At 47.6% G+C, this 144,179-nt stretch overlaps 1 protein-coding gene across 1 annotated transcript; it reads left to right on the top strand.

The window, feature by feature from the left end:
- The first annotated feature begins 36,894 nt into the window (after positions 1 to 36,894).
- Positions 36,895 to 94,613, top strand: LOC147122506 (uncharacterized). The gene is made up of 4 exons (XM_086006022.1): positions 36,895 to 37,682; positions 58,706 to 59,896; positions 79,588 to 79,666; positions 89,246 to 94,613. Exons 1-4 carry the CDS (start codon positions 37,640 to 37,642, stop codon positions 89,328 to 89,330), a joined length of 1,398 nt encoding a protein of 465 aa, XP_085862148.1. The 5' UTR covers positions 36,895 to 37,639; the 3' UTR covers positions 89,331 to 94,613.
- The last annotated feature ends 49,566 nt before the right edge of the window (positions 94,614 to 144,179 follow it).

The raw sequence follows: 144,179 nt of genomic DNA, 5'->3' as shown, positions 1-144,179 counted from the left end.
GTTTTTGCTCCGATCACACTGAGGAACGTCGCCACTTTCACGTCATCTTTACTGCCATTTGCAGTCACGAAAAATCCGAAACACTCTGTATAAGCACTCCATTGCTCCGCCGTTTCATCAAATGGTCCAAACGCCCCGGTTAACATAGCCATTTTGTTATTTTTTTTTTTCTTTACAGTCCTTTTCCTCCACTTTTTTTTTACTGTATCATTACTCTCCCTCTTATTTGTGTAACACATGAACCGCCACCTTTACGAGGCGATTGCATCAGCACTAAACTGCGGGCGCGCCATTAAGAAAAGACAGGACCTTCTTACTTTAAACATCGCCGATTCCAGTGCAAAGTGATGCGCAAGTCCGTCGTCCTCGTCGCCAGTTTTGTTGTGTCTCCAGGGGTTTTATACCCTTACCTATATAACAATTAAGAAGGACTCCGGGGTGGAGAGTTTAGTTAACGGCCATTTTATTTACAATGTGCTTTTTCACTCAATGCACTACATTTCCCATAGTGCATTGTAAATCACCACTACGGTATCCCATGTGGGACAATTCTAATACACATTCAAAATACACATCAGATTTTATGTAACCTTGGCTCAAATTTTGTCCATAAATATTTTTTCCAGTTAAATTTTAATTAAAGTTACCAGATACGCCTCATTCATTGATTCCTGTTATCAATGTTGATAAAGCGCCAGTGGACTGACGTCTTTAAGTGGCAAGGCTTCAAAAACAGTGAAAACAAAAAGAAATCTTAAATGGCCGCTGTCGGAGGCTGATCCACACTGTTGGCAACCCTGGTGCCGTATTTGACCCTGAAATGAGTTTCCGACCTCATATCCACGCCATCACTAAGACCGCCTATTTCCACCTCTGTAACATCACCGGTCACCGCCCCTGCCTCAGCTCATCCGCTGCTGAAACCCTCACCCATGCCTTTGTTACCTCTAAACTCGACTATTCCAACGCACTCCTGGCCGGCCTCCCACATTCCACCCTCCGTAAGCTTGAGCTCATCCAAAGCTCGGCTGCCCCGTGTCCTAACTCACACCCAGTCCCGTTCACCCATCACCCCCTGTGCTCACTGCCCCGTGTCCTAACTCACACCCAGTCCCGTTCACCCATCACCCGCTGTGCTCACTGCCCCGTGTCCTAACTCACACCCAGTCCCGTTCACCCATCGCCCCCTATGCTCACTGCCCCGTGTCCTAACTCACACCCAGTCCCGTTCACCCATCACCCGCTGTGCTCACTGCCCCGTGTCCTAGCTCACACCCAGTCCCGTTCACCCATCACCTCCTGTGCTCACTGCCCGGTGTCTTAACTCACACCCAGTCCCGTTCACCCATCACCCCCTGTGCTCACTGCCCCGTGTCCTAACTCGCACCCAGTCCCGTTCGCCTATCACCCCCTGTGCTCACTGCCCCGTGTCCTAACTCGCACCCAGTCCCGTTCACCCATCACCCCCTGTGCTCACTGCCCCGTGTCCTAACTCGCACCCAGTCCCATTCACCCATCACCCCCTGTGCTCACTGCCCCGTGTCCTAACTCGCACCGTGTCCCGTTCACCCATCACCCCCGGTGCTCACTGCCCCGTGTCCTAACTCGCACCGAGTCCCATTCACCCATCACCCCCTGTGCTCACTGCCCCGTGTCCTAACTCACACCCAGTCCCGTTCACCCATCACCCCCTGTGCTCACTGCCCCGTGTCCTAACTCGCACCCAGTCCCGTTCACCCATCACCCCCTGTGCTCACTGCCCTGTGTCCTAACTCGCACCAAGTCCCGTTCACTCATCACCCCCTGTGCTCACTGCCCCGTGTCCTAACTCACACCCAGTCCCGTTCACCCATCACCCCCTGTGCTCACTGCCCCGTGTCCTAACTCACACCCAGTCCCGTTCACCCATCACCCCCTGTGCTCACTGCCCCGTGTCCTAACTCGCACCAAGTCCCGTTCACCCATCACCCCCTGTGCTCAATGCCCCGTGTCCTAACTCACTCCCAGTCCCGTTCACTCATCACCCCCTGTGCTCACTGCCCCGTGTCCTAACTCACACCCAGTCCCGTTCACCCATCACCCCCTGTGCTCACTGCCCCGTGTCCTAACTCACACCCAGTCCCGTTCACCCATCACGCCCTGTGCTTGCTGACCTACATTGGCTCCCGGTCCGGCAATGACTCAATTAAAAAATTCTCATCCTTGTTTTCAAATCCCTGCATGACCTCCCTATCTCTGTAACCTCCGCCAGCCCCACAACCCTCCGAGATCTCTGCGCTCCTCCAATTCTGGCCTCTTGCGACTCCCCGATTTTAATCGCTCCATGTGAACTAATTTGGCAAATAATCCCAAATAGATAGGTGCAACAAGGCACCAATTAAACTTAAAAGAAAGACTTGCATTTATATAGTGCCTCTCATGATCTCCGCACATCCCGCAGCGACTCACAGCCAATGAACAATTGTTTTTTTTAGTTGTAGTCACTGTTGTAATGTAAGAAATGCGGCAACCAATTTGCACACAGCAAGCTCCCACAAACAGCAATGTGATACTGACCGAATAATCTTAGTGATGCTGATTGAGGGATAAATATTGGCCCAGGACACCGGGGAGAACTCCACCTGCTCTTCTTCAAAATAATGCTGTGGAATCTTTTACGTCCACCTGAGAGAGCAGACATGGCCTCGATTTAGCATCTCATGCGAAAGATGTCACCTCCGACAGTGCAGCGTTTCCTCAGTACTGCTCCTCCAACAGTGCGGCGCTCCCTCAGTACTGCCCCTCCAACAGTGCAGCGTTTCCTCAGTACTGCCCCTCCAACAGTGCAGCATTCCCTCAGTAATGCCCCTCCGACAGTGCAGCGCTCCCTCAGTACTGCTCCTCCGACAGGGCAGCGCTCCCTTAGTACTGCCCCTCCGACAGTGCGGCGCTCCCTCAGTACTGCTCCTCCGACAGGGCAGCGCTCCCTTAGTACTGCCCCTCCGACAGTGCGGCGCTCCCTCAGTACTGCCCCTCCAACAGTGCAGCGTTTCCTCAGTACTGCCCCTCCAACAGTGCAGCATTCCCTCAGTAATGCCCCTCCGACAGTGCAGCGCTCCCTCAGTACTGCTCCTCCGACAGGGCAGCGCTCCCTTAGTACTGCCCCTCCGACAGTGCGGCGCTCCCTCAGTACTGCTCCTCCGACAGTGCGGCGCTCCTTCAGTACTGCCCCTCCAACAGTGCGGCGCTCCCTCAGTACTGCCCCTCCGACAGTGCGGCGCTCCCTCAGTACTGCCCTTCCGACAGTGCAGCGCTCCCTCAGTACTGCCCCTCCGACAGTGCAGCGCTCCCTCAGTACTGCCCCTCCGACAGTGCAGCGCTCCCTCAGTACTGCTCCTCTCGTTAGGGCAGCGCTCCCTCAGTACTGACCCTCCGACAGTGCAGCGCTCCCTCAGTCCTGCCCCTCCGACAGTGCGGCGCTCCCTCAGTACTGCCCCTCCGACAGTGCTGCGCTCCCTCAGTACTGCTCCTCCGACAGGGCAGCACTCCCTCAGTACTGACCGTCTGACAGTGCAGCGCTCCCTCAGTACTGCCTCACCGACAGTGCGGCGCTCCCTCAGAACTTCCCCTCCGACAGTGTGGCACTCCCTCAGTACTGCCCCTCCGACAGTGCGGCGCTCCCTCAGTACTGCCCCTCCGACAGTGCGGCGCTCCCTCAGTACTGCCCCTCCGACAGTGCGGCGCTCCCTCAGTACTGCCCCTCCGACAGTGCAGCGCTTCCTCAGTACTGCCCCTCTGACAGTGCGGCGCTCCCTCAGTACTGACCCTCCGACAGTGTGGCGCTCCCTCAGTACTGCCCCTCCGACAGTGCGGCGCTCCCTCAGTACTGCCCCTCCGACAATCCTGCACTCCCTCAGTATTGCTCCTCCGACAGGGCAGCGCTCCCTCAGTACTGACCCTCCGACAGTGCAGTGCTCCCTCAGTACTGCCCCTCCGACAGTGCGGCGCTCCCTCAGTACTGCCCCTCCAACAGTGCGGCGCTCCCTCAGTACTGCCCCTCCGACAGTGCGGCGCTCCCTCAGTACTGCCCCTCCGACAGTCCTGCACTCCCTCAGTACTGCTCCTCCGACAGGGCAGCGCTCCCTCAGTACTGACCCTCCGACAGTGCAGTGCTCCCTCAGCACTGCCCCTCCGACAGTGCGGCGCTCCCTCAGTACTGCCCCTCCGACAGTGCAGCGCTCCCTCAGTACTGCCCCTCCGACAGTGCGGCACTCCCTCAGTACTGCCCCTCCGACAGTGCGGCGCTCCCTCAGTACTGCCCCTCCGACAGTGCGGCGCTCCCTCAGTACTGCCCCTCCGACAGTGCAGTGCTCCCTCAGTACTGCCCCTCCGACAGTGCGGCGCTCCCTCAGTACTGCCCCTCCGACAGTGCTGTGCTCCCTCAGTACTGCTCCTCCGACAGGGCAGCGCTCCCTCAGTACTGACCCTCCGACAGTGCAGCGCTCCCTCAGGACTGCCCCTCCGACAGTGCGGCGCTCCCTCAGTACTGTACTGGGAGTGTTGGCATAGATCATGAGCTGAAGTCTCTGGAGTAAAGTTCTTTGGGTCATCTTGAGTTCATGAAAGGTGATAAATATAAATGCAATTCTTTCTTTTTTTCATTTGTATCTAATTCGGAAGGGTCCCTAATGATTCCGGACGCACACCTGTCACTCTAGACGGCACGGCAACAATAATGCTTTTGTGCGGCAGCTTTCTGGGAAATAAACATTTCAAGTGTAGGGAGTTTGCAAAATTCCCCCACCTCGCCTGCTTTCCGAATCAAACAAAAGTTGGCCACTTTTTAAACGTACAAAATGGAGTTCTGGGACACGTGACCAGAAAGCTGCTGGAAGTGAGTCATTTTTCTCCCCAGCAACAAGACTGGAGACAGGGCCTGGAATTCCACAGTCCCTATGTGGATTCTGTTGTGTATGTAACCTGATCCACCTTAAGAGAGCTTAAACCTGTTCCACCTTAAGAGATGTACTACTTTCTCAGGCTGCTGTAGACGTAATACCGGGGGTGAACACACCGGTATATAAGCACTGTGCAGTAATCTTGTATTCAGTATAGTCCCTACCTCCAACCAGTAAAGACCTGTTTTCTACTCCGGTTCACAAGCTGATGGAGGCTTCAGGGTCCTAATGCCTGTCACTTCCAGTGGGGTGGTGAGTGGTGAGGTTTGAAACCTCTCTTCAACCGCCGTGGAATAACTGCCGCAGGGTAAGAACCTGACTCGTCGCCAGTGTTAAGTCTGTGAATTATTTAGTTAATTAAAACAGACTAATGAGTAACAATAAAAACAGGTCTTTACTGGTTGGAGGTAGGGACTATACTGAATACAAGATTACTGCACAGTGCTTATATACCGGTGTGTTCACCCCCGGTATTACGTCTACAGCAGCCTGAGAAAGTAGTACATCTCTTAAGGTGGAACAGGCTTAAGCTCTCTTAAGGTGGAACAGGTTACATACACAACACTCCTCCCTTCTTAGCTTTATAGTCATCCCCCCCATTTAACATAACGTAATAACATATATTCATATATAACTTCATGTTTAACGTAACATATCACAGATTCAGTCTCTGCGGAAAACAGTTCACAGATTCAATCTCTGTGGTGTAGTCGGTTCACGTTACTCATTCAATAGTCCTTTCATGGATTTAACAGCTTGAACTTCCGAACTGATTTGGCTCCGTTCGGAGGGACCACGTGTGTGATTTGGAACAAGAGCTGGCTAACGTCCAGCTGGGTATGGAGGAAATAGACGACTCTCTCACTGGTCTAGCTCAGGACGACACCGAATATTACCATGACCTGGTGGACGACACCGAATATTACGATGTCCTGTCCTGCCCAGCTTGTAACTTCGACTCCCAAAGTGCAGAAATCATGGAGGAGCACCAAAAGTCTACGGAACATCGGGAGAAGCTGGCTCTACGACGGAAACAGGAGGAAGAGAAGGAGGAACTGCGCATGCAGCTGGCAGCTGTGGCAGCTGACAATGGAGCCCAGAGAGTCTCCAAGAAGCAGAAAAGGAAAAGTAAAAACAGAAGATGACCCATCTGAACCATTATCACCTCTACCAGATCACACACGTGGTCCCTCCGAACGGAGCCAAATCAGTTCGGAAGTTCAAGCTGTTAAATCCATGAAAGGACTATTGAATGAGTAACGTGAACCGACTACACCACAGAGATTGAATCTGTGAACTGTTTTCCGCAGAGACTGAATCTGTGATATGTTACGTTAAACATGAAGTTATATATGAATATATGTTATTACGTTATGTTAAATGGGGGGGATGACTATAAAGCTAAGAAGGGAGGAGTGTTGTGTATGTAACCTGTTCCACCTTAAGAGAGCTTAAGCCTGTTCCACCTTAAGAGATGTACTACTTTCTCAGGCTGCTGTAGACGTAATACCGGGGGTGAACACACCGGTATATAAGCACTGTGCAGTAATCTTGTATTCAGTATAGTCCCTACCTCCAACCAGTAAAGACCTGTTTTTATTGTTACTCATTAGTCTGTTTTAATTAACTAAATAATTCACAGACTTAACAGATTCCAGGCCAGACATGGAATTGAATATGTAATAGCAAGTCGCCAGTAGGCCGGTAAGAACAATGAACCTGGTTGCACTGCAATCAGGGTTAAGCTAGTTAAAACCATCATTGGGCCCATCCTAACAGATCCAATCATATCAGAAACCGTTTTAGAGGACTAGGCACCAGAGACACCATTGTGTGACTGAAACCAAAAACAATGAGGGCCGGTGATAAGGCCGTTAGTGGGAGATCGGCCGTTTTGCAGCCATTTACAGTTAACGAAGTAACCTGGGACACCTCTCGATCTGGGGGAGGCAAGGCAGATCGAGAGAGTATAACTGTTTTTAGTAAGCAGACAGAAAGGGCAGTTCGAGACACTTCGACTTGGAACACACTTCGGGAGAGACAGCTTCTACACTTCACTTCGATTTCATCCTGGGACTTCACTGCAAAAGGGAAACTTCGAGGACTCTACTGGGGGAAGCAGTCTCCAAGACGGGGAAGGCTATGCGCAGCAGGCCCATGCTTTGGTAAGCAGGCGAAGCTCCCGGTCCGTACTGCCTCCCGATTTAAACCTGATTGTTCCCCCCCCCCCCCGTGCCCACCACCTCAGGCAGGGATTCAGAGTGGAACCAGGAAGACACGGGACGGAGTGCACCATCCTGGTACGGACCGGAGCCCAGAGCGGGCCTCGCTAACGGCGCAGCCCGACCCAGGAGGGAAGCCTTTTCGCCCAGCCAAGGAGGAAGATCCACTACCTGACTGACGGGAGAGTGTGTGGCCAGTGCACACTGAACTTTACCAGGCCAGACCAACTAAAGCTGCAGTCCCAGGACAACCTAAAGGCCTTTGTTCCAATGCGTTGGGTGAGCATGAGAGTCTGACCCCCCTTTAGTTCGACCTAGGTTAGGGATAGTGTAGGAGGTGGGGATAAGGCTAAGGGGAGTGTTAATGTGTGATACCCCTCGATGTGTCGTACTCCTTCCCGCACTCGCGTGCCCTCTGTTTTGAATATATAGTATTCCCTTTTTTTTTTCTTTTTAAAGTGTATAGAGCTGTAGCCTTGGTTTAGTATCGTTGAACCAATTAATTTCTCTGCTTGCTTGTTTTGTTTTATTTTTCTCTCAATAAAACCGTTATTATTTTAACCTTTCACCTGCTTGTCTGTCTCGAGCTTGTTATTCTGCGCATCAGCTGCCTGGTAGGATCCCAGTGTCAGAACTAAGTGGGAGTGTGGGGACGCCTCGAAAACGTCCACTGGGTCAGGCCCGGGCGAAGCCGACCACCCAACCAACAACCCCTACACAAGAAACAAATGCGTGAAATTCTATCTCTAAAGAAAGGGGAAGAAAACGGTGATGTTGTATTTGGTATGTGGAGACGATGAGGGAATTCGGAACAGGAGGAGGCCATTCGGCCCCTCGAACCTGTTCCGCCATTCAATGGGTTCCTGGCTGATCTGTGACCTAACTCCATATACCCACCTTGGTTAACAAAAATCTCTCAATCTCAGATTTAAAATTAACAATTGATCCAGCATCAATTGCCATTTGCGGAAGAGAGTTGCAAACTTCTCCCATTTAGACTATGCCCCCCAGTCCTAGACTCCCCAACCAGCGAAAATAGTTTCTCTCTCTCTACCCTATCTGTTCCCCTTAATATTCTGAAAACTTCGATCAGATCGCCCCTTAACCTTCTAAATTCCAGGGAATACAACCCGAGTTTGTGTAATTAGCAGCGCTTTTAGTTGAACGAGCAGCGATTGGTTTGAGTGTGTCAGGGAGGAAGACAATTCCCTCTGGAGGGTCAAGCGCTGAGACATGGCGAGAGTGTTGCGTCATCATAATCAAATGGCTGGTATAAGAGACAATATCCTGTGTTTTAATGTCCCAGCCTTGGCAACAGTCTCGTCTGGAATATCTGAAAGATGTCATTAATCTGATTGGGGCCCAGATTGAATAAGATCTCCATAAACTCTGCCAAGCATTTCTGTTAACGATGATCAAACGATCACATTAATTCCTTTGCAGTTCCTGCCAGCGCTTCATTGAGAGCTGCTTAGCGATTTGCTCAGAAGTCTCAGCCCCCGCCTGCAACACTGGCCCTGTTTTGCCGCATCGATGATTCACTGGTGAGTTTCATGTGGGATGTTAATATTGGACTTAAGTCAAAGCATGTTGCTCTCCCAACGCAATGACGCCTCTGAGAGAGTGGCCTAGAAATTTGTCATCGCCGTGCGCAGCGCCCCGCGGGCACCCCGGCCGCAAACTTCCCTCGCGCCCCCTGACCGATCGGCGGGCGGATTGTCCGGCAGGGTCAGGGGTCAGTTTGGCAGCGGCGGTGGCGCTAGTAAAAGGGGCAGGTGTCAGGCGGCCATTTAAATTTTGGCCCACTGCCAGCACCTGCCCCCCTTCCCCTTTTTTCTTCGGGGTGCCGGCCGCGATCGTTCGCTCCTCTTGAGTGCCGGGCTGGTTACACGGCGCCCTCCCGCTCCCCGCTGGCCCAGCAGGGTCCCGGTGCGCGCAGCACTAGGCCCCTCCCCATATAGAGCGGTGGATACAGATTCAATAGTTGCCTTCAAAAGGGGAATTGGATAAATACAGGGATATGGGAAAAGAGCGCGGAGTGGGACTAACTGGGTTGCTCTTGCAGAGAGCTGGCACAGACTCGACGGGCCAAATGGCCTCCTTCTGTGCTGTATTACTCTATGATTCTGTGATTCAAATCTTCAATCCATGTGGGCTGGCAGTGCACCTACCTGGTTATCCTTGTGCATCACAGCTCCCTGTTGTTACTCATTTGTTCCGTTAGCTAACGTACAAACCTCATCAGCTTTAATAAAACAGGACCATATTATCAAAGTTAAAAGTCCAGGGGAAAGGTAAGGTTTTATGACCATTGTCATAGCGCCAAACAACCTGGTTACCAAAATAATCCCTGTGGGGATCTGGCTCCCAATCAGACCTTTAAACAAATCTTTCTGATGAAAGGTCATCGACCTGAAACGTTAACTCTTTTCCATCGCCTTCGTCTCCGTGCCCACGTCTTTGGCCAGGAGTCTTCCCCCCGCACAGCAGACCCTTTCTCCCGCTTTCAGAATTCCCGTTCTACCTGGACCCCTCCCTCTGTCCTCTTACCCTCTCTAGATCTTTTCATTGCAAATTGCCGGCGTGACATCGGCCGCTTCCATTTCTCTGCTCCCCTCACTCACTCCAACCTACCTCCCTCTGAACTTGCAGCACTCCATTCTCTCCAATCCAACCCTAACATTGTCATGAATCTTGCTGACAAAGGTGGTGCTGTTGTTGTTTGGCGAACCAACCTCTACCATGCGGAGGCTGAACACCAACTCTCCGACACCTCCTCCTACCTCCCCCTGGACCATGACCCCACTACCAAACTTCAAACCACCATTTCCAAGACTATCACTGTCTTCATTGCCTCTGGAGATCTTCCCTCCATGGCTGTCAACCTCATAGAGCCCCAACCCTGCATAGCCCGCTTCTACCTCCTTCCCAAGATCCACAAACAGGGCTGCCCTGGTAGACCCATCGTTTCAGCCTGTTCTTGCCCCACGGAACTGATTTCTTCCTATCTCGACTCTATTTTTTCTCCCCTTGTCCAGTCTCTTCCCACCTACATTCGCGACTCTTCCGACGCCCTCCACCACTTTAACAGTTTCCAGTTTCCTGGCCCCAACCGTCTCCTTTTCACTATGGACGTCCAATCCCTCTACACCTCCATCCCCCACCAGGACGGCCTTCGGGCGCTCCGCTTCTTCCTTGAACAGAGGCCCAACCAGTCCCCATCCACCACCACCCTCCTCCGCCTGGCTGAACTTGTTCTCACATTGAACAACTTCTCCTTTGACTCCACTCATTTCCTCCAAATCAAAGGTGTTGCTATGGGAACCCGCATGGGTCCTAGCTATGCCTGCCTTTTCGTGGGATATGTGGAACACTCTTTGTTCCAGTCCTACTTGGGTCCCCTCCCTCACCTCTTTTTCCGGTACATTGATGACTGTATCGGTGCCGTTTCCTGCTCTCGCCCTGAACTAGACAATTTCATTCACTTTGCCTCCAATTTCCACCTTTCCCTCACCTTCACATGGTCCATCTCTGACTCTTCCCTTCCTCGACTTCTCTGTCTCCATTTCTGGGGATAGACTATTGACAAACATCCACTATAAGCCCATTGACTCCCACAGCTACCTGGACTACACTTCCTCCCACCCCGCCTCCTGTAAGGACTCTATTCCATTCTCCCAGTTTCTCCGTCTCCGCCGTATCTGCTCCGACGATGCCACCTTCCATACCAGTGCTTCCGACATGTCTTCCTTTTTCCTCAACCGAGGATTCCCCTCTACTGTGGGTGACACGGCCCTCGACCGTGTCCGTTCCATTTCCTGCACTTCTCCTCTCACCCCTTCCCCTCCCTCCCGGAACCATGATAGGGTTCCCCTTGTCCTCACCTTTCACCCCACCAGCCTCCACATTCAACGGATCATCCTCCACCACCTCCAACGTGATCCCACCACCAAATGCATCTTCCCCTCACCTCCCCTTTCAGCATTCCGAAGGGACCGCTCCGTCCTCGACACCCTGGTCCACTCCTCTATCACCCAACACCCCCTCACCTTCCCGTGCAAGCGCAGGAGATGCAACACATGCCCTTATACCTCCCCCCTTCCCACCGTCCAGGGCCCCAAACACTTCTTCTAGGTGAAACAGCGATTTACTTGTACTTCTTGCAATCTAGTATATTGTATTCGCTGCTCACGATGTGGTCTCCTCTACACTGGGGAGGCCAAACGCAGATTGGGTGACCGCTTTGTGGAACACCTCCGTTCAGTCCGTACGGGAGACCCCGAGCTTCCGGTCGCCTGTCACTTTAATTCTCTGCTCCACTCTGATCTCTCCACCCTCGGCCTCTTACACTGTTCCAATGAAGCTCAACGTAAGCTCGAGGAACAGCACCTCATCTTTCAATTAGACACTTTACAGCCTTCTGGACTCAATATAGAATTTCAGACCATAACCTCGGCCCCCATATTTTCTCTCTCCCACATGGCAGCTGTTGATGATTCTGCCATTTCCATTTACACTTCATCTAGAGTCATCTTTTGTTTCTTTACTTGTCCCATTACTGTCTCCTTTTGCCTAGCACCATCGTCACTTTTGTCCTTTAATCTCTCCTGCCTTCCACCCTATCACAGACCTTCCCTTTTGTTCTTTCCTCCCCTCCCCCTTTTCCGGTCCCCACACTTGCTTAAAAACCTGTTCCATCTCCAGCTTTTTCCAGTTCTGATGAAGGGTCATTGACCTGAAACGTTAACTCTGTTTCTCTCTCTACAGATGCTGCCTGACTTGCTGAATGCTTTCAGCATTTTCTGTTTTTATTTCAGATCTTTGAAGGATTGCTGTAAATTAGACTGACAACGAACGAGAGCAGAGCAGGTTAAGGGGAGATTCAACAGAGGTGTTTATTAAATCCGTGAATCTTAAGGTATGGTGTTCTTCAATAAATAGACGGAGACTGCAGATCAACAATCAACAGGTGTTTACTGGATGAGGGTAGTCTAAAAACTAACAGTACAGATGCCTGCTCAGGGCTTATATACAGGTGTGGTCACTGCCGGTACTACAGTATACAGGAGCTGTAAAAGTAGTTCTCTCTTAAAGGTACATACACTACAATTCCTCTCCTTTTAGATTAACAGTACCATAACATTCAAATAACAGTTAACACTTTTAACATGCACATTAACTGAAATAGTCCATTTATAGATTCAGTCTTTGGGGCGGCTTCCTGATCCTTTCTGGATAGCGCCTTTCCTGAATGTCTTGTTCTTGGTGCGGAGGCAATTCTGGCCCCCTGTCGTCGGTTAGTTCATCAGTTTCCGATGCTACTGTTTCTGGGGTAGATGCTACCGGTATGTCGGGTTCATCACCAGGTACACGAGACATGGGGTTGACTCGTTCCTGTGACGCTAGGATCTGGTTGACATGGCGTCTCACAATGTTCTCCCCGACATCCACTGTGTACATTAGTGGCCCCTGCCGTGTGCATATCGTTCCGGGTTGCCATTTCTCTGTTCGGTAGTCGCGGGCCAAGACTGGTTATCCTACATTGAAGCTCCTTGTCGGCTTCTCATTGATGTGCTGGAATTGCTTATTCTCAACATTTCTTCGCACATTTGGTCTGAGCAAATCCAGACGAGATCTCAACCTTCGGTTAAAGAACATCATGGCCGGGGTCTGGTTGGTAACTGCATGTGTCGCATTTCTGTAGGCTAACAGGAAATTGTCCACCTTATGCTGCAGTGGAATGTCATCATCGCACATGGCCCTTACTGCCTTTTTAAAGTTTTGTACGAACCTCTCAGCCAATCCATTTGTGGCTGGATGATACGGGGCGGATGTGTAATGCCTTACCCCATTCCTTCTCATAAATTTCCGAAACTCTTCGGACACAAACTGTGGTCCGTTATCAGAGCAAATCTGCTCTGGCAAGCTGTTCCTGGCAAATATGGTCCGTAGGACTGCAATCGTTTTCTCCGTAGTGTTGGAGGACATTTTGATCACCTCAGGCCATTTCGAGTGTGCATCCACTGCTATTAAGAACCTTGAGTCCATGAATGGACCAGCAAAATCAATATGCACCCATTGCCATGGAGAGGAAGGCCACTCCCATGGGTGTAGAGGGGCATGTGGTGGTGCATTTTGAACCTTCTGGCATCCTGAGCAGCTCTTTGTTAGGTCCTCGATTTGTTGATCGATTCCCGGCCACCACACATAAGCCCTAGCAAGGCTTTTCATTTTCACTCCTCCCAGATGGCCTTCGTGAAGCTCATTGAGCACTCTCTCCCTTAACTTGGGTGGAATTACCACTCGGGATCCACACGTCACTGTCCCCTGGCATACTGACAGCTGTTCTCTTCTGGATGAGAATGCTGGCAACAGTGAGTTGCCATGTGTTGGCCATCCCTTCACCGTCAAACCATATACCCGAGACAGTGTCGGATCATTTCGGGTCTCCTTCTCTATATCCGGTTTGTTACTGGCAAGCGTTCAATTATCGACGAATAAAATATTTCGACAGGGTCCACTGCTGGTGCTTCCTCCGCAGTAGGCAGTTGCAGGCGTGATAGCCCGTCAGCGTTTCCATGCTGTTTCGTGCCCTTATACTCTATTTCATATTGGTTCGCCCCTAGAAAAAGGGACCATCTTTGTAGCCGTTGCGCAGTCATCACCGGAACGCCCTTCTTTGGATTAAAGATGGAGACAAGTGGTTGGTGGTCAGTCAGCAAGGTGAACTGCTGCCTGTGCAGATAGTGGTTGAACTTTTTTACTCCCCATACTAGGCTGAGGGCCTCCCTGTCAATCTGGGCATAGTTGCGCTCGGCTGAGGTTAGTGACCGAGACGCAAAGGCTACTGGCCTCTCCAACCCGTCTGGGAATTTGTGCGACAGCACTGCTCCAATACCATAGGGTGATGCATCACACGCCAACCGAATTGGTAGTGCTGGGTTGAAATGGGCCAACACCTCTTTTGATGTGATCAATTCTTTGCACTTCTGGAAAGCTCATTTACATTCGTCATTCCACTTCCATGGTACCCCCGTCTGCAGTAGGGTGTTCAGTGGGTGTAATACTGTAGACAAATTTGGTAAGAACTTATGGTAGTAGTTCACCAGCCCGAGGAACGACCTCAGTTGTGACACATTTTCCGGTGCTGGAGCCTTGACTACTGCCTCAATCTTTTCAGGGGACTTATGTAACCCCTCTTCATCAATAACGTGGCCACAATACGAGATCTGCTTCTGGAAAAACTCGCATTTGTGGCGATTAGCTCGTAGCCCATATCCCTTCAATCTAGTGAGCACCTGCTCCAGGTTGGCGAGGTGATCACTGTCATTTTCGCCCGTGACCAGGATGTCATCCAAATAACACTGGGTCCCTGGAATCCCTTGCAGGACTTGATCCATTGCCCTTTGCCAAATTCGGAGTCGATGCTACCCCGAACACCAGCCGGTTGTATTGGTAGAGACCTTTGTGAGTGTTGATCGTGAGATATTGTTTCGAGGCTTCTTCTACCTCCATTTGCAGGTATGCCTGGGCCAGATCAATCTTGGTGAAGCGTTTTCCTCCAGATAGCGAGGCGAAAATATCTTCAATCCGTGGAAGCGGATATTGTACCGTGTGAAGGATTGGGTTCACTGTCACCTTAAAGTCCCCACAGATGCGAACCTTCTTTGGTTCCCCAGGCGTATTACTCAACGACCTCTTCATTACAGGAACGATGGGTGTAGCCCACTCACTCCAGTCCATTTTGGACAGTACTCCTGAACGTTCCAAACCTTCCAGCTCTGCTTCGACGGCTGGGCGGATCGTATAAGGCACCGATCTGGCCTTAAAAAACTTTGGGCTTGCATTTTCCTCCATTTTAATCGTCGCTGTTATGCCTTTTAGTGTTCCGAGTCCCTCCTAGAACACTTCTTGTGCATCAGTTAGCATTTTTGACAGTCGTCCAGGTGTGACGTCGTCATTCTTTTTGGCCTCTACCGTCAGTGCCTGTATGGAATGCCAATCTAATTATATCTTCCGGATCCATTCACGTCCTAGTAGTGGTGGTCCTCCATCTGGCAATACATATAGGTCCATTTTTGGTATTTCCTGGCCGTTGTATATCACGTTCACCCTTATTTTTCCTTTGGGGTAGACTTTTTGCCCCGTGTACGTCTTCAAGACAATCTCTGTATCTCTCAAGGGTATATGTGAGAATAGCCGCTTGTAGTCCCTTCGGTTTATGACTGTTAGGGCTGATCCTGTGTCCAATTCCATTTTCACTTGGACTCCGTCTATCTTGAGCGTGACCCAGATAGTCTGGTGATCCTCCATTTTGATTACATTATGTAGTTTCAGACAACCCAGCTCCTTGCTTCCGGTGTCTGTATCACTTTTCTGTTCGTCTGAAGTACTCTCCGTCACCTTATGTACCTTTTTATACTTCTCCTGTGGAGATTTCTTGCTGCTGGTTTTCTACCCCGACCTGCAGACTCTTGCTATGTGTCCTGCTTTTCCACACTGTCTGCACACTTGGTCCTTGAACCAACAATCCTTCTGGTTGTGTGTTGTTCTGCCGCAGCGATAACACTTCCCTGCTCCATATGACATTTCATTGGTGCCATATTCTTGCGGTCTCCGTTGTATCTCTGCAGCGCCCCGTGCGGCTGCTTCGTGTGATACTGCCATGCTGAAAGCCTTGTCCAGCGTAAGATCCTTTTCTGATAGAAGCCGTTTCTGGGTTCCTTCACTTTGAAGCCCACACACAAACTTGTCCCTTAACGTATCTGCTAGTCCCATTCCAAACTGGCAGTGTTTCAATAGCTTGCGCAGTTCCGTTAAATACTCAGCATTACTTTCATCTTTATGCTGGTTCCTTTTGTGAAACTTAAATCTTTCTGCTATCAGCAGCGGTGTGGGGTTTAAGTGGTCCTGTAGGATTTCCACTCTGCTTTCGAAATCCTTATCCACTGGCTTCTCTGGGGTTATTAGATTTCGCAGTAAGCCATACGTTTTTGCACCCATGGAATTCAACAAAACCAGTGCTTTCCTGGCATCTGGCACTTCATTCGCCTTGCAGTACACCTCAATGCGTTCCACATATGTCGCCCAATCTTTGACTTCATTGTCGAACGCTGTGACACTGCCACTCTTCGGCATCCCTGGGTGTAGTTAGACTGGCTAAAATGGCATCTCCCGCGCTCTCCCTTCTTCTCCGCTGGCTCAAAATGGTGTCTCCCGCGCTTCCCTTTCTTCCCGCGCTCGCCCTTCTTCTCCGCTGCGGCTTCAAAAATGGCGTCTCCCGCGCTCGCTGCTCAGCCCTTGAGCCCTGGCTGTGCTCTGCGCGTTTTCCTGTGCGCCTCTCTCATTGCTGCCGCTCGGTCCTGAACCCCGGCTGTGTTTTACCCTCTCTCTCTTTTTGCTTTCCGTCGACGCCGCTCAGTCTTCAACCCCCGGCTGCGCCCTGTGCGCTTTACCCTCTCTCTTACCCCGTCGACGCTGCTCGGCCTTTTCTGTGCCATCGGTCAGCTCCAGACGCCGCTGTCCGGGAAGGGTCTGCGCTGTACCTGTTGCCAGCCTGTTGCTGGATCGTCGTGGCTGGAGAACCAAGCCCAGCTCTCAACAGCCTCCCCTGCGATGCTCACTCTGCCGGATGACTGGGCGGTTGCTCGTGGTCGACGCCCGTGCTTCTGGCCTCGACTTCTTCCACTGTCCTCCAGGAGCGAATCCTTGGGAGGAAATGCAGAGTTGCAGGTAGGTTCGAATCGACCTCGTCGCCACTATTAAATCCGTGAATCTTAAGGTATGGTGTTCTTCAATAAATAGACGGAGACTGCAGATCAACAATCAACAGGTGTTTACTGGATGAGAGTAGTCTAAAAACTAACAGTACAGATGCCTGCTCAGGGCTTATATACAGGTGTGGTCATTGCCGGTACTACAGTATACAGGAGCTGTAAAAGTAGTTCTCTCTTAAAGGTACATACACTACAGTGTTCAAAATGATAAAGGGTTTTGATAGAGTAAATAAGGAGAAACCGTTTCCAGTGGCAGGAGGGTCGGTAACCAGAGGACACAGATTGAAGATAATCAGTAAAAGAACCAGAGGAGAGATGAGGAGAATTTTTTTTACCCAGCGAGTTGTTGTGATCTGGAACGCGCTGCCTGAAAGGGCGGTGGAAGCAGATTCAATAGGAACTTTCAAAAGGGGAATTGGATAAATACTTGAAGGGGAAGTTTATGTGGGGCTGTGGGGAAAGAGCAGGGGGGAGTGGGACTAATTGGAGAGCTCGTTCAAAGAGCTGGCACAGGCACGATGGGCCGAATGGCCTCCTTCTGTGCTGTGTCAGTCTATGATTCCGCAATTAGCTACAACTTTTCATGCAACAATATTGAGATGCTCTTTCCAAGGTCTTGGCATTTTCATAACATACTCATCAATACGGCCATCAATCTGGAAGCCGATTGCGATAATATCTGCTAATAATTTTCAGATCTCGCTGCAACTTTGTTAGGTTGTAAATTACGAAGATTAAAAGTAGCATTTCTCCGTTTTTTGTTTCGAAGGGAAAAATATTGTTGCTCAGTGATTGTAAGCTCGCTGTGCAGACGATTAACATTTCCATCCCTGCTCCACTAGATTCATTTTACAAAAATACAGTTTACCCTGTTTGTAAAAATATACCCAGAGAATAACCTATTTATTTTTGCATTACTAAAACTACGGTGGCCAAATCATAACAAGCTGCATTTATTTATGTAATCCAGCGTATCCTTCTTTCTCTGCCTTTTAAAGGGCGTGGACCAATGGATGTCAACGGCTGCCTAGTACCTCATCGTCTAAATAGTTGATAGTGAGCAGTTCTGGGCACCACACCTTCGGAAGGATATATCGGCCTTGGAGGGAGTGCAGCGTAGGTTTACCAGAATGATACCCGGACTCCAGGGGTTAAGTTACGAGGAGAGATTACACAAACTGTGTAATCCGTCAGATGGGCGGAAAAGTGGCAAATGGAATTTAACCCTGAAAAGTGCGAGGTGATGCATTTTGGACGGACAAATAAGGCAAGGGAATACACAATGAGTGGTAGGACCCTAGGAAGTACAGAGGGTCAGAGGGACCTTGGTGTACATGTACATAGATCTCTGAAGGCAGCGGAACAGGTAGATAAGGTGGTTAAAAAGGCATATGGGATACTTGCCTTCATTAGCCGAGGCATAGAATATAAGAGCAGGGAGGTTATGATGGAGCTGTACAAAACGCTGGTGAGGCCACAGCTGGAGTACTGTGTGCAGTTCTGGTCGCCTCACTATAGGAAGGATGTGATTGCTTTGGAGAGGGTGCAGAGAAGATTCACCAGGATGTTACCTGGGATGGAGCGCCTCAGCTATGAAGAAAGACTAAACAGGCTGGGGTTGTTTTCCTTGGAGCAAAGAAGGCTGAGGGGGGACCTGATTGAGGTGTACAAAATGATGAGGGGCATAGATAGGGTAGATAAAGAGGAACTTTTCCCCTTAGTAGGGGGGTCAATAACAAGGGGGCATAGATTCAGGGTAAGGGGCAGGAGATTTAGAGGGGATTTGAGGAGGAACTTTTTCACCCAGAGGGTGGTTGGAATCTGGAATTCACTGCCTGAAAGGGTGGTAGAGGCAGGAACCCTCACAACATTCAAGAAGCATTTGGATGAGCACTTGAAATGCCATTGCATACAAGGCTATGGACCAAATGCTGGAAAATGGGATTAGACAGGACAGGGGTGGATGGGCGGCGCGGACACGATGGGCCGAAGGGCCTCTTTCTGTGCTGTAAAACTCTATGACTCTATGACTCTAAACTAGGGTTGTATTCCCTGGAAGTTAGAAGGTTAAGGGTGATTTGATCGAAGTTTTCAGGATATTAAAGGGAACAGACAGGGTAGAGGGAAAGAAACTATTTCCGCTGGTTGGGGAGTCTAGGACTAGGGGGCATAGTCTAAAAATTAGAGCCAGACCTTTCAGGAGTGAAGTTAGGAAACATTTCTACACACAAAGGGTGGTAAAAGTTTGGAACTCTCTTCTGCAAATGGTAATTGATGCGAGACCAATTGTTAATTTTAAATCTGAGATTGATAGATTTTTGTTAACCAAAGGTATTAAAAGATATGGGCCAAAGGTGGGTATATGGAGTTAGAGCACAGATCAGACATGATCTCATTGAATAGCGGAACAGGCTCGAGGGGCTGAATGGCCTCCTCCTGTTCCTATGTTCCTAGTCTTTCTTCACTGTCAGCCAGGATAGTGAATGTTAGCAGGCTATACAACTAAAGGAGGCAGCACAAGCTGAGCTTGATCCTGCCCTCACTGTGTAGTGTTGTGTAGTGATCAGGAGCAGGAAAACCAGCTGATTGTTTCCTTTCCTGATCTAGAGACTGATTGGGGGGCAATTTTAACCCCACTCGCTCAGCAGAAACCTGGCGGGTGGGGCAGTTAAAATCGCCCCTGGCTCTTACCCGTCCGAAAGCCACCACGATCGCAACATCTGCATTTTTTAACCTGCTCTCCTGAGCAGGCAGCGAGGACAGGCGCCCGGAGCCGACGGGGTCCTTCTTTACCTATGCATGTTGCGGCCCGATGACATCATTGAGATCCAACTGTGATTTTAACTCGGGCCTGAGCGGGGAATCCCCCTGGAGTTAAAATCAGGAGCCAAAAGCACCCCCTCCGTTCCCCCATTCTGGCTGATGTCCGCTAACTTAGCTTTAGACCAGCGAACCAATCTACGGTCTTCCTGGCCCATCAGGTCCGTGTGTTGCCTCAGGGAGTGTAAGTTTATGAATGCAAAAAGAGAAAGAAAGACTTGCATTTCTACAGCGCCTTTCACAACCTCAGGACGTCCCAAAGCGCTTTACAGCCAATGAAGTACTTTTTGAAGAGTGGTCACTGCTGTAATGTGGGAAATGCGGCAGCCAATTTGCACACAGCAAGCTCCCACAGACAACACCAGTAGCGTCAAGCTACAATAGTTTCCTAAATTATTAGTTGAGAAAAAATCAGTATCGGGGTTTGTCAAACCCAGCGATATGATTGCCCGAACCTGGCAAGCGCTCCTGATATTCTGACGGGCAGAACAAGCCCACAGGAACACCGAATCATTAAGGTTCTAAGGGATGGAAATTCCAGTCAGAGAAGTCGATGTACAATAATAAATAAAAACAGAAAATGCTGGAATCACTCGGCAGGTCAGGCAGCATCTGTGGAGAGAGAAACAGAGTCAGCGTTTCAGGTCGATGGCCCTTCGTCAGACGTTGATGTACAGGATGCTTCAAGTGGCCATACTACATTCCTGTGTGTACTATTTCTATCTGGGCGTTAATCAATTTCAAGCTAACACTTGTATAAAAATAGCACACACCGGAATGCAATATGAGTGTGTTAAGAGTTCAATTATGAAATTCACTGACAAGGAATTTCTGCCCCTGTATAGCGCGAAGCAAAACACACTCTGAAGCTTTGCTTGCACAGTTTACCTTCATCGTCGCTGGGTCAAAATCCTGGAACTCCCTCCCTAACAGCACTGTGGGAGCACCTTCACCACACGGACTGCAGCGGTTCAAGAAGGCGGCTCACCGCCACCTTCTCGAGGGCAATTAGGGATGGGCAATAAATGCCGGCCTTGTCAGCGACGCCCACATCCCAGAAATTAATTTTAAAAAACACATTCATCGCGAGTCCTTGATGTATTTCAAATCTTGTTTCAGTCTTGTTAAATGCTGCACATTGTGTGTTATTCCATATATGTTTTGTGATACATAAGAACATAAGAATGTAAGATTCTCAAAATTCACAGATCCCCCAAAGCTAGAAGAAAACCCTGAGGAAAATGACTTTGGACTCTTTCTAAACAAGTTTCAGGATGATAAAATAAAAAGGCATGTTTGGACCTGTACAGGGAGAAAAGGCTGCAACAGGAAATGGGATCAACCTCTGTAAAGACAGTTTGGATATTGGAGTAAATCAAATTGTCTGGGGAACTGTGTAACCTCAATTCATCCTAACAATCGATCTATGAAGGAGCAGTCCCCACCCAAAACACAGGACCCATCCAAAACATGCATAATGCAAATCACCTCGCCAACCTACATAGAAATCTCAGGCTCAGACAGGATACTCAAAACCTGAATATAACTATGACAATGATCAACAACTCATTGACTAAACAGTACAACATCCCGAAACCATTTTCACATTTTTTAAAATCAAGTTACCTTAACGAGCCCGCCCAATTCAAACAATAAACCGGGACTGATTTGGCATGCAGATTAAGAGGCCCCAATTAGTATAATTAAAGGCCTGTTTTCTAAAGAAAGTCAACTCTCCAGAAGTTCGAGAAAACTCAAGAAGTTCTCTCTCTGAAAGCTCGCCCCAGAAGCAACACACAAGAGAAACTGAAGCATCGAAACGGGGCAGCATTCTACCGTACACCCAAGTTCAACAGCTTCAGTGACCCAGGACATCGAAATGGGGCAGCATTCTACCGTACACCCAAGTTCAACAGCTTCAGTGACCCAGGACATCGAAATGGGGCAGCGTTCTACCGTACACCCAAGTTCAACAGCTTCAGTGACCCAGGACATCGAAATGGGGCAGCGTTCTACCGTACACCCAAGTTCAACAGCTTCAGTGACCCAGGACATCATCGGACACCCCGTGGCAACAAGAGCCTTACAAAACTACCAACAAAATATTACCACCAACCAATCCGGTAATATTGAGCCACTGCGACCAAAGAAAAACAACTCAGGAGAAAAACTGGAGATTCGAAAGTTTCCACTCTACAATCTATTCCTAACTTACCCCGGGTAAGATTTTTTCTTAAAAGGAACTCTAAACCCTATCTCTACCGAAGAAAAGTGGGTACTCACCCCATAGATCCAAAACGCACCCTACCGCATTAGCGGACTCGCGAAGACTGACCAGCAGATAGTCGAAGTCCTCTACCGCGTACGGAGTATGGCAGACACCAACCAACACATCCAGCGAACCCCGAAACCGCAAACCAGCTCAACTGTCAAGGATTCATTTTGGTGAGCATTATCCCTGGTCCTCTAGAGTCCAACTTAGCTAGGAAGTGGGATTGGGAGGGGTGAGGTATTTTTCTACTGTATTTTCCCTCGTATGTATCGAAGTGTTCCCCATTTTATTAGAGTAGAAGATTGCTGTGTTATATTTTCTTTCTTGAATAAAGATCAAAGTTTCTTGCACCAAAACCAGTTGTTTGCTGCACTTTTGTCACAACCCCCAAATAAGCCCAAGGTCTAGAATCAAGGGAGTGGGAGCAATTCGAACCGCTCAGAAGTCAGAGAGGAAGCTGACCGACACACCACCCCCTACAAGAATTAGGAGCAGGAGTCGGCCATACGGCTCCTTGAACCTGCTCCGCCATTCAATAAGATCATGGCTGATCATCGACCTCAACTCCACTTTTCTGCCTCATTTCCATGTCCCTTGATTCCCCTAGAGTCCAAAAATCTATCGATCTCTGTCTTGAATATACTCAACGACTGAGCCTCCACAGCCCTCTGGGACAGAGAATTCCAAAGATTCACCACCCTCTGAGTGAAGAAATTCCTGCTCATCTCAGTCCTAAATGGCTGACCCCTTATCCTGAGACTGTGACCCCTAGTTCTAGACTCTCCAGCCAGGGGGAAACAACCTCTCAGCATCTACCCTGTCAATCCCTCTCAGAATCTTCAATGTTTCAATGAGATCACCTCTCATTCTTCTAAACTCCAACAGGCCCAATGTACTCAATCTCTCCTCATAGGACAATCTGCTCATCCCAGGAATCAGTCTAGTGAACCTTCGTTGCACCCCCTCTTATTTCACATTTTTAGATAACTAATAGTGTTTTTATTAGGATTTCAGAATGACCATCTTATAATATGAGATGGGTATTTTTTCAAATTGAACAATATTTCCATTCTAGGAACTAATGCTGGTGACTTTTCTAGTAGGAATTGAACTGGCGAGCTAGATGGACCTCTGTGTCTTTTTCCATTTAGCAATTCCTATCAGTGGCACCCAACACCAGGATGACACTGGCAGCTGTTCACACAACAAGTGTGATGTCTCACGCCCTGTCAGTTAATGGGTGTGGAGAGAGGCGTGTATGGGAACTTGAAAGAAATTCGGGAGGGTGGGGAAAAGGATAGGAGTGTATGTGAAAGAAACGTGATTGACGTGTGATGAAGTGGATAAAGTAGATTCTGGAGAGTCCGTATAGAAACTCTGGTAACTATTTTTTGTCTTTGTAAGTAGAAGCCTTCTCACATTACTAAAATGGCCCGAACAAAAGTCACCAATGACCTTCACTGTGATTGCGACCATCGTGCATTATCCCTCCTCATCCTACTTCAACTCCCTGCAGCCTTCAACACAGTGTCCCAGGCCCCTCCTCCACTGTGCAACTCCATAGGACCGCCATCCCATAGTTCCACTCCTACCAATCTAAAATGTAGCCGGAGCATCACCAGCAATGGTTTCTCTCCCCCCCTCCACTCTGACACCTCTGAAGTTCCCCCAAGGGTCTGTCCATGGTCCCTCCACTTCCTTATCTACTTGCTGCTCCACAGTAACATCAGCTGGTGCCTTTGACACTTACACCAATGATGCCCTCTGCTACGCCTCTCCTCCACTTCTCTTGACACCTTGATTGGCCCCATGCTGTCAGACTTCACACCCGGCATCCAGTCCTGGGTGAGCCTTAGCTTTCTCCAGCTGAACACTGAAAAGACTGAAGTATAGAAACATAGAAAAATAAGAGGTGGAGTAGGCCATTCGGCCCTTCGAGCCTGCTCCGCCATTCAATATGATCATGGCTGATCCTCTATCTCAATACCATATTCCCACTTTCTCCCCATACCCCTTGATATCTTTTGTGTCTAGAAATCTATCTATCTCCTTCTTAAATATATTCAGTGACTTGGCCTCCACAGCCTTCTGTGGTAGAGAATTCCACAGGTTCACCACCCTCCGAGTGAAGGAATTTCTCCTCATCTCAGTCCTAAATGTCCTACCCCGTATCCTGAGACTGTGACCCCTCGTTCTAGACCCCCCAGCCAAGGGAAACATCCTCCCTGCATCCAGTCTGTCTAGTCCTGTCAGAATTTTATATGTTTCAATGAGATCCCCTCTCATTCTTCTAAACTCTAATGAATACAGGCCTAGTTGACCCAATCTCTCCTCATACGACAGTCCTGCCATCCCAGGAATCAGTCTGGTGAACCTTCGCTGCACTCCCTCTATGGCAAGTATATCCTTTCTTAGGTAAGGAGACCAAAACTGCACACAGTACTCCAGGTGTGGTCTCACCAAGGCCCTGTACAACTGTAGTAAGACATCCTTGCTCCTGTACTCAAATCCTCTTGCAATGAAGGCCAACATACCATTTGCCTTCCTAACTGCTTGCTGCACCTGCATGTTTGTTTTCAATGACTGGTGTACAAGGACGCCCAGGTCCCTTTGTACATCAACATTTCCCAATCTATCACCATTTAAGTAAGACTCTACGGCCTAGAAATTCAGTATAGCCACTTTTGGGGCGGTAAAGTCAGGCGGGCGCTAAAGTTTGCGCCCGCCGGAAAGTGGAGGCCACTTCGCCGATATTCAGTAGCTTTGGCCAAGGAGTTTGCTCGAGCGCTAAAACTGGCGTTGCACCCCTATCTTTAGGCGCTAAGCCGGCGGTGCAGACTGATACCGCCGAGGCCGGGCGCAGTGCAGGTGCGGTCATGTTTTGATTGACAGCAGACACCCTGGCGCCGGCCAGCTCTTAAAGGGGGAAGGGTCGACTTGGTCTGCTGCCACGCCCTGGATACTGCAGCCCTCCAGCTAGGCCTAAACACTGCTGCTGGAGAGAAATAGCGCCAGCAAGGATGCAGAGGGCCCGTGAGCGAGCGCAGCGCTTCTCTGCCCATGATTTAAAGGTGCTGGTTAGGGCTTTGGAGAGGAGAAGAGATATCTTGTTCCCGGACAGTGGCAAGAAGGCTCCCAAGAGGCTGTACAGGAGAGCCTGGAGGGAAATCGGCCAGAGGGTCACAGCCAACAGCGATGTCCCCAGGACTGGTGACCAATGCCGGAAAAAGTTTAACGACCTCACTCGGTTGGTCAGGGTGAGTACCCTTTCCAGTGTCCTCCTCATCCTTGCATGTGCACCTCACATTATGGGCAAAGGGACCTCAAAGGCCTAATAGCCAGCCCTCATCCAGCAGCTATGGCACTGGCATGAACATCAATAGCACTTTCTGCACTTTACACACTGGCCAAGCTATTCGACCATGGGAGGCAGTGCACACAACAACAGGGCACCACACTGGCCAAGCTATTCCACCATGGGAGGCAGTGCACACAACAACAGGGCACCACACTGGCCAAGCTATTCCACCATGGGAGGCAGTGCACACAACAACAGGGCACCACACTGTACTTAGAAGCCGTCCTTTCTCTTGCAGGCCAAGCTGGCCGAGAATCTGAAGAGCCGGACTGTCACCGGGGGAGGCCGTGCCCAGTTCCAGGAGTTCAGTGACCTGGAGGAGCGCGTGGGTCGACTCATGGGTGCCCGGGTGATTGGCCCCGTTGCAATTGGAGATGCCGACCCTGTGCTGGGCCCCAATGGTAAGGACATGACCGTTTGGACCTCTCTCGTTCCCCTTGCGCTTCAGATCTACATCCTTTGCCACTGTCCGACCAATGCGCATAATGCCACCACTCATGCCTCCCTCGCTGACGCCCTGTCCTCACTCTAAAGCTACTCTTGTGCCTTCCTGCTTTCAGCTGGTGAGGAGGAGGTCCCTGAAGCTGCGAGTGTCAGTCCCTCGGAAGAGGAGGACGACGAGGAGCAAGAGGAAGGCGGCACATCGGGGGAACCCTCATCCGCGCCAGGGGATGGCAATGGAGGGGACACGTCTTGCCTGGAGGAGAGCCAGGGGGAAGTGTTGCAGGGGGGTGTAGCTCCTGTGCCCAGTGGCGTCCAGCCACGCGGGAAGGGTCGGGCAGCACGGCGGCCTTCTCCCCAGAGGGGGGAAGTGTTGCAGGGGAGTGTAGCTCCTGTGCCCAGTGGCATCCTGCCACGCGGGAAGGGTCGGACAGCTCGGCGGCCTTCTCCCCAGAGGGGGGGGAAGTGTTGCAGGGGAGTGCAGTTGCTGGGCCCAGTGGCGTCCAGCCACGCGGGAAGGGTCGGCCAGCTCGGCGGCCTTCTCCCCAGAGGGAGAGTCCGGCCTCCAGTCCGGAGACGGTCCTCGCCCAGGAGGTGCGCCTCCTTGATCAAATGTCCGCGGACTCGGATCGTCGCCACACCGAGTTCATGGGGGTTGTGGCACGGTTGCCTGAGGCCATTGAGTCCCTGGCTCATAGTGTGGCCGATTTCGGGGCCTCACAGGCCAGGGGTTTCGACCAACTCGCGGCAGCACAGGCCAGGGGTCTCGAACAATTCGCGGCATCACAGGACGCGAGTCGGGCAGAATTCAGGGCATCACAGGATGCGAGTCGGTCCGAATTCAGGGCAGCACAGGCAGCGAGTGGAGAGTTGACGAGTGGTGCCGTGCAGTCACTGGCTGGTCTGATGCGGGCACAGACCAGGGCAGTACGGGCACTCACTGCTGCCACACTCGCTGTGTCACGCATGCATCGCCAGGGCACCCGCAGCGCTGCTGCAGCACAGCGGTCTGGCCTTCACCAGATTGATGCGCTTGCTGCAGTGCCAGCCCGGCCGACTGCCAGTGTCTCTGGCGACCAGCGAGTGCCTGGCATCAGCCAGCTTGCCCCCATTGCTGCAGCCGCCACTGCCACTCCCCCAGCAAAGCTGCGACGAGCTGCTGGAGAGACTGATGCTGCCCAGCCACAGCTGCAGCAGTCAGCAGCCGGCCCCTCCAGGGCCGGAGCTCGTCTAGGCCGACCCCCAAGGGCATCTGCCGTCACGCATTGTGCCCCTCAGGAGCCTTCCCCCAGCCTTGCAGCACCCACAGGGCCCAGGTTGAGGCGGAGCAGCAGGTCGGCCAGGGGCCGGAAAAGCCTGGACAAGGACTCGCCCTCTCGGCACACAAAGTAGAGTGTGTTGGCAAATGTTTTTTTATATGGGGGTGTTTGTGTTCTGTATGGGGGGATTTGTCTTGGTAAGGCCGAGGATGAAGGCCATTTGGATGGACAAGTTTTGTTATTCCTCCCCAGGTTGTGGGAGTGAGATATGTTTTTGACTGTTTTTTGGGGGTCTTGTCTGTTTTTGGGTTTCATGTGGGAAGGGCCCTGAGTTTGTTCAATAAAGCTTTTTATTTATTCAGCTTGTCCATGTGTGATGTTTCAAGTGGTTGTTGCGTTAACCGGCTGAGGGCTTGCGGAGCGGCTGCATTCATGTGCCTTCATTGCCACAAGCCATTCCCTGACAGGGGGCCTAGAAGTGTCATTCAATAAGCCGCCGACGGACGGCCCTTGGACTTTGTGGCTCCCTCCTGGGCTGGTACTCCTCCTCCTCCTCCTCCTCCTCCTCATGGTCCTCCTGCTCGTCCTCCTGAAGTGGTGGTCCAACGTGAGGTGGCAGTGCCTGAGTCCTGCGGATAGCCAGGTTGTGCAGCATGCAGCAAACGACGACGAACTGGGAGACTCTATCCGGCGAATACTGTAGAGATCCGCCGGAACGATCCAGGCAGCGGAACCGTTGCTTGAGGACGCCAATCGTTTGCTCTATGATGTTCCTTGTGGCTTGATGGCTTTCGTTGTATGCCTCCTCAGCAGGGGTCCTGGGCGCGCGGAGCGGGGTCATGAGCCATGTACACAAAGGATAGCCTTTGTCCCCGATAAGCCATCCTCTTGGGGGAGGCTGTGCCTGGAACATGTCAGCCACAGTAGTCTGGCGCAGGATAAATGCATCGTGGCTGCTGCCTGGAAAGCGGGCATTGACAGCTAGGATGCGCTGCCTGTGGTCACACACCAGCTGTACATTGAGGGAATGGTAGCCCTTCCGGTTGCGGTAATCCTCGGCATTGTCGATAGGTGCCCGCATAGCCACATGCGTGCAGTCAATGGCGCCCTGCACCATGGGGAAGTCGGCGATCCTCGCAAATCCGACTGCACGCTGCTCCTGCCTCTCTAGGGTCATGGGGAAGGAGATGAATTGGTGTCTCCTTGTGAAAAGGGCATCGGTGACCTGCCGGATGCAGCGATGCACGGCGAACTGGGAGATGTTCGCTATGTCCCCAGCAGCGGCTTGGAAGGAGCCGCTTGCATAAAAGTTCAGAGCCACCGTGACCTTCACTTCCACCGACAGAGACGTCCTGCACATCAGCTGTGGACGCAGATCTCTGTGAAGCAGCTGGCAGATCTCTGCAACCACCTCCCTTCTGAAGCGCAGCCTCTTAACACAATGCGCGGCAGTCATGGTGAGATAGGACACCTGCTGGCGGTATTCCCTGAGTGGGTAAGGCCTACGTTGCCGACGCCTGATGGCCCCTCTGCGTCTAGGCATGGCTGCCCCTCTCACACAGCGTCTGCGAGCCCTTCGCACATAATGCTGGAACTGAGGGTTGGAACCCCATGCAGCCCACATAATATACTTGCAAACAGTGAAATCACAATGAGTCAAATTTCCAAGCTCTGGCCAGAAGCCAAAAATACCTCTCCTATGTTGGCCCAAATCAGTAAGGTCTCTTCCTTGGTCTCTGTCCAGAAATCCGTAGCACTAAAGTCATTGCAGCAAAATGGCTGGCCTTTATAGTTCAGTCTAAGTGCCCTTTAATTAGCGCTCCCCGAGGCCCGCAGGGCCTCTGCTGCGTTCCACTTCACAGTTCTTAACAGCGCCACGCCCACATTGGGCGGGCGCCACTGAAGTTCTGGTTTGGGGCGCACAAACGGCGTTGCACGACGAAATGACGTCATAAGCTGCGCGCGCAGCTGAGCGCGCGCAAACACTTTGCGCCAGCGCTAAATGTCAACTGAAGTTGGGCGTAGGCGCAGATCGGTCTGCGCCCGGGCGCTAAGTGCCTAGCGCTCGAAATCTACTCCTCTTATGGCGCTAACGGCTGGCGAACGCAACTGAATTTCTAGGCCTACCTTTCTGTTTTTCCTACCGAAGTGGATAACTTCACATTATCCACGTTATACTGCATCTGCCATGTATTTGCCCACTCACTCAACTTGTCTAAATCGCCTTGAAGCCTCTTTGCATCCTCCTCACAACTCACAATCCCACCTAGTTTCGTGTCGTCAGCAAACTTGGAAATATTACATTTGGTTCCGTCATCCAAATCATTGATATATATTGTGAATAGCTGGGGCCCAAGCACTGATCCCTGCGGTACCCCACTAGTCACCGCCTGCCACCCCGAAAAAGACCCATTTATTCCTACTCTCTGTTTCCTGTCTGTTAACCAATTTTCAATCCATGCCAGTATATTACCCCCAATCCCATGTGCTTTAATTTTGCACACTAACCTCTTATGTGGGACTTTATCAAAGGCCTTCTAAAAATCCAAATACACCACTGGTTCTCCCTTATATATTCTACCAGTTACATCCTCAAAAAACACTCTCCCCCCGATCCTCTCTCCACCCCGATCCTCTCTCCCCCCCGATCCTCTCTACCCCACCCCCGCAATCCTCTCCCCACCTCCTGATCCTGACCCCCCTCATGCAATCCCTCTGCCGGACTGACCCCTCGCAACTGAGGCCTACCCGCCCCCCCACTGTCAGCCCACCTCACAAGCTGGCTGGCTGCGGGCAGGTAACTGAGGCCTCACATTCAAATTAGGCCGTCCCGGGTTTCCGCCTGCCTCCGATCCCCCCCACAACCCGCCTCCCTGAACAAAACTCTGGCCTAAGACCTACTTGCCAATCAGCCTAGTCCTCTGTGACCTACATTGGCAGCCCACCCACCCCATGCTTCAAATTTAAATCCCGCAATGGCCTCGCCCCACCCTGTTACCTCAACCTCCTCCAACCCGATATCCTACCTCCTTAAAATACTCCATTCCTCTGACTCCAGATTCTTGTGAAAACCACACCCACCGCTCCACCTTTGCCCCACCATTTGTGGAAAAGCCAGCTGTCTCAGACCCTGAACCCCTCTACCTCACCATCCCTCTCCCCACTATTCAGGACAAAGCAGCCCCTTTGATTGGCACCCCATCCACCACCTTAAACATTCACTCCCTCCACCACCGGCGTACCGTGGCTGCAGTGTGTACCATCTACAAGATGCACTGCAGCAACTCGCCAAGGCTTCTTCGGCAGCACCTCCCAAACCCGCCTAGAATGACAAGGGCAGCAGGCGCATGGGAACACCACCAGGGAACATAAAAACTGACTGTAAAAGCTTCTATAGATAAGTGAAGAGAAAAAGATTGGTGAAGTCAAGCGTAGGTCCCTTGCAGTCAGAATCAGGGGAATTTATAATGGGGAACAAAGAAATGGCAGACCAATTAATTACATACTTTGGTTCTGTCTTCACAAAGGAGGACACAAATAACCTCCCAGAGATGTCGGGGAACATCGGGTCTAATGAGAGGAAGGAACTGAAAGAAATCAGTATTTGTAGGGAAATGGTGTTAGGGAAATTGACGGGATTGAAGGCCGATAAATCCCGAGGGCCTGATAATCTACATCCGAGGGTATTTAAGGAAGTGGCCCTAAAAATAGTAAACATAGAAACATAGAAGATAGGAGCAGGAGTAGGCCATTCGGCCCCTTGAGCCTGCTCCGCCATTCAATGAGATCATGGCTGATCATCCAAATTCAGTACCCTGTCCCTGCTTTCTCCCCATATCCCTTGATCCCTTTAGCCTTAAGAAATATATCCAACTCTTTCTTGAATATATTTAATGAACTGGCCTCCACTGCCTTCTGTGGTAGAGAATTCCACAGGTTCACCACTCTCTGGGTGAAGAAATTCCTCCTGATCTCAGTCCTAAATGGCTTACCCCTTATCCTTAGACTATGACCCCTGGTTCTGGACTCCCCGGCCATCGGGAACATCCTTCCTGCATCTAGTCTGTCCAGGCCTGACAGAATTTTATAGGTTTCAATGAGATCCCCTCTCAATCTTCTAAACTCCAGTGAGTATAAGCCCAATCGACCCAATCTCTCCTCATACGTCATTCCTGCCATCCCTAGTAGATGCATTGCTGGTCTTCTTCCAAAATTCTATAGACTCTGGAACAGTTCCCATGGATTGGAGGGTAGCTAATGTTACCCCACTCTTTAAGAAGGGTGGTAGAGAGAAAACGGGGAATTACAGACCGGTAAGCCCAACATCGGTAGTGGGGAAAATGCTAGAGTCCATTATAAAAGATGTAATAGCAGAGCACTTGGAAAACAGTGACAGGATCGGACAAAGTCAACATGGATTTACAAAAGGTAAATCATGCTTGACTAATCTACTGGAATTTTTTGAGGATGTAACTGGTAGAATAGATAAGGGAGAAGCAGTGGATGTGGTGTATTTGGACTTTCAGAAGGCTTTCGATAAGGTCCCGCATAAGAGATTAGCGTGTAAAGTTAAAGCACATGGGATTGGGGGTAAGGTACTGTCTTGGATAGAGAACTGGTTGGCAGACAGGAAGCAAAGAGTTGGAATAAACGGGTCTTTTTCCGAGTGGCAGGCAGTGACTAGTGGGGTACTGCAGGGATCGGTGCTAGGACCCCAGCTATTCACAATATATATAAATGATCTAGACGAGGGAACTAGATGTAATAACTCCAAGTTTGCAGACAACACAAAGCTGGGTGGGTGTGTGTGCTGTGAGGAGAATGTAGAGAAACTCCAGTACGATTTGGACAGGTTGGGTGATTGGGCAGATGCATGGCAAATGCAGTATAATGTGGATAAATGCGAGGTTATTCACTTCGGTGGCAAAAACAGGAAGACAGATTATTATCTGAACGGCAATAGATTGGGAAAAGGGGAAGTGCAACGAGACCTGGGTGTCCTTGTGCACCAGTCGCTGACGGTAAGCATGCAGGTGCAGCAGGCGGTTAAGAAGGCAACTGGTATGTTGGCCTTCATAGTGAGAGGATTTGAGTACAGGAGCAAGGAAGTCTTGCTGCAGTTGTACAGGGCCTTGGTGAGACCACACCTTGAGTATTGTGTGCAGTTTTGGTCGCCTTATCTGTGGAAGGATGTTCTTGCCATGGAGGGAGTGCAGCGAAGATTCACCAGACTGATACCTGGGATGGCAGGAATGACGTATGAGGAGAGATTGGATCGATTAGGCTTATATTCGCAAGAGTTTAGAAGAATGAGAGGGGATTTCATTGAAACTTATAAAATTCTAACAGGACTGGACAGACTAGATGCAGGAAGGATGTTCCCGATGGTCGGGGAGTCCAGAACCAGGGATCACAGTCTAAGGATAAGGGGTAAGCCATTTAGGACCGAGATGAGGAGGAATTTCTTCACCCAAAGAGTGGTGAACCTATGGAATTCTCTGCCACACAGGGCAGTTGAGGCCAATTCATTAAATATATTCAAGAAGGAGTTCGATATATTTCTTGAGGCTAAAGGGATCAAGGGATATGGGGAGAAAGCAGGGACAGGATATTGAATTTGGATGATCAGCCATGATCTCATTAAATGGCGGAGCAGGCTCGAGGGGCCGAATGGCCTACTCCTGCTCCTATCTTCTATGTTTCTATGTTTCTATGTTACCACCTCCAGGTTCCCCTCCAAGTCACACACCATCCCGACTTGGAAATATATCGGCCGTTCCTTCATCGTCACTGGGTCAAAATCCTGGAACTCCCTCCCTAACAGCGCTGTGGGAGCACCTTCACCACACGGACTGCAGCGGTTCAAGAAGGCGGCTCACCACCACCTTCTCAAGGGCAATTAGGGATGGGCAATAAATGCCGGCCTTGCCAGTGACGCCCACATTCCATAAACAAATTTTAAAAAAACCTCTGATAGAAAAACATTGCGAAGGTGGAAAGTATTGTGGGTAATGTTATGCTACAAAAGCTTAACGAGCTTGGATCCAATTCCCCTCTCGAATGTTTTAATTTTTATTTTAAATTTATTAACATCTCCATTAAAATAGCAGACTGGGGAATTCGGTGCAAAAGCACCAAAGAGCACAGAGATGATAGTTTGATCATAGAGTAAACATACAACTCGCAGCGAGCCACAGTTAAAGCTGCTTCTGTTATTTCCTGCACAGATGGCCCCCTTCTGCGCTGTAAACCTCTAAATTTCACCGACAACTCTCACAGTCATCAAGATTTTCCAATTTGTGTTTTCATAGAATCGTACTGCACAGAAAGAGGCCCTTCGGCCCATCGTGCCTCTGCCGGCTGTGCTGTGAAAGGGTTGTGGGGCTGGAGGAGGTTCCAGAGATAGGGAGGGCGGCGAGGAGGCCTCGGAGGGATTTGAACACAAGGATGAGGATTTAAAATTCGAGGTGTTGCCGGAAGAGGTGGTGAACGGTTCTTTTTCAGACTGGAGGGAAGTGTAGACTGATGTTCTCCAGGGGTCGGTATTGGGACCGCTGCTCTTGTTGATATATATTCATGGCCTGGGCTTGGGTATAAAGGGCATCATTTCAAAGTTTGCAGATGACACAAAGTTTGGAAATGTAGTAAACAATGACAAGGATAGTTACAGACTTCAGGAGGACACAGACAGACTGGTGAAATGGAAAGAAAGAAAGACGTGCATTTCTATAGCGCCTTTCACAACCTCAGGACGTCCCAAAGCACTTTACAGCCAATGAAGTACTTTTTTGAACTGTGGTCACTGTTGTAATTTGCGCACAGCAAGCTCCCACAAACAGCAATGACCAGATCATCTGTTTTTAGTGATGTTGGTTGAAGGATAAATATTAGCCCCAGGACACCGGGGAGAACTCTCCTGTTCTTCTTCGAAATAGTGCCACAGGATCTTCCACCTGAGACAGCAGAAATGGGCAGACACATGGCAGATGAAATTTAATGCAGAGAAGCGTAAGGTGATACAGTTTGGGTGGAGAGGCAATATAAACGAAAGGGCACCATTTTAAAGGGGGCGTGTGAACAGAGAGACCGGGGGCTGTACGCACACAACTCTTTGAAGGTGGCAGGACAAGTTGATAACAGTGTTTAGAAAAAGCATATGGGATCCTTAGCTTTATAAATAGGGTCACAGGGCTGGATTTTATCAATGGAGGCGAGTAGGAGGCGGGACTCCCACTTTTGGGGCTGTAGTCCCGCCTCCATCGAGTTGTGGCCAACCCACGCGATTTTCACTTGATTGACCTTGTTGAGCCCGCCCAGTGGGCTCAGCAGGCCAATTAAGGGCCACCCGGCAACAGGTGATGTCACAGATTGACATTTCATCTGTCAAGAGCTTTTGACAGATGAAATATCAGCGTTTGACAGCTCTTTGAAGCTGTCAAACACTGACAATCTGTACTCTAAGTTAATTCCTTCCTTTCGGGCTGATTTAGAGATCTCTCCAGAACAGAAAGCTGAATGCTGCAGATTTTGACAGCTCGCGGCCATTCTGCTTTCTGTGCCGGTGAGATGAGGGACTCCTGAGACCTGAAGGAAGGAAGGCTGGAAAGGTAAGTAAAGGTAATTAAACTTCTTTAAACACTTTACACACACCACACACACTTACCTCTGCACTCATGCACCCATCACTCACCTGAACACCAGACATCTCGAACCCTCCAAGTCCTTCAGCCCGACGGTCCGCCTCGCTAACTTGGCGTAGTTTGGAGCCGTCGGGAATCCCACACTTCAGGAATAAAAATAGGGATTAGGCTAAAAACTGCCTGTTAACTACCTTTTAACAGGAAATTAATTGGCACTAATCCCCTTCCCGCCTCGGGGAGGCGGGTCCCAGCACAGGTTGGGTACCCGCCTCCTGGGAAACGGGCATGGAGGCGGGTTGGGGGTGGGATGGGTTCGTGCCCCCTGATTTAGCGATTTCAACACCCCATACGCCTCCTTTCCCGCCTCCACGGCCCTGGGAAATTCTAGCCCATAAAGTTCAAAAGCAAGGAAGTTATGCTAAACCTTTATAAGCTAAACCTTATTAAGCAGGTTGGGGAATTGGGTATATACTTGAAATGGGGTAGCGCTTCCTCACCACAAGTTACTGGAGGGTTTGCACAGTAATAACAGTGAGCGGTATTAAACTCGCCATTATTTTTCCACCACATTCTGGCCCATTTAATATAAGTTTGTCGCTGTACCTCATGGGAAAAATTCGCATGGCTATGGGGAAAGAGTAGGGGGAAGTGGGGCTAAGTTCAAAGATCCGGCACAGGATGGGCCGAATGGCCTCCTTCTGTGCTGTGAGATTCTACGATTCTATACAGCCTGTTACACAGAACTAGGCTGCAGATAAATAGGACTTAGCTACAACAAACCACTTTATTACCAGTTACAATCAAACTGCTCGGTCTGAGAGGAGGGCGGCAACTATGCTGGTTTGGAATTATTTAATTTTTATAAAAATCATACATTTTTAATGGGCTGATGTGTTGGTGTGTAGAATACAAGAGCAGGGAGGTTATGTTTGAACTGTATAAAACAGTTAGGCCACAGCTAGATTACTGCGTGCAGTTCTGGTCACCACATTATCTCATTGAAACATTAGATTCTGAGGGGGATTGACAGGGCAGATGCAGAGAGGTTGTTTCCCCCTGGCTGGGGAGTCTCGAACCAGGGGTCACAGTCTCAGGATAAGGGGTCGGCCATTTAGGACTGAGATGAGGAGGAATTTCTTCACTCAGAGGGTGGTGAATCTTTGGAATTCTCTACCCCAGAGGGCTGTGAATGCTCAGTCATTGAGTATATTCAAGGCCGAGATCGATTGATTTTTGGATATTAAGGGAATCAAGGGATATGGGGATCGGGCAGGAAAGTGGAGTTGAGGTCAAAGATCAGCCACGATCTTATTGAATGGCGGAGCAGGCTCGAGGGGCCGAATGGCCGACTCCTGCTCCTAATTCTTATGTTTTTATTACAGGAAAGATGTGATTGCACTGGAGAGGGTTCGGAGGAGGTTTACGCGGATGTTGCCAGGACTGGGGAATTTTAGCTATGAGGAAAGATTGGAGAGGCTGGGGTTGTTTTCCTTGGAACAGAGGAGGCTTGATTGAGGTGTATAAAATTATGAGGGGACTGGATAGAGTGGATAGGAAGGACCTGTTTCCCTTAACGGAGAGGTCAATAACCAGGGGGCAGAGATTTAAAGTAATTGGTCGGAGGTTTAGAGGGGAGTTGAGGAGAACTTTTTTCACCCAGAGGGTGGTGGGGGTCTGGAACTCACTGCCTGAAAGGGTGGTCGAGGCAGAAACCCTCATCGCATTTAAAAAGTACTTGGATATGCATTTGAAGTGCCCAGGGCTACGGACCCAGAGCTGGAAAGTGGGATTAGGCTGGAGAGCTCTTTGTGGGCCGGCACAGACACAATGGGCCGAATGGCCTCCTTCTGTGCTGTAAATTTCTATGATTCTAAATCGCTGTAAAATTTAAGTATTTGTGATTAATTCCATGGGCAATATCACTTCGATTCCTTTAACTGTGTTACAAATGATTCCGAATTGTCAAAGTCAAATTGTTTCTGACACTGAGGCGCGATTTTCAGGAGATTATTTTACTGAATGCACAAGTCATTGTGAACGGTGCAGAGATCGGAGAGACTCGAGACTCACCCGGCTTCTGAAAGAAGTCAAACTCAGGGTGGAAGCGGCGTCACTGTGACCATAAAAGGCAGAGAGAGGGCGGAGTGTCGGAGTGAGCGAGGGCAGAGCCTGAATCACAGCGGCTCTGTCACAACCGCTCCCAGCTCGCCAGGATCGCAGCTCACCAGGGTCCCAGCAGACCAGGATCCCAACACACCAAGATCCCAACACACCAGGGTCCCAGCAGACCAGGATCCCACCAGAGCAGGATCCCAGCACACCAGGATCTCACTAGACCAGGGTCCCAGCTCACCAGGATCCTACCAGACCAGGATCCCAGCACACCAGGGTCCCAGCAGACCAGGATCCCAGCACACCAGGGTCCCACCAGACCAGGATCCCAGCACACCAGGGTCCCACCAGACCAGGACCCCAACACATCAGGGGTCCCAGCTCACCAGGATCCCAGCTCACCAGGATTCCACCAGACCAGGATCCCAGCTCACCAGGATTGGAGCTCACCAGGATCCCACTAGACCAGGATCCCAACACACCGGATCCCAACACACCAGGATCCCAGCTCACCCGGATCCCACCAGAGTGGCACAGTCACACATCAGGATCCCAGCGGAGCGGCACAGTCACACACCGGATTCAACTCAACCCTGCGGGCTTGCAGTAACTCTCCGGATTGTATTGGGATTCTGGCTCGGTGCGGCTCCGGGTTGCACCAGCACCGATTCGGAGGCACTCCGGGTTCCGCCTGCAGAGTCCGGGATTGCGACGCCGGGCACCGACACTCCGCCCCTGCATCCTGGGCTCTCCCTCCGCCCGCCATTCCTCCGCCAGTCCTGCGCCTCCTGCTCCCGCAGCGATGCTCTGGAACCTGGGACTGTTTGCTCTGCTGCTGACTGCAGGTGAGTTGTTGCAAGAATAGTCACTGGCCAGCCCTCAAAATAAACCTAATGAATACAAACATATCTAAACAGTCATTGAATCGCGAATTGAATGAGTCTTCCAGTGTAGACGGGCATGGTGGTATCTAGATGGATATGGGGGTATCTAGATGGATGTGGGGGTATCTCGATGGATATGGGGGTATTTAGATGGATATGGGGGTATCTAAATAGATATGGTGGTATCTAGATGGATATGGGGGTATTTAGATGGATATGGGGGTATTTAGATGGATATGGGGTATCTAAATAAATATGGGGGTATTTAGATGGATATGGGGGTATTTAGATGGATATCGGGGTATTTAGATGGATATGGCGGTATCTAGATGGATATGGGGGTATTTAGATGGATATGGGGGTATTTAGATGGATATGGGGGGTATCTAGATTGGTATGGGGGTATCTCGATGGATATGGGGGTATCCAGATGGATATGGGGGTATCTCGATGGATATGGGGGTATTTAGATGGCTATGGGGGTATCTATATGGATATGGTGGTATCTAAATAGATATGGGGGTATTTAGATGGATATGGGGGTATTTAGATGGATATGGGGGTATTTAGATGGACATCGGGGTATTTAGATGGATATGGCGGTATCTAGATGGATATGGGGTATTTAGATGGCTATGGGGGTATTTAGATGGATATGGGGATATTTAGATGGATATGGGGGTATCTCAGTGGATATTAGGGTATCTAGATGGATATGGGGGTATCTCGATGGATATAGGGGTATCTCAGTGGATATTAGGGTATCTAGATGGATATGGGGGTATCTCGATGGATATGGGGGTATTTAGATAGATACGGGGATATCTCAATGGATATGGGGGTAACTCGGTGGATATTGGGGTATCTAGATGGATATGGGGGTATCTCGATGGATATGGGTGTAGCTAGATGGGGTATCTAGATGGATATGGGTGTATCTAGATGGGGGTATCTAGATGGATATGGGAGTATTTAGATGGCTATTGGGGTATCTAGATAGATGTGGGGTATCTAGATGGATATGGGGGTATTTAGATGGATATGGGGGTATCTAGATGGATATGGAGGTATCTCGATGGATATGGGGGTATTTAGATGGATATGGGGGTATTTAGATGGATATGGGGGTATCTAGATGGATATGGAGGTATCTCGATGGATATGGGGGTATCTTGATGGATATGGGGGTATCTCGATGGATATGGGTGTATCTCGATGGATATGGGTGTATCTCGATGGATATTGGGGTATCTAGATGGATATGGGGATATTTAGATGGATATGGGGGGTATCTCGGTGGATATTGGGGTATCTAGATTGATATGGGGGTATTTAGATGGATATTGGGGTATCTAGATGGATATGGGGGTATCTCGATGTATATGGGGGTATCTCGATGGATATGAGGGTATGTCGATGGATATGGGGGTATCTCAATGGATATGGGGGGTATCTCGATGGATACGGGGGTATCTCGATGGATACGGGGGTATCGATGTATACGGGGGTATCTCGATGGATATGGGGTATCTAGATGGATATGGGGGTATCTCGATGGATACGGGGGTATCTCGATGGATACGGGGGTATCTCGATGGATACGGGGGTATCTCGATGGATATGGGGGGTATCTCGATGGATATGGGGGTACCTCGATGGATATGGGGGTATCTCAATGGATACGGGGGGTATCTCGATGAATAGGGGGGTATCTCGATGAATAGGGGGGTATCTCGATGGATATGGGGTTATCTCGATGGATATGGGGGTATCTCGATGGATATGGGGGTATCTCGATGGATATGGGGGTATCTCGATGGATACGGGGGTATCTCGATGGATACGGGGGGTATCTCGATGGATACGGGGGTATCTCGATGGATACGGGGGTATCTCGATGGATACGGGGGTATCTCGATGGATACGGGGGTATCTCGATGGATACGGGGGTATCTCGATGGATACGGGGGTATCTCGATGGATACGGGGGTATCTCGATGGATACGGGGGTATCTCGATGGATACGGGGGTATCTCGATGGATATGGGGATATCTCGATGGATATGGGGTTATCTAGATGGATATGGGGGTATCTCGATGGATATGGGGTTACCTAGATGGATATGGGGTATCTAGATGAATATGGGGGTATCTCGATGGATATGGCGGTATCTAGATGGATATGGCGGTATCTAGATGGATATGGGGGTATCTCGATGGATATGGCGGTATCTAGATGGATATGGGGGGTATCTCGATGGTTACGGGGGGGGTATCTCGATGGATATGGGGGTATTTAATGGAAATGGAGGGATATCTGGATGGAAGGGAAGGGACGGAGGCTGTAACCTCCTTCAGCCCTACAACACTCTGCCTTCCTCCAATTCTTGAGCATCCCCGATTTCCTTTGCTCCACCATTGGTGGCCGTGCCTTCAGCCGCCTGGGCCCTAAGCTCTGGAATTCCCTCCCTAAACCTCTCCGCCTCTCTCTCCTCCTTTAAGACGCTCCTTAAAACCGACCTCTTTGACCCAGCTTTTGGTCACCAGTCCTAATATCTCAATATGTGGCTCGGTGTCGAATTTTGTCTGATATTCGCTCCCGTGAAGCGCCTTGGGCTGTTAAAGGCACTGTATAAATAGAAGTTGCTGTTTTTAACAGCCTGACTCCAAAGGAGATGCACTTTACCTTCCAGCAAGATTGGGGTGGTTAGCTTGTGTTAGGCTGGGTGGTTTAACTCAGGCAAAAAAGTATAACATAATAAAATGTTACCGTGAGAGCACAGGACAGCTGTGAGCTTTAAAGTTAAGGTGGTGCCAGATAGTTCATTTGACACTTCGCCATAAACAGTAAAGTTAAAAGGCTAAATAAAACAAAAAAAAGCAAAACAGTGCGGATGCTGGAAATCTGAACTAAAAACAGAAAATGCTGGGAACGCTCAGCGGGTCAGGCAGCCTCTGTGGAGAGAGAAACGGAGTTAACGGTTCAGGCTGGAATGGGTTAAGGGTCTCGCGGATTCACATTTCCACCACCGCTGAGTTTGTAACTTGTCGAGGGTTTTACATTTGACTGTTGGGGGTTTCCAATATCGATCACAGCACGTGTTTATTGAAGTATGGTGACTGCGGCTGACGGGATATCTGAGTGTTACACATGTTCTTATCCATATTGCCAACTCTAAACTACACCCAACTGTCACACTGTTTTTTCTATTTCTTAGAAAATAGCGTCGACACACACACTGCACAAAGAACAGAACTTGCCTTTCCACAGCGCCTGTCATGACCTCACGACATCCCAAAGCGCTTTACAGCCAATGAAGTACTTTTTGAAGTGTAGTCACTGTTGTAATGTGGGAAATGCGGCAGCCAATTTGCGCACAGCAAACTCCCACAAACAGCAATGTGATAAATGACCGGATCATCTGTTGATTGAGGGATAAAAATGGGTCAGAACACCAGGGAGACCTCCCCAGCACTTCTTCGAAATGGTGTAGTGGGATCTTTTACGTCCACCTGAGAGGGCAGACGTGTCATCGTGAAAGACAGCACCTCTGACGGTGCAGTTCTCCCTCAGTACTGCACTGGAGTGTCAGCCTAGATATTTGTGCTCAAATCTCTTGGAGTGGGACTTGAACCCATGACCTTCTGGCTCAGAGGCAAGAGTGCGACCCACTGAGCCACAGTTGCACCTGAAAGGGCACAGGAGGCTTCGCGATCCTCACCAACAAGGGGAGACAGCGATAATCCAGGGCCATCGAATCACTCACAGCAGCACTTGGGAATTCTCAACGACAACTTGCATTTCTACAGTGCCTTTAACATAGTAAAATGTCCCAAGGCGCTTCACAGGAGCGATTATCAGACAAAATGGCAGAGAAATTAAACAAATACTTTGTATCTGTTTTCACGGAAGAAGACGCAAAAAACTTCCCGGAAATAGTGGACAAAAGGGTCCAGCGAGAATGAGGAACTGAAAGATATTAGTATTAGTAAAAAAGTAGTGCTGGAGAAATTAATGGGACTGAAAGCCAATAAATCCCCTGGACCTGATGGCCTACATCCTCGGGTTTTGAAAGAGGTGGCTATAGAGATAGTGGATGCATTGGTTGTCATTTTCCAAAATTCCATAGATTCTGGAACGGTTCCCGTGGATTGGAAGGTGGCAAATGTAACCCCACTATTTAAGAAAGGAGGGAGAGAGAATCCAGGAACTACAGACCAGTTAGCCTGACATCAGTAGTAGGGAAAATGCTAGAATCTATTATTAAGGACGTGGTAACTTAGAAAATAATAATAGGATTGGGCAGAGTCAACACGGATTTATGAAAGGGAAATCATGTTTGACGAATCTATTAGAGTTTTTTGAGGTTGTAACTAGCAGAATAGATAAGGGGGAACCAGTGGATGTGGTGTATTTGGATTTTCAGAAGGCATTCGATAAGGTGCCACACAAGAAGTTATTAAACAAAATTAGGGCTCATGGGATTGGGGGTAATATACTAGCATGGATTGAGGATTGGTTAACGGACAGAAAACAGAGAGTAGGAATAAACAGGTCATTTTTGGGTTGGCAGGCTGTAACTAGTGGGGTACCACAAGGATCAGTGCTTGGGCCTCAGCTATTCACAATCTACATCAATGATTTGGATGAGGAGACCAAATGTAATATATCCAAGTTTGCTGATGATACAAAGCTGGGTGGGAATGTAAGTTGTGAGGAGGATGCAAGGTGGCTTCAAGGGGATATAGACAGGCTAAGTGAGTGGGCAAGAACATGGCAAATGGAATATAATGTGGAGAAATGTGAAGTTATCCACTTTGGTAGGAAAAATAGAAAAGCAGAGTATTTTTTAAATGGTGAGAGATTGGGAAATGTTGGTGTTCAGAGGGACCTGGGTGTCCTTGTACACAAATCACTGAAAGTTAACATGCAGGTACAGCAAGCAATTAGGAAAGCAAATGGTATGTTAGCCTTTATTACAAGAGGATTTGAGTATAAGAGTAATGACGTCTTACTGCAATTATATAGGGCCCTGGTGAGACCACACCTGGAGTATTGTGGACAGTTTTGGTCTCCTTACCTAAGGAAGGATATACTTGCCATAGAGGGAGTGCAACGAAGGTTCACCAGACTGATTCCTGGGATGAGGGGATTGTCCTATGAGGAGAGATTGAGTAGACTAGGCCTATATTCTCTAGAGTTTAGAAGAATGAGAGGTGATCTCATTGAAACATACAAAATTCTTACAGGGCTTGACAGGGTTAGACGCAGGGAGAATGTTTCCCCTGGCTGGGGAGTCTAGAACCAGGGGTCACAGTCTCAGAATAAGGGGTCGGCCATTTAGGACTGAGATGAGGAGAAATTTCTTCACTCAGAGGGTGGTGAATCTTTGGAATTCTCTACCCCAGAGGGCTGTGGAGGCTCAGTCGTTGAGTATATTCAAGACAGAGAGCGATAGATTTTTGAATATTAAGGGAATCAAGGGATATGGGGAAAGTGCGGGAAAGTGGAGTTGAGGTCGAAGATCAGCCATGATCTCATTGAATGGCGGAGCAGGCTCGAGGGGCCGAATGGCCGACTCCTGCTCCTAATTCTTATGCTCTTAAAATTTGACACCGAGCCACATCAGGAGACACTAGGACAAGTGATTAAAATCTTGGTCAAAGAGGTGGGTTTTAAGGAGCGTCTTAAAGGAGGAGAGAGAGGCAGAGAGCTTTAGGGAGGGAATTCCAGAGCTTAGGGCCCAGGCAGCTGAAGGCACGGCCGCGATGAATTTCCCATATGGCCAGTTATATTGCTCTGTCGTGCAATATAGCAATGACTGCCACAGAGTGAATAACATTGATTTGATTCATAATCTGGTTTATGCAAACTATTTCATCCACTGCATGGCATTTGAATGAGTAATCTGCCTTGCCCCTCCAGAAAAATCTGGAGTAAGTTCTTTACAATCTATTCCTCTTTAGATAAAGTCACAATTCAAATTCTTCAGATAATTCATTTCATTTTCAGTGCAGAAATCGCTTTGAATAATCAGCAGCAAATGTTTAGCGGGTGAATTTCCGCTGGGGTTCTCCTGCTTGCCTGCCTTAACGTCAGTTGGCATTTCCCCAGGATTTCTGAAGCTCTTCTGTGAAGTTACGGGGACAATGGGGTGAAACCGCACAGAAATTAACCCCACCCACAGCCCCTCCCCATAGTTTATAACCAGGATCATAAATACAGAGTAATGCTGCTGCCCCGTGTCCTCACTCGCACCTAGTCCTGTTCATCCATCACAACCCTGTGCTCGCTGACCTACACTGACTCAAGGCCCGATAACGTCTCGATTTTAAAATTCTCATCCTTGTGTTCAAATCCCTCCATGGCCCTCGCCCCTCCCTATCTCTGTAACCTCCTCCAGCTCCCCGAGATCTCTGCGCTCCTCCAATTCTGGCCTCTTGCGCATCCCCCGATTTCCATCGCTCCACCATTGGCGGCCGCGCCTTCAGCTGACTGGGCCCCGAGCTCTGGAATTCCCTCCCTAAACCTCTCCGCCTCTCTCTCCTCCTTTAAGACGCTCCTTAAAACCCACCTCTGTGACCAAGCTTTTGGTCACCTGTCCTAATATCTCCTTATGTGGCTCGGTGTCAAATTGTGTTTGATAATCGCTCCTGTGAAGCACCTTGGGACGTTTTACTACGTTAAAGGCGCTATATAAATACAAGTGGTGATATTGTGGAGGTTACTTGATCCTCAGAATCATGTTAGTGGGATTATTGTTAGTTAAACATACATTCCCCCCAAAATTGTAAATGTGAGTAATTAATCCTGGTAATAATTTACATATGTAGCCCTGATTCACCAGTACAGTCAGTATTAAAAGTTGTGCATATCTTTTTGTAACATCGCTCCAAACATTAAGTTACCTCATGGAGAAATGGTTCTCACCTCAGCGTCACAGTAGTTGGACTTCCCAGACCTAAATCAGAAATGGACTTTACCCTTTACTGGCACTTTGGACTTCCTCATTACTGGGACATAGCAAGCAATAAATGAATATAATGAAACAACGGGCAAAAAAAAGCACCAGACCGGAAGATTGGGGGCAGTACAGGATACAGCAAAAGAGGACAAAGGGATTAATCAGGAAGGGGAAAATAGAATACGAAAGTAAACTTGCAGCAAACATAAAGACAGACTGCAAAAGCTTTTATCGGTATATCAGGAGGAAAAGACTGGTAAAATCCCAAGTCGGTCCCTTGCAGTCCGATTCGGGAGAATATATAATGGAGAATAAGGAAATGGCAGACCAATTAAACTCATACTTTGGTTCTGTATTCACAAAGGAGGACACAAATAACCTCCCAGGAATATCGGCAAACATAGGGACTAATGAGAGGGAGGAGCTGACAGAAATTAGTATCTCTAGGGATATGGTGTTGGGTAAGTTGAGGGGACTGAAGGCCGACAAATCCCCGGGGCCTGATAAACTACATCCTAGGGTACTTAAGGAGGTGGCCCTGGAGATAGCAGATGCTCTAAGGATCATCTTCCGGAACTCCATTGACTCGGGAACAGTACCCGTGGATTGGAGGGTAGCTAATGTTACCCCAATATTTAAAAAGGGGGGTAGAGAGAAAGCAGGGAATTATAGACCAGTAAGCCTTACATCGGTTGTGGGCAAAATGCTAGAGTCCATTATTAAGGATAAAATAGCGGAGCACTTGACAAATGGGGAAAGGATCGGACAGAGTCAACATGGATTTACAAAGGGTAAATCGTGTTTGACTAATCTGCTGGAATTTTTTGAGGAAGTAACTGGTAAAATAGATGGGGGAGAGCCAGTGGATGTGGTGTACCTTGACTTCCAGAAAGCCTTCGATAAGGTTCCACACAAAAGATTATCATGCAAAATTAAGGCTCATGGAATTGGGGGCAAAGTATTAACGTGGATAGAGAACTGGCTGGCGGATAGAAAACAGAGAGTTGGAATAAACGGCTCGTTTTCGGAGTGGCAGGCAGTGACCAGCGGGGTGCCGCAAGGATCTGTCCTGGGACCCCAGCTGTTCACAATATATATAAATGATCTGGATCAGGGAATTGGATGCAATATTTCCAAATTCGCTGACGACACTAAACTAGGAGGAGGGGTGGGCTCTGATGAGGATGTCAGGAGGCTACAGTGCGATTTGGACAGGTTGGGGGAATGGGCGGATACGTGGCAGATGCACTATAATGTGGATAAATGCGAGGTTATCCACTTTGGGGGTAAAAACAGGAGGGTAGATTATTATCTAAATGGCAATAGATTGGGAGATGGGGAAGTGCAGAGGGACCTGGGTGTTCTTGTGCACCAGTCACTGAAGGAGAGCATGCAGGTGCAACAGGCGATTAAGAAGGCAAATGGTATGTTGGCCTTCATATCAAGGGGGTTCGAGTATAGGAATAGGGATACCTTACTACAGCTGTACAAGGTGCTGGTGAGACCGCATCTGGAGTATTGTGTACAGTTTTGGTCGCCCCATCTGCGGAAGGATGTTCTTGCCATGGAAAGAGTGCAACGGCGATTCACCAGGCTGATACCTGGAATGGCGGGAATGACCTACGAAGAGAGATTAAATAGTTTGGGCTTGTACTCACTGGAGTTTAGAAGATTGAGAGGGGATCTCATCGAAACATATAAAATTATGGCAGGCCTGGACAGGCTGAATTCAGAGAGAATGTTTCCAATGGCCGGGGAGCACAGAACCAGGGGCCACAGTCTAAAAATAGCGGGCAAATCATTTAAAACAGAGATGAGGAAGAATTTCTTCACTCAAAGAGTGGTGAGCCTGTGGAATTCCCTGCCACAGAGGGCTGTGAAGGCTAATTCAATAAATATTTTCAAGAGAGAATTGGATATATTTCTGAAGGCTAAGGGGATTAAGGGTTACGGAGAAAAGGCGGGGACGGGGTACTGAACTGGTAAGATCAGCTATGATCTCAGACAAAGACCAGCCATGATCTCATTGAATGGCGGAGCAGGCTCGAAGGGCCGAATGGCCTACTCCTGTTCCTATCTCTATGTTTCTATGTTTATAAAGCATCTTATCACATTGCAAAACACTTCACAGGTGATGAATTACTTTGAGGTGCAGTAGATGTTCTGTAGGCAGACCAGGCAACTATTTCACATAGAATATACAGCACAGAAACAGGCCATTCGGCCCAACTAGTCTGTGGTGGTGCCGCCAATACCTCTGAAACAGCAGGTGGAATGAGTAATCAGTTAATCTTCCCCCCCCCCCCACCGTGGTATTGGCTGAGGACGAATTGTTACCCAGGACAGCTCCCGATCGTTTACCTTCACCTGAACCAGCAGAGCAGAGAGACTGGTTCAACATCTCATCCAAAGCACAGCGCCCCCAACAGGACAGAAAAAGGAAGAAAGACTTGCATTTCTATAGCGCCTTTCACAACCTCAGGACGTCCCAAAGCGCTTTACAGCCAATTAAGTACTGTTGAAATATTTTTCTATAATGTAGGAAACGTGGCAGCCAATTTGCACACAGCAAACCACCCCCCCCACCCCCGTCTACTCTATCAAACCCTTTCATCATCTTAAAGCCCTCTATCAGGTCATCCCCTCAGTCTTCTCTTTTCCAGACATAAGAGCCTCAGCTCCCAGGACGTCCCAAAGTGTTTTACAGCCAATGAAGTACTTTTTGAAGTGTGACCACTGTTGTAATGTAGGAAACACGGCAGACAATTTTGCGCACAGCAAGCTCCCACAAACAGCAATGTGATAATGAGCAGATAATGTTTTTTTTAGCAGTGTTGGTTGAGGAATAAATATTGGGCCCAGGACACCGGGGAGAGCTCCCCTGGTCTTCTTCGAAACAGTGGGCGTGGGATTCTACATCCACCCGAGAGGGCAGACAGGGCCTCGGTTTAACGTCTCAGCCGCAATAATTAATTTTAGATTATGAGCTCACACCCTTGGAATTGATTTCAAATCTTACAGCCATCTGATTCAGAAATGAGAGTGCTAGCAAATTCACGTAGAGGGGAGACCTAGATCCATAACACTAGAATAAGAATGAGTTTCAATTCTTGTAAAGTTTCTAATGATTTTGCAGGAACTAGAAACTGAAAGTAACTCCAGGGCAGACGTTCTTCTCATTGTGCAAAGGACTGCTTGAGCTTGAGTGACAGAGGAAATATCTGGCAGGCTCTGTTATGTATCTGTGATCTCCTGCACCCAAATTTCCTCAGTACACTGAACCCAGATGATCCTGCATGCCCAAACACCATAAGGGGACAATCAGCTCCCATACAATCTCAGAAATAACTGGAGCTGCTGTGGGCAATGGAGGAAAGAAATCTTGGAATAAAATACACAGAAGAGACAGCTTATTAACAGAAATACAGTAAAACTTGTCGTAGGTAGAGGAAATATATGGGCAAATCTAGCAAGGCTGCACTCACAGACTGAAGCCTTGCTAAGCAGGAGGATAAAATAGGGCTATAACACGGTTCTCCAACCCAAGTTCATTATGTGGCTCGGTGTCAAATTTTTGTCTGATAATCGCTCCTGTGAAGCGTCTTGGGATGTTTTACTACGTTAAAGGTGCTTTATAAATGAAAGTTCTAAAGCGTCGAGGGAGTTATAGAAGTGGAATCCTCATTGTTGATTTTGTTGGGATTCACTGGTAGTCCCCCTGATATGGTGTGTGGACTGATGCAGCGGTTCTGCTCCACAAATGCTTGCGCAGGGTGCGCGCAAGGAACTTTCTGGAATTGGTACCCCTCCTGGTAGCATTTAGACTTGGTATAACGCAGCATCCTCTCTGCTCCTACAGGATCTTTAGCCATCCTCTTTTCTGAGTCAGGGACTCTCTAGCAGCAGGATCCTACATCCTCTACTGGGTCCTCCAGGTACTTTTTTCCCCCAGTTTCTTGTTCGGATGTGAGCTGTTGCCTGAACTGATTTGGGTTAGCCTGGTGCCTATAAAGAATGTTTGCCTACTGTGTATTATGCTGGTCTCCTTACCTAAAGAGGGATATACTTGCCATAGAGGGAATGCAACGAAGGTTCACCGGACTGGTTCTTGGGATGGGGGGATTGTCCTATGAGGTGGGATTGAGTAGACTAGACCTATATTCTCTAGAGTTTAGAAAACTGAGTGGTGATCTCATTGAAACATACAAAATTCTTAAGCGGCTTGTCAGGGGAGATGCAGGGAGGATGTTTCCCCTGGCTGGGGAGTCTCAAGGTAAGAGGTCGGCCATTTAGGACTGAGAGGAGGAGGAATTTCTTCACTCAGAGGGTGGTGAATCTTTGGAATTCTCTACCCCAGAGGGTTGTGAATGCTGAGTCGTTGAGTGTATTCAAGACAGAGATTGATAGATTTTTGGACTCTCGGGGAATCAAGGGATATGGGGATCGGGCGGGAAAGTGGAGTTGAGGTCGAAGATCAGCCATGATCTTATTGAATGGTGGAGCAGGCTCGAGGGGCCGAATGGCCGACTCCTGCTCCTAATTCTTATGTTCTTATGAGAGATGGGCAAGATGACACATTTTTAACTAGAAGGGGATGGCGCATGGTCAGAGAGGGTCATAGCACTAATCAATTGAAAATTTCAAAACTGAGATTGATAGATTTTTGTTGGGTAAAGGTATTAAAGGTTACGGAACCAAGGTGGATAGATGGAGTTAAGATACAGATCGGCCATGATTTCATTGCAGGGCGGAACTGGCTCGAGGGGCTGAATGGCCTCCTCCTGTTCCTACATGCCTTGACCTTTATGTCAACCAATTCACGCTAATCTGCAGGTTAGTCTACTTCTTCCAGAAACAACTCTACTTGTGTCACATCCTAACTCCATCCACCCGCCTTGGTTCCGTAACCTTTAATACCCTTACCTAACAAAAATCTATCAATCTCAGTTTTGAAAGCTCCAATTGACCCCCCAGTCTCAACAGCTTTTTGGGGGAAGAGAGTTCCAGATTTCCACCACCCTTTGTGTGAAGAAGTGCTTCCTGACATCACCCCTGAACGGCCTAGCTCTAATTTTAAGGTTCTGCCCCCTTGTTCTGGACTCCCCCCACCAGAGGAAATAGTTTCTCTCTCTCTACCCGATCGACTCCTTTAATCATCTTAAACACCTCAATTAGATCACCCCTTAATCTTCTAAACTCGAGGGAATACAAGCCCAGCCTGTGGAACCTGTCCTCGTAATTTAACCCTTTTAGTCCCGGTATCATTCTGGTGAATCTGTGCTGCTCCCCCTCCTAGGCCGATATATCCTTCCTGAGGAGCGGGGCCCGGAACTGACCACAGTCACTCCAGGTGGGGTCGAACCAGAGCTCTGTACAGCTGGAACAGAAAACCCACCCCTTTGTATTCTCTATTGATCTGGCGAGTGAGCTAAAACGTGTCTGAGATACAGAAGGTTGCTGAGGGGCCATACATTCCCCAACAAGCTAGCTTTCAGTCATTTTTAATATCTAACATATCAGGTTCCAGTTGATTTATGCTGAATTTTTTTTAGGCATGTGACTCTGTCTCGGTCACCTGTGTTTGGAAATAATTAAACAGGTGGTAAGTTAAGGATACTTGTAGAGTGAGATTACAATTCCTGTGGAATGCTTGGCAAGGCTGATACATGGCTGTGGTGCTTCAGGATTTTAAGACCATTTTTCCACAGAAGGATTTGGAAAATTAAGGATTTTAATGTTTTATTGGAGCGACATATATTCTCACAAGTTTAAAAAGGAGCACCTAGACAAAAGGTGGTTATTATGCTAAATGAAAGTTCTCCCCAAAGAAAAGAAATAAATACATTTCTATAGCGCCTTTCACCAGCTCAGGACGTCCCAAAGCGCTTTACAGCCAAAGAAGTACTTTTGAAACGTAGTCACTGTTGTAATGTAGGAAACGCGGCAGTTAAGAACTCCCCTGCTCTTCTTCAAAACAGTGCCATGGGATCTTTTACGTCCACCTGAGAGAGCAGACGGGGCCTCAGTTTAACGTCTCATCTGAAAGACGGCACCTCCGACAGTGCGGCGCTCCCTCAGTACTGCCCCTCCGACAGTGCGGCGCTCCCTCAGTACTGCCCCTCAGACAGTGCGGCGCTCCCTCAGTACTGCCCCTCCGACAGTGCGGCGCTCCCTCAGTACTGCCCTTCCGACAGTGCAGCACTTCCTCAGTACTGCCCCTCCAACAGTGCGGCACACCCTCAGTACTGCCCCTCCGACAGTACAGCACTCCCTCAGTACTGCCCCTCCGACAGTGCAGTGCTCCCTCAGTACTGCCCCTCCGACAATGCGGCGCTCCCTCAGTACTGCCCCTCCGACAGTGCGGCGCTCCCTCAGTACTGCCCCTCCGACAGTGCAGTGCTCCCTCAGTACTGCCCCTCCGACAATGCGGCGCTCCCTCAGTACTGCCCCTCCGACAGTGCGGCGCTCCCTCAGCACTGCACTGGGAGTCTCAGCCTAGATTTTTGTGCTCAAGTCTCTGGAGTGGGGACTTGAACCCACAACCTTCTGACCCAGAGGTGAGAGTGCTGCCCACTGAGCCATGGCTGACTAAACAAGAAACAATTTATTAGCTCGTCTAGGTAATCAAGGAACACTCACATCCATTGTGTTGTAAAGGAAATGCACAATTTTTAACCAGAGAGCCCCGACTGCTTTAGGCAGACTTAGAAAGTCAGAAAGGATGGAGGAACGGTTAGAAGACATTTTGTTAAAGTCATGTAAGATGATCCCCCTGATGTGGGGAAGGGTGGAGTGTTCTTTATTTTATATAATTATGCAAAGATAAGATGTATTAGGAATATAGGAACAGGAGGAGGCCATTCAGCCCCCTCAAAGCTATTCTGCCATTCAATTGGATATTGGCTGATCTGTATCTTAACTCCATCCACCTGCCTTTGCTCCATATCCCTTAATACCCTTGTCTAGCGAGAATCTATCGATCTCAGATTTAAAATTATTAATTGAGTTTCCATCTACTGCTTTGTGTGGGAGAGGGTTCCACACTTCCACCACCCTTTGTGTGAAGAAGTGTTTCCAAACTTCTCTCCCGAATGGCCTGGCTCTGATTTTAAGGTGATGCCCGCTTGTCCCAGACACCCCACCAGCGGAAAAAGGTTTCTCTCTATCCACCCTATCGATTCCTTTCAAAATCCTAAAGTCTCAATCAAATCACCCCTTAACCTTCTTTATTCCAGGGAATACAAGCCTTGTTTATGTAATCGCTCCTCATAATTTAACCCTTGGAGCCTCGGTAACATACTGACCGAACTAAGTGACTGATCATCACGATTTCTCTTTGTAATGTATGTACCTTTAAGGGGGCGAACTACTTTTTACAGCTCCTGTATCCTGTAGTACCGGCAGTGACTACACCTGTATATAAACCCTGAGTAGTGATCTGTACAGTCAGTTGCAGTTTGAACCCTCATTCAGTAAACACCTGTTGATCGTTCCCTGCAGTCTTTTGTCTGATTATTGAAGGAAACAACATTAAGATACCCGGATCTAACATTGGCGACGACAAAGATTCGAACCTACCTGCAACTCTGCATCACCTCCCAGGGATTCGCTCCTGGAGAACAGTGGAAGGAGGTCGAGTCCAGAAGCACGGGCATCGCAGGGGAGGCTGTCGAGAGCCAGGCTTGGCTTTCCAGTCACGGTGGTCCAGCGAAACGGGCTGGCAACAGGTACTGCGCAGACCCTTCCCGGACAGCGGTGGCTAGAGCCGACCGAGCGGCACAGAAAAAGGCCGAGCAGCGTCGACGGGGGAGCGAGAGAGGGCAGAGCGCACAGGGCGCAGCCGGTGTTCAAGGGCCGAGCAGCGTCAACGGGGGAGAGAGGCGAGAGAGAGCAGAGCGCAGCCAGTGTTCAGGACCGAGCGGCGTCAATGGGGGAGAGAGGCACGCAGGAAAACGCGAGGCACTGCCATTGCCATGAGGACCGCAGAGAGCGGCATTGGCAGCAGCGCAGGAGCAGCGCACGAAACCCACAGGGTGTCGCCATTTGCCACGAGGACCACCGAGAGCAGCGTTGGCAGCAGCGCGGGAGACGCCATTTTAAGCCACAGCGGGGAAGAAAGGAAAGCACGGGAGACGCCATTTTAAGCCGCAGCAGGGAAGAAAGGAAAGCGCGGGAGACGCCATTTTAAGCCAGTCTAGCCACACCCAAAAATGCCGAAGAGTGGCAGTATCACAGCGTTCGACAATGAAGTCGAAGATTGGACGACATATGTCGAACGCATAGAAGTATACTGCAAGGCGAATGAAGTGCCAGATGACAAGAAAGCGCTGGTATTGTTGAATTCAATGGGTGCAAAAACGTATGGCTTACTACGAAACCTAGTAACCCCAGAGAAGCCAGTAGAAAAGGATTTTGAAAACATAGTGTCAATCCTACAGAACCAATTAAACCCCACACCGCTGCTGATAGCAGAAAGATTTAAGTTTCACAAAAGGAACCAGCATAAAGATGAAAGTAATGCTGAGTGTTTAACGGAACTGTGCAAGCTATCGAAACACTGCCAGTTTGGAACAGGACTAGCAGATACTTTAAGGGACAAGTTTGTGTGTGGGCTTCAAAGTGAAGGAACCCAGAAACGGCTTCTATCAGAAAAGGATCTTACGCTGGACAAGGCTTTCAGCATTGCAGTATCACACGAAGCAGCCGCACGGGGCGCTGCAGAGATACAACGGAGACCGCAAGAATATGGCACAAATGAAATGTCATACGGAACAGTGAAGTGCTATCGCTGCGGCAGAACAACACACGACCATAATGATTGCTGGTTCAAGGACAAAGTGTGCAGACAGTGTGGAAAAGTAGGACACATAGCAAGAGTCTGCAGGTCGGGAAAGAAAACCAGCAGCAAGAAATCTCCACAGGAGAAGTACAAGAAGGTACATAAGGTGACAGAGAGTAGTTCAGACGAACAGAAGAGTGATACAGACTCCGGAAGCAAGGAGCTGGGTTGTCTGAAACTACATAATGTGATCAAAACGGAGGATCACCAAGCTATCTGGGTCACGCTCAAGATAGCAGGAGTCCAAGTGAAAATGGAATTGGACATAGGATCAGCCCTAACAGTCATAAACCGAAGGGACTACAAGCGGCTATTCTCACATATACCCTTGAGAGATACAAAGATTGTCTTGAAGACGTACACGGGGCAAAAAGTCTACCCCAAAGGAAAAATAAGGGTGAACGTTATATATAACGGCAAGGAAACACCAAAAATGGACCTATATGTATTGCCAGATGGAGGACCACCACTACTAGGATGTGAATGCATCCGGAAGATACAGCTAGATTGGCATTCCATACAAGCACTGACTGTAGATGCCAAAAAGGATGACGACGTCACACCTGGACGACTGTCAAAAATGCTAACTGACGCACAAGAAGTGTTCTAGCAGGGACTCGGAACACTAAAAGGCATAACAGCGACGATCAAAATAGAGGAAAATGCAAGCCCAAAGTTTTTTAAGGCCAGACCGGTACCTTATGCGATCCGCCCAGCCGTCGAAGCAGAGCTGGAAGGTTTGGAACGTTAATGAGTACTGTCCAAAGTGGACTGGAGCGAGTGGGCTACACCCATCGTTCCTGTAATGAAGAGGTCGTTGAGTAATACGCCTGGGGAACCAAAGAAGGTTCGCATCTGTGGGGACTTTAAGGTGACAGTGAACCCAGTCCTTCACACGGTACAATATCCGCTTCCGCGGATTGAAGATATTTTCGCCTCGCTATCTGGAGGGAAACGCTTCACTAAGATCGATCTGGCCCAGGTGAACCTGCAAATGGAGGTAGAAGAAGCCTCGAAACAGTACCTCACGATCAACACTCATAAAGGTCTCTACCAATACAACCGGCTGGTATTCGGGGTAGCATCAGCTCCGGCTATTTGGCAAAGGGCAATGCAACAAGTCCTGCAAGGGATTCCAGGGACCCAGTGTTATTTGGACGACATCCTGGTCACAGGCAAAAATGACAGTGATCACCTCGCCAACCTGGAGCAGGTGCTCACTAGATTGAAGGAATATGGGCTCCGAGCTAATCGCCACAAATGTGAGTTTTTCCAGAAGCAAATCTCGTATTCTGGCCATGTTATTGATAAAGAGGGGTTACATAAGTCCCCTGAAAAGATTGAGGCAGTAGTCAAGGCTCCAGCACCGGAAAATGTGTCACAACTGAGGTCGTTCCTCGGGCTGGTGAACTACTACCATAAGTTCTTGCCGAATTTGTCTACCGTACTACACCCACTGAACACCCTACTGCAAACAGGGGTACCATGGAAGTGGAGTGACGAATGTAAATGAGCTTTCCAGAAGAGCAAAGCATTGATCACATCAAAAGAGGTGTTGGCTCATTTCAACCCAGCACTACCAATTCGGTTGGCGTGTGATGCATCACCCTATGGCATTGGAGCGGTGCTGTCGCACAAATTCCCAGACGGCTCGGAGAGGCCAGTAGCCTTTGCGTCTCGGTCACTAACCTCAGCCGAGCGTAACTACGCCCAGATTGACAGGGAGGCCCTCCGCCTAGTGTGGGGAGTGAAAAAGTTCAATCACTATCTGCACGGGCAGAAGTTCACCTTGCTGACTGACCACCAACCACTTGTCTCCATCTTTAATCCAAAGAAGGGCGTTCCGGTGATGACTGCGCAACGGCTACAAAGATGGTCCCTTTTTCTAGGGGCGCACCAATATGATATCGAGTATAAGGGCACGAAACAGCATGGAAACACTGATGGGCTATCACGCCTGCCACTGCCTACTGCGGAGGAAGCACCAGCAGTGGATCCTGTCGAAATATTTCATTCGACTATAATTGAATGCTTGCCAGTAACTAATGCTGGTATAGAGAAGGAGACCCGAAATGACCCGACACTGTCTCGGGTATATGATTTGACGGTGAAGGGATGGCCAGCACATGGCGACTCACTGTTGCCAGCATTCTCATCCAGAAGAGAACAGCTGTCAGTATGCCAGGGGACCTTGATGTGTGGATCCCGAGTGGTAATTCCACCCAAGTTAAGGGAGAGAGTGCTCAATGAGCTTCGCGAAGGTCATCTGGGAGGGGTGAAAATGAAAAGCCTTGCTAGGGCTTATGTGTGGTGGCCGGGGATCGATCAGCAAATCGAGTACCTGACAAAGAGCTGCTCAGGATGCCAGAAGGTCCAAAATGCACCACCACATGCCCCTCTACACCCATGGGAGTGGCCCTCATCTCCATGGCAACGGGTGCATATTGATTTTGCTGGTCCATTCATGGACTCAATGTTTTTAATAGCCGTGGATGCGCACTCGAAATGGCCTGAGGTGATCAAAATGTCCTCCACCACCACGGAGAAAACTATTGCAGTCCTACGGACCATTTTTGCCAGGAACGGCTTGCCAGAGCAGATTTACTCTGATAACGGACCACAGTTTGTGTCCGAAGAGTTTCGAAGATTTATGAAAAGGAATGGGGTAAGGCATTACACATCCGCCCCGTATCATCCAGCCACAAATGGATTGGCTGAGAGGTTCGTACAAACCTTTAAAAAAGCAGTAATGGCCATGTGCGATGACGACATTCCACTGCAGCATAAGGTGGACAATTTCCTGTTAGCCTACAGAAATGCGACACATGCAGTCACCAACCAGGCCCCGGCCATGATGTTCTTTAACCGAAGGTTGAGATCGCGTCTGGATTTGCTCAGACCAAATGTACGAAGAGATGTTGAGAATAAGCAATTCCAGCACATCAATGAGAAGCCGACAAGGAGCTTCAATGTAGGGCAACCAGTCTTGGCCCGCGACTACCGAACAGAGAAATGGCAACCAGGAACGATATGCACACGGCAGGGGCCACTAATGTACACAGTGGATGTTGGGGAGAACATTGTGAGACGCCATGCTGACCAGATCCTAGAGTCACAGGAACGAGTCAACCCCATGTCTCGGCCATACATACCTGGTGAGGAACCCGACGTACAGGTCGCATCTACCTCAGAAACAATAGCATTGGAAGCTGATGAATCAACTGACGACAGGGTGTTAGAATCGCCTCCGCACCAAGAGCGAGACACTCGGGAAAGGCGTTATCCAGAAAGAATCAGGAAGCCTCCCCAAAGACTGAATTTATAAATAGACTATTTTCAGTTAATGTTGCATGTTAAAAGTGTTAATTGTAATTAGTTTGATATTTAATTGTTAAATGAGTGTTATGGTACTGTTAATCTAAAAGGGGAGGAATTGTAATGTATGTACCTTTAAGGGGGAGAACTACTTTTTACAGCTCCTGTATCCTGTAGTACCGGCAGTGACCACACCTGTATATAAACCCTGAGTAGTGATCTGTACAGTCAGTTGCAGTTTGAACCCTCATTCAGTAAACACCTGTTGATCGTTCCCTGCAGTCTTTTGTCTGATTATTGAAGGACACAACATTAAGATACACGGATCTAACACTCTTTATGCTTACTTGCTGTGAAATAATGAAGCGAAGTGATTTGTGTCAAACCTTGCCCCAACATGTGTTTGTTCAAGACATTTTGTCTAAGTCAAGTAAGATTGGAGGGCGGTGGAAGCAGAGTCTTTGAATATTTTTAGGCAGAGATAGATAGATTCTTGATAAGCAAGGGGGTGAAAGGTTATCAGGTGATCGGGCGGGAATGTGGAGTAATCAGATCAGCCACGATCTTATTGAATGGCCGACTCCTGCTCCGAATTCGTATGTTCGTACGTAAGATGACCCCCTGATGTGGGGAAGGGTGGAGGGTTCTTTATTTTGTATCATTATGCAAAGATAAGATGCCTTTGGAGAGCTGTTGTGAAAGTACATGTGTGAAAGACGTGAATACCCAGTTCCGGTAACGTGTGGGCACTATTGCTAGATAGATAGCAAAAACTAAGGGCTCCTCACAAACGCATTGGTGCAATGAAATATGAGTGAGTTTTGTATTTTAAGTTGATAAATAAGTTTGATAAATTTGGAAGGAGCGTGAATTCTGCTTAGCTATCCAGGTGAAGAGACACTGCGATAAAATTAGTGAATTTGATTTAACGTTATTGGTGTATTGAACATTGTGATAGCTTTTTAATTGCTTGCTTCAGAGATTCAGCTTGCAGATAGTTGCAGCCTAACGAGTGTCTTATCTGTGGCTTGCTGAGTCGCGGACAAGCTAACGCGCAAAGCCCAGGCAGCTCGGTGCTAATTACGCCTAAACTTCTTATTCACTGATTTGCCCTGTTTGAATTTTGTGTGTCTGGAGGCTTGGAAAGGGCTGTTCCTTGTGCTGTTGTCTCACTGGTGGATGAATCCTAAGTAGGAATGCTTCGACCTGTGAGTATGCACAATTTGAGATACATGTGTGGAATATGGAAGCATTGAATTGAAACTTTATATACACGGCCCTTGAGTCACCCCAGGGTCCGTGTGCCGTATTCATTCATTGTTAGCTTTTCCTGCACGTCAAAGTATGCCTTACACACGGGAGCTACATTAATGATAGAATCATATAACTCAAGGAGGCCATTTGGCCCACCGTGCCTGTGCCGGCTCTTTGAAAGGGCCACTCCCCCTGCTCTTTCCCCAGAGCCCTACAAATGTTTCCCCCTTTCAAGTATTTATCCAATTCCCTTTTGAAAGTCACTGTTGAATCTGCTTCCACCGCCCTTTCAGGCAGCGCGTTCCAGATCACAACAACTCGCTGCGTAAAAAAAAACTTCTCATCTCCCCCCTGGTTCTCTGCCACTGGAAACAGTTTCTCCTTATTTACTCTATCAAAAGTCCTCATAATTTTGAACACTTCTATTAAATCTCCCCTTAACCTTCTCTGCTCTAAGGAGAACAACCCCAGCTTCTCCAGTCTCTCCACGTCACTGAGGTCCCTCACCCCTGGTACCGTTCTGGTGAATCTCCTCTGCACCCTCTCCAAGGATGACAGATTGTTTTCCAAGCTTTTTCTGTTCAACAACTTTATTTTGTTTTCATTTGCAGAATTAAGTGTTATAATTTCAGCTGGAGAAAGTACAACAGTAACATTGCTCGCTAAAACTTCAGAAGAAAGTCTGTTGACCACTATTAAATCTACCACCCAAACTTCATCCACAACCAGCACAATACCAAGCACCAAAGAGCCAACCAAAGCCGCAACAAGCAATCCTGCAGCCACTACATCTACAAGCACCAAATCTAATTCTCCTGTCTCAGAGAGCACTACAAGAACGACAGTCTCAAGCTCCACTGATGGATCCTCACCGGTGACAACCAACTTAAGTGGCACAGATGAACCTACAAAACCTAATACAGGTGCACTGCAACTGACTGCATCTGCAAGCCAATCAACAGATGTTACAAATACATCGCAGTCACCTTCAACTTTAGGCCAGTCCACAGGTGATACCAGTACACCACAGCCCACGTCAACCACAGACCAGTCGACAGGTATTACAAGTACACCACAGACCACGTCAACCACAGCCCAGCCCACAGGTAATACCAGTACACCACAGACCACGTCAACCACAGCCCAGTCCACAGGTAATACCAGTACACCACAGACCACGTCAACCACAGCCCAGTCCACAGGTAATACCAGTACACCACAGACCACGTCAACCACAGCCCAGTCCACAGGTAATACCAGTACACCACAGACCACGTCAACCACAGCCCAGTCCACAGGTAATACCAGTACACCACAGACCACGTCAACCACAGCCCAGTCCACAGGTAATACCAGTACACCACAGACCACGTCAACCACAGCCCAGTCCACAGGTAATACCAGTACACCACAGACCACGTCAACCACAGCCCAGTCCACAGGTAATACCAGTACACCACAGTCCACTTCAAACACTGCCCAGTCGACAGGTATTACAAGTATACCACAGACATCTACCACTGTAAACCAGTCAACAGATGTTCCAAGTGCACCCAGTGCAACTTCCACTGTAGCTCTGACGGAAGGCAGCACCACTGCATCAACAATCACTTCCACCACAAATGGAAAGACAAGAACAACTGCTGCTGTCGCGACCTCTTTGTCTTCGCGGTCAACAGTAGCACCACCAGCGTCACACAAGCCGAGTTCAACAACGTCAGGACAGGCATTAAAAACAGCAGCCCCCTCAACCCAGGACATCACCATGACTACTGAGCAATCCGCAAACAGTTTGAGTGCAGGTGAGTGAGTACAGTCCACTCCTCTTCAGTTCTTCACTAGAATCCACTCCTCTTCATTTTCTCACTAGAATCCTCTCCTCTTCATTTCCTCACTAGAATCCACTCCTCTTCATTTCCTCACTAGAATCCTCTCCTCTTCATTTCCTCACTAGAATCCACTCCTCTTCATTTCCTCACTAGAATCCACTCCTCTTCATTTCTTCACTAGAAACCTCTCCTCTTCATTTCCTCACTAGAATCCTCTCCTCTTCATTTCCTCACTACAATCCTCTCCTCTTCATTTCCTCACTAGAATCCTCTCCTCTTCATTTCCTCACTAGAATCCACTCCTCTTCATTTCCTCACTAGAATCCACTCCTCTTCATTTCCTCACTAGAATCCTCTCCTCTTCATTTCCTCACTAGAATCCTCTCCTCTTCATTTCCTCACTAGAATCCACGGCTCTTCATTTCCTCACTAGAATCCACTCCTCTTCATTTCCTCACTAGAATCCACTCCTCTTCATTTCCTCACTAGAATCCTCTCCTCTTCATTTCCTCACTAGAATCCCTGGCTCTTCATTTCCTCACTAGAATCCACTCCTCTTCATTTCCTCACTAGAATCCACTCCTCTTCATTTCTTCACTAGAATCCACTCCTCTTCATTTCCTCACTAGAATCCTCTCCTCTTCATTTCCTCACTAGAATCCACTCCTCTTCATTTCCTCAGTAGAATCCACTGCTCTTCATTTCCTCACTAGAATCCACTCCTCTTCATTTCCTCACTAGAATCCACTCCTCTTCATTTCCTCACTAGAATCCTCTCTTCATTTCCTCACTAGAATCCTCTCCTCTTTATTTCTTCACTAGAATCCACTCCTCTTCATTTCCTCACTAGAATCCTCTCTTCATTTCCTCACTAGAATCCTCTCCTCTTCATTTCTTCACGAGAATCCACGGCTCTTCATTTCCTCAGTAGAATCCACTGCTCTTCATTTCCTCACTAGAATCCTCTCCTCTTCAGTTCCTCACTAGAATCCACTCCTCTTCATTTCTTCACTAGAATCCACTCCTCTTCATTTCTTCACTAGAATCCACTCCTCTTCATTTCCTCACTAGAATGCTCTCCTCTTCATTTCCTCACTAGAATCCTCTCCTCTTCATTTCCTCACTAGAATCCACTCCTCTTCATTTCCTCACTAGAATCCACTCCTCTTCATTTCCTCACTAGAATCCACTCCTCTTCATTTCCTCACTAGAATCCTCTCCTCTTCATTTCCTCACTAGAATCCACTCCTCTTCATTTCCTCAGTAGAATCCACTCCTCTTCATTTCCTCACTAGAAGCCACTCCTCTTCATTTCCTCACTAGAATCCTCTCCTCTTCATTTCCTCACTAGAAGCCACTCCTCTTCATTTCCTCACTAGAATCCACTCCTCTTCATTTCCTCACTAGAATCCACTCCTCTTCATTTCCTCACTAGAATCCTCTCCTCTTCATTTCCTCACTAGAAGCCACTCCGCTTCATTTCCTCACTAGAATCCACTCCTCTTCATTTCCTCACTAGAATCCACTCCTCTTCATTTCCTCACTAGAATCCACTCCTCTTCATTTCCTCACTAGAATCCACTCCTCTTCATTTCCTCACTAGAATCCTCTCCTCTTCATTTGCTCACTAGAATCCTCTCCTCTTCATTTCCTCACTAGAATCCTCTCCTCTTCATTTCCTCAGTAGAATGCTCTTCTCTTCATTTCCTCACTAGAATCCTCTCCTCTTCATTTCCTCACTAGAATCCACTCCTCTTCATTTCCTCACTAGAATCCACTCCTCTTCATTTCCTCACTAGAATCCACTCCTCTTCATTTCCTCAGTAGAATCCTCTTCTCTTCATTTCCTCACTAGAATCCTCTCCTCTTCATTTCCTCACTAGAATCCACTCCTCTTCATTTCCTCACTAGAATCCACTCCTCTTCATTTCCTCACTAGAATCCACTCCTCTTCATTTCCTCACTAGAATCCTCTCCTCTTCATTTCCTCACTAGAATCCACTCCTCTTCATTTCCTCAGTAGACTCCACTGCTCTTCATTTCCTCACTAGAATCCACTCCTCTTCATTTCCTCACTAGAATCCTCTCCTCTTCATTTCCTCACTAGAATCCTCTCCTCTTCATTTCCTCACTAGAATCCACTTCTCTTCATTTCCTCAGTAGAATCCTCTTCTCTTCATTTCCTCACTAGAATCCACTCCTCTTCGTTTCCTCACTAGAATCCACTCCTCTTCATTTCCTCACTAGAATCCTCTCCTCTTCATTTCCTCACTAGAATCCACTCCTCTTCATTTCCTCACTAGAATCCACTGCTCTTCATTTCTTCACTAGAATCCTCTCCTCTTCATTTCCTCACTAGAATCCACTCCTCTTCATTTCCTCACTAGAATCCTCTCCTCTTCATTTCCTCACTAGAATCCACGGCTCTTCATTTCGTCACTAGAATCCACTCCTCTTCATTTCCTCACTAGAATCCTCTCCTCTTCATTTCCTCACTAGAATCTACTCCTCTTCATTTCCTCACTAGAATCCACTCCTCTTCATTTCCTCACTAGATTCCACTCCTCTTCATTTCTTCACTAGAATCCACTCCTCTTCTTTTCCTCACTAGAATCTACTCCTCTTCATTTCCTCACTAGAATCCACTCCTCTTCATTTCTTCACTAGAATCCACTCCTCTTCATTTCCTCACTAGAATCCTCTCCTCTTCATTTCCTCACTAGAATCCACTCCTCTTCATTTCCTCAGTAGAATCCGCTGCTCTTCATTTCCTCACTAGAATCCACTCCTCTTCATTTCCTCACTAGAATCCACTCCTCTTCATTTCCTCACGAGAATCCTCTCCTCTTCATTTCCTCACTAGAATCTACTCCTCTTCATTTCCTCACTAGAATCCACTCCTCTTCATTTCCTCACTAGAATCCACTCCTCTTCATTTCTTCACGAGAATCCACTCCTCTTCTTTTCCTCACTAGAATCTACTCCTCTTCATTTCCTCACTGGAATCCACTCCTCTTCATTTCTTCACTAGAATCCACTCCTCTTCATTTCCTCACTAGAATCCTCTCCTCTTCATTTCCTCACTAGAATCCTCTCCTCTTCATTTCCTCACGAGAATCCTCTCCTCTTCATTTCCTCACTAGAATCCTCTCCTCTTCATTTCTTCACTAAAATCCACGGCTCTTCATTTCCTCACTAGAATCCACTCCTCTTCATTTCCTCACTAGAATCCACTCCTCTTCATTTCCTCACTAGAATCCTCTCCTCTTCATTTCCTCACTAGAATCCCCGGCTCTTCATATCCTCACTAGAATCCACTCCTCTTCATTTCCTCACTAGAATCCACTCCTCTTCATTTCTTCACTAGAATCCACTCCTCTTCATTTCCTCACTAGAATCCTCTCCTCTTCATTTCCTCACTAGAATCCACTCCTCTTCATTTCCTCAGTAGAATCCACTACTCTTCATTTCCTCACTAGAATCCACTCCTCTTCATTTCCTCACGAGAATCCACTCCTCTTCATTTCCTCACTAGAATCCTCTCTTCATTTCCTCACTAGAATCCTCTCCTCTTTATTTCTTCACTAGAATCCACTCCTCTTCATTTCCTCACTAGAATCCTCTCTTCATTTCCTCACTAGAATCCTCTCCTCTTCATTTCTTCACGAGAATCCACGGCTCTTCATTTCCTCAGTAGAATCCACTGCTCTTCATTTCCTCACTAGAATCCTCTCCTCTTCAGTTCCTCACTAGAATCCACTCCTCTTCATTTCTTCACTAGAATCCACTCCTCTTCATTTCTTCACTAGAATCCACTCCTCTTCATTTCCTCACTAGAATGCTCTCCTCTTCATTTCCTCACTAGAATCCTCTCCTCTTCATTTCCTCACTAGAATCCACTCCTCTTCATTTCCTCACTAGAATCCACTCCTCTTCATTTCCTCACTAGAATCCACTCCTCTTCATTTCCTCACTAGAATCCTCTCCTCTTCATTTCCTCACTAGAAGCCTCTCCTCTTCATTTCCTCACTAGAATCCTCTCCTCTTCATTTCCTCACTAGAAACCACTCCTCTTCATTTCCTCACTAGAATCCACTCCTCTTCATTTCCTCACTAGAATCCACTCCTCTTCATTTCCTCACTAGAATCCACTCCTCTTCATTTCCTCACTAGAATCCACTCCTCTTCATTTCTTCACTAGAATCCTCTCCTCTTCATTTGCTCACTAGAATCCTCTCCTCTTCATTTCCTCACTAGAATCCTCTCCTCTTCATTTCCTCAGTAGAATGCTCTTCTCTTCATTTCCTCACTAGAATCCTCTCCTCTTCATTTCCTCACTAGAATCCACTCCTCTTCATTTCCTCACTAGAATCCACTCCTCTTCATTTCCTCACTAGAATCCACTCCTCTTCATTTCCTCAGTAGAATCCTCTTCTCTTCATTTCCTCACTAGAATCCTCTCCTCTTCATTTCCTCACTAGAATCCACTCCTCTTCATTTCCTCACTAGAATCCACTCCTCTTCATTTCCTCACTAGAATCCACTCCTCTTCATTTCCTCACTAGAATCCTCTCCTCTTCATTTCCTCAGTAGAATCCACTCCTCTTCATTTCCTCAGTAGACTCCACTGCTCTTCATTTCCTCACTAGAATCCACTCTTCTTCATTTCCTCACTAGAATCCTCTCCTCTTCATTTCCTCACTAGAATCCTCTCCTCTTCATTTCCTCACTAGAATCCACTTCTCTTCATTTCCTCAGTAGAATCCTCTTCTCTTCATTTCCTCACTAGAATCCACTCCTCTTCGTTTCCTCACTAGAATCCACTCCTCTTCATTTCCTCACTAGAATCCACTCCTCTTCATTTCCTCACTAGAATCCTCTCCTCTTCATTTCCTCAGTAGAATCCACTGCTCTTCATTTCCTCACTAGAATCCTCTCCTCTTCATTTCCTCACTAGAATCCTCTCCTCTTCATTTCCTCACTAGAATCCTCTCCTCTTCATTTCCTCACTAGAATCCACTCCTCTTCATTTCCTCACTGGAATCCACTCCTCTTCATTTCCTCACTAGAATCCTCTCCTCTTCATTTCCTCACTAGAATCCTCTCCTCTTCATTTCCTCACTAGAATCCACTCCTCTTCATTTCCTCACTAGAATCCTCTCCTCTTCATTTCCTCACTAGAATCCACTGCTCTTCATTTCCTCACTAGAATCCTCTCCTCTTCAGTTCCTCACTAGAATCCTCTCCTCTTCATTTCTTCACTAGAATCCACTCCTCTTCATTTCCTCAGTAGAATCCACTGCTCTTCATTTCCTCACTAGAATCCTCTCCTCTTCATTTCCTCACTAGAATCCTCTCCTCTTCATTTCCTCACTAGAATCCTCTCCTCTTCATTTCCTCACTAGAATCCACTCCTCTTCATTTCCTCACTGGAATCCACTCCTCTTCATTTCCTCACTAGAATCCTCTCCTCTTCATTTCCTCACTAGAATCCTCTCCTCTTCATTTCTTCACTAGAATCCACTCCTCTTCATTTCCTCAGTAGAATCCACTGCTCTTCATTTCCTCACTAGAATCCTCTCCTCTTCATTTCCTCACTAGAATCCTCTCCTCTTCATTTCCTCACTAGAATCCTCTCCTCTTCATTTCCTCACTAGAATCCACTCCTCTTCATTTCCTCACTGGAATCCACTCCTCTTCATTTCCTCACTAGAATCCTCTCGTCTTCATTTCCTCACTAGAATCCTCTCCTCTTCATTTCCTCACTGGAAGCCACTCCTCTTCATTTCCTCACTAGAATCCGCTCCTCTTCATTTCCTCACTAGAAGCCACTCCTCTTCATTTCCTCACTAGAATCCACTCCTCTTCATTTCCTCACTAGAATCCACTCCTCTTCATTTCCTCACTAGAATCCTCTCCTCTTCATTTCCTCAATAGAATCCTCTCCTCTTCATTTCCTCACTAGAAGCCACTCCTCTTCATTTCCTCACTAGAATCCACTCCTCTTCATTTCCTCACTAGAATCCTCTCCTCTTCATTTCCTCACTAGAATCCACTCCTCTTCACTCCCTCACTAGAATCCACTCCTCTTCATTTCCTCACTGGAATCCTCTCGTCTTCATTTCCTCACTAGAATCCACTCCTCTTCATTTCCTCAGTAGAATCCACTGCTCTTCATTTCCTCACTAGAATCCACTCCTCTTCATTTCCTCACTAGAATCCTCTCCTCTTCATTTCCTCACTAGAATCCTCTCCTCTTCATTTCCTCACTAGAATCCACTCCTCTTCATTTCCTCACTAGAATCCACTCCTCTTCATTTCCTCACTAGAATCCTCTCCTCCTCATTTCCTCACTAGAATCCACTCCTCTTCATTTCTTCACTAGAATCCACTCCTCTTCATTTCCTCACTAGAATCCACTCCTCTTCATTTCCTCACTAGAATCCTCTCCTCTTCATTTCCTCACTAGAATCCTCTCCTCTTCATTTCTTCACTAGAATCCACTCCTCTTCATTTCCTCACTAGAATGCTCTCCTCTTCATTTCCTCACTAGAATCCTCTCCTCTTCATTTCCTCACTAGAATCCACTCCTCTTCATTTCCTCACTAGAATCCACTCCTCTTCATTTCCTCACTAGAATCCACTCCTCTTCATTTCCTCACTAGAATCCTCTCCTCTTCATTTCCTCACTAGAATCCACTCCTCTTCATTTCCTCAGTAGAATCCACTCCTCTTCATTTCCTCACTAGAAGCCACTCCTCTTCATTTCCTCACTAGAATCCTCTCCTCTTCATTTCCTCACTAGAAGCCACTCCTCTTCATTTCCTCACTAGAATCCACTCCTCTTCATTTCCTCACTAGAATCCACTCCTCTTCATTTCCTCACTAGAATCCTCTCCTCTTCATTTCCTCACTAGAAGCCACTCCGCTTCATTTCCTCACTAGAATCCACTCCTCTTCATTTCCTCACTAGAATCCACTCCTCTTCATTTCCTCACTAGAATCCACTCCTCTTCATTTCCTCACTAGAATCCACTCCTCTTCATTTCCTCACTAGAATCCTCTCCTCTTCATTTGCTCACTAGAATCCTCTCCTCTTCATTTCCTCACTAGAATCCTCTCCTCTTCATTTCCTCAGTAGAATGCTCTTCTCTTCATTTCCTCACTAGAATCCTCTCCTCTTCATTTCCTCACTAGAATCCACTCCTCTTCATTTCCTCACTAGAATCCACTCCTCTTCATTTCCTCACTAGAATCCACTCCTCTTCATTTCCTCAGTAGAATCCTCTTCTCTTCATTTCCTCACTAGAATCCTCTCCTCTTCATTTCCTCACTAGAATCCACTCCTCTTCATTTCCTCACTAGAATCCACTCCTCTTCATTTCCTCACTAGAATCCACTCCTCTTCATTTCCTCACTAGAATCCTCTCCTCTTCATTTCCTCACTAGAATCCACTCCTCTTCATTTCCTCAGTAGACTCCACTGCTCTTCATTTCCTCACTAGAATCCACTCCTCTTCATTTCCTCACTAGAATCCTCTCCTCTTCATTTCCTCACTAGAATCCTCTCCTCTTCATTTCCTCACTAGAATCCACTTCTCTTCATTTCCTCAGTAGAATCCTCTTCTCTTCATTTCCTCACTAGAATCCACTCCTCTTCGTTTCCTCACTAGAATCCACTCCTCTTCATTTCCTCACTAGAATCCTCTCCTCTTCATTTCCTCACTAGAATCCACTCCTCTTCATTTCCTCACTAGAATCCACTGCTCTTCATTTCTTCACTAGAATCCTCTCCTCTTCATTTCCTCACTAGAATCCACTCCTCTTCATTTCCTCACTAGAATCCTCTCCTCTTCATTTCCTCACTAGAATCCACGGCTCTTCATTTCGTCACTAGAATCCACTCCTCTTCATTTCCTCACTAGAATCCTCTCCTCTTCATTTCCTCACTAGAATCTACTCCTCTTCATTTCCTCACTAGAATCCACTCCTCTTCATTTCCTCACTAGATTCCACTCCTCTTCATTTCTTCACTAGAATCCACTCCTCTTCTTTTCCTCACTAGAATCTACTCCTCTTCATTTCCTCACTAGAATCCACTCCTCTTCATTTCTTCACTAGAATCCACTCCTCTTCATTTCCTCACTAGAATCCTCTCCTCTTCATTTCCTCACTAGAATCCACTCCTCTTCATTTCCTCAGTAGAATCCGCTGCTCTTCATTTCCTCACTAGAATCCACTCCTCTTCATTTCCTCACTAGAATCCACTCCTCTTCATTTCCTCACGAGAATCCTCTCCTCTTCATTTCCTCACTAGAATCTACTCCTCTTCATTTCCTCACTAGAATCCACTCCTCTTCATTTCCTCACTAGAATCCACTCCTCTTCATTTCTTCACGAGAATCCACTCCTCTTCTTTTCCTCACTAGAATCTACTCCTCTTCATTTCCTCACTGGAATCCACTCCTCTTCATTTCTTCACTAGAATCCACTCCTCTTCATTTCCTCACTAGAATCCTCTCCTCTTCATTTCCTCACTAGAATCCTCTCCTCTTCATTTCCTCACGAGAATCCTCTCCTCTTCATTTCCTCACTAGAATCCTCTCCTCTTCATTTCTTCACTAAAATCCACGGCTCTTCATTTCCTCACTAGAATCCACTCCTCTTCATTTCCTCACTAGAATCCACTCCTCTTCATTTCCTCACTAGAATCCTCTCCTCTTCATTTCCTCACTAGAATCCCCGGCTCTTCATATCCTCACTAGAATCCACTCCTCTTCATTTCCTCACTAGAATCCACTCCTCTTCATTTCTTCACTAGAATCCACTCCTCTTCATTTCCTCACTAGAATCCTCTCCTCTTCATTTCCTCACTAGAATCCACTCCTCTTCATTTCCTCAGTAGAATCCACTACTCTTCATTTCCTCACTAGAATCCACTCCTCTTCATTTCCTCACTAGAATCCACTCCTCTTCATTTCCTCACTAGAATCCTCTCTTCATTTCCTCACTAGAATCCTCTCCTCTTTATTTCTTCACTAGAATCCACTCCTCTTCATTTCCTCACTAGAATCCTCTCTTCATTTCCTCACTAGAATCCTCTCCTCTTCATTTCTTCACGAGAATCCACGGCTCTTCATTTCCTCAGTAGAATCCACTGCTCTTCATTTCCTCACTAGAATCCTCTCCTCTTCAGTTCCTCACTAGAATCCACTCCTCTTCATTTCTTCACTAGAATCCACTCCTCTTCATTTCTTCACTAGAATCCACTCCTCTTCATTTCCTCACTAGAATGCTCTCCTCTTCATTTCCTCACTAGAATCCTCTCCTCTTCATTTCCTCACTAGAATCCACTCCTCTTCATTTCCTCACTAGAATCCACTCCTCTTCATTTCCTCACTAGAATCCACTCCTCTTCATTTCCTCACTAGAATCCTCTCCTCTTCATTTCCTCACTAGAATCCACTCCTCTTCATTTCCTCAGTAGAATCCACTCCTCTTCATTTCCTCACTAGAAGCCTCTCCTCTTCATTTCCTCACTAGAATCCTCTCCTCTTCATTTCCTCACTAGAAACCACTCCTCTTCATTTCCTCACTAGAATCCACTCCTCTTCATTTCCTCACTAGAATCCACTCCTCTTCATTTCCTCACTAGAATCCACTCCTCTTCATTTCCTCACTAGAATCCACTCCTCTTCATTTCTTCACTAGAATCCTCTCCTCTTCATTTGCTCACTAGAATCCTCTCCTCTTCATTTCCTCACTAGAATCCTCTCCTCTTCATTTCCTCAGTAGAATGCTCTTCTCTTCATTTCCTCACTAGAATCCTCTCCTCTTCATTTCCTCACTAGAATCCACTCCTCTTCATTTCCTCACTAGAATCCACTCCTCTTCATTTCCTCACTAGAATCCACTCCTCTTCATTTCCTCAGTAGAATCCTCTTCTCTTCATTTCCTCACTAGAATCCTCTCCTCTTCATTTCCTCACTAGAATCCACTCCTCTTCATTTCCTCACTAGAATCCACTCCTCTTCATTTCCTCACTAGAATCCACTCCTCTTCATTTCCTCACTAGAATCCTCTCCTCTTCATTTCCTCAGTAGAATCCACTCCTCTTCATTTCCTCAGTAGACTCCACTGCTCTTCATTTCCTCACTAGAATCCACTCTTCTTCATTTCCTCACTAGAATCCTCTCCTCTTCATTTCCTCACTAGAATCCTCTCCTCTTCATTTCCTCACTAGAATCCACTTCTCTTCATTTCCTCAGTAGAATCCTCTTCTCTTCATTTCCTCACTAGAATCCACTCCTCTTCGTTTCCTCACTAGAATCCACTCCTCTTCATTTCCTCACTAGAATCCACTCCTCTTCATTTCCTCACTAGAATCCACTGCTCTTCATTTCTTCACTAGAATCCTCTCCTCTTCATTTCCTCACTAGAATCCACTCCTCTTCATTTCCTCACTAGAATCCTCTCCTCTTCATTTCCTCACTAGAATCCACGGCTCTTCATTTCCTCACTAGAATCCACTCCTCTTCATTTCCTCACTAGAATCCTCTCCTCTTCATTTCCTCACTAGAATCTACTCCTCTTCATTTCCTCACTAGAATCCACTCCTCTTCATTTCCTCACTAGAATCCACTCCTCTTCATTTCTTCACTAGAATCCACTCCTCTTCTTTTCCTCACTAGAATCTACTCCACTTCATTTCCTCACTAGAATCCACTCCTCTTCATTTCTTCACTAGAATCCACTCCTCTTCATTTCCTCACTAGAATCCTCTCCTCTTCATTTCCTCACTAGAATCCACTCCTCTTCATTTCCTCAGTAGAATCCACTGCTCTTCATTTCCTCACTAGAATCCACTCCTCTTCATTTCCTCACTAGAATCCACTCCTCTTCATTTCCTCACTAGAATCCTCTCCTCTTCATTTCCTCACTAGAATCTACTCCTCTTCATTTCCTCACTAGAATCCACTCCTCTTCATTTCCTCACTAGAATCCACTCCTCTTCATTTCTTCACTAGAATCCACTCCTCTTCTTTTCCTCACTAGAATCTACTCCTCTTCATTTCCTCACTGGAATCCACTCCTCTTCATTTCTTCACTAGAATCCACTCCTCTTCATTTCCTCACTAGAATCCTCTCCTCTTCATTTCCTCACGAGAATCCTCTCCTCTTCATTTCCTCACTAGAATCCTCTCCTCTTCATTTCTTCACTAAAATCCACGGCTCTTCATTTGCTCAGTAGAATCCACTGCTCTTCATTTCCTCACTAGAATCCTCTCCTCTTCAGTTCCTCACTAGAATCCTCTCCTCTTCATTTCTTCACTAGAATCCACTCCTCTTCATTTCCTCAGTAGAATCCACTGCTCTTCATTTCCTCACTAGAATCCTCTCCTCTTCATTTCCTCACTAGAATCCTCTCCTCTTCATTTCCTCACTAGAATCCTCTCCTCTTCATTTCCTCACTAGAATCCACTCCTCTTCATTTCCTCACTGGAATCCACTCCTCTTCATTTCCTCACTAGAATCCTCTCCTCTTCATTTCCTCACTAGAATCCTCTCCTCTTCATTTCCTCACTGGAAGCCACTCCTCTTCATTTCCTCACTAGAATCCGCTCCTCTTCATTTCCTCACTAGAAGCCACTCCTCTTCATTTCCTCACTAGAATCCACTCCTCTTCATTTCCTCACTAGAATCCACTCCTCTTCATTTCCTCACTAGAATCCTCTCCTCTTCATTTCCTCAATAGAATCCTCTCCTCTTCATTTCCTCACTAGAAGCCACTCCTCTTCATTTCCTCACTAGAATCCACTCCTCTTCATTTCCTCACTAGAATCCTCTCCTCTTCATTTCCTCACTAGAATCCACTCCTCTTCACTCCCTCACTAGAATCCACTCCTCTTCATTTCCTCACTGGAATCCTCTCGTCTTCATTTCCTCACTAGAATCCACTCCTCTTCATTTCCTCAGTAGAATCCACTGCTCTTCATTTCCTCACTAGAATCCACTCCTCTTCATTTCCTCACTAGAATCCTCTCCTCTTCATTTCCTCACTAGAATCCTCTCCTCTTCATTTCCTCACTAGAATCCACTCCTCTTCATTTCCTCACTAGAATCCTCTCCTCTTCATTTCCTCACTAGAATCCACTCCTCTTCATTTCCTCAGTAGAATCCACTGCTCTTCATTTCCTCACTAGAATCCACTCCTCTTCATTTCCGCACTAGAATCCTCTCCTCTTCATTTCCTCACTAGAATTCTCTCCTATTCATTTCCTCACTAGAATCCTCTCCTCTTCATTTCTTCACTGGAATCCACGGCTCTTCATTTCCTCCGTAGAATCCACTGCTCTTCATTTCCTCACTAGAATCCTCTCCTCTTCAGTTCCTCACTAGAATCCTCTCCTCTTCATTTCTTCACTAGAATCCACTCCTCTTCATTTCCTCAGTAGAATCCACTGCTCTTCATTTCCTCACTAGAATCCTCTCCTCTTCATTTCCTCACTAGAATCCTCTCCTCTTCATTTCCTCCCTAGAATGCTCTCCTCTTCATTTCCTCACTAGAATCCACTCCTCTTCATTTCCTCACTAGAATCCACTCCTCTTCATTTCCTCACTAGAATCCACTCCTCTTCATTTCCTCACTAGAATCCTCTCCTCTTCATTTCCTCACTAGAATCCACTCCTCTTCATTTCCTCAGTAGAATCCACTGCTCTTCATTTCCTCACTAGAATCCACTCCTCTTCATTTCCTCACTAGAATCCTCTCCTCTTCATTTCCTCACTAGAATCCTCTCCTCTTCATTTCCTCACTCGAAGCCACTCCTCTTCATTTCCTCACTAGAATCCACTCCTCTTCATTTCCTCACTAGAATCCTCTCCTCTTCATTTCCTCACTAGAATCCACTCCTCTTCATTTCTTCACTAGAATCCACTCCTCTTCATTTCCTCACTAGAATCCACTCCTCTTCATTTCCTCACTGGAATCCTCTCGTCTTCATTTCCTCACTAGAATCCACTCCTCTTCATTTCCTCAGTAGAATCCACTGCTCTTCATTTCCTCACTAGAATCCACTCCTCTTCATTTCCTCACTAGAATCCTCTCCTCTTCATTTCCTCACTAGAATCCTCTCCTCTTCATTTCCTCACTAGAATCCACTCCTCTTCATTTCCTCACTAGAATCCACTCCTCTTCATTTCCTCACTAGAATCCTCTCCTCCTCATTTCCTCACTAGAATCCACTCCTCTTCATTTCTTCACTAGAATCCACTCCTCTTCATTTCCTCACTAGAATCCACTCCTCTTCATTTCCTCACTAGAATCCTCTCCTCTTCATTTCCTCACTAGAATCCACTCCTCTTCATTTCCTCAGTAGAATCCACTGCTCTTCATTTCCTCACTAGAATCCACTCCTCTTCATTTCCGCACTAGAATCCTCTCCTCTTCATTTCCTCACTAGAATTCTCTCCTATTCATTTCCTCACTAGAATCCTCTCCTCTTCATTTCTTCACTGGAATCCACGGCTCTTCATTTCCTCCGTAGAATCCACTGCTCTTCATTTCCTCACTAGAATCCTCTCCTCTTCAGTTCCTCACTAGAATCCTCTCCTCTTCATTTCTTCACTAGAATCCACTCCTCTTCATTTCCTCAGTAGAATCCACTGCTCTTCATTTCCTCACTAGAATCCTCTCCTCTTCATTTCCTCACTAGAATCCTCTCCTCTTCATTTCCTCCCTAGAATGCTCTCCTCTTCATTTCCTCACTAGAATCCACTCCTCTTCATTTCCTCACTAGAATCCACTCCTCTTCATTTCCTCACTAGAATCCACTCCTCTTCATTTCCTCACTAGAATCCTCTCCTCTTCATTTCCTCACTAGAATCCACTCCTCTTCATTTCCTCAGTAGAATCCACTGCTCTTCATTTCCTCACTAGAATCCACTCCTCTTCATTTCCTCACTAGAATCCTCTCCTCTTCATTTCCTCACTAGAATCCTCTCCTCTTCATTTCCTCACTCGAAGCCACTCCTCTTCATTTCCTCACTAGAATCCACTCCTCTTCATTTCCTCACTAGAATCCTCTCCTCTTCATTTCCTCACTAGAATCCACTCCTCTTCATTTCTTCACTAGAATCCACTCCTCTTCATTTCCTCACTAGAATCCATTCCTCTTCATTTCCTCACTAGAATCCTCTCCTCTTCATTTCCTCACTAGAATCCACTCCTCTTCATTTCTTCACTAGAATCCTCTCCTCTTCATTTCCTCACTAGAATCCACTCCTCTTCATTTCTTCACTAGAATCCTCTCCTCTTCATTTCCTCACTAGAATCCACTCCTCTTCATTTCCTCACTAGAATCCACTCCTCTTCATTTCCTCACTAGAATCCACTCCTCTTCATTTCCTCACTAGAATCTACTCCTCTTCATTTCCTCACTAGAATCCACTCCTCTTCATTTCCTCACTAGAATCCACTCCTCGTCATTTCCTCACTTGAATCCTCTCCTCTTCATTTCCTCACTAGAATCCACTCCTCTTCATTTCCTCAGTAGAATCCACTGCTCTTCATTTCCTCACTAGAATCCACTCCTCTTCATTTCCTCACTAGAATCCTCTCCTCTTCATTTCCTCACTAGAATCCTCTCCTCTTCATTTCCTCACTAGAATCCACTCCTCTTCATTTCCTCACTAGAATCCACTCCTCTTCATTTCCTCACTAGAATCCTGTCCTCTTCATTTCCTCACTAGAATCCACTCCTCTTCATTTCCTCACTAGAATCCTCTCCTCTTCATTTCCTCACTAGAATCCTCTCCTCTTCATTTCCTCACTAGAATCCACTCCTCTTCATTTCCTCACTAGAATCCACTCCTCTTCATTTTCTCACTAGAATCCACTCCTCTTCATTTCCTCACTAGAATCCTCTCCTCTTCATTTCCTCACTAGAATCCACTCCTCTTCATTTCCTCAGTAGAATCCACTGCTCTTCATTTCCTCACTAGAATCCACTCCTCTTCATTTCCGCACTAGAATCCTCTCCTCTTCATTTCCTCACTAGAATCCTCTCCTATTCATTTCCTCACTAGAATCCTCTCCTCTTCATTTCTTCACTAGAATCCACGGCTCTTCATTTGCTCAGTAGAATCCACTGCTCTTCATTTCCTCACTAGAATCCTCTCCTCTTCAGTTCCTCACTAGAATCCTCTCCTCTTCATTTCGTCACTAGAATCCACTCCTCTTCATTTCCTCAGTAGAATCCACTGCTCTTCATTTCCTCACTAGAATCCTCTCCTCTTCATTTCCTCACTAGAATCCTCTCCTCTTCATTTCCTCCCTAGAATGCTCTCCTCTTCATTTCCTCACTAGAATCCACTCCTGTTCATTTCCTCACTGGAATCCACTCCTCTTCATTTCCTCACTAGAATCCACTCCTCTTCATTTCCTCACTAGAATCCTCTCCTCTTCATTTCCTCACTAGAATCCACTCCTCTTCATTTCCTCAGTAGAATCCACTGCTCTTCATTTCCTCACTAGAATCCACTCCTCTTCATTTCCTCACTAGAATCCTCTGCTCTTCATTTCCTCACTAGAATCCTCTCCTCTTCATTTCCTCACTCGAAGCCACTCCTCTTCATTTCCTCACTAGAATCCACTCCTCTTCATTTCCTCACTAGAATCCTCTCCTCTTCATTTCCTCACTAGAATCCACTCCTCTTCATTTCTTCACTAGAATCCACTCCTCTTCATTTCTTCACTAGAATCCACTCCTCTTCATTTCCTCACTAGAATCCTCTCCTCTTCATTTCCTCACTAGAATCCACTCCTCTTCATTTCTTCACTAGAATCCTCTCCTCTTCATTTCCTCACTAGAATCCTCTCCTCTTCATTTCCTCACTAGAATCCTCTCTTCATTTCCTCACTAGAATCCACTCCTCTTCATTTCCTCACTAGAATCCACTCCTCTTCATTTCCTCACTAGAATCTACTCCTCTTCATTTCCTCACTAGAATCCACTCCTCTTCATTTCCTCACTAGAATCCACTCCTCGTCATTTCCTCACTTGAATCCTCTCCTCTTCATTTCCTCACTAGAATCCACTCCTCTTCATTTCCTCAGTAGAATCCACTGCTCTTCATTTCCTCACTAGAATCCACTCCTCTTCATTTCCTCACTAGAATCCTCTCCTCTTCATTTCCTCACTAGAATCCTCTCCTCTTCATTTCCTCACTAGAATCCACTCCTCTTCATTTCCTCACTAGAATCCACTCCTCTTCATTTCCTCACTAGAATCCTCTCCTCTTCATTTCCTCACTAGAATCCACTCCTCTTCATTTCCTCACTAGAATCCACTCCTCTTCATTTCCTCACTAGAATCCTGTCCTCTTCATTTCCTCACTAGAATCCACTCCTCTTCATTTCCTCACTAGAATCCTCTCCTCTTCATTTCCTCACTAGAATCCACTCCTCTTCATTTCCTCACTGGAATCCTCTCCTCTTCATTTCTTCACTAGAATCCTCTCCTCTTCATTTCCTCACTAGAATCCACTCCTCTTCATTTCTTCACTAGAATCTTCTCCTCTTCATTTCCTCACTAGAATCCTCTCCTCTTTATTTCCTCACTAGAATCCTCTCCTCTTCCTTTCCTCACTAGAATCCACTCCTCTTCATTTCTTCACTAGAATCCACTCCTCTTCATTTCCTCACTAGAATCCTGTCCTCTTCATTTCCTCACTAGAATCCACTCCTCTTCATTTCGTCACTAGAATCCTCTCCTCTTCATTTCCTCACTAGAATCCACTCCTCTTCTTTTCCTCACTAGAATCCACTCCTCTTCATTTCCTCACTAGAATCCACTCCTCTTCATTTCCTCACCAGAATCCTCTCCTCTTCATTTCCTCACTAGAATCCACTCCTCTTCTTTTCCTCACTAGAATCCACTGCTCTTCGTTTCCTCACTAGAATCCTCTCCTCTTCATTACCTCACTAGAATCCACTCCTCTTCGTTTCCTCACTAGAATCCTCTCCTCTTCATTACCTCACTAGAATCCACTCCTCTTCATTTCCTCACCAGAATCCTCTCCTCTTCATTTCCTCACTAGAATCCTCTCCTCTTCATTTTCTCACTAGAATCCACTCCTCTTCATTTCCTCACCAGAATCCTCTCCTTTTCATTTCCTCACTAGAATCCTCTCCTCTTCATTTCCTCACTAGAATCCTCTCCTCTTCATTTCCTCACTAGAATCCACTGCTCTTCATTTCCTCACTAGAATCCTCTCCTCTTCATTTCCTCACGAGAATCCTCTCCTCTTCATTTCCTCACTCGAATCCACTGCTCTTCATTTCCTCACTAGAATCCTCTCCTCTTCATTTCCTCACTAGAATCCTCTCCTCTTCATTTCCTCACTAGAATCCTCTCCTCTTCATTTCCTCACCAGAATCCTCTCCTCTTCATTTCCTCACTAGAATCCACTCCTCTTCATTTCCTCACTAGAATCCTCTCTTCATTTCCTCACTAGAATCCACTCCTCTTCATTTCCTCACTAGAATCCTCTCCTCTTCATTTCCTCACTAGAATCCTCTCCTCTTCATTTCTTCACTAGAATCCACTCCTCTTCATTTCCTCACTAGAATCCACTCCTCTTCATTTCCTCACTAGAATCCACTCCTCTTCATTTCCTCACTAGAATCCACTCCTCTTCATTTCTTCACTCGAATCCACTCCTCTTCATTTCCTCACTAGAATTCTCTCCTCTTCATTTCCTCACAAGAATCCACTCCTCTTCATTTCCTCACTAGAATCCTCTCCTCTTCATTTCCTCACAAGAATCCACTCCTCTTCATTTCCTCACTAGAATCCACTCCTCTTCATTTCTTCACTCGAATCCACTCCTCTTCATTTCCTCACTAGAATCCTCTCCTCTTCATTTCCTCACTAGAATCCACTCCTCTTCATTTCCTCACTAGAATCCTCTCCTCTTCATTTCCTCACTAGAATCCTCTCCTCTTCATTTCCTCACTAGAATCCTCTCCTCTTCATTTCCTCACTAGAATCCTCTCCTCTTCATTTCCTCAGTAGAATCCTCTCCTCTTCATTTCCTCACTAGAATCCTCTCCTCTTCATTTCCTCACTAGAATCCACTCCTCTTCATTTCCTCACTAGAATCCACTCCTCTTCATTTCCTCACTAGAACCCACTCCTCTTCATTTCTTCACTAGAATCCACTCCTCTTCATTTCCTCACTAGAATTCTCTCTTCATTTCCTCACTAGAATCCACTCCTCTTCATTTCCTCACTAGAATCCTCTCCTCTTCATTTCCTCTCTAGAATCCTCTCCTCTTCATTTCCTCACTAGAATCCTCTCCTCTTCATTTCCTCACTAGAATCCTCTCCTCTTCATTTCCTCACTAGAATCCTCTCCTCTTCATTTCCTCACTAGAATCCTCTCCTGTTCATTTCCTCACTAGAATCCACTCCTCTTCATTTCCTCACTAGAATCCACTCCTCTTCATTTCCTCACTAGAATCCGCTCCTCTTCATTTCTTCACTAGAATCCTCTCCTCTTCATTTCCTCACTAGAATCCACTCCTCTTCATTTCCTCACTAGAATCCATTCCTCTTCATTTCTTCAATCGAATCCTGTCCTCTTCATTTCCTCACTAGAATCCTCTCCTCTTTATTTCCTCACTAGAATCCACTCCTCTTCATTTCCTCACTAGAATCCACTCTGCTTCATTTCCGCACTAGAATCCACTCCTCTTCATTTCCTCACTGGAATCCTTTCCTCTTCATTTCCTCACGGACAGAAATGGACGCTAGAGTACGTTTTCGTTTAATTTTTTTTGCATCAAAAAGTAATGATGATGATGTATTGCAACCAAGTCTTCTGCCTTTTCAATCTTACTACTATATATAAACTTATATAGAAGGTGCCGCACAGAAACTGACCATTCAGCCAGTGTTTATGCTCCACACGATTCTCCTCCCATTCTATTTACTTCATCTCACCCTATCAGCATATCCTTCTATCCCTTTCTCCCTCATGTGTTTATCCAGCTTCCCCTTAAATGCATCGATACTATTCGCCTCGACCACTCCCTGTGATGGCGAGTTCCACATTCTCACCACTCTCTGGGGAAAGAAGTTTCTCCTGAATTCCTGATTGGATTTATTAGTGACTCTCTTATATTGATGACCCCTAGTTCTGGTCTCCCCCACAAGTGGAAACATTTTCTCCGTCTACCCTATCAAACCCCTTCATAATTTTAAAGAGCTCTATCAGGTCACCCCTCAGCCTTCTCTTTTCTAGAGAGAAGAGCCTGTTTAATCTTTCCTGATAGATGAATCCTCTCAGTTCTGGTATCATTCTTACAAATCTTTTTTGCACCTTCTCCAGTGCCTCTATACCCTTTCTATAGTCTGGAGGTCAGGCTGCACTCTGGGATTCACTCTCGTACCCTAGTTATGAAAATGAATGCCTGGCCTTTTTTTCCTCCCGAGTCTTTTACGTAGCCTGTTAACATCTCAATGATTGCAATCTATTGCAAGCATTTCCAATCATACTCTGTTTTTAAGTAGGTGTTGAGCGATTTTTCAACATATTTGACTTTTTTAATTCAACCTTATTTTCTCCGTGGTCACATTTTCTTTTGTTTCCACCACCAGGAAGCGTGGCAGCCATCTCCGTGGTGGTCATCATAGCAGTGTTGGTGCTGTTTGGAGGAGTTGTCTACTTTAAGTTAAGGTAAGAGCTACATGGATCCTGTCTGTCACAGAAAACCCTTTCAGCTGCAGCTGGTGGTCAGTTAATATTTTGTTAACGTTCCTGTCACATCTTTTGGGTTATTACACTTGATGCCGTACTCTCGGGGTACGGGGGCATAGTGCTTATGTTGCTGGGCTAGTAATCCAGAGGCCTGGACTAATGATCCAGCGACGTGAGTTCAAGTCCCACCACGGCAGCTGGGGACTTTAAATTCAAATCATTAAATTAAAGTCTAACCACCGCCCCTTGACATTCAACGGCATTACCATCGCCGAATCCTCCACCATCAACATCCTGGGGGTCACCATTGACCAGAAACTTAACTGAACCAGCCACATAAATACAGTGGCTACAAGAGCGGGTCAGAGGCTGGGTATTCTGTGGTGAGTGTCTCACCTCCTGACTCCCCAAAGCCTTTCCGCCATCTACAAGGCACAAGTCAGGAGTGTGCTGGAATACTCTCCACTTGCCTGGATGAGTGCAGCTCCAACAACACTCAAGAAGCTCGACACCATCCAGGGCAAAGCAGCCCGCTTGATTGGCCCCCCATCCACCACCTTAAACATTCACTCCCTCCACCACCGGCGCACCGTGGCTGCAGTGTGTACCATCTACAAGAAGCACTGCAGCAACTCGCCAAGGCATCTTCGGCAGCACCTCCCAAACCCGCAACCTCTACCGCCTAGAAGGACAAGGGCAGCAGGCGCATGGGAACATCACCACCTGCAAGTTCCCCTCCAAGTCACGCACCATCCTGACTTGGAAATATATTGTTGTTCCTTCATCGTCGCTGGGTCAAAATCCTGGAACTCCCTCCCTAACAGCACTGTGGGAGCACCTTCACCACACGGACTGCAGCGGTTCAAGAAGGCGGCTCACCACCACCTTCTCAAGGGCAACTGGGGATGGGCAATAAATGCTGGCCTTACCAGCGACACCCAGATCCGAGGAACGAATTAAAATAAACTTTCTCGGTTTCAGCTTTGGAGAGATACTTTGGAGAGCAAAAAATAACAAAAAGATTGATTAAGAAAGGGAAGATAGATTATGAAAGTAAATTAGCAAAAAATATAAAAACAGATAGTAAGAGTTTTTATAGTTATATAAAAAGAAAAAGTGTGGCTAAAGTAAATGTTGGTCCCTTAGAGGATGAGACCAGGAAATTAATGGTGGGAAATATGGAGATGGCAAAAACACTGAATGAATATTTTGTATCAGTCTTTACAGCAGAAGACACTAAGGCCTAGAAATTCACTTTGGGCCCGCCAGCTGGCGTGCGCCCAAAAGTTAGCGCTGAGCGCGGAGCCAGTTGCGCCCGTCAGATATTCGGTTTTTGCGCCCCAAGTCGGAACCGGGCGCTATTCCGGGGTGTGCCCGCCCCCGCTTGGAGCGCTGAAACTGAATTTCAGCGCTCTAGGCGCCGCTGCGCCACCCGCTGCGGAGTGGCAGGCTGCGGTACTGCAGGCCTCCTCCTTCTCTTAAGGGGGAGGTGCCTGCAACGGGGAGATCGCCGCTGGATAGTGCCGGCAAATGAGCCCGGCACCACGGAGAAGTGCCGGGTTCGCGGAAAGCAGCCGGCAATGCCGCGGGGGGTGGGGTGGAGGAGGCCGGGGAAGGAGGTGCGGGCAGGCGGCCGCCGAAAAAGCGGCCGGCCGCACCTCCACCTTAAAGCGCCCCACTAAGGCTACAGTACGGCCCCGTTTTCTGATCGCTGTTTGCGGCCGCTGCGGAAGAGGCGGCCGCAACTAAGTATGGCGGTCGGGCTGGTAGCGGGGTGGTAGCGGGGCACTGCGCACACCGATGACGTCATCGGTGGCGGCGCGGCGCTACTGGCTAACGCCGCCATTACCGCAGCGCTGAATATCGGCGAAAGCTCAGCAAGTGGCGCAAAAGCCCTCTTTGGGCGAAAACTGGGCGCAAAGCCTACTGAATTTCTAGGCCTAAGAATATCCCAACACTGGACAAACAGGGGGCTATAGGGGGGGAGGAGCTAAACACGATCAAAATCACTAAGGAAGTGGTACTCGGTAAAATAATGGGACTCAAGGCGGATAAATCACCTGGACCTGATGGCTTACATCCTAGGGTCTTGAGGGAAGTGGCGGTAGGGATTGTGGATGCATTGGTAATAATTTTCCAAAACTCCCTGGACTCAGCAAAGGCCCCGGCAGACTGGAAAACTGCTAATGTAACACCCTTATTTAAAAAGGGCAGTAGACAGAAGGCTGGAAGCTATAGACCGGTTAGCCTAACATCTGTGGTAGGTAAAATTTTGGAGTCCATTATTAAGGAGACAGTAACAGGACATTTGGATAATCATAATTTAATAGGACAAAGTCAGCATGGTTTTATGAAGGGGAAGTCATGTTTGACAAATGTGCTGGAGTTCTTTGAGGAAGTAACATACCGAGGCCAGGAACACGGGCGTCGACCACGAGCAACCGCCCAGCAGTCAGGCAGAGATCCAACTTCACAGGGGAGGCTGTGGAGAGCCGGGCTTGGTTCCCCAGCCACAACGAGCAGTAAGAGACTGACGACAGGTCCAGCGCAGACCCTTCCCGAGCAGCGGCGGCTGGAGCCGACCGACGGCGGCAAGAGAGCCGGGCAGCGTCGACGGGGTAAGAAAGAGGGTGAAGAGAGCAGGGCGCAGCCGGGGGTTGAACACCAAGCAGCGTCGAGGAAAATAAAACAAACCGGAGAGAGAGAGGGTAAGAAGCAGCCGGGTTCTAGACTGAGCGGCGTCGACAAATATCAAAAGAAGAACACGCAGAGCACAGCCAGGGCTCACGGGCTGAACAGGGTCCGCGGGGCAAAGAAAGGGGAGACGCCATTGAGCCGCGGAGAAGCAGGGAGAGCGCGGAAGACGCCATTGAGCCGCGGAGAAGAAGGAAGAGCGCGCAAGACGCCATTTTGAGAAGACGCAGCGGAGAAGAAGGGCGAGCGCGGGAAGGAAGGAAAGCGCGGGAGACGCCATTTTTTGCCAGCGGAGAAGAAGGGGAAGCGCGGGAGGTGCCATTGGTGATAGTTAACGCACACCCAAGGATGCCGAAGAGTGGCAGTATCTCTACGTTCGACAATGAAGTCGAAGGTTGGGCGACATATGTGGAACGTATTGAGGTGTACTGCAGGGTGAATGAAGTGCCAGATGCTAATAAAGCACTGGTTCTGTTAAATTCCATGGGTGCAAAAACTTATGGGTTACTGCGAAATCTAATAACCCCAGAGAAGCCGGTAAACAAGAATTTTGAAAGCATAGTAGAAATCCTACAGGACCACTTAAACCCCACACCGCTGCTGATAGCAGAACGATTTAAGTTCCATAAAAGGAACCAACACAAAGACGAAAGCAATGCTGAGTACCTAATGGAACTGCGCAAGCTATCGAAACACTGCCAGTTTGGAGCGGGACTAGCAGACACGTTAAGGGACAAGTTTGTGTGTGGGCTACAAAGTGAAGGAACCCAGAAACGGCTTCTATCAGAAAAGGACCTTACGCTGGACAAAGCTTTCAATATGGCAGTATCACACGAAGCAGCCGCAAGGGGCGCTGCAGAGATACAACGGAGACCGCAAGAATATGGCACCAATGAAATGTCCTATGGAACAGGGAAGTGCTATCGCTGCGGCAGAACAACACATGACCAGAAAGATTGTTGGTTCAAGGACCAAGTGTGCAGACAGTGTGGGAAAGCAGGACACATAGCAAGAGTCTGCAGGTCTGGGAAGAAAACCAACAGTAAGAAATCTCCACAGGAGAAGTACAAAAAGGTACACCAGGTGATGGACAGTGGTTCAGACGAACAGAAAAGTGACACAGACTCCGGAAGCAAGGAGCTGGGTTGTCTGAAACTACATAAGGTAACCGAAATGGAGGATCACCAGACTATCTGGGTTACACTCAAGATAGACGGAGTCCAAGTGGAAATGGAATTGGACACAGGGTCAGCTCTAACAGTTATAAATCAAAGAGACTACAAGCGGCTATTTTCACACATACCCTTGAAAGCTACAGAGATTGTCTTGAAGACGTATACGGGGCAAAAAGTCGACCCCAAAGGAAAAATAAGGGTGACAGTGACATATAAAGGCCAGGAAATACCTAAAATGGATATATATGTATTGCCAAATGGAGGACCACCACTGCTAGGACGTGAATGGATCCGGAAGATACAATTAGATTGGCATTCCATACAGGCACTGAAGGTTGAAGCCAAAAAGGATGACGACGTCACACCTGGACGACTGTCAAAAATGCTAACTGACGCAAAAGAAGTGTTCCAGGAGGGACTAGGAACACTAAAAGGAATAACAGCAACGATTAAAATAGAGGAAAATGCAAGCCCAAAGTTTCTGAAGGCCAGACCAGTGCCTTATGCAATCAGACCAGCTGTTTAAGCAGAGCTGGAAGGGTTGGAACGTTCAGGAGTACTGTCCAAAGTGGACTGGAGCGAGTGGGCTACACCCATCGTTCCTGTAATGAAGAGGTCGTTGAGTAATACGCCTGGGGAACCAAAGAAGGTCCGCATCTGTGGGGATTTTAAGGTGACAGTGAACCCAGTCCTTCACATGGTGCAATATCCGCTTCCACGAATTGAGGATATTTTCGCCTCGCTATCTGGAGGTAAACGCTTCACCAAAATTGATCTAGCCCAGGCGTACTTGCAAATGGAGGTAGAAGAAGCTTCGAAACATGACCTTACGATCAACACTCATAAAGGTCTCTATCAATACAACCGGCTGGTGTTTGGAGTAGCCTCGGCTCCGGCTATCTGGCAAAGGGCGATGGATCAGGTCCCGCAAGGGATTCCAGGGACCCAGTGTTATTTGGACGACATCTTGGTCACGGGCGAAAATGATGGTGATCACCTCGCCAACTTGGAGAAGGTGCTCACCAGATTAAAGGAGCATGGGCTACGAGCTAATCGCCACAAGTGCGAGTTTTTCCAGAAACAGATCTCGTATTGTGGCCACGTCATCGATGAAGAGGGGTTACATAAGTCCCCTAACAAGATTGAGGCAGTAGTCAAGGCTCCAGCACCGGAAAATGTGGCACAACTGAGGTCGTTCCTCGGGCTGGTAAACTATTACCATAAGTTCTTACCAAATTTGTCTACGGTATTACACCCGCTGAACACCCTACTGCAAACAGGGGTACCATGGAAGTGGGATGACGAACGTAGACGAGCTTTGCAGAAGTGTAAAGAATTGATCACATCAAAAGAGGTGTTGGCCCATTTCAACCCAGCACTACCAATTCGTTTGGCATGTGATGCATCACCCTACGGTATTGGAGCGGTGCTGTCGCACAAATTCCCAGACGGGTTGGAGAGGCCAGTAGCCTTTGCGTCTCGGTCACTAACCTCAGCCGAGCGCAACTACGCCCAGATTGACAGGGAGGCCCTCAGCCTAGTATGGGGAGTAAAAAAATTCAACCACTATCTGCATGGGCAGAAGTTCACCTTGCTGACTGACCACCAACCACTTGTCTCCATCTTTAATCCTAAGAAGGGCGTTCCAGTGATGACTGCACAGCGGTTACAAAGATGGTCCCTGTTTCTAGGGGCGAATCAATATGAAATAGAATATAAAGGCACGAAACAGCATGGGAACGCTGATGGGCTATCGTGCCTGCCACTGCCTACTGTGGAGGAAGCACCAGCAGTGGACCCTATCGAGATATTTTATTCGTCGATAATTGAGCGATTGCCAGTAACAAACGCGGATATAGAGAAGGAGACCCGCAATGATCCGACGCTGTCATGGGTATATGAATTGACGGTGAGGGGATGGCCAACACATGGCGACTCACTGTTGCCAGCATTCTCATCCAGAAGAGAACAGCTGTCTGTATGCCAGGGGACAGTGATGTGTGGATCCAGAGTGGTGATTCCACCCAAGTTAAGGGAGGGAGTGCTAAATAAGCTACATGAAGGTCATCTGGGGGGAGTGAAAATGAAAAGCCTTGCTGGGGCTTATGTGTGGTGGCCGGGAATCGATCAACAAATCGAAGACCTAACTAAGAGCTGCCTAGGATGCCAGAAGGTCCAAAGTGCACCACCACATGCCCCTCTACACCCATGGGAGTGGCTCTCCTCTCCATGGCAACGGGCGCATATTGATTTCGCTGGTCCATTCATGGACTCAATGTTCTTAATAGCAGTGGATGCTCATTCAAAGTGGCCTGAGGTGATAAAAATGTCTTCAACCACTACAGAGAAAATGATTGCAGTCCTACAGACCATATTTGCCAGAAATGGTTTGCCAGAGCAGATTTGCTCTGATGATGGACCACAGTTTGTGTCCGACGAGTTCCAAAAATTCATGAAAAGGAATGGGGTAAGGCATTACACATCCGTCCCGTATCATCCAGCCACAAATGGATTGGCTGAGAGGTTTGTACAAACCTTTAAGAAGGCGATAAAGGCCATGTGCGACGATGAAATTCCACTACAGCATAAGATGGACAATTTCTTATTAGCCTACCGAAACGCGACACATGCAGTTACCAACCAGACCCCGGCCATGATGTTCTTTAACCGAAGGTTGAGATCTCGTCTGGACTTGCTCAGACCAAATGTGTGAAGAAATGTTGAGGACAAACAATTCCAGCACATCAATGAGAAGCCGACAAGGAGCTTCAATGTAGGGCAACCAGTCTTGGCCCGTGACTATCGAACAGAGAAGTGGCAACCCGGAACGATATGTACAAGGCAGGGGCCATTAATGTACACAGTGGATGTTGGGGAGAACATTGTGAGACGCCACGTTGATCAGATCTTAGCGTCACAGGAACGCGTCAACCCCATGTCTCGAGTACCTGGGGATGAACCCGACATACCGGTAGCATCTACTTCAGACCCAGTAGCAGTGGAACCCGATGAACTACCCGATGAAAAGGGGTCAGAATCGTCTCTGCACCAAGAACAAGAACCTCTGGAAAGGCGCTATCCCGAAAGGGTCAGGAAGCCGCCCCAAAGACTGAATCTATAAATGGACTTTTGTTTTTAATGTACATGTAAAAATGTTAATTGTTATTTGAATATTAGGGGGTATTAATCTAAAAGGGGAGGAATTGTAGCGTATGTGCCTTTAAGTCAGAACTACTTTTACAGCTCCTGTATACTGTAGTACCGGCAGTGACCACACCGGTATATAAGCTTTGCGCATGCCTCTGTACCCCCAGTCTAGAGATTACCCTCCTCCAGTAAAGACCTGTTATTTGTTAATGTACAGCATCCGTGTGATTATTTATCCATTGAACCACGGATCTAACAGTCCCCAACTCTTTACAATCTATATTAACGATTTGGAGGAGGGGACCGAGTGTAACATATCAAAGTTTGCAGATGATACTAAGATGGGAGGGAAAGTAGTGAGTGAGGAGGACATAAAAAACCTGCAAGGGGACATAGACAGGCTAAGTAAGTGGGCAGAGATTTGGCAGATGGAATACAATACTGGAAAGTGTGAGGTTATGCACTTTGGCAGGAAAACTCGTAGAGCAAGTTATTATCTTAATGGCAAGAAACTGGAAAGTACTGAAGTGCAAAGGGATCTGGGGGTCCTGGTGCACGAAACTCAAAAGGTTAGTATGCAGGTGCAGCAAGTGATTAAGAAGACCAATGGAATGTTGGCTTTCATTGCTAGGGGGATAGAATATAAAAATAGGGAGGTATTGCTTCAGTTGTACAAGGTATTGGTGAGACCGCACCTGGAATACTGCCTACAGTTTTGGTGTCCATACTTAAGAAAGGACATACTTGCTCTCGAGTCAGTACAAAGAAGGTTCACTCGGTTAATCCCAGGGATGAGGGGATGGACATATGAGGAGAGGTTGAGTAGATTGGGACTCTACTCATTGGAGTTCAGAAGAATGAGAGGCGATCTTATTGAAACATATAAGATTGTGAAGGGGTTGGATCGGGTGGATGCGGGGAGGATGTTCCCGATGATGGGTGAAACTAGAACTAGGGGGCATAGTCTTAGAATAAGGGGCTGCTCTTTCAAAACTGAGATGAGGAGGAACTACTTCACTCAGAGGGTGGTAGGTCCATGGAATATGCTGCCCCAAAAAGCTGTAGAAGCTACATTATTACATAAATTTAAAACAGAAATAATCATAATCATAATCATAATCAACTTTATTGTCATTGTTAGTGCACAAGTGCAGTACAACGAAATGTAGGCTTGCGGCTCCCGAGAGTGTACATTTAGATTAAGACATTTAAACATTCAACATACATTTGGCTTGTAATACATTAACATAAACATAACCATAATAAAGTGCATTGGCAGATGTGCAGGCTTTAGAGTTTATTTGTGGAGTTCAGTAGGATGACAGCCCTGGGAAAGAAGCTGTTCCTAAATCTTGTCGTACGGGTGCGAATGCATCTGTAGCGTCTCCCAGATGGCAGGAGGGCGAACAGACTGTAGCTAGGGTGGGTGGGGTCTTTGATGATGGACCGTGACCTCCGTAAACAGCGTTTCTGGTATATGTGCTCTATGGTCGGTAGCCGGGTGCCGGTAATGCGTTGGGCAGTTTTGACTACCCGCTGCAGGGCTTTCCGGTCATAGTAGCTACAGCTGCCATACCATACTGTGATACAGTTCGTCAGGATGCTCTCTATTGTGCAGCGGTAAAAGTTAGAGAGGATCAGGGGTGACAGGTTACATCCCTTCAGCCTCCTTAGGAAATATAGGCGCTGCTGGGCCTTCTTCACCAGAGAGGAGGTATTGAGGGACCAGGAGAGGTCTTCCGTGATGTGGACTCCAAGGAACTTAAAGCTGTCCACCCTTTCCACCACAGCCCCATTGATGTGGATGGGGGTGTGTCTTCCACCTTTAGACTTCCTGAAGTCCACAATGATTTCTTTGGTTTTCTTGATGTTAAGGGCTAGGTTGTAATCGGCGCACCACTTCACGAGATGCTGGACCTCCTCCCTGTAGACAGTTTCCTATAAGTAAAGGGAATTAAGGGTTACGGGGAGCGGGCAGGAATTTGGACATGAGTCTAGGTTCGGATCGGACATGGCCCTGTGGGTAGCGGAGCGGGCCCAGGGGCCGTGTAGCGTGATCCTGCTCCTATTTCGTGTGTCTAATTCTGTTAGATTCAGGAGATGGTTCTGTGATAGTGGATTGGCGGTTAGGATCAGATCAGCCATGATCTTATTGAATGGCGGAGCAGGCTCGAGGGGCCGATTGGCCTACTCCTGCTCCTATTTCTTATGTTCTTAGAGAAGCTGGGGTTGTTCTCTTGAGAGCAGAGAAGGTCAAGGGGAGATTTAATCGAGGCGTTCAGAATCATGAAGGGGTTTTGATAGAGTAGATGGGGAGAAACTATTTGCAGTGGCAGGCGGCTCGGTAACCAGAGCGATGTGAACTCAAATTCTTGACTTTAAAAGGACGCCGACGGAGACGCTCAATATCTGATGGTGCAAAATGAATAGGAATTTTGTCATCACTTTGGCTTGTTAATCTGAAATGTGCTGCTAAGACAATCTTCGAATATCTTGCAACTTGTAAATTCTCATCTCAAAAATTATTTTTTATTTGTTCTAGGAATTCTTCGTATGGACGACTGCTGGATGATCAGGATTATGGGACATGGGGGAATTACAATAACCCTTTGTATGATGATTCTTAAGAAGAGAAATAACGGGCAAAGGCTCCTTATTGCAGGCCTAGCGGGCTCGTTTATATTGGACCATCAATTGAAGATTATTGAAGTGTTTTTGTTTTTTTACAAACATGGCCAAGTATAATCAAGTTTGTTTTATTTCTTCCCATTGCCTTTACTCTGGTTTAAATGTATTTTTCTTCTGACACAAACGCCCCCCATTATGTGGAATGGCGTAGCTGTGTTGGCAGATTAATCACGTACGTCATCGCCCAAAGCATGACTGAGAGGCCCAAGTCAGTGGTTAGACTAACGGACACCTACAGGCTATTCCAAGTTAAGGGCGAGAGTGTTGGGGCCTTTCTTCTTGTTCCAGCTCTCCTTCTACATAAACTCCACCAAAATGGGGCGATTTTAACCCCACTCGCTCAGCAGAAACCTGGCGGGCGGGGCAGTTAAAATCGCCCCTGGCTCTTACCTGTCTGAAAGCCGCCATGATCGTAACATCTGCAATTTTAACCTGCTCTCCTGAGCCAGGCAACGAGGACAGGTGCCCGGAGCCAACAGGGTCCTTCTTTACATATGCAGGTCGTGACCCGATGACGTCATTGAGACCTGACTGTAATTTTAACTCAGGCCTGAGTGGGGAATCCCCCTGGAGTTAAAATCAAGGCCAATATATATGTAGAGAAATATGATTTAACTGTCTGACCTGTTTGAAACATTGGGCTGGATTTTCCAAGCCCCGAGGAGGTGGGTTTGGAGGTGGGAAAATTGCAGAATTGGGGGGGCAGGAACCCATCCTGCCCCCAACCCGCCTCCGTGCCAATGTTCCAGGAGATGGGTACCCAACCTGTGCTGGGAGCCGCCTCCCCGAGGCAGGAAGGGGATTAGTGCCAATTAACTGCCTGTTAACAGGTGGTTAACAGGCAGTTTTTTGCCTAATCCCTATTTTTAGCCCTGAAGTGTGGGCTTCCCGACGGCTCCGAACCACGCCAAGTTAGCGAGGTGGACCGTCGGTCTGCGGGGGTTGGAGGGGTCGAGATGTCCGTTGTGCAGGTGAGTGATGGGTGCATGTGTGCAGAGGTAAGTGTGTGAGTTAAGTGTAAAGTCTTTTAATAAGTTTTACTTATCTTTACTTTCTCCTGCAGGCTTCCTTCCTTCATTTCTCGGGAGTCCCTCATCTCACCGGCACAGAAAGCAGAATGGCCACTGAAATGTCAAAATCTGCAGCATTCTGCTTTCTGGTCTGGAGAGATCTCTAACTGAGTCTGAGTAGAAGGACTCAAGTTAGAAGACAGATTGTCAGTGTTTGACAGCTTCACAGAGCTGTCAAACGCTGATTTTTCATCTGTCAAAAGCTCTTGACAGATGAAATGTCAATCGCTGATGTCACCAGTAACCAGGTGTCCCTTAATTGGCCTGCTGAGCCCGCTGGGCGGGCTTAACAAGGTCAATCAAGGGAAAATAGCGTGGGTTGGCCACAAGTCAATGGAGGCGGGACTACAACCCAAAAAGTGGGAGTCCCGCCTCCATCACATCCACATTGACAAAATCCAGCCCATTATCTTTATGAGAGTTAAGACCAGATTTTTAGTCCTGAAGTTAATATTGGTGATAAAGTAAGAAATCCCAAGAGATGTGCTGGTACTCGAGTCTCAAATGCAATCCCTGTTCGAGTTTTAGTTTTACACCACAGTTCTGTTTGTGTCACGGGGCTATCCTCGCGTCAGAATGTTAACTTTCAAAGAGCAATTTTGCAACAGCTCCGTTCCAACTCTAGAGCTTTGACTGAGATGAATGAGAGACGGAGATAGAGCTGCAACACTACGTCCGCGTGCCCCCCCCCCCGGCCCCCACCAACCGCACCGGTTCTCCGACCCGCGCTTACTGCTAGCAAGGACCCACTGCCTCATGAAATGACCCCTTCTAAATATTTTTAACATCATTCGGTTATTGCCTCCAATAAAGCTGAGAATACTTCAGCATTGACGCAATCTGATGAAACTGTGGTGTGTATCCCGGACGTGTGGTCAAACCATAATGGAGGTGTTGTCAAATGTCAGCTGATAATCGCTCCCGTGCAGCGCCTTGGGGATGTTTTACTACGTTAAAGGCGCCGTATAAATGCTTGTTGTTGTTGTTGTAATATACCAGGACCAAGTTAAAGGGGATTGTTTTAAAACCTGGCTGTATATTTGGTGCAACTCATGTTATACGCACTGGACTGGAGGTGGAGCTTTCTTGAGGAGCTAACTTATAGTTCAGTAGGAGGAGGGCTAATGTTTTAGACCGCTGCAACCCAAGTAAACCTTCACTTGCACATTCCAGTATCAGTTCCCAAAATAAAAATACCTCATAATATACAGCACGAACTGTGTCTGGGCAGTTGGGAAATAAACCTGCAATTGACTGCCGCAGCTCAGATGACATACAATTCGCTGAAGACACTAAGTTTCGCAGCCAAGTGACACGTCTGGTGGGAATTGATAGCATTAGGGAGGTTGGGGGCTAACTGAGTTGAGGAGCAAAGAGATGGGTTTTCAAATGGACCAATGCAAGGTTGTGCAGATTGAAATGGGAAACATGGGGTGGAATAGAAATGCAAAAAAATAATAATAATTTTGGTTTAATTATTAATAGTTCACTAAGAGTTTTGCATGAAATCTGAAGATGTTATGAAGCAGGCTAATCAAGTATTGGGTGACCGCTTTGCGGAACACCTCCGTTCAGTCCGTAAGGATGACCTCGAGCTTCTGGTCACCTGTCATTTTAATTCACCGCTCCATTCCCACTCGGACCTCACCGTACTCGGGCTCTTGTATTGTTCCACGGAAGCTCAGCGTAAGCTCGAGGAACAGCACCTCATCTTCCGATTAGGCACTTTACGGCCTTCCGGATTCAATATCGAGTTCAACAATTTCAGATCATAACCTCGGCCCCTATTACATTTTTACTTATTTTTTATCCACACCTTTGTTTTGTGCCCTTCCCCCCTTTTTCTCTCTCCCACATGGCAGCTGTCTCTCATTCTGCCAGCGCATTTCACACCTAATCTAGAGCCGTCTTTTGTCTCCACTAGTCCGATCACCATCTCGTCTGGTTTTGAATACCTCTTAATGTCTCTTCACTTCTCTTTTGTTCTCTCCCAGCCTGGCCTTTTAATCTATTTCATTTCCTGTGCCTTTCCAGTCTTGACAAAGGGTTTGACCCAAAACGTTGACTCTATTTTCTCTCCACGGATGTTGCCTGGCCTGCTGAGTTTTTCCAGCATTTTCTGTTGTTTTAATCAAGTATTGGGCTTCATGGCAAGAGCATTTGGTTATGAGTTCAAACAAATTGTTCTGATCTTGATGGATCATTATTGAGGTCTACTTTTAGAATACTGTCCACAGACTTTGGACATCTGCCTGCAGAAGGATGTTGGAGGATGATGCTCAACAAGGCCCTTGTAAATAAATAAACTCATTGTGGGCCTCCCGTGCCCAGCTTCCGTCGGCAGGCCTGAGGTCTACGGCGCTTCCTTGTCCTGCAGTGAAAATGGCGCCATCAGGACTTCGGAATTTGAAAAATAGGCACCCGCTTCCGTGGGGCGGGCAGCCTCCCCGTGCCCATCAGGTCAGTTAAGATGGCGGGGCACGGGAATGCTGCACGAACAGCACCGCCACGTTAATCCCCCGCCCATGCCATTCCTGCTGGGCGGAGGGTGAGTGCTGGTGGGTTGAAACACTCCCTTCGTAGCCTGAGATGATCAAATTGTTTGATTACATTATTGATAAAGCTTTGAGAATGTTATTGTCATGGGAAGTGACTGTTCAAAGATGCATTATTTAGGTTTTAAGGTTAGGGAACCAAGGCGGGTAGATGGAGTTAAGATACAGATCAGCCCTGATCTGATAGAATGGCGGAACAGGCTCGAGGGGCTGAATGGCCTCCACCTGTTCCTATAAGTCCTTGTTTCTAGATGTAGTCTGGAGCTTTGCACGATCATTTTTGAGAGCAGGATAAATTTTGCAGAAGTTTATGCTCAGGAAATCGTGAGAGCAAAGCTTGAGTCTTGGAAACCACAAGGTTAGTTCTCACACACTGCCATGTATATTTAAATAATATTTATACCATAATCTCCTAGCAAAAACAATGCTAATGGGAATTGGGAAGTGTTGCTGAAATTACGTTAGGTGTAGATGCAGAGGTTTTTACAATCACCATGGAATAATGTCACAGGACTGACAGGACAGTACTAAAAGGGAATTACTTTGCGGATCAAAGATGGAATGATAAGGGAATTAAAAGCCCATTGTGTGGCATAATTAACAATTTACAGCTTCTGGTATCATTCAACCAACACCTAGAAACACATAATCTGGTTATTATCACAAAAAATCTAGACTGACACTCCCAGTGCAGTCCTGAGGGAGCGCCGCACTGTCGGAGGGGCAGTACTGAGGGAGCGCCGCACTGTCGGAGGGGCAGTACTGAGGGAGTGCTGCACTGTTGGAGGCACCGTCCTTTGGATGAGATCTTAAACCGAGGCCCCGTCTGCCCTCTCGATGTAAATGATCTTACAGCCACTATTTCGAAGAAGAGCTGGGGAGTTCTTCCAATGTCCTGGCCAAACCCCCCCCAGATTATCTGGTTGTTATCACTTTGCTGTTTGTGGGAGCTTGCTGTGCATTAATTGGCTGCCGCTTTTCCTACATTTACAACAGTGACTACATTTTAAAAAAAAAGTACTTCTTTGGCTGTAAAGTGCTTTGGGACGTCCTGAGGTGGTGAAAGGCGCTGGAGAAATGCAAGTCTTTTTCTTCTATTGTGCAAAGCAGGCGCTCACAAGAAAGAGAAACTCTAAAAAGAATGTGACACCTAATAAGATGTAAATAATATTTGAACCACCAGCGCACATTTATCACCGCACTGGGAATGTTGCAGCGTGTGGTACGGTTTTCAATGCTTAAACCATACTGAATTTATTATTGATGAACGCGTGTTGTCACTGGTATATATGGAGTTATTCGCACTATGTACAAAAGTCTTTGTAAAGCCTTGATTTGGGCTTTTTTGCGATTGTGCGGCAATGTATTTCACACTCAAGGCTATTGTTGCCTGACACAGGGAATCTAATGATAATTAAGCTGGATACCCATTTGAATGTATTTGTGTCTTACTCTCTGCCACTTGTGAACAATTAAATAACCTTTCAAGAGAGAAGCATGGCATAACCAAACAATCAACCATGGCTTATGGTTTTGATGTCATGGCTAATGTTGAAGCAGCTCATTAACTTATGGTGTAATAAACTTGCTGTCGATTCCTCTGTGTTATCTCGAGTCCTTCACTGGGAAATGTGCAGTTGTTAAGGAAGTTCACGGTAACCAAGGGAAAGGTGTTTTACTTCATGAAGTTTTCAAGATATTAAGGGGAACTGATAAGATAGATAGAGAGAAACTATTTCCGCTGGTTGGGGAGTCTAGGACTAGGAGACAGAGTCTAAAAATTAGAGCCAGACCTTTCAGGAGTGAAATTAGGAAACACTTCTACACACAAAGGGTGGTAGAAGTTTGGAATTTTCTTCCGCAAACGGCAACTGATGCTAGATCAATTGTTAATTTTAAATCGGAGATTGGTAGATTTTTGTCAACCAAAGCTATTAAGGGATACGGGGCAAAGGCGGATACAGGCTGAGCGTCCCAAATCCGGCAACCTTGGGACCGAGGCCGAGCCGGTTTTCAGGTTTTTCCGGACTTTGGAACGTTTTTCTGAAGTCCGAAGTCTGGAAACGCCCGAGCCCAGGTTGCGCTATTTCTGGTTTTTGGTAAGCATCCCTCAGGGTGTCCGGATTCCGGAACATTTTACGGATTCCGGAACTCCAGATTTGGGACGCTCAACCTGTAGATGGAGTTAGGTCGCAGATCAGCCATGATCTCATTGAATGGCGGAACAGGCTCGAGGGGCTGAATGGCCTCCTCCTGTTCCTATGTTCCTAGCCATTACCATGACTGAATCTCAGCTGAAGTATTCAGTACACACGCTTACTTTGACATCACTCCCAAAATAAATGCCCACTACTTTCATTCCTTCAGCCTAATATCTCATCCACATCCATAAGAACATAAGAAATAGGAGCAGGAGTAGGCCAATCGGCCCCTCGCGCCTGCTCCGCCATTCAATAAGATCATGGCTGATCTGATCCTAACCGCCAATCTACTATCACAGAACCATCTCCTGAATCTAACAGAATTAGACACACGAAATAGGAGCAGGATCAGGCTACACAGCCCCTGGGCCCGCTCCGCTACCCACAGGGCCATGTCCGATCCGAACCTAGACTCATGTCCAAATTTCTGCCTGCTCCCCATAACCCTTAATTCCCTTTACTTCTAGGAAACTGTCTATTTCTGTTTTTAATTTATGTAATGATGTAGCTTCTACAGCTTTTTGGGGCAGCATATTCCATGGACCTACCACCCTCTGAGTGAAGTAGTTCCTCCTCATCTCAGTTTTGAAAGAGCAGCCCCTTATTCTAAGACTATGCCCCCTAGTTCTAGTTTCACCCATCATCGGGAACATCCTCCCCGCATCCACCCGATCCAACCCCTTCACAATCTTATATGTTTCAATAAGATCGCCTCTCATTCTTCTGAACTCCAATGAGTAGAGTCCCAATCTACTCAACCTCTCCTCATACGTCCATCCCCTCATCCCTGGGATTAACCGAGTGAACCTTCTTTGTACTGACTCGAGAGCAAGTATGTCTTTTCTTAAGTATGGACACCAAAACTGTATGCAGTATTCCAGGTGCGGTCTCACCAATACCTTGTACAACTGAAGCAATAGAGCAGGAGTCGGCCATTCGGCCCCTTGAGCCTGCTCCGCCATTCAATGAGATCATGGCTGATCTTCGACCTCAACTCCACTTTTCTGCCCGATACCCATATCCCTCGATTCGCCGAGAGTCCAAAAAGACTACTTTGAATTCCTACTGCTGGCCTTTCAGGAAGAACCTTTATCAAAGGCTACGGGAAACCTAGTAGAGATGCTTTGCCGACCCTCCGGATTGTCCTGCAATTAAAGATTAATTGCGAGCAACTCGGAAGAAAAATCCGAGGGGCATTAAAATTAAATTCTTTTTTTCCCCCAATTTCTTTGAACGCTTTAGTTATAAAGAAAAAGATTTGGAGAGTGGAAAGAAAGGGCTGTTTGACCAGGCGGGGCCGGGGGGCAAGGGCGGGGAGCGGAGGCGAGGGCAGGGCGAGGGTGGGGGCGAGGGCAGGGGCGGGGGCGAGGGCGGGGTGAGAGCGGGGCGAGGGGTGAGGGCGGGGGTGGGGCGAGGGCGGGGGCGAGGGCGGGGGCGAGGGCGGAGGCGAGGGTGGGGGCAAGGACGGGGGGGCGAGGGTGGGGCGGAGGGTGGGGGTGGGGGCGAGTGTGGGGGCAAGGGCGGGGGCGGGGATCAGCGCGGGGGCTAGGGGTGGGGGCGAGTGTGGGGACAGGGGTGGGTGGGGGCAGGGTGGTTGGAGGTCGTGATAAAACCTCCAGCAGTACGTCTAACCAGAGCTGGCAACCCTAACACGAGGCACAATGTTTTCTTCAAGCCTCAAGGAAGTATATTATTTCAAAGATCAATACTGTTTCAAAGAGGGAAAGTCTGGGACAGAAGCTTATCACGGAGCGAGTGACATCAAGAGATCTTTAGGGCACTGTGTTTCCATAACAGGTTTCCCAATACTGTGGTGTTGTTGCATCACACATTGTATAATGCCTTCCCCTGTTTACAAAACCTTGGACAGAAGATCACCTGACAGCTTTACAGAGGCAACCATATCTTGATTGAAGCTCCCGAGATTTTTCCACTCGCAGTTCAATTCTGTGAGAGTCAACCAGTGAGTTCACCTGACTGGGTACAGTTGGGCACAGGTGGGTTTAGAATCGGGGGACGGTTTAGTTTATCTGTACCAACCCTTTTTATTGGGGTGGGGGCAGGATGGTCATAATTGTTCTTCTTGTATATCTCCATATAAAAATGCTCCCGACCATTGCCTTATCTTCCGCGTCCCCCCTCCCCCCATTGACCTGGTCCTTCCCTTTAAGGGTCTGCCAGTTGGCTTGGCTCCGTGGATGGACTGCAAGAGGTCCAATCCCCCCCGTCCCCCGATGAATGAGCTGCCTATCAGCACTTGTTCAGCGCTCACAGCTCGTCACTTGCATTTGAAAAAAGAAGGGCTGAGTTAATTGAGTTGTTGAGTCTGGAGGTCAATTGAAAATTTCAAAACTGAGAGTGATAACTTTTTGTTAAGCAAGAGAAATAAGGGAGATGGAACCAAGGCGGGTGGATGGAGTTAAGATACAGATCGGCCGTGACCTAACTGAATGGCGGAACAGGCTCGAGGGTCCGAATGGCCTCCTCCTGTTGCTATGATGTGTTTAGAAGATTAAGGGGTGATCTAATTGAGGCGTTTACGATGATTAAAGGAGTTGATGGGGTAGAGAGAGAGAAACTATTTCCTATGGTGGGGGGAGTCCAAAACAAGGGGGCAGAACCTTAAAATTAGAGCCAGGCCATTCAGGGGTGATGTCAGGAAGCACTTCTTCATACAAAGGGGAGTGGAAATCTGGAACTCTCTCCCCCCAAATGCTGTTGAGGCTGGGGTCAATTGAAAATTTCAAAACTGAGATTGATAGGTTTTTGTTGGGTAAGGATTGTTATAAATCTCATCATCATAGAAACTACTCATGAAATAACACTGGACGGCCAGCTGGTGGCGCCGTCCAAGGAGTATAAATACTCGGGCGTTGGCCCCAGCTTCCCCAGGGACATTTTGTAAGACAGGAACTAGTGAAGTACAGCTAGACCTCCATGTTCTGAAACAAGTTGATTAAAGCCTTGCTTTATACTCACACCAAGTGTGTAGTGAGTTTTATTATGTCAGGGGTATTAAGGATTACGGAATCAAGGCAGGTAGATGGAGTGAAGACACAGATCAGCCGTGATCTAATAGAATGGGTAACAGGCTCGAAAGGCTTCTGTTCCTGTGTAAAGGGAAATCTCCTCACGGGAGTACTCATTACTGTATTGCTACTGCCCATAAAGCTCCCAGGCTTTTATTGTTGATGCTGATAGTTTGATATATTTGCGGGTTCAGCTAGCTAACTAATCCCTTACCATTACCAAACACAACATACCCGTGCACCTCCACACATGCATACACGCGCAGACATACACAGAGGCAGGCACAAAGACACACACACAAACATGCAATTAATATGTTCAAATCCCTCCATGGCCTCACCCCTCCCTATCTCTGTAACCTCCTCTATCCTTACAATCCTCCGAGATCTCTGCGCTCCTCCAATTCTGACCTCTTGCACATCCCCGATTTCCATCGCTCCACCATTGGCGGCCGTGCCTTCAGCTGCCCGGGCCCTAAGCTCAGGAATTCCCTCCCTAAACCTCGCTGCCTCTCTCTCCTCCTTTAAGATGCTCCTTAAAACCAACCTCTTTGACCAAGCTTTTGGTCACCTGTCCTAATATCTCCTTATTTGGTGTCAAATCATTTCTGATAATCGCTCCTGTGAAGCACCTTGGGACGTTTTACAATGTTAAGGGCGCTATATCAATGCAAGTTATTGTTGCAAGCAAACACACATACAGCACCTCGCCTTCCGATTAGGCACTTTACAGCCCTCTGGACTCAACATAGAGTTCAACAATTTCAGATCATAACCTCAGCCCCTATCACATATATATATATTTTTTTATCCACACTTTTAGTTTTCTCTTCCCTCCCTCCAGCTGTCCTTCATTCTGCCAGCGCAATTCACACCCCATCTAGAGCCATCCTTTGTTCCTCAACCTGTCCCATTTCCACCTCCTCTCGCCTTGAATATCTCTTAATGTCTCTCAATGTCTCTCAATCTCTCCTGCTCTCTATCCTCTCACTGACCTTCCCTTTTGTTCTCTCATCCCCTCCCCCTTTTCCCAGCCCCTAAACTTGCTTTCCATTTCCTGCTTTTTTCCAGTTCTGACGAAAGGTCTTCGACCTGAAACGTTGACTGTTTCTCTCTCCACCGATGCTGCCTGGCCTGCTGAGTTTTTCCAGCGTTTTCTGTTGTTTTTTCAGATCCTTTGTTGTCTTTTAAAGTAAACATTTGTGGTCCTTTCAGGTGGTATGTGTGACTTTTGTGGAATAAAAACTGTGGCACACCATCTGAAGACAGTGTTCCTCCTCGCTGTAACTGATCAATTCGCACCATTAAGAGGTGGAAGACAGTTGTGTGTAACGTTGGAACCACTCACTAGTCAACTGGCTGCATTCAGAGCAGATGCATGTGTTTACATGTCTCCTAGCCATGTGTTTACATGTCTCCTGGCCATGTGTTTATATGTCTCCTAGCCATGTGTTTACATATGTTTACATGTCTCCTAGCCATGTGTTTACATGTGTTTATATGTCTCCTAGCCATGTGTTTACATGGCTCCTAGCCATGTGTTTACATGTGTTTATATGTCTCCTAGCCATGTTGTACGGTTAAGTAAGCAAAGGAAAGACTAAACTGAAGAGAAGGAGCTGGACATGAGTAGTTTCAGATCTCCAGGTCGTGGCAGCTGACCCTTGGTAATAGGTCACCTCGAGCCAGCCAACGAATTTCGTCAATGCATCATCAAGAGATTAGAACTCTTTAACCTTGAGGGAGTCTGGCGGATAAAGCATCAGCTCCACGATGAATCCTCCAATTGTGTTGCAGGCAGAGTGTAATTATCGTACAAATCAGCTGGCAGCTTCTTGTTGACCTCCCTGAGACCATCTTGACCTGGAATCAGCACTGAGTGAGAGTCTGTGCTGCATTTAGATTCGGATGACTAACAATCCACTTCTCCTGTTACTGTTTGTTACCTTGGCAGTTCTAATCCAACTACTGGCCAGAATTTACTGATTAAATAACGGTGAGGCTAATGGCCCAATGGCTGTTATTTATGTGCAAACGCCACAGCAAGGGGCCCGCGCGGTTCAACATGGAAATCCAAAAGTTCCTGTCCGAGTTGCACCGCTCCGCCGTTAGCCTCGTGAAAACGGTATCTCGCCGTCTGCCTCCCCACTGAAATGCACTGAGCGGCGTGACGTGGCTGCACTTGCGCAGTAGATATGAACTAAGCTCGTCACAGAAACTGAAATCTTGTCCATTTCAGTCTAAGTACCGTGATAATTGTTAATTACTGCTAATCAACCTCTCTGGCCCAGAAAATTAACTATTGCAAGTGTGGAATCTCATTTCTTCAGGTTTTAATTGTTGGAGATTTTTTTTAAACATTAAAATTAAAAAAAAAAGTTTTACTTTATCTTTCTGTCACTTTTTCCCCTCTCTTTCTTAATCCCATCTTTCTTTCCCTCTCTTTATTCTACTTCGGCACCTGATTTGACATTGAACTTGAACTGACATTTCCTGGTTTAGACTCTGCGCTGCTCATTAACGATTCTTCAATCTGATTGGTTAAGGAGATACACAGTTGCTTTCCCTGTTCACTCGGGTCTCAGATGCCCTGTAGAGGGCGCTGTGCTGTTTCCAACTCCCGCTTACAGCATCAAAGTCTCACTGGAATTAAACGGGCAAGGGCAGGTTTCATGAATGGTGGGCGCTGTTTTTTTTCGACGGTTACATTAAATTCTGGCCCTTTATTAGAATTCTTGTGTATAATAGGGTACGGTAGTGTAGTGGTTATGTTACTGGACTTGTAATTCAGGGGCCAGGACTTATAATCCAGAGACAGAAGTTCAAATACCACCATGGGCAGTTTGAGATTCTGAATTCAGTTTCAATTCAGAGAGTTAATAAAAATGCTGGTATCAGCATTAGCGTGAATCAGATTGTCGTACAAACCCAACTGGCTCACTAATGCCATTTAGGAAAGATCCTTACCTTGGTCTGGCCTGTATAGGTGGATCTACAGTGACTGAACAAGCCTCTAGGAAGAAAAACCAAGAATCAAACCAGACGGACCGCTCCGCTGCGACCTAGGCATAGAATCAGGACACAACAATTCTGTCGGAGGGGCAGTACTGAGGGAGCGCCGCACTGTCGGAGGGGCAGTGCTGAGGGAGCGCTGCACTGTCGGAGGGGCAGTGCTGAGGGAGCGCTGCACTGTCGGAGGTGCTGTCTTTCAGATGCGACATGAAAACCGAGGCCCCGTCTGCTCTCTCAGGTGGAAGTAAAAGATCCCATGGCACTATTTTGAAGAAGAGCAGGGGAGTTCTCCCCGGTGTCCTGGGACCAATATTTATCCCTCAATCAACATCACTAAAAACAGATTATATGGTCATTACCACATTGCTGTTTGTGGGAGCTTGCTGTGCACAATTTGGCTGCCGCGTTTCCTACATTACAACAATGACTACATGTCAAAAAGTGCTTCATTGGCTGTAAAGTGCTTTGGGACGTCCGGTGGTCATGAAAGGCGCTATAGAAATGCAAGTCTTTCTTTTTTCTTTTCACCCAGCCCCAGTCGACACTGCCCAATCCGCCTCGCTAACAGCTGGGGACTGGTGCCAAGGTTGGGCGAGCTGTCCCACAGACTAGTCAAGCAACAGCCCGACACAGCCATACTCACAGAATCGTACCTACCAGCCAATGTCCCAGACTCCTCCATCATCGTCCCTGTCTCACACGATGCCAGGTTGTGTACATAGCATACGATAGCAAAATACTGCAGATGCTGGAAATCTGAAATAACAACAGAAAATGCTGGAATAACTCAGCAGGCCAGGGCAGCATCCGTGGAGAGAGAAACAGAGTTAACGTTTCAGGTCGAAACCCTTCGTCAGAACTGGAAAAAGCTGGAGATGTAACAGATATTAAGCAGGTGCAGAGACAGACAGGGGGAGGGGGGTTTAGGAGGGGAGGGAGGAATTGAAGGAATATACTGTGCTTATGTAAGAGGCAGGAAAGATAAAATGTTGCAAATGGGAATGGCAAAATCATACAGCATGAAAAATGGGGGCGGGGATAATTATCTGAAATTGTTGAACTCAATGTTGAGTCCAGAAGGCTGTAAAGTGCCTAATCGAAAGATGAGGTGCTGTTCCTCGAGCTTACGTTGAGCTTCATTGGAACAATGTAATAGCCCGAGGACAGAGAGATCAGAGTGGGAGTGAAGTGGAGAATTAAAGTGACAGGCGACCGGAAGCTCGGGGTCATCCTTACGGACTGAACGGAGGTGTTCCGCAAAGCGGTCACCCAATCTGCGTTTGGTCTCCCCAATGTAGAGGAGACCGCATCGTGTACAAAGCATGTCTTTTGAGAAATACAATGGAAAACAATCAATTTTTAAAAAAGACTTGCATTTCTCCAGCGCCTTTCACGACCTCAGGACGTCCCAAAGGGCTTTACGGCCAATGAAGTACTTTTGAAGTGTAGTCACTGTTGTAAATGACCAGCGGGGTCACAGTCTCAGAATAAGGGGTCGGCCATTCAGGACTGAGATGAGGAGAAATTTCTTCACTCCGAGGGCGGTGAATCTTTGGAATTCTCTGCCCCAGAGGGCTGTGGAGGCTCAGTCATTGAGTATATTCAAGACAGAGAGCGATAGATTTTTGAATATTAAGGGAATGAAGGGATATGGGGATCAGGCAGGAAAGTGGAGATGAGGTAGAAGATCAGCCATGATCTTATTGAATGGCGGAGCAGGCTCGAGGGGCCGAATGGCCGACTCCTGCTCTTATTTCTTATGTTATGTTATGAGGGCTACAGATACATTAATAAATTATAATTCCAGCATCTGCAATTATTTACTTTCTGTTTACATATAAGATTCTGAGGGGGATCGACAGGGTAGATGCTGAGAGGATGTTTCCCTCTGGCTGGAGAGTCTAGAACCAGGGGTCACAGTCTCAGGATAAGGGGTCGGCCATTGAGGACTGAGATGAGGAGAAATTTCTTCACTCAGAGGCTCAGTCATTGAGTATATTCAAGGCAGAGATCGATAGACTGTTGGATATTAAGGGAATCAAGGGATTAAGGTTTAGTGCAGGAAAGTGGAGTTGAGGTCGAAGATCAGCCATGATCTTATTGAGGGACCAAATGGCCAATCCTGCTCCTTTTTCTTATGTTCTTATGTAATGTAGGAAATGCGGCAGCCAATTTGCGCACAGCAAGCTCCCAGAAACATTCTGACTCAGAGATGAGAGTGCTACCCACTGAGTCACGGCTGACTCTTTGTTCAAACGTATGTGATTGTCAGATTTACATCAGACAGAGCTGACCACAGCACGATCAGAAACCGCCGGTACGAATAGAGCCGCTACTGAAGGAATTAGAGGTCCGGTCTCAGATTCCCAGAAATATCCTTCTTCAGAAAGAAATGAACGCAACAGTGGATTGCTGGAAGCTTTCAACGGAGTGCGTCACCTTTTGCTTAACACAAACATTGGTTCTGTTCCACTTAAATAAGTATAACTGAGAGAGCATGATAAAGAGCAGGGACTAAAGTGGACCTTGATGAAATGTAACCTCATTATCACACTGTATCTCAGCAGCGCACACCGATATATGGTAAATAATACTCAAAATGTTATTCATGTATTATTCTTTTGGCCCCATCGCACAGATTGCTAAGCAACGGTGTTAATAAAATGGTGGTTATGGGAGCAAAAGCCAAAAGGAGATGATTAATGAGACATTTTATCAGACCCAGGTTTATAATTAGCCATGGGTAATGTCACGCCAAGTGTTATTTTTCCTGATTCTTGCAAGCTCTGCTTTTCTTTTGTGAGCTGTGGGTGAGGATGAGCTATCCCCTTTTAAACGTGTTGCAGTGTAAGAACAGAAGAAATAGGAGCAGGAGTCGGCCATTCGGCCCCTCGAGCCTGCTCCGCCATTCAATAAGATCACGGCTGATCATCGACCTCAACTCCACTTTCCCGCCCGATCCCCATATCCCTCGATACCCCTAGAGTTCAAAAATCTGTCTATCTCCGCCTTGAATATATTCAGTGACCCAGCCTCCACAGCCCTCTGGGGCAGAGAATTCCAAAGATTCACGACCCTCTGAGAGAAGAAATTCATCCTCAACTCAGTCTTAAATAGGTGCCCCCCTATTCTGAAACTATGCCCCCCTACTTCTAGATTCCCCCACGAGGGGAAACATCCTCCCTGCATCCACCCTGTCGAGCCCCCTCAGAATCTTATATGTTTCAATAAGATCACCTCTCATTCTTCTAAACTCCAATGAGTATAGGCCCAACCTGCTCAACCTTTCCTCATAAGACAGCCCCTTCAATCCCAGGAATCAACCGTGTGAACCTTCTTTGAACTGCCTCCAGTGCAAGTACACCCCTCCTTAAATAGTATACACTAGCGGGCACCCATCATAGAATCTCACAGCACAGAAGGAGGCCGTTCGGCCCATCGTGCCTGTGCCGGCTCTTTGAAAGAGCTCTCCAATTAGTCCCACTCCCCCCTGCTCTTTCCCCAGAGCCCTGCAAAATTTTTCCCTTCAAGTATTTACCCAATTCCCTTTTGAAAGTTACTATTGAATCTGCTTCCACCGCCCTTTCAGGCAGCGCGTTCCAGATCACAACAACTCGCTGCGTAAAAATAATTCTCCTCTGTGCATCTGTTCACTCATTACCTCTGTGCCCGCTAACCTATATTAGTCATTCCTGTTTTAAAATCCCTCCCTGGCCTCGCCCCTCCCTGTCTCTGGCACCTCCTCCAGCCCCACAACCTTCCGAGATCTCTGCGCTCCTCCAATTCTGGCTTCTTGAGCATCCCCGATTTCAATCGCTCCACCACTGGCGGCCGTGCCTTCAGCTGCTGAGGCCCTAAGCTCTGGAATTCCCTCCCTAAACCTCTCCGCCTCTCCCTCCTCCTTTAAGATGCTCCTTAAAACCGACCTCTTTGACCAAGCTTTTGGTCGCCTGCCCTAATATCTCCTTATGTGGCTCGGTGTCAAATTTTGTTTGATAATCGTTCCTGTGAAGCACCTTGGGACGTTTTACTACATTAAGGGCGCTACATAAATGCAAGTTGTTGTTGGTATGTAAGGGAATTGTGGGTTTTACACACAGATCATAGATCCACACTCCCGTTAAGAGTCGAGGAGGAATTTTAACCCCCAAAAACGGGTGGGACATTAAAATGTTAAAAATCTCAAACCCGAACCCAAACCCGCCTCGAACCCGCCCACTAATTGAGGCGGGACGGGGGTGAGACGGGTGACCAATCCGCTCCCAGGAGGCGGGTCGCTCACTTAAATATTTTAATGAGGCCGTGAGCCTCAGATTTGACCCTGGCCGGCCGGGTTTCCCGGGCCTCGGGAAATGCAGCAGGACCTGAGGGAAACTGCCCCCCATCCTCCGCGCCTCCTCCCCGTAGATATCGGGGCCTGGGTGTGTATCTGATCATATTCTGAAATTAGGCTTCCTTTTGATCTTTTCCTGGTTATAGTGAGATTGCCTTTGCCCAGTGGGTAATACCATTGAATCCAGCACAGTTCCCAACCGGAATAAAATCAATTACTTGTTCCAAACACACTGTCATTTTTAGCTTATTAGTTGTTGCCCAAGATGCCATGTGCTTGAATATCATTTTACAACTGATTTACAATAAGTTTCCAAACAGATCGTCCACAAGCTCAGATCTGAACAGCGGACCCTAATTATGTAATTGGATGATAAAGAGGCGATGACAGGGAGACATTTCCATCTGGTAAATCGTTACAAGACAGGCTAACAAACAGCGGAGTATGATAATCATTTGGCCCAGGAACCACAGCACTGATTACAAACCGAGCTGTACATTTGTTATTTTTAATCTCACGTAACAAATTTAAAGATGAAGAGTAAATCCAGCATTTAGGAACACAGGAACAGGAGGAGGCAATTCGGCCCCTCGAGCCTGTTACACAGGAACAGGAGGAGACCATTCAGCCCCTCGAGCCTTTTACACAGGAACAGGAGGAGGCCGTTCAGCCCCTCGAGCCTGTTACACAGGAACAGGAGGAGGCCGTTCAGCCCCTCAAGCCTGTTACACAGGAACAGGAGGTAGCCATTTAGCCCCTCGAGCCTGTTACATTAGGAACAGGAGGAGGCCATTTAGCCCCTCGAGCCTGTTACACAGGAACAGGAGGAGGCCATTCAGCCCCTCGAGCCTGTTACATTAGGAACAGGAGGAGGCTGTTCAGCCCCTCGAGCCTGTTACACAGGAACAGGAGGAGGCCATTCAGCCCCTCGAGCCTGTTACACAGAACAGGAGGAGGCCATTCAGCCCCTCGAGCCTGTTACACGGGAACAGGAGGAAGCCATTCAGCCTCTGAAGGCTGTTCTGCCATTCAATGAGATCACAGCCGATCTGTATCTTAACTCCATCTACCCGCCCTGGTTCATAACCCTTAATACCCTTGCCAAACGAAAATCTATCAATCTCAGTTTTGACATTTTCAATTGACCCCCAGCCTCGACAGCTTTTTGGGGGAGAGAGTTCCAGATTTCCACTCCCCTTTGTGTGAATATAGTAATCTGGGATGTTATGATTAAGGTTATCCACCAGGTGGTGCTGTAGCCAATGCTGCTGCTAAGGTCAGAGGTTTGCTTCCTGTTAAGGTCAGAGGTTTGCTTCCTGTATAGGTCAGCACAAGGTGGAATGCCAGGATGCTGATGCAGGCTGTCTGTAAATGTGTTTCCCAGTTGTTAATATAGTACTCGTGTTAATTCTAACATCTAGCCTCTTTGAGTTCCTTGTTCCACTTTCTGGATTTATCACATTTGGCGACGAGGCAACTAAAGGGCCCTGCATAAAGAAGAAAAGTCTGCCGGGACGTTTAAACTACAAAATCATGAGCTAAAGTTAGCTACAAGCTGGAAGAGAGCATGGCTGCCACGGTAGGAACGGTCTCCGCTTTTGATATTCAAGCACAAACCTGGGAAGAATACTGTGAAGTGTTGGGTTATTTTTTCAAAGCAAATGAAATAAATGATGCCGGAAAAAGGAAAGCCATTCTGCTTAGTTCAGTGGGAAGCCAAACCTACAGTTTGATGAAGAATCTGCTCAGTCCTGAAAAGCCTGGAGACAAATCATTTGTTGAATTAGTGGCCTTGCTAAAATAACATTTCAACCCTAAGCCTAGTGAGATTGTACAGCGGTTCAAGTTTAATTCAAGGAACAGGAAAGAGGAAGAGAGTGTAATGGACTATGTAGCGGTGTTGCGTAAATTAGCACAAGATTGCAATTATGGGAACAACCTGAAGGAAATGCTGCGAGATAGGCTAGTTTGCAGAATTATGGACAACCGAATGCAGCGTAGATTATTATTCGAGACTGGGCTTACTTATGAAAAAGCATTGGAACTTGCTCAAGCCATAGAGACAGCGAACCGAGATGTAAAAGAAATACAGGGTTCAGACAGGGCTAATACTACGCAAGTTGCAGGTCAGGTTGTTGTGCACAAGTTGAACATGCGTCAGAAACCACAACATGAGCATGTGAAGGCATATTATAGATGCAAGGGTGATCACCTGGTGAGTGAATGCCGGTTTCTGGAGGAAAAGCGTGGGAAACAAGGACACATAAAACAAGCTTGCAGGGCGAAATCACCTGTGGAGGAATCCAAACCAAAAGGGGGAGGACAGCAAAACCAAGGGAGAGAAGTGAAAAAACATGGAGCACACCACATCAGCAGGGAAGCTGAGGAAGAAGAGGACATGTTCATAATGTATAGCATGTTAGAGAACATTCCAAAAGTGGCTCCTATCACATTGCAACTGACAGTAAATGACTCTAAGGTGAACTTTGAAGTGGATACAGGGTGCGGCGTGACCATAATGAACAAGGCAGAGTACTCAAAATTGTGGAACCGTGCAAAAGTTCCAGAGTTAAAGCCTTGCTCCCTGCATCTTAAAACATATACAGGTGAACGAGTAGCGACATTAGGTACAGCTAAGGTAACTGTGCAACACAGGGACACAGTGGAACAGCTACCTGTAGTTATAGTATCCGGTACCGGACCAAACCTGTTAGGTCAGGGCTGGATAAAAGAACTTAAATTAGACTGGGGAGCAGTACATCAAATAGATGTGGGCAAACAGTTGACTTTGCAAGAAGTGTTGAGTGAACATGAGAGTGTGTTCAAGGAGGAACTAGGCACATTTAATGGCCCCCCAGCTAAGATTTATGTAGACAAGGAGGCACCGCCAAGGTTTTTTAAACAACGACCTGTGCCTTATGCCATGAAGCCAAAGGTAGAGGCTGAGCTTGACCATCTATTGAGAGAGAACATACTGGAGCCGGTGAAATGTTCGGAATGGGTAGCTCCCATAGTACCTGTTTTAAAACCGGACAATTCGGTAAGACTCTGTGGAGACTATAAATTGACTGTCAATCGGGTGTCCAAACTAGAGCAGTATCCTATTCCCAAAACAGAGGATCTTTTTGCAAACCTGGCTGGAGGAAAGAAATTCACAAAGTTGGATATGAGTCATGCCTACTTGCAGATTACACTGGATGACGAATCAAAGAAGTATGTCACCATAAATACACACAAGGGCTTGTTTACATATAACCGCTTACCGTTTGGTGTCTCATCTAGTCCAGCTATCTTCCAGAGGACAATCGAAGGTGTACTGCAAGGGATTCCACATGTTTCCATCTATCTGGATGACATTCTGGTGACGGGACGAACCGACCAGGAGCATCTGAGCACTCTGAGAGAGGTACTACAGAGATTGGAGAGGGCAGGGTTCCGGCTCAAGAGGAGTAAGTGCACTTTCCTGGGGAATGAGGCAGTGTTCCTGGGACACAGAGTGGACGCCACCGGGCTCCATCCACTCAAGGAGAAGGTACAAGCACTGCAGGACGCCCCTGCTCCTACAAATGTGGCTGAGTTAAAAGCTTACCTGGGACTGCTGAACTATTATAACAGGTTTTTACCAAACTTGTCAACAGTGTTAGCACCTCTTCACAAACTACTGCACAAGGAGACACAGTGGCAGTGGGGAGAGGAGCAGGGGGTTTCATTTGAACAGTCCAAGAAACTGATGCTGTCGTCGGATGTGCTGGTTCACTACAATGCAGAGAAAGACATCATTCTCTCTTGTGATGCTTCACCTTACGGGGTGGGGGCAGTTCTTTCACACTGCATGGAAGATGGAACCGAAAGACCAATAGGGTTTATGTCCCGAACTCTAACACCAGCGGAAAAAAACTATTCCCAGTTAGACAAAGAGGGGTTAGCAGTAATGTTTGGGTTACAGAGGTTCCACAAGTACATATATGGCAGGAAGTTCACCATATGCACCGATCATAAACCTCTTCTCTCTCTTTTCAATGAAATGAAAGCAGTTCCACAGATGGTGTCACCCCGGATCCAGAGGTGGGCCGTGACGTTGAGGACATATGAGTATGTCATCGTCTACAAGGTGGGCAAGTACCATGGGAACGCAGATGCCTTGAGCCGTCTTCCACTGCCAGGCACACCTATCCGTGCAGCTCCAGAGGACAGAGTTTTGATGTTGGGGGACACTGACACGGCACTTGTGACTGCAGAGCAAGTAAGAACATGGACAGGTAAAGATCCAGTACTGTCTAGCGTTCGAGAATATGTGGTGAGGGGATGGCCACAGCACCTGGAAGGGGCTGACTTCACACCTTACAGTGTCAGGAAAACAGAGCTGAGTGTGCAGGATGGTTGCGTGTTGCAGGGAGCACGAGTGATTATTCCACAGCCAGCACGACAGTCTATCCTAGAGCAACTACATCAGTGTCATCCTGGGGTCTCGCGTATGAAAGCCTTGGCTAGGAGTTACTTGTGGTGGCCAAAGCTAGATGAAGAGATAGAAAATCTAGTCAAGACATGCCGCACTTGTCAGGAACACCGGAAGGCACCAGCTGCGGCTCCTCTCCACCCCTGGGAGTGGCCGGATAAACCATGGAGAAGATTGCACTTAGATTATGCGGGTCCATTCATGGGGAAGATGTTCCTCATAATCATTGATGCACATTCCAAATGTATGGATGTTTATCCTGTAAATTCTGCTTCCGCCACTACTACTATACCAAAAGGCAGGGTAAAGGCAGGAAGGTAGTGCAGGAGTCACCTGCGGTCATCTCCCTCCAAAACAGGTTTACCGTTTTGGGTACTGTTGGGGGAGATGACTTATCAGGGGAAGGCACCAGCAGCCAGGTTCAGGGCACCATGACTGGCTCTGCTGCACAGAAGGGCGGGAAAAAGAGGGATAGGGCTATAGTGATAGGGGATTCAATTGTAAGGGGGATAGATAGGAGTTTCTGTGGCCGAGACCGAGACTCCAAGATGGTGTGTTGCCTCCCTGGTGCAAGGGTCAAGGATGTCTCGGAGCGGGTGCAGAGCATTCTGAAGGGGGAGGGGGATCAGCCAGTTGTCGTGGTACATGTAGGTACCAACGATGTAGGTAAAAAGAGGGAGGAGGTCCTACAAGCTGAATTTAGGGAGTTAGGAGCTAAATTGAAAAGTAGGACCTCAAAGGTAGTAATCTCTGGATTGCTACCAGTGCCACGAGCTAATAAGTTTAGAGAGAGTAAGATAGATAAGCTAAATACGTGGCTTGAGCAGTGGTGCAAGGGAGAGGGATTTAAATTCTTGAGGCATTGGAACCAGTTCTTGGGGAGGAGTGACCTGTACCAAGGGGACGGTCTACACCTGAACTGTGAGGGAGCCGATGTCCTCGGGGTAATATTTTCTAGGGCGGTTCGGGAGGATTTAAACTAATTTGGCAGGGGGATGGGAACCTAGGTAGTGGAAAAGAGGGAAGTCATATGAAGTCAGAAATAGATGGTAGAAAGGTGAGAAGCAATAAGCAAAGGAGAGAAACACAAAGGGCCAAACTAATTCATAATGAGAGTGTGAAAAAAGCAAGCCTGAAGGCTTTGTATCTTAATGCTAGAAGCATTAGGAACAAGGTGGATGAATTAGTTGTGGAAATAGAGGTAAACAAGTATGATTTGATTGGGATTACAGAAACGTGGCTGCAGGGTGGGCAAGGCTGGGAACTTAACATCCAGGGATATACAATATTTAGGAAGGATCGGCAAAAAGGTAGGGGAGGTGGGGTAGCATTGCTGGTAAAGGAGGGGATTAATGCAATGGAAAGGAAGGATATTAACTCGGATGAAACGGAATCTGTATGGGTAGAAATGAGAAATAGCAAGGGGAGGAAAACGTTAGTGGGTGTGATATATAGGCCTCCAAATAGTAATATGGAGGTGAGGGAAGGCATAAAAAGGGAAATTAGAGAAGCGTGCGATAAGAGCACAGCTGTCATCATGGGTGACTTTAATTTACATATTGATTGGACTACCCAAATTAGTAAAAATTCTGAGGAGGAGGAATTCCTGGAATGTTTTCGGGACGGTTATCTGGACCAATATGTCGAGGAGCCGACTCGAGATCAGGCCATTTTAGACTGGGTATTGTGCAATGAGAAGGGACTTATCAGCAATCTTCTTGTACGAGGCCCCTTGGGTCAGAGCGATCATAATATGATCGAGCTCTCAGTCGAGATGGAGAGTGAGGAAATTGAATCAGAGACTAAGGTCCAGAACTTAAATAAAGGGAATTACGAGGGTATGAGACGGGAATTGGGTAAGATTGATTGGGTGGTGTTTCTGGGGGGATTGACAGTGGAGAGACAATGGCAAGCATTCAAAGATAGAATGGAAGAATTCCAGAACATGTTTATACCGGTTTGGCATAAAAATAAACCTAAAAAGGTGGCTCAACCGTGGATAACGAGGGAAATTAGGGACAGCATAAAATCAAAAAAAAGGGCATATCAACTGGCAAAAAAAAGCACCAGACCGGAAGATTGGGGGCAGTACAGGATACAGCAAAAGAGGACAAAGGGATTAATCAGGAAGGGGAAAATAGAATACGAAAGTAAACTTGCAGCAAACATAAAGACAGACTGCAAAAGCTTTTATCGGTATATCAGGAGGAAAAGACTGGTAAAATCCCAAGTCGGTCCCTTGCAGTCCGATTCGGGAGAATATATAATGGAGAATAAGGAAATGGCAGACCAATTAAACTCATACTTTGGTTCTGTATTCACAAAGGAGGACACAAATAACCTCCCAGGAGTATCGGCAAACATAGGGACTAATGAGAGGGAGGAGCTGACAGAAATTAGTATCTCTAGGGATATGGTGTTGGGTAAGTTGAGGGGACTGAAGGCCGACAAATCCCCGGGGCCTGATAAACTACATCCTAGGGTACTTAAGGAGGTGGCCCTGGAGATAGCAGATGCTCTAAGGATCATCTTCCGGAACTCCATTGACTCGGGAACAGTACCCGTGGATTGGAGGGTAGCTAATGTTACCCCAATATTTAAAAAGGGGGGTAGAGAGAAAGCAGGGAATTATAGACCAGTAAGCCTTACATCGGTTGTGGGCAAAATGCTAGAGTCCATTATTAAGGATAAAATAGCGGAGCACTTGACAAATGGGGAAAGGATCGGACAGAGTCAACATGGATTTACAAAGGGTAAATCGTGTTTGACTAATCTGCTGGAATTTTTTGAGGAAGTAACTGGTAAAATAGATGGGGGAGAGCCAGTGGATGTGGTGTACCTTGACTTCCAGAAAGCCTTCGATAAGGTTCCACACAAAAGATTATCATGCAAAATTAAGGCTCATGGGATTGGGGGCAAAGTATTAACGTGGATAGAGAACTGGCTGGCGGATAGAAAACAGAGAGTTGGAATAAACGGCTCGTTTTCGGAGTGGCAGGCAGTGACCAGCGGGGTGCCGCAAGGATCTGTCCTGGGACCCCAGCTGTTCACAATATATATAAATGATCTGGATCAGGGAATTGGATGCAATATTTCCAAATTCGCTGACGACACTAAACTAGGAGGAGGGGTGGGCTCTGATGAGGATGTCAGGAGGCTACAGTGCGATTTGGACAGGTTGGGGGAATGGGCAGATACGTGGCAGATGCACTATAATGTGGATAAATGCGAGGTTATCCACTTTGGGGGTAAAAACAGGAGGGTAGATTATTATCTAAATGGCAATAGATTGGGAGATGGGGAAGTGCAGAGGGACCTGGGTGTTCTTGTGCACCAGTCACTGAAGGAGAGCATGCAGGTGCAACAGGCGATCAAGAAGGCAAATGGTATGTTGGCCTTCATATCAAGGGGGTTCGAGTATAGGAATAGGGATACCTTACTACAGCTGTACAAGGTGCTGGTGAGACCGCATCTGGAGTATTGTGTACAGTTTTGGTCGCCCCATCTGCGGAAGGATGTTCTTGCCATGGAAAGAGTGCAACGGCGATTCACCAGGCTGATACCTGGAATGGCGGGAATGACCTACGAAGAGAGATTAAATAGTTTGGGCTTGTACTCACTGGAGTTTAGAAGATTGAGAGGGGATCTCATCGAAACATATAAAATTATGGCAGGCCTGGACAGGCTGAATTCAGAGAGAATGTTTCCAATGGCCGGGGAGCACAGAACCAGGGGCCACAGTCTAAAAATAGCGGGCAAATCATTTAAAACAGAGATGAGGAAGAATTTCTTCACTCAAAGAGTGGTGAGCCTGTGGAATTCCCTGCCACAGAGGGCTGTGAAGGCTAATTCAATAAATATTTTCAAGAGAGAATTGGATATATTTCTGAAGGCTAAGGGGATTAAGGGTTACGGAGAAAAGGCGGGGACGGGGTACTGAACTGGTAAGATCAGCTATGATCTCAGACGAAGATCAGCCATGATCTCATTGAATGGCGGAGCAGGCTCGAAGGGCCGAATGGCCTACTCCTGTTCCTATCTCTATGTTTCTATGTTTCTATAGACTGCCTGTGTCGGAGCTTCAGTAATCAAGGGCTACCGGAGATCGTGGTGAGTGACAATGCCACTTGTTTTGTGAGTACAGAGACAAAAGATTTCTTGAGAAAAAATGGCATAGTGCAGGTGACCTCGGCTCCATATCATCCGTCCTCGAATGGACTTGCGGAGAGAGCCGTACAAACATTTCAGGAGATGATGAAAAAAACTGCAGAAGGGAGTTTAGCAGCCAAAGTGTCACGGGTTCTGTTCAGCTACAGAATAACATCTCAATCCACCACAGGACTCTCTCCTGCTGAGGTGTTATTAGGTCGTAGACTACGCTCCACTCTTGACCTTGTCCACCCAGACCTAAAAAGGAAAATGGAAAACAGACAAAACAAACAAAAAGAGAACCATGACAAAAGAACAAAGAGCCGAAGTTTTGGAGAAGGAGATGCAGTCCTTACCAGGAATTTCAGTTATGGACCAAAGTGGATTCCTGGCTTCATCGATTCAATGACAGGTCCAGTATCATACAAGGTCATGTTGGGAGATGGTAGGGTAGTACGCAGACATGTAGATCAGATACTTCCCAGACAAGGGGAAATTGAAATGAAGGTTCCAGATGCAATGACTGAAGACAGGGTTGCCCCCAGTTATCCAAGTGCATCTGTGGTGCCACCACCAGGGACAGAGACAATTCCACAGGAACCTATTCGTCAAGAGGAAACCATCGTTGCAGAGTCAGATACTCTGATCACTGCTCAGGAGCAGCTGGTGGCTTCACCACAAACAATCAGGGACTTTACTGTTAGACATTCACAAAGGTATCGCAAGCCACCAGAGAGATTGATACTGAACTGTTAGATTCGTCAAGTATGGAACATGATGAATGGAGACTCCTTATGTGACCCTCAAGAATGGTTGTTTGTTAAGAAATTCATACTGAAATCTTAAGGGGGGAGGGATATAGTAATCTGGGATGTTATGATTAAGGTTATCCACCAGGTGGTGCTGTAGCCAATGCTGCTGTTAAGGTCAGAGGTTTGCTTCCTGTTAAGGTCAGACGTTTGCTTCCTGTATAGGTCAGCACAAGGTGGAATGCCAGGATGCTGATGCAGGCTGTCTGTAAATGTGTTTCCCAGTTGTTAATAAAGTACTCATGTTAATTCTAACATCTAGCCTCTTTGAGTTCCTTGTTCCACTTTCTGGATTTATCACAGTGAAGAAGTGCTTCCTGACATCACCCCTGAGCGGCCTGGCTCTAATTTTAAGGTTCTGCCCCCTTGTTCTGGACTCCCCCCACCAGAGGAAATAGTTTCTCTCTATTGACCCTGTCAACTCCTTTAATCACCTGAAACACCTCGATTAGATCATCCCTTAATCTTCAATACTCGGAAAACAAGCCCAGTCTGTGCAATCATAAGAACATAAGAATTAGGAGCAGGAGTCGGCCACACGGCCCCTCGAGCCTGCTCCACAACACGGCCCCTTGAGCCTGCTCCACCACACGGCCCCTCGAGCCTGCTCTGCCACACGGCCCCTCGAGCCTGCTCCGCCACACGGCCCCTCGAGCCTGCTCCACCACACCGGCCCCTCGAGCCTGCTCCACCACACGGCCCCTCGAGCCTGCTCCGCCACACGGCCCCTCGAGCCTGCTCCGCCACACGGCCCCTCGAGCCTGCTCCGCCACAGGGCCCCTCGAGCCTGCTCCGCCACACGGCCCCTCGAGCCTGCTCCACCACACGGCCCCTCGAGCCTGCTCCGCCACAGGGCCCCTCGAGCCTGCTCCGCCACACGGCCCCTCGAGCCTGCTCTGCCACACGGCCCCTCGAGCCTGCTCCGCCACAGGGCCCCTCGAGCCTGCTCCGCCATTCAATAAGATCATGGCTGATCTTCGACCTCAATCCACTTTCCCGCCTGATCTCCATATCCCTTGATTCCCCGAGAGTCCAAAAATCTATCGATCTCAGTCGAGGAATTCATTTCTCTCTCTCTCTCTACCCGAACAACTCCTTTAATCATCTTAAACACCTCAATTAGCTCTCCCCTTAATTTCTATACTCGGGGGGAATACAAGCCCAGTCTATGCAACCTGACCTCATAATTTAACCCTTTAAGCCCCGGTATTATAAGGCGTTGTGGAGGTTTTTTTTTACCTCGAGCAAGTTGTTCCAATCTATCACCGGAACTAAACCTCTCCAAAGACTCACCCATAAAAGGAAAAGAAAGACTTGCATTTCTACAGCGCCTTTCACGACCTCAGGATGTCCCAAAGCGCTTTACAGCCAGTGAAGTACTTTTTTTTGCAGTGTGGTAATGAAAGAAATCTAGCAGCCAATTTGCGCACAGCAAGCTCCCACAAACAGCAATGTGATAATGACCAGATCATCTGTTTTAGTGATGTTGATTGAGGGATAAATATTGGCCCAGGACACCGGGGAGAACTCCCCTGCTCTTAAGAAGGCAAATGGCATGCTGGCCTTCATAGCGAGAGGGTTCGAGTACAGGAGCAAGGATGTCTTGCTGCAGTTGTACAGGGCCTTGGTGAGACCACACCTTGAGTATTGTGTGCAGTTTTGGTCGCCTTACCTGAGGAAGGATGTTCTTGCCATGGAGGGAGTGCAGCGAAGATTCACCAGGCTGACACCTGGGATGGCAGGAATGATGTATGAGGAGAGGTTGAGTCGATTGGGCTTGTACTCGCTGGAGTTTAGAAGAATGAGAGGGGATCTCATTGAAACTTATAAAATTCTAACAGGACTAGACAGACTAGATGCAGGAAGGATGTTCCCGATGGTCGGGGAGTCCAGAACCAGGGGTCACAGTCTAAGGATAAGGGGTAAGTCATTTAGGACAGAAATGAGGAGGAATTACTTCACCCAGAGAGTGGTGAACCTGTGGAATTCTCTACCACAGAAGGCAGTAGAGGCCAATTCATTAAATATATTCAAGAAGGAGTTGGATATATTTCTTAAGGCTAAAGGGATCAAGGGGTATGGGGAGAAAGCAGGGACCGGGTACTGAATTTGGATGATCAGCCATGATCTCATTAAATGGCGGAACAGGCTCGAGGGGCCGAATGGCCTCCTCCTGCTCCTATCTTCTATGTTTCTATGTTTCTTCTTCAAAATAATGGTTGTGGGATCTTTTACGTCCAACCCCAGAGGGTAGACGAGGGCCTCGGTTTAACGTCTCATCCGAAAGACGGGAGAAGCAATAAAAAAAGCTTTTAAACTTCCCATTGCCTTTTCATGTTTAAGAAATGTCAAAAAGCATGCTTTCCTTTTTTGACTGATCCAAGAATCTGCTCTTATATTTTGGCGTGAGATGTATCCAGAACAAACATGAATTATTTATATCTTACAATTAAAGAACTATTCCTTTTGATTCAAAGATGTTTAGAACTGGCTTTTGGCAGGCTAGAGCCAGCCTTTGAGAATGGGCCAAGACTGCCTAATTTCTCCACATCTCATTTTAAAGAAGACATTGTTCTCGCTAGCAGACCACAGCATTGCTCTGTGAAGTTATTGATAACTGCAGCTTTTGTTCATTGCCTGCCATGTTCTCCACTGTAACACCGATCAGCGTCCTTGTGAGGTTTAAATAATAGACACCAAAACTTGTTCAGACCAGTGAGGAAAAGTTCGGGGAAAAATGGAATATAGTTGCAAATTCATTCTTTTCATTTATCCGCTGCTGAAACCCTCACCCATGCCTTTATTACCTCCAGACTCGACTATTCCAGCGCACTCCCGGCTGGGCTCCCACATTCCACCCTACGTAAACTTGAGGTCATCCAAAACTCGGCTGCCCGTGTCCTAACCTGCACCAAGTCCCGATTTCCCAAGCTCCCCTGTGCTCGCTGACCTACATTGGCTCCTAGTCCGGCAACACCTCGATTTCAAAATTCCCATCCTGGTTTTCAAATCTCTCCATGGCCTCGTCCCCTCCCTGTCTCTGTAACCTCCTCCAGCCCCACAACTCCCCGAGATCTCTGCGCTCCTCTAATTCTGGCCTCTCGAGCATCCCCGATTTCCATCGCTCCACCATTGGTGGCCGTGCCTTCAGCTGCCTGGGCCCCGAGCTCTGGAATTCCCTCCCTAAACCTCTCCGCCTCTCCCTCCTCCTTTAAGACACTCCTTAAAACCGACCTCTTTCCTAATATCTCCTTGTGTGGCTCGGTGTCAAATGCTTTTTTTAACACTCCTGTGAAGCGCCTTGGGGTGTTTTACCACGTTAAAGGCGCTGGTTAAAGACAAGTTGTTGTTTTTGTATAAAATATTTCCGTGCAACCTCCATCTGAACGATTCCTCCCCTTAATCACAGCCAGTTCTCCGGGTTCTTTTGCTTAAACTGAACCTGACAGTTTTAGAAAGGCAAAGACATTTATTTTATTAGATAATTGTGAGTCACTTTCAGCGAACAGAAAAAGGTCATTTTTTTAATGAAAAAGCAGAAACAAGATAAAGACAATAATAGATTGTTCATTTTAATTGTTTTTTTGCAATCTATCATCAATATTATTTTCAGTGCATGAAATTGCTGACAGATGATTCATTGCTAGGAGGAGCTGCACTGTCGGAGGGGCAGTACTGAGGGAGCGCTGCACTGTCGGAGGGGCAGTACTGAGGGAGCGCTGCACTGTCGGAGGGGCAGTACTGAGGGAGCACTGCACTGTCGGAGGGGCAGTACTGAGGGAGCGCTGCACTGTCGGAGGGGCAGTACTGAGGGAGTGCCGCACTGTCGGAGGGGCAGTACTGAGGGAGCGCCGCACTGTCGGAGGGGCAGTACTGAGGGAGTGCCGCACTGTCGGAGGGGCAGTACTGAGGGAGCGCTGCACTGTCGGAGGGGCAGTACTGAGGGAGCACTGCACTGTCGGAGGGGCAGTACTGAGGGAGCGCTGCACTGTCGGAGGGGCAGTACTGAGGGAGTGCTGCACTGTCGGAGGGGCAGTACTGAGGGAGCGCTGCACTGTCGGAGGGGCAGTACTGAGGGAGCGCTGCACTGTCGGAGGGGCAGTACTGAGGGAGTGCTGCACTGTCGGAGGGGCAGTACTGAGGGAGCGCTGCACTGTCGGAGGGGCAGTGCTGAGGGAGCGCCGCACTGTCGGAGGGGCAGTACTGAGGGAGCGCCGCACTGTCAGAGGGGCAGTACTGAGGGAGCGCCGCACTGTCGGAGGGGCAGTACTGAGGGAGCGCCGCACTGTCAGAGGGGCAGTACTGAGGGAGCGCCGCACTGTCGGAGGGGCAGTACTGAGGGAGCGCTGCACTGTCGGAGGGGCAGTACTGAGGGAGCGCTGCACTGTCGGAGGGGCGGTACTGAGGGAGCGCCACACTGTTGGAGGATCAGTACTGATGGAGCGCTGCACTGTCAGAGGGGCAGTACTGAGGGAGCGCCGCACTGTCGGAGGGGCAGTACTGAGGCAGCACTGCACTGTCGGAGGGGCAGTACTGAGGGAGCGCCGCACTGTCGTAGGGGCAGTACTGAGGGAGCGCCGCACTGTCGGAGCTGCTGTCGTTCGAATGAGATGTTAAACCAAGGCCCCGTCTGCCCTCTCAGGTGGATGTAACGTATCGCGTGGCGCTATTTCAAAGAAGAGCAGGGGAGTTCTCCTCGGTGTCCTGGCCAATATTGATCCCTGAACCAACATCACTAAAAAATCAGGTTATCTGGTCGTTATCTCATTGTTGTTTGTGGGATCTTGCTGCATACACATTGGCTGCCTTGTTTTCTACATTACAGCAGTGACTACACTTACAAAACTAGCCCTTCCCGTGCAAGCGCAGGAGATGCAACACATGCCCTTATACCTCCCCCCTTCCCACTGTCCAGGGCCCCAAACACCTCTTCCAGGTGAAACAGCGATTTACTTGTACTTCTTGCAATCTAGTATACTGTATTCGCTGCTCACGATGTGGTCTCCTCTACATTGGGGAGACCAAACGCAGATTGGGTGACCGCTTTGCGGAACACCTCCGTTCAGTCCATAAGGGTGACCCCGAGCTTCCGGTCGCCTGTCACTTTAATTCTCCGCTTCACTCCCACTCAGACCTCACTGTCCTCGGCCTCTTGCATTGTTCCACAGAAGCTCAGCGTAAGCTCGAGGAACAGCACCTCATCTTCCGATTAGGCACTCTACAGCCCTCTGGACTCAACATAGAGTTCAACAATTTCAGATCATAACCTCGGCCCCTATCACATATATATATTTTCTTTTTTTTATCCACACTTTTTGTTTGGCCTTTCTTCTTCCCTCCCTCCAGCTGTCCTTCATTCTGCCAGAGCAATTCACACTTCATCCAGAGCCATCCTTTGTTCCTCAACCTGTCCCATTACCACCTCCGCTTGCCTTGAATATCTCTTAATGTCTCTCAATGTCCCTTAATCGCTCCTGCTTTCTATCCAATCACTGACCTTCCCTTTTGTTCTTTCATCCCCTCCCCCATTTCCCAGCCCCTAAACTTGCTTTTAAATCTATTCTATTTCCTGCTTTTTTCCAGTTCTGACGAAGGGTCACAGACCTGAAACGTTAACTCTGTTTCTCTCTCCACGGATGTTGCCTGGCCTGCTGAGCGTTTCCAGCGTTTTCTGTTGTTATTAGCCGTTCTAACTTTTTTGACCTCTGACCTATACTTATCTCACCAAACAAAAGTCTCATCTTCACTTTTTAATTAGAAATATTCCTGCGTCTGGTATTAAACAACAAAACCCTGCCAAGCGTGCTCTTACATATTTATCATTATCGTACGAGAGCTACGCCAAAGAACCTTGCTAATCTTTGAATATTCCAATCTGATACTTAACACCAATAATAAAAACTAAAAAAAAAATCAGATTTATCGCCATTGATAAGGCCTCAACATTTATCCACAGGGAAATTCAGTCCGTCGCGTAATCTAATCGCAATTTATAGTATTTTAATAACCATTTAGGATGAATGAAGGAGCGGGGGAACACATTGTCTCCTCTTGTCCGTAAGTAAGTGATCTGAGAATATTAATCCCGCCGAATCAAATGTTCAGTCAGTCAAACTGCAATACACACTGATTTACTCATAAACTCTTCAAAGCAGCTTTAACCTTTCGATCAGACGGTAAATCCATCGCTGCAAGGTGACATTTCAGTTCCCATTCCCATGACCAGTTGTCATGGAAACTTATCTTCCCTTACACTGCACAGAATGAGACTGCGTTCCACAGTCAATTTAAGGGATGAGGATCGTACTGGAAAATTACACCAGCATGAAAGGAAGTTTTATCTGCGCGAGGAGTAAATTAAACGAGTGCAATAGTCGAAAGACCTAAAAGCACGGATTTAAAATAGGATATGTTCAATCCAGTCAAAACTGTTTTCAGTGTTTCAACTTTAATCGGACTCTTGGGGATCCAAAAAAACTTGAGGATTTGAGTATCTCATCTAAGCTGTCACACCAGTGCAGTACTGAGAGAATGCCGCACTGTCAGCGGGGCAGTACTGAGGGAGCACTGCACAGTTGGAGGGGCAGTACTGAGGGAGTGCTGCACTGTTGGAGAGGCAGTACTGAGGGAGCACCGCACTGTCGGAGGGGCAGTACTGAGGGAGCCCCGCACTGTCGGAGGGGCAGTACTGAGGGAGCGTTGCACAGTTGGAGGGGCAGTACTGAGGGGTGCTGCGCAGTTGGAGAGGCAGTACTGAGGGAGTGCTGCACTGTCGGAGGGGCAGTACTGAGGGAGCACCACACTGTTGGAGGTGCCGTCTTTGGAAGTTAAACCGAGGCCTCATCTGCCCTCTCATGACACTATTGGAAGAAGAGTAGGGGAGTTATCCCCAGTGTGTATCAATATTTATCACTAAAGCAGTTTGTCTACTCATTATCTCATTGCTGTTTGTGGGAGCTTGCTGTGCATAAATCAGCCATTTTCGCGTAGTTAATGGCGTGCAGCGCAACCAGGACAGCAACCTTTGGATTTCCCCGTTTAACCGTGCATACGGCCCTCGTCTGAAGTTACTGTTGCGTTTGCGCATAAATAATGGCGCGCGCCATTAGCCTGACCGCTATTTTGGCAGCCAAATCTGGGCCAATGTACTGAGAAATTTCAAAGCCATGGGTCAAATGATACCATTAGCATTTACTTCATATCAACAGGAGACCATGATATCGGCAGTTCATTTAATAGAATCCTACAGTATCATCACCGCTAAGTTGAGGAAAACAGGATCCTGCAATATTGTACGAACATACTGACGTAAGAAAACTACCAGGCACTTGGCCAGAGTATTAAACAAAGCTTTAATCGACTGTTTCACAACATGGAGGTCTAGTTGTGTCCTTCGCTAGTTCCTGTTTACAAAATGTCCCTGAGTAAGCTGGGCCCGTGCCCGAGTATTTATACTCTCCCTGGACAGCGCCACCAACAGGCCACCCAGTATATTTCATAAGTCATTTCTACATGAATGGCACGATTTATGTCACATACGACAATAAGGGGCAGGGAAAGAGCAGCTGGGTCGTCAAGCCTGCCCCGCACCTCATGATGGCCGGATCATCCTGACTGGACACTTCCCCCTCCCCCACCTCCTCCCCTCCCCCCGCAGCCTGGGAGAGGCAAAGGACCAGAGAAAAACCCCGGGGCCAATAAGAGGAAAAAATACAATGGAAAATTTTTCCCACACCCCCTCGGGCAATGGAAACCAGTCCGGGATATCACACAGACCGTGTATTCTCTATAAGGACACTGACCTTCTCTACGCCATGTTCCCAATGGCGGGGAGTCCAGAACCAGGGGTCACAGTCTAAGGATAAGGGGTAAGCCATTTAGCACTGAGATGAGGAGGAATTTCTTCACCCAGAGAGTGGTGAACCTGTGGAATTCTCTACCACAGAAGGCAGTGGAGGCCAATTCATTAAATATATTCAAGAAGGAGTTGGATATATTTCTTGAGGCTAAAGGGATCAAGGGGTATGGGGAGAAGGCAGGGACAGAGTACTGAATTTGGATGATTAGCCATGATCTCATTGAATGGCGGAGCAGGCTCGAGGGGCCGAATGGCCTACTCCTGCTCCTATCTTCTATGTTTCTATGATGGGCTCTCGGCCCCAGTCAGGAACCGGCCCAGCTCCCTCTCGAAGGCCGAGAGTCAGCACCCACCGCACCAGCCCGCAACACCTTCCAGAGGCTCACTGCTCTCTGGGGAAAGAAGAACCGCCCAACAATCCAGTCTATTCCTACTCTTACACAGTTTAAACTCGTGTCTTCTGGCCCTCCCCGCAACCTGTTAGACTGGAATAATCGATCGATAGCGACACTCTCCAGCCTTTTCATTATTATATGGACCTCGCCTCTAAGTCTACGCTGCTCCCAACCACATCACTGTACGTCATTCATTTAAACGCAAGCCTATGATATCGTCGGTGCTTCATTCATTTACAACAACAATTTGGATTTATATAGTGCCTTTCCTGTAGAAAAAAACATCCCCAAGGTGTTTCATTCATTGGAAACGGGAACCTGCGTTAACAGAATGCTGCAATATTGTACTTATTCATTTAAACGGGATCCTGCAATATCATCAGACCTTCGCTCACTTAGATGGTGTATTCTCATGTGGTAGGTCCCCGGGTTATCGGTGGCCATTTGGTTGCGAGGGGAATGTTTGTTGTTTCACTTGGAGTTTTCACTAACACATAGGTGAAGGAAGGTCAACTACTAGAATTTAAACAGTGAACTTATGTCCACCCAAGGAATGGGAATAGCCCTAATTAAGGCCCTGATTTTAACTCCAGGGGGATTCCCCGCTCAGGCCTGAGTTAAATTTACAGTCGAGTCTCAATGATGTCGTCGGGCCGCAACATGCATAGGTAAAGAAAGACACCATTGGCTCCGGGCGCGAGTCCTTGCTGTCCGCTCAGGAGAGATGCTGCGACCATGGCAGCTTTCGGACGGGTAAGAGCCAGGGGCGATTTTAACTGCCCCACCCACCCGCCAGGTATCTGCTGAGCGAGTGGGGTTAAAATCACCCCCACATGGGTTTTATCCTTTGGAGTGGAGTTGAGGTCGATGATCAGCCATGATCTTGTTGAATGGCGGAGCAGGCTCGAGGGGCTGAATGGCCGACTCCTGCTCCTATTTCTTATGTTCTTATTAGCAAATGGAGTCCACGGTCTAAAGGGATTGCATTTTAAAAATCAGAAAGAACACTCTGAAATCTAAAGTTATCAGTTGAAGCTGTCAAGGATCAGCTCTGGTTGTGTTTACATCTCATTACTCATTCTGTCTTGTAAATCTAGTTATGATAATTTGTACTGGATTGATGTGAGTGGCTTCTTCATTTTAGCATCTTCCAACTGTAGTCAGTACAACCACAACACTTTCTCTTCCGACTTGATGAGTGACAAGAGGCCACTGCAGACATTAAAATCCAGTGTATTTGAATGGAATGGCGGTCGACCATGCTGACATATTATCACCTCTTGCACAGGCAAGCAGAGGGAGCGGAAACTGGAGGGTGGGAGAGGCGGAGACCTGTAAAATAATAAATATATATATTTAGAACTTAAAGGTTTTCTGTCTCTAAGCCCAGTAATTCTTTTCCAACTTGAAGGAGTACCTAATCAGAACAGACTTCCTCCCACACCCTCTCATCCTTAATAAAAGATGAGGAATGTCAGATTTTGAAAGAATTGGCACACTGACGTTGGAACTGCACATAACTGAAGTAGAAGCAGAGTTATCACCTGGGTGTTAACCAGGTGTGGCCCACGCAAAGTGCACTCTACCCAACCTAACCACAACCTGTTTCCCCAGACCAACAGGTTCTGCTCATTTCAAACCCAGGAATACTTTTCAATGGGAACAGAAATCCAATCACAGCCGCCTTTCCTACATTACAACAGTGGCTACACTTCAAAAGTACTTCATTGGTTGTAAACATAAGAACATAAGAATTAGGAGCAGGAGTCGGCCATTCGGCCCCTCGAGCCTGCTCCGCCATTCAATAAGATCATGGCTGATCATCGACCTCAACTCCACTTTCCTGCACACTCCCCATATCCCTCGATTCCCTTAATATCCAAAAATCTATCGATCTCTGTCTTGAATATACTCAACGACTGAGCCTCCACAGCCCTCTGGGGTAGAGAATTCCAAAGGTTCACCACCCTCTGAGTGAAGACATTTCTCCTCATCTCAGTCCTAAATGACCGACCCCTTATTCTGAGACTGTGACCCCTGGTTCGAGACTCCCCAGCCCGGGGAAACATCCTCCCTGCATCTACCCTGTCAAGCCCTGTAAAAATGTTGTATGTTTCAATGAGATCACCTCTCATTCTTCTAAACTCTAGAGAATATAGGCCTAGTCTACTCAATCTCTCCTCATAGGACAATCCTCCCATCCCAGGAACCAGTCTGGTGAACCTTCATTGCACTCCCTCTATGTCAAGTATAAGAAGTCACACAACACCAGGTTATAGTCCAACAGCTTTATTTGAAATCACAAGCTTTCGGAGCGCTGCTCCTTCATCAGGTGAAGTGGAGAGATGCATAAAGACACAGCTTATATAGTCAGAGAATAATGTCAGATGTTTACAGGTAATCTTTCTAACTGCCATTTATCACACCTCGGCAGAGAGATAATTACAGCAAACAAAGGTGTGAATGGTGTCCAAACAGGTCAGTCAGGAAAACATTACATCAAAGAACAATGAGGTGGGGTCACAAGGGGTCAAATGTTGCAGATGCTGGGGTCTGTATGAAAAACAAACAAAAAAAAGACAAAAAACATTTTTTTTGCTGGAAATCACAGCAGGTCCGGCCGCATCTGTGTAGAGAGAACAAGCCAACGACGACTCGAATCTGGATGACCCTACGTCAGGTGGGGTTACATGTAGCGTGACATGAACCCTAGATCCTGGTTGAGGCCGTCCTCATGGGTGCGGAACTTGGCTATCAGTTTCTGCTCGACGATTTTGCGTTGTCATGTGTCTTGAAGGCCGCCTTGGAGAATGCTTACCCGAAGATCGGAGGCTGAATGTCCTTGACTGCTGAAGTATTCCCCGACTGGGAGGGAACACTCCTGCCTGGCGATTGTTGCGCAGTGTCCGTTCATCCATTGTCGCAGTGTCTGCATGGTCTCGCCGATGTACCATGCTCCGGGGCATCCTTTCCTGCAACGTATGAGGTAGACAACGTTGGCCGAGTCACATGAGTATGTACCATGTACCTGGTGGGTGGTGTCCTCAAGTGTGATGATGGTATCTGTGTTGATGATCTGGCATGTCTTGCAGAGGTTGCTGTGGTAGGGTTGTGTGGTGTCGTGGTCACTGTTCTCCTGAAAGCTGGGTAATTTGCTGCGAACGATGGTCTGTTTGAGGTTAGGCGGCTGTTTGAAGGCGAGTAGTGGAGGCGTGGGGATGGCCTTAGCAAGGTGTTCATCGTCATCGATGACATGTTGAAGGCTGCGAAGAACATGGCGTAGTTTCTCCGCTCCGGGGAAGTACTGGACGACGAAGGATGCCGTTTCCTATAAGTTTTTTTACTTCTCGTTGCTTTTTTTTTCCAGTCAGGCTCTGCAAGGTCTAGCTGAAGCTGTTGCTTAGCTACAGAGACGCTTTTAAGCTGCGGCCGACTGTTTTGAAGCTGTTGCTAAGCAACAGGGTTTGTTGATTCACACGGAGCTCAAAAGCTCCGTATGTTTTAATATTAGCGCTGGTTTCTACGGCAGTTTTGATGGTACGGCACCAGCTCGGTCCCGTCAGTGCCGGATACCAGAAAGTTTCCTGTACTCTTTATGACAATATTATAAGCCTCTTCCTTTGATCTAATACTATTGTTAACTTCTCTTGTTAGCCACGGTTGGACCACTTTTCCTGTGGGGTTTTTGTACCTTAAAGGAATGTATATTTGTTGTAAATTGTATATTAATTCTTTAAATGCTAGCCATTGCTTGTCTACTGTCATACCTTTTAATGTAGTTTCCCAATCTACCTTAGCCAACTCGCCCCTCATACCTATGTAGTTTGCTTTGTTTAGACTTAAGACCCTACTTTCGGATTTAACTAAATCACTTTCAAACTCAATGGGCCAGAAATTAGGTTCGGGGGCTTGCCGCGCGTGCAAGCCCCCGATGTGCACTTACCCGGCGCGCTGACATTTCAATCCTGGCCCGCATTGCATTTCCTGTCACTGGCCTGCTTCAGGTCCTGCCGCGCTGTGCGTGCCTGACCCAGTGGCGTACTTAGTGCGATGAGCCGGCTGGGATCACGTGAGCACTGGGCAACCAATGGGAGGTTGCAAAAGTTCATTCATGAGTCTGATAGTAAGAACTGTCAAACTCATGAAAACTCCTGGCCCCAAAACACTACTTAAACTTGAAAGAAAATTTAAAAAAACATCGCACTACTTAAATAAACTATAAATAACTGTAAAAAACTATTTTAAACAATAATTTTAAATTTTGAAAAAAATTATTATATAAAAAATCGGGGCTAAAAGTGGAAAATTTTTCTAATTTTACTTAATAGACCACTTACCTGTTAAAAGTAAGTACTTACTGCTGCTTTTTCCACGTGTAAAAACCGGAGTCTTTTTCCCACGGGCAACTCTTCACAAAAAAGGCAAGTTCAGCGCGCACGCGCTACCTGAAACCTCGTACGCGTTCCGCCTCTTAACCCCTTGGGTCAGAGGAGAGGAAATGCCGGTTTTCCCCGCATGCGCTGTGCATGCTGAAAACCGGCAATTCCTCCGGGCACACGCGTGAGTACCCCATCCGTACTCACGCGTTGTGACAGAAATTACTGGCCCAATATAAAATTCTATCATATTATGGTCACTCTTCCCTAAAGGTCCCTTTAATACAAGGTTATTAATTAACCCTTTCTCATTGAACAATACTAGATCTAAAATAGCCTGTTCTCTAGTTGGTGCCTCAACATACTGATCTAGAAAACTATCTTGCATACATTCCATGAATGTGTCCTCTACACTATTACTGCAAATCATCGACCTGAAACGTTAACTCTGTTTCTCTCTCCACAGATGCTGCCAGACCTGCTGAGCATTTTCCAGCATTTTCTGCTTTTATTTCAGATTCCCAGCATCCGCAGCGTTTCGCTATTGTGGGAATCGTGAAGATTAGCTGAGAAGGTGAAATCTAAAAACATCAGATTCAACTTGCTCGAGACGTCTTCCCAATCCCTCGCTGCGGAGGTGGGGCTCACAAACCCGACTCCTTGTCAATTTATCCACGCAATCAAAATCATCGCTCTCCAGCGCACCGGAGCAAATGAGAGATAAAAGGTTTTTAAAAATTTGTTTATGGGATGTGGGCGTCGCTGGCAAGGCCAGCATTTATTGCCCATCCCTAATTGCCCTTGAGAAGGTGGTGGTGAGCTGCCTTCTTGAACCGCTGCAGTCCGTGTGGTGAAGGTGCTCCCACAGTGCTGTTAGGGAGGGAGTTCCAGGATTTTGACCCAGCGACGATGAAGGAACGGCCGATATACTTCTAAGTCAGGATAGTGTGTGACTTGGAGGGTAACTTGGAGGTGGTGGTGTTCCCATGCACCTGCTGCCCTTGTCCTTCTAGGTGGTAGAGGTCGCGGGTTTGGGAGGTGCTGCCGAAGAAGCCTTGGTGAGTGCCAGGGTCACAGACTGAAGCAGCATAGTCCTCAGCACAAAGTACAAGACTCTCGCAGAATAAAACATCAAATCATAGGGGTTGAGTTCAGCGCAGGTTTTCTCGATTGTCCACTGTAACTTTTATGAAGCTCTGGTTACATAAGAACATAAGAAATAGGAGCAGGAGTCGGCCATTTGGTCCCTCGAGCCTGCTCCACCATTCAATAAGATCATGGCTGATCATCGACCTCAACTCCATTTCCTGCCCGCTCCCCATAACCCTTGACTCCCCTGTAGCTCAAATATATGTCTATCTCCACCTTGAATGTATGCAATGACCCCAGCCTCCACAGCTCTCTGGGATAGAGGATTCCAAAGATTCACGACCCTCTGAGAGAAGAAATTCCTCCTCATCTCCGTTTTAAATGGGCGACCCCTTACCCTGAATCTGTGCCCCCTAGTTCTAGATTCCCACACGAGGGGAAACATCCTCCCTGCATCTACCCTGTCGAGCCCCCTCAGAATCTTATATGTTTCAATAAGATCCCCTCTCATTCTTCTAAACTCCAATGAGTACAGGCCCAACCTGCTCAACCTTTCTTCATAAGACAACCCCCTCATCTCTGGAATCAACCTCGTGAACCTTTTCTGAACGGCCTCTAATGCAAGTACCTGTATATCCTTCCTTAAATAAGGAGACCAAAACCGCATCTGGAGTGACTGTGTTCAGTTCTGGGCCCCGCACCTCAGGAAGGATACACTGGCCTCGGAGGGGGAGCAGCGCAGATTCACCAGAATGGGACAGGGCTAAAAGGGTTAAATTACGAGGACAGGTTGCACAGACTGGGCTTGTATTCCCTCGAGTTTAGAAGATTAAGGGGTGATCTAATCGAGGTGTTTAAGATGATTAAAGGAGTTGATCGGGTCGATAGAGAGAAACTATTTCCTCTGGTGGGGGGGAGTCCAGAACAAGGGGGCAGAACCTTAAAATTAGAGCCCGGCCGTTCAGGGGTGATGTCAGGAAGCACTTCTTCACACAAAGGGTGGCGGAAATCTGGAACTCTCTCCCCCAAAAAGCTTGTTGAGGCTGGGAAAATTGTAAATGACAAAACCAAGATGGATAAACTTTTGTTAGACAAGGGTATTAAGGGAGATGTTTCCACTTGTGTGGGAGTCAAAAACTAGGGGCTATCAATATAAGATAATCACTAATAAATCCAATAGGGAATTCAGGAGAAACTTTTTTACCCAGAGAGTGGTGAGAATGTGGAACTCGCTGCCACAGGGAGTGGTTGAGGTGAATAGTATGGATGCATTTAAGGGGAGGCTGGATAAACACATGAGGGAGACAGGAATCGAATGATAGGGTGATACGGAACCAAGGCGGTGAGATGGGGTTTGGGTGTCTGTCCTTGTCACCTGCTCAGTGAAGAAGTTAAAATCCAAATGGTCAGTTCCCAGCATCTCCACAATGGGTAACCTACATAAAATGACATAGAATGTACAGCACAGAAACAGGCCAATCAGTCCATGCTGGTGTTAATGCTCCACACAACCTCCTCTCACTCTGTCTACTTAATCTCACCCTATCACTATAACCTTCTATTCCCTTCTCCCTCATGTGTTTATCTAGTTTCCCCTTAAATCCATCTATACTATTCACCTCAACCACTCCCTGTGGTAGCGAGTTCCACATTCTCACCACTCTCTGGGTAAAGAAGTTTCTCCTGAATCCCCGATTGGATTTATTAGTGACTCTCTTATATTGATGACCCCTAGTTTTTGACTCCACTAACAAGTGGAAACATCTTCTCTGCATCTACCCTATCGAACTGCTTCATAATTTTAAAGACCTCTATCAGGTCACCCCTCAGTCTTATAGAAGCATAGAATGGTTACAGCACGGAAGAAGGCCATTCGGCCCGTCGAGCCCGTGCTGGCTCTCTGCAAGAGCACTTCAGCTAGTCCCACTCCCCCGCCCTTTCCCCGTAGCCCTGCAAATTTCTTTCCTTCAGGTACTTATCCAATTCCCTTTTGAAAACGGTGATTGAATCTGCCTCCACCACCCTTTCAGGCTGTGCATTCCAGATCATAACCACTCACTGCGTGTAAAAGTTTTTCCTCAAATTGCCTTTGGTTCTTCTGCCAAACACCTTAAATCTGTGTCCTCTGGTTCCCGACCCTTCCGCCAATGGGAACAGTTTCTCTCTATCTACTCTGTCCAGACCCCTCATGATTTTGAACAACTCTATCAAATCTCCTCTCAACTTTCTCTGCTCCAAGGAGAACAACCCCAGCTTCTCCAGTCTATCCACGTAACTGAAGTCCCTCATCCCTGGAACCATTCTCGTAAATCTTTTCTGCACCCTCTCTAAGGCCTTCACATCCTTCCTAAAGTGTGGTGCCCAGAATTGGACACAATACTCCAGTTGAGGCCGAACCAGTGTTTTATACAGGTTCATCATAATTTCCACACTTTTGTACTCTATACCTCTATTTATGAAGCCCAGGATCCTGTATGTTTTTTTAACCGCTTTCTCAACCTGCCACCTTCAACGATTTGTGCACATATACCCCCAGGTCTCTCTGTTCATGCTCCCCTTTAGGATTGTACCCTTTAGTTTATATTTCCTCTCCTTATTCTTTCTACCAAAATGTATCACTTCACACTTCTCTGCATTAAATTTCATCTGCCACGTGTCTGCCCATTCCACCAGCCTGTCTATGTCCTCTTGAAGTCTATCACTCTCCTCCTCAATGTTCACTATACAGGAAACTTTGTGTTATCCGGAGGCTAAATGTCTGGCAAGCTCCAGCCACCGGCAAAAATGAGGAGCCGTTTTGTTAGGTTTTTTTTCTTCTCGTGGCTTTTTTTTCAACAGTCAGGCTCTGTAAAGTCTCTCTGAAGCTGTTGCTAAGCTACAGAGATGCTTCCAAGGTACGGCCGACTGTTTAGAAGCTGTTGCTAAGCAACAGTGTTTGTTGTCAGATACGGAGATGAAAACCTCCGTATGCTTCAACATTAACGCTGGAGTGTCCGGCAGTTTTGAGGGAACGGCAACAGCGCGGTCCCGTCGATGCCGGATAGCGCAAAGTTTCCTGTACTTCCAAGTTTTGTGTCATCTGCACATTTTTGCTCGAGAAAAGAGCCCCATTCCGTTCAATCTTTCCTGATCGTTATAATCTCTCAGTTCTAGTATCATCCTTGTAGATCTTTTTTGCACCTTCTCCAGTGCCTCTATATCCTTTTAGACATACGGAGACCAGAACTGTGCACAGTACTCCAAGTGTGGTTCATTTTAACTGCCAACCTGGGTGATATTAGCTGCCCAGCCACCCAGTTTCCACCCGTTGGCGAAGGTTAAAATCGCCCCCCCCCCCATCTATTTAAATGCTGCTGACATACGTTGCCGGTTTTGCTAGGTCCATTTACGGTGCAAAATGATTTAACTTATATCTTTGCAATCTATTTTCTGGGCATGTGATAAAAATCAATTTGCCTTTTTAATGCCAAATGTGAGCAATTAGAACAGAAACTCCTTTTGTAGTGAAGTTCTCCATTTTCCCAATGGCTATATTTATAGAGAAATTGTCCAGCGGTCTCTGTTCATTGTCCTCAGCAGTTTGACCTACAGCTTTCTTGCTTGCATCAGTGGGCAAGCAATGGGGACCATTGTCTTAGTGAGACTCTAACTGCAGACTGACTTCATTGGGACAGAAGACCATTCAATGGTCAGTAAAGTAAATTCATTTTATTCCGATGAGACACTGATTTATTATTCGCAGTCCAGACTGTGTGCGCGGATTCTGCAGAAGCCGTTCATTCAACAACAACTACTTGCATTTATATAGCACCTTTAATGTAGTAAAACCTCCCAATGCACGTCTCAGGAACGTTACCTGGCAATATTTGACACCCAGTCACAGAAGGAGATATACGGGCAGGCGACCAAACGCTTGGTCAAAGAGGTCGGTTTTAAGGAGCATCTTAAAGGAGAGAGAGAGAGGTAGAGAGGCGGAGAGGTTTAGGGAGGGAATTCCAGAGCTCAGGGCCCAGGCAGCTGAAGGCACGGCCGCCAATGGTGGGGCGATGATAATCAGGGATGTGCAAGAGGCCAGAATTGGAGGAGCGCGGAGATCTAGAATTGGAGGAGCACGGAGATCTAGAATTGGAGGAGCGCGGAGATCTAGAATTGGAGGAGCGCGGAGATCTAGAATTGGAGGAGCACGGAGATCCAGAATTGGAGGAGCGCGGAGATCTTGGAGGGCGGTGGGGCTGGAGGAGGTTACAGAGATAGGGAAAGGGCGAGGCCATGGAGGGATTTGAACACAACATAGGAACAGGAGGAGACCATTCTGCCCCTCGAGCCTTTTCCACCATTAATTTGGATCCTAGCTGATCTGTATCTTAACTCCATCCACCCGCCTTGGTTCTATAACCCTTAATACCCTTGCCTAACAAAAACCTATCAATCTCAGTTTTGAAATTTTCAATTGACCCCCCGCCTCAACAGCTTTTTGGGGGAGAGAGTTCCAGATTCCCACCACCCTTTGTGTGAAGAAGTGCTTCCTGACATCACCCTTGAACGGCCTGGCTCTAATTTTAAGGTTACGCCCCCCTGTTCTGGACTCCCCCCACCAGAGGAAACAGTTTCTCTCTCTGTCTACCCGATCAAATCGTTTAATCACACAAGGATGAGAATTTTAAATTCGAGGCATTGCCAGACCAGGAGCCAAAGTAGGTTCATTCCTTATAAGAGATCTTAGTGCAGAACAGAGGGAATCTGGGCCCGTCTATGAATCGGTGGGATTGTTTACACCACAAGGGCGTACAGCGAAGCACTCAACAAAACGGATCCCGTATAACCTGTACAATTGGGTGGAATTAGGTCACACGTCTACACACAGTGTCAATAGAAAACTGACATTGCCAACATGGCACCAAAGATATATCCAAACCCCAAACACAACACATGAAGCGAACACGTGGGTGTCTGTAGGTGACACCCACTCCAATGTTAGAAATTGCTTGGCTTCTATTTTGATAGTGAGCTGACCTTCCAACCCGTACCCTCTCCATCACAAAGACCGCCTCTTTCAACCTCCGTAATATCGCCCTTCTACCGCCGCTGCCTCAGCTCATCCGCTGTTGAAATCCTCATCCATGCTTTTGTTACCTCCAGACTCGACTATTCCAATTCTCTCCGGGCCGGCCTCCCACCTTCCAACCTCCGTAAACCTCAGCTCATCCAAAACTCTGCTGCACCGTGTCCTAACTGTAATGATATCAGCAAATAGTGATGATATTTGTCTGTGTTTGATTACTTATGCCTTACAGCATATTTGTCTGTGTTTTTGATTACTTGTGCCTGACCAGCAGAGGTCATGTGAGAGACAAGCAGTCCAGAGGAGTTTTACTTTCAGTTTCATTCTAGATGCATCACAGCATAGTGTGTTCTGTAAAAAGCTGTAGAAAGTCTTGAACAAGACTTTAGATTAAACAACATTCTCTTTCAGAAATGAGTCTTTATTGAACCCAAAAAGAAATTAAAACATGATGTCAGAAGTGGCTGAAAGAGAAAAAATCTGAAGTTAGCAACTCGATGGGACAATGAAAGCAGTTGTGGCAAGTAAGCGAAATCAGCTCTCCACAGATTAGCAAGCCAGAAGAGAACATCGTTGCTTACCATTAGAGAATAGGTAACAAAGTGAAAAATGGAAGGTTTACACCCACCGGCGACGCTTCAATTGTCAGGTAATGTGGCTGAAAATTGGAGAAGGTTCAAACAACGTTTAGAGTTGTATTTAGCGGCAATCGGAGCTGACAAGAAAAGTAATAAACAGAAATCGTCACTGTTCTTACATGTCGTGGGTGATGCAGCGCTGGAGGTATATAATAATTTCATATTTGCCGATGATGGAGACAAAATGAAGCTAGATAAAATAATGGAACAGTTTGAGGCCTACTGCATACCTAAACGCAACGTGACCTTTGAGAGGCACAAATTTTTCAAATGTGTACAGAAAATCGGCGAGACTATTGATCAGTATGTGACTGAACTGAGAAACCGAAGCAAATCGTGTGAATTTGGGGGACTCACAGACTCGCTGATAAAAGACAGACTGGTGTGTGGAATTCCAGATAATGGTCTAAGGGAAAGACTGCTACGAGAGCAAGATCTAGACCTGGGAAAAGCCATAGCACTGTGTAGGGTTACAGAGACTGTGAAGTTGCAGGCAAAGGAGCTGTTCAGTGACAGTAGCTGCAACGTGGATGCAGTGAGAAAGAACGGATACAAACCGTTTAACAAAGAGAGCGCCAATGTGAAAAAAGAGACGTGGCCAGCAAACGAAAATGAAAGGGACAATCGGAAGTCATGTAGTCGATGCGGTACACAGCATCCACCAAGAAAGTGTCCAGCATATGGTAAAACATGCAATAGATGCAACAAAAACAACCATTATGCCCGTTGCTGTAAGAACCAAGCGCAACAAAGCAAGGTCCATACAGTAGATGAAAGCAAGATAGAGGAATTCAATGTAGATGTTGTGTCTGAAAACTAAAAAGAAAGAGACTGGATATTGACACTAAAAGTGAATGACATACACATTCCATTTAAATTGGATACTGGAGCACAAGTTAATGTGATATCAGAGACCGATTTTAAGAGAATTAGACCCAGACCAAAGTTACATGGAATACAAGTGAAAGTGACCGGATACTCAGGTACTGATATACCAGTGAAAGGAAAATGCATTGTCAAAGTAACACACAAGGACAGAGAGCACACGTTAGCATTCAGCGTGGTGCCAAAGGATGTGCAAGCCATACTAGGGTTAAAAGCCTGTGAGAGACTGAACCTGGTAAAGAGAGTCCTCGTTGTGGAAAGCGAAGGAGAGACAGTCTATGATGAACTCATGAAAGAGTACAAAGACCTATTTAAGGGTCTAGGCTGCATTCCAGGAGAACACACGATCAGAGTAGATAAAAGTATGACACCGGTCATACATCCATGCAGAAAAGTTCCGTTTGCTCTTCAAAAGCAACTGAAGGCAGAGTTGGACAGGATGGAAAGCCTGAACGTGATTCAGAAGATAGATGAGCCAACTGAGTGGGTGAGTTCCCTCGTCGTAGTGGACAAAAAGAATGGAAAGCTCAGAATTTGCCTGGATCCAAGAGATCTAAACAGAGCAATAAAGAGAGAGCACTTCAAGCTTCCTACATGTGAGGAAATCATGGCACAGTTTGCAAATGCAAAATATTTCAGCAAGTTAGATGCGTCCTCAGGATTTTGGCAGATGAAGCTGGACGAAGCAAGTTCAAGACTGTGCACGTTCAACACTCCATTTGGCAGATACAGATTCCTAAGGTTACCATTTGGCATTGCCTCAGCTCCTGAAGTGTATCACAAGACTCCATATGATCTATGAGCACCTGGAGGGAGTTGATACATCAATGGATGACATCATAGTATGGGGAACCATGAGAACTGAGCATGACGAGAGACTGAAAAAAGTGCTGGAAGCAACAAGGAAAACAAACCTGAAGCTGAATAGAGAGAAATGCCAGCTCGGGGTGACAGAACTGACATTCGTGGGAGATATCCTTAGCAGTGAGGGCATCAGACCAGATCCCAGAAAGGTGTCCGCCATTGAGAATATGCCAAGGCCACAATGCAAAAAGGATGTGCAGAGGTTTAATGGAATGATCAACTACATGGGTAAATTCATATCCAACCTCTCAGAAAAAATAGCGCCACTGAGAAGACTAACTGAAAAGAACATAGAATGGGAATGGAATCATGAGCATGAGAAGTCATGGAGCGATCTAAAGAAACTGCTCACAGAGGAACCAGTTCTGAGGTTTTATGACCCAGCGAGACCCATCAAGATATCATCAGATGCATCACAGAGTGGGCTCGGTGCCGTTCTTCTGCAACAATATGACTACTGGCAACCTATTGCATATGCATCGCGCTCAATGACAGACGCGGAGACGCGATATGCTCAAATAGAAAAGGAGCTGCTCAGCATCACATACGCCTGTGAAAGATTTCACCAGTTTGTGGCAGGACAAGCAATCAGTGTAGAGACTGACCATAAGCCCTTGATTGCATTGTTCCAAAAGCCACTGAATAGCTGTCCGCTTAGAATACAAAGAATGATGATCAGGCTGCAACGCTATACACTGAATGTTGCGTACACACCGGGTAAGCTGATGTATACAGCAGACACGTTGTCCAGAGCTGTTGACCCAAGTGAGCCCGCAAACACCACAATGGATGAAAAAGTGAACGCCTACGTGGACATGATCACAAGTGCACTGCCCATAGCAGATGCAAAAATGGAGCTCATAAAGACTGAGACAAACAAAGATGAAACAATGAGACGACTGAGAAAAAGCATCTTGGATGGATGGCCCAACATGAAGCAAGACTGCTCACCTGATATAGCAGAGTACTGGAACTGCAGGGCGGAACTATCAGTGGTCGAAGACATCATCTACAAAGGAGGTAAAATAGTTATCCCAAAGAGTCTGAGAAGAGAGATGCTAAAAAAGATCCATGGAGGACATCTGGGAATCGAAAAGTGTAAGAAAAGAGCACGAGAGGTGATGTACTGGCCACGAATCAACCAAGATGTGACAAATGAGGTGTCAAACTGCACAATATGCCTGAAATACCGAGCAAGCAATCCGGTAGAACCACTAAAGCCACACCCAGCACCAGACAGACCTTACCAGAAGGTAGGCGCTGACCTATTCGTATGTCAAGGGAAGGACTATCTTGTCGTCACAGACTATTACTCCCTGTATCCAGAGGTTTGTAGACTGTACACCACCACTGCAGAAGCTGTGATAAGAAGTATGAAAGCCATATTCTCCAGACATGGCGTGGCAAGCGAGGTCTTCACAGACAACGGACCCCAGTTTAACAATGCAAATTTCCGACACTTTGCCAAAGAGTGGGACTTTGTCCACACAACGTCAAGTCCTCACTATCCACAGTCCAATGGACTAGTGGAAAAATCGGTCCAGACAGTGAAAAGACTGATGTACAAGGCAAAAGACAGTGGAACTGACTTCTACCAAAGCATGCTTGTATACCGCACAACGCCGCTCGAGTGTGGTATGTCACCAGCCCAACTCCTGATGGGACATCGGGTAAGGTCAAACCTACCCATCCTGGAGAACCTCCTGAAAACAAAAGAGGGGGAGAAAGTGAGGAAGTTCAAAGAGCAACAGAAAGAAAAGCAAAAGTACTACTATGACAGAGGAACACAAAACCTACCTGAACTCCACACTGGTGACCAAGTAAGGTTGAAAGACAAAACAAACACATGGACTCAGAAGGGAACTGTCCTGAGTGAAGTTCAACCAAGATCATACACCATTCAGACAGATGAGGGTGCTGTCCTGAGAAGAAATCGTCGAGATCTTCTCATGGGACCAGCCACAGCAGGTCAAGAGACTGATACTGTTGAACAACCTGATCACACAGCTGAGAACCAATCATCTGAGGCAACAACTCAGATTCAAGGACAATCAATCAGAAAATCCTCAAGACATGTGAAGCCTCCTGAGAGACTCATTGAGCAAATTTAAGGACTATTGTTAAAGAAGGAAGTAATGTTATCTTATTCTTTCTTCAAGTTCTAGTGTATTGACATATTTCATGTGAACACACAAAGCAAGGGTAAAAAACCTTGATCATGATAATGATAATGTAAGTTCATTAAATGTTGTTAGTTAAAAGTAAAATACTTTTGTTTTAAGAAAGGGAGATGTAATGATATCAGCAAATAGTGATGATATTTGTCTGTGTTTGATTACTTATGCCTTACAGCATATTTGTCTGTGTTTTTGATTACTTGTGCCTGACCAGCAGAGGTCATGTGAGAGACAAGCAGTCCAGAGGAGTTTTACTTTCAGTTTCATTCTAGATGCATCACAGCATAGTGTGTTCTGTAAAAAGCTGTAGAAAGTCTTGAACAAGACTTTCGATTAAACAACATTCTCTTTCAGAAATGAGTCTTTATTGAACCCAAAAAGAAATCAAAACACTAACTTGCACCGAGCCCTGTTCACCAACCGCGCCCCCCCCCCCAACCCGCACCCCCCCCCCCGTGCTCGCTGGCCTACAATGGCTCCCGGTAGGCAGCGCCAGGCAAAGGGTTGAGAATTGACTCCCTCTATCTCCAATAGCAGCCAGAAGGCCCCTGTGTGACAGGCAGGTCGGCAGCATTGGTTGCATTCAGCACCTCATCTCCAGCACAAGGTCCTGCCAGAGGTAAGGGCTGTGCTGGGGGTGAGACCAGGTATGCCAGCGACCCACCCCAGCAGATTGGGAGGGGGGGGCGGGGGTGGTGGCATGGTGGTCTGGTCAGGTGAAGCGTACTCTGCCTTCCAGAGACTGGGCAAGAGGGACGAGGAAACAGTGTCAGCGACGGTGAAGGATTCTGGACATTTCAATACCAGTGGTAAGGAAACTAAAGGATTGGCTAGAAACCCTGGAATTATTACCTGTTAATGGAACTGGGTTTGGTCAAAAGTATTAATTCAACAAAGGAATTGTTAAACTTATGTCCAAGAGGCATGCAGGGAAGGTTGACCAAATGTGAGGTGTTATGCAGTCTGTCTGGAAGGCTTTGGATAAGGTGACCTTGAGACACTGCGAGTAAACACCAGGGTGTTGTTTCTGTAGCACCAGTGTAACCATGGGAAAGTGAGAAAGGAAAGTTAGAAAAGCTTGTTTTGCCAGTGAGCATGGTATAAAAGCAGCCATTCTGAAGTGAAAAATGGAAGGAGACAGCAGCAACAGCAACTTGTATTTACACAGCGCCTTTAATGTAGTAAAACGTTCCAAGGCGCTTCACAGGAGCGAATATCAAACAAAGTTTGACACCGAGACACATAAGGAGATATTAGGACAGGTGACCAAAAGCTTGGTCAAAGAGGTTAGTTTTAAGGAGCATCTTAAAGGAGGAGCGAGAGGCGGAGAGGTTTAGGGAGGGAATTCCAGAGCTCGGGGCCCAGGCAGCTGAAGGCACGGCCGCCTGTGGTGGAGCGATTGAAATTGGGGATGCTCAAGAGGGCAGAATTAGAGGAATGCAGAGATCTCGGGGGGGTTTGTGGGGCTGGAGGAGATTACAGAGATAGGGAGGGGCGAGGCCACAGAGGGATTTGAAAACAAGGATGAGAATTTTGAAATTGAGGTGTTGCCGGACCGGGAGCCAATGTAGGTCAGTGAGCACAGGGGGTGATGGGTGAACGGGACTGGGTGTGAGTTAGGACACGGGGCAGTGAGCACAGGGGGTGATGGGTGAACGGGACTGGGTGTAAGTTAGGACACGGGGCAGTGAGCACAGGGGGCGATGGGTGAACGGGACTTGGTGCGAGTTAGGACACGGGGCAGTGAGCACAGGGGGTGATGGGTGAACGGGACTGGGTGTGAGTTAGGACACGGGGCAGTGAGCACAGGGGGTGATGGGTGAACGGGACTGGGTGTGAGTTAGGACACGGGGCAGTGAGCACAGGGGGTGATGGGTGAACAGGACTGGGTGTGAGTTAGGACACGGGGCAGTGAGCACGAGGTGATGGGTGAACGGGACTGGGTGTGAGTTAGGACACGGGGCAGTAAGCACTGGGAGTGATGGGTGAACGGGACTTGGTGCGAGTTAGGACACGGGGCAGTGTGCACAGGGGGTGATGGGTGAATGGGACTGAGTGTGAGTTAGGACACGGGGCAGTGAGCACAGGGGGTGATGGGTGAATGGGACTGGGTGTGAGTTAGGACACGGGGCAGTGAGCACAGGGGGCAATGGATGAACGGGACTGGGTGCGAGTTAGGACATGGGGCAGCGAGCCCAGGGGCTGATGGGTGAACGGGGCTGGGTGTGAGTTAGGACACGGGGCAGTGAGCACAGGGGGCGATGGGTGAACGGGACTTAGTGCGAGTTAGGACATGGGGCAATGAGCACAGGGGGTGATGGGTGAACGGGACTGGGTGTGAGTTAGGACACGGGGCAGTGAGCACAGGGGGTGATGGGTGAACGGGACTGGGTGCGAGTTAGGACACGGGGCAGTGAGCACGGGGTGATGGGTGAACGGGACTGGGTGCGAGTTAGGACACGGGGCAGTGAGCACAGGGGGTGATGGGTGAACGGGACTGGGTGTGAGTTAGGACACGGGGCAGTGAGCACAGGGGGTGATGGGTGAACGGGACTGGGTGTGAGTTAGGACACGGGGCAGTGAGCACAGTGGGTGATGGGTGAACAGGACTGGGTGAACGGGGCTGGGTGTGAGTTAGGACACGGGGCAGTGAGCACAGGGGGGTGATGGGTGAACGGGACTGGGTGTGAGTTAGGACACGGGGCAGTGAGCACAGGGGGTGATGGGTGAACGGGACTGGGTGTGAGTTAGGACACGGGGCAGTGAGCACAGGGGGTGATGGGTGAACGGGACTTGGTGTGAGTTAGGACACGGGGCAATGAGCACAGGGGGTGATGGGTGAACGGGACTGGGTGTGAGTTAGGACACGGGGCAGTTAGCACAGGGGGTGATGGGTGAACGGGACTGGGTGTGAGTTAGGACACGGGGCAGTGAGCACAGGGGGTGATGGGTGAACGGGACTGGGTGTGAGTTGGGACACGGGGCAGTGAGCACAGGGGTTGATGGGTGAACGGGACTAGGTGCGAGTTAGGACACGGGGCAGTGAGCACTGGGAGTGATGGGTGAACGGGACTTGGTGTGAGTTAGGCCACGGGGCACTGAGCACAGGGGGCGATGGGTGAACGGGACTGGGTGTGAGTTAGGACATGGGGCAGTGAGCACGAGGTGATGGGTGAACGGGACTGGGTGCGAGTTAGGACACGGGGCAGTAAGCACTGGGAGTGATGGGTGAACGGGACTTGGTGCGAGTTAGGACACGGGGCAGTGTGCACAGGGGGTGATGGGTGAACGGGACTGGGTGCGAGTTAGGACACGCGGCAGCGAGCACAGGGTGTGATGGGTGAACGGGACTGGGTGTGAGTTAGGACACGGGGCAGTGAGCACAGGGGGTGATGGGTGAATGGAACTGGGTGTGAGTTAGGACACGGGGCAGTGAGCACAGGGGGCAATGGGTGAACGGGACTGGGTGTGAGTTAGGACACGGGGCAGTGAGCACAGGGGGTGATGGGTGAACGGGACTGGGTGTGAGTTAGGACACGGGGCAGTGAGCACAGGGGGTGATGGGTGAACGGGACTGGGTGTGAGTTAGGACACGGGGCAGTGAGCACAGGGGGTGATGGGTGAACGGGACTGGGTGTGAGTTAGGACACGGGGCAGTGAGCACAGGGGGTGATGGGTGAACGGGACTGGGTGTGAGTTAGGACACGGGGCAGTGAGCACAGGGGGTGATGGGTGAACGGGACTGGGTGCGAGTTAGGACACGGGGCAGTGAGCACAGGGGGCAATGGGTGAACGGGACTTGGTGTGAGTTAGGACACGGGGCAGTGAGCACAGGGGGTGATGGGTGAACGAGACTGGGTGTGAGTTAGGACACGGGGCAGTGAGCACAGGGGGTGATGGGTGAACGGGACTGGGTGCGAGTTAGGACACGGGGCAGCGGAGTTTGGATGAGCTCAAGTTTACGGAGGGTGGAAGGCGGGAGGTCATTAAGGCAATTGGCAAAAGAACCAGAGGCGGAATGAGGGAAAAAAAATTTACGCAGCGAGTTGTTGTGATCTGGAACGCGCTGCCTGAAAGGGTGGTGGAAGCAGATTCAATAGTAACTTTCAAAGTGGAATTGAAGAAATAATTGAAGTGAAAAATTTTGCAGGGCTGTGGGGAAAGAGCCGGGGGGAGTGGGACTAATTGGAGAGCTCGTTCAAAGAGCCGGCACAGGCACGATGGGCCGAATGGCCTCCTCCTGTGCTGTGAGATTCTATGTGAGGAGGGGTAGACTGGGACATATGAGGGGAGATGTAATTCTATTTAAGTTTGTATGAATTTCTATCTGCAAGACTTGTATTTTAATGTTAATAAAACCAATTAATTAGAAAAGTTTAAAGCCTCGGATGATCATTACCTCTGGATCATCCTCAAGAGTAAAGAGAGAATTAAAGGGCCTACGCCGCCACTTAATAAGCTGAAATAGATTCTATATTCCACACAGACAACATAACATAAATTCTAAAAAGAGATCTGCAGGAACAGGAGGAGGCCATTCAGCAACTGAGCCTGTTCCGCCATTCAAGGAGATCATGGCTGATCTGCAACCTAACTCCATACACCCGCCTTTGGTTAACAGAAAGCTATCAATCTCCGATTTAAAATGAACAATTGGTCTCGCATCAATTGCCGTTTGCGAGAGAGAGTTCCAAACTTCTACCACCCTTTGTGTGTCGAAGTGTTTCCTAATTTCACTCCTGAAAGGTCTGGCTCTAATTTTTCGACGATGCCCCCCAGTCCTAGACTCCCCAACCAGCGGAAATAGTTTCTCGCTGTCGACCCCATCTGTTCCCCTTAATATCTTGAAAACTTTGATCAGATCGCCCCTGAACCTTCTAAATTCCAAGGAATACAACCCTAGTTTGTGTGATCTCTCCTCGTAACTTAACCCCTTGGAGTCCAGGTATCATTCTGGTAACTTAAGATGACTTGCAGATAGCATTGAAAAATGTACGGCAATGCATATTGATGCTAAAATAGCATTGGTGATTACACAATAAATAAAGGCCATGAGTTATGGAAAAATATCTGTTGTTGACCAAACACTGAAATCACTCTCGCACTGCACAGCGTCAATTGTAGATCCGTCTGAAAAGTTAGGTTAATGATTAGAGTAAAGTCACCAGGGACAGAGCCTTACTTTTTTTTATTCATTCATGGAATGTGGGCGTCCCAGCATTTATTGCCCATCCCTAATTGCCCTTGAGAAGGTGGTGGTGAGCCGCCTTCTTGAACCGCTGCAGTCCGTGTGGTGAAGGTGCTCCCACAGTGCTGTTAGGGAGGGAGTTCCAGGACTTTGACCCAGCGACGATGAAGGATCGGCGATATATTTCCAAGTCAGGATGGTGTGTGACTTGAAGGGGAACTTGGAGGTGGTGGTGTTCCCATGCGCCTGCTGCCCTTGTCTTTCTAGGGGAAAGAGGTCGTGGGTTTGGGAGGTGCTGCCGAAGAAGCCTTGGCGAGTTGCTGCAGTGCATCTTGTAGATGGTTCACACTGCAGCCACGGTACGCCGGTGGTGGAGGGAGTGAATGTTTAAGGTACTGACGGGAACACACAGTGCATCTTGGATTCCCAATCAAAGAAAGTGTGGACCATTTGGTTAATCTTCACCTCACACGTGTCTAGCGGTTCACACTTCATAGAATCACAGAATAGTATAGCACAGGAGGCAATTCGGCCCATCTAGTTCGCGCCAGCTCCTTCGAAGAGCAATCCAGTTAGTCCTGCTCCCGCGGTCTTTCCCCATATCCCCACAATTTCTTCTCCTTCCAGTATTTATCCAATTCC

This window comes from Somniosus microcephalus, chromosome 2 (genome assembly GCF_052327205.1).
Source record: "Somniosus microcephalus isolate GS21.2 chromosome 2, FLI_Smic_1.0, whole genome shotgun sequence".
NCBI classification, from domain to species: Eukaryota; Metazoa; Chordata; class Chondrichthyes; order Squaliformes; family Somniosidae; genus Somniosus; species Somniosus microcephalus.
This window is presented reverse-complemented; position numbering and strand designations above follow the sequence as displayed.

Excerpts from the sequence above, each read along its gene's own strand:
- LOC147122506 (XM_086006022.1), top strand. The coding sequence starts at position 37,640 with ATGCTCTGGAACCTGGGACTGTTTGCTCTGCTGCTGACTGCAG. Across the intron at positions 59,897-79,587 it reads CGCAAACAGTTTGAGTGCAG|GAAGCGTGGCAGCCATCTCC; the intron begins GTGAGTGAGTAC and ends TTCCACCACCAG. Across the intron at positions 79,667-89,245 it reads GTTGTCTACTTTAAGTTAAG|GAATTCTTCGTATGGACGAC; the intron begins GTAAGAGCTACA and ends TATTTGTTCTAG.